Source organism: Cryptomeria japonica, chromosome 4 (genome assembly GCF_030272615.1).
Source record: "Cryptomeria japonica chromosome 4, Sugi_1.0, whole genome shotgun sequence".
NCBI classification, from domain to species: Eukaryota; Viridiplantae; Streptophyta; class Pinopsida; order Cupressales; family Cupressaceae; genus Cryptomeria; species Cryptomeria japonica.
In genome coordinates, this window is record NC_081408.1 from 214,063,877 (window position 1) to 214,208,055 (window position 144,179).

General features: G+C 38.3%; 1 protein-coding gene across 3 annotated transcripts; it reads left to right on the forward strand.

The window, feature by feature from the left end:
- Positions 1-1,474: 1,474 nt before the first annotated feature.
- Positions 1,475-106,047, forward strand: LOC131061164 (uncharacterized). Of its 3 annotated transcripts, XM_059219732.1 has the most exons (10): positions 1,797-1,935; positions 7,965-8,017; positions 8,148-8,368; positions 8,745-8,954; positions 9,094-9,151; positions 9,418-10,172; positions 10,478-10,719; positions 89,395-89,466; positions 89,624-89,842; positions 105,630-106,047. In XM_059219732.1, the coding sequence occupies exons 2-10, from the start codon at positions 7,995-7,997 to the stop codon at positions 105,720-105,722; spliced, it is 1,893 nt and encodes a 630-aa protein (XP_059075715.1). In that variant the 5' UTR covers positions 1,797-1,935; positions 7,965-7,994; the 3' UTR covers positions 105,723-106,047. The 3 variants fall into 3 exon arrangements, with proteins under 3 accessions (XP_057850674.2, XP_057850675.2, XP_059075715.1); XM_057994691.2 differs by having other exon boundaries at positions 1,475-1,935; positions 7,965-8,368; XM_057994692.2 differs by having other exon boundaries at positions 1,475-1,935; positions 7,965-8,368; positions 8,751-8,954.
- Positions 106,048-144,179: the final 38,132 nt, after the last annotated feature.

The window sequence follows — 144,179 nt, forward strand, 5'->3', positions numbered from 1 at the left end:
CTTTGATATGAATAAGCCACATAAAGAACTATTGAGGAAGCAATAAGATATGTGTTGAATAAAGAATTCATCTTCATGTTAAGCTATAGAAATGAAACATACAATAATGAAGAATGACTGAAGGCAACTATCATCAAGGTTGAGTAAATAGATTTCACTATAGAGAGCAATATTTTGCTTAAAAAATCAAACAAATGTACACAATAAGAACGACTCGCCCTAGAATCAATACACCATATTGCAGATCACAATACAATACATGCTTATTTGTGAGCAACAACACATATACATATACATATACATATACATATACATATACATATACATGTACATATACATATACATATGTAAGTTTAAATCTCCTTAAGCATGTCTCATATATCTATGTCATAAATACAAAATTACCTCTTTGAATATTACATGTTTCAATTATATTATTTTTGTTACATCTTTCCCTATACATAAATAGTAGCTGAATAGTTGTTTGCAAATATGCAAATTGTAATAAACATATCTAGATTGTTGAGTTTAAATCTCCAAACGCATGTCTCATATATCTATGTCATAAAATACAAAAATTACCTCTTTGAATATTACATGTTTCAGTTATATTATTTCTGTTACATTTTTCCCTATGTAGAAACGATAACTAAATGATTGTTTACAAATATGTAAAGTGCTAGGTTTACATTTTCATACACATCTCACGTATATTTTTATCATAAAATACAAAATTTGGTTCTTCCAATGTTGCATACATTGCCTATTTTGTTTTTGTATCAACTAGATTTGATCATAATAATTGTATTGGTATGTACACACACACATATGTAGGTAGATTAGTTGGAGAGCCCCTACCATAGAATTTTAGGGGCGGCAACTATATCCTTCAGCATAGAATAGTAGGGGCCCACCCTTACTTAATCAGTAAATTCATTCACGCCTTACTATTCTAAGGATGAACATACTAACCCTTAAAATAACAGGGGGATTAATTGAAAGCAAACAGTAGAGGGCTAGAATAGGTAGATGTTGTTGAGCTCCTACCATTCTATAAGTAGTCTGAAGATGCCATATATATAAATATAAACAAACTCCATCCTTTCCATCAACACAAGCACAATTACAAAAACATTTTACACCACTTGCCAATTTAAATTAAATTCCATTTGTTCATATTCATTTTTCTTCACATTTCAAGATCAATTCACTTATACTAAAAATCTAAATAATTGCTCCTACCAAAAACAATTTTAAATTCTTATTATCTTCTCCCACATCCATATAAAACAACTTTAATTTCTTTCTATTTCTCTACCCTCCAATATATTCCCCAAATAGATCTTGCTATTTGCAGAACCATTACATTTGCACTTCCTTTGAGTGCAAATGCTAGCTAATTAATAGTAAAATTATTTTCATTACATCTAAGTGAAAAATAATTAATAGCATTTTATTTTCATTACAATGTCGGAAGATCTGCACCACCACAAATTCATCTTGCCAAAACCACAACCTCCCCCTACGCCAAATATTCTACGAAAGTATAGAAAATGCCTGCCTCGAAAGATTCTTGTTTCGGTTTTTGGGATTCTTCTCTGGTTTTACTTTTTTAAACCTTCTATGTTTGATAGTAGATTCAGATTTAAACTTGGGTCGAGTCAGTTGGTCGGGGTGGACAAAGCCAATTTTCTTGAAAGTTAGTTACAATGATTCAGATACCCAAATGGGATTGTAATTTTCTCTTAGAAAAATAACTGCGGAGTTATTCCAGAAAATTCAAAGCTGCAAAATGATTGAAGGGGAAGAAATAAGAGAATCTTCAGTTGACGATGGTACGCAAGAGGGAGAGGAGAATGACGGTTCCACAATAGAAGAGAACGATAATGCTAAGTTTGTGTGGGATGCCAGCACTGATCTGTACTTTCATGCCAGGTAGATTTATTCAAAAATTTGTAAATGTGATAAATATCAAAAAGATTGGTAACATTGCGTGATGTAAAAATTTCAGTTATTTGTATAACCTCGAATTTTTTCCTAAAATGTCAAATGACATAAGTTTTAGAGGTAAAACATCCAAGGCTTTAGCATGGAGACCTGTGTTCAAAGACGATGCATGTTTAAATGTGAAATTATTTAATATTAATTTTGGTAAACTCCTACACATCTGTTTGGGGGTGTGATGAATTCCATCAGATGAAGCTAGGTGATGGAAGAAACACCCATGGTGGCATCTAAAGCTGAAGGGCACTTTACAAAGAGGATTTGTTAAAAAAGAAAAGTCAAATTTATCTGTCATCTGGGTTTTAATCATAGAGACCTTTCGGAGGCCTTTAAAGTGAATGTTCTAAATTTATGTAAAAGAATGCCTAGTAAGTTTTAAAAATCTAGAATATTATCTTCCCGACAGCGTCAAGTCTGCTATAAATCTGTCCAAAATCATGCCTACTGAGTTAGCAAGCATTGGATATTTTTTCTTCCAGTTTAAACGGAATCAATAGAGCTTTAAGGTTTTTACAACTTTACTTTAAAGATTGTCCACTAGGTTTCAACATTTAGGTATTCTCATATTCAAGATGTAAACTGAATATTGTACGGCCTTAAACTTGTTATGGTTTTATTCAAAAGAATGGCTGCTGGATTTTAAGCGTTGGGTATCTTCTAAACTGCATGTACACCCAACAACACAATAACACCGAAACTGCTTGAACAACCCTTCAGCAGGGTATAGCATATTATAGAACCACTAAACTACTCATAAACTTTATATGAGTAAACTAGTAACCAACCAATCCAACCATTAAAACATAGTAGCTACAAGATCATATTGCAAGAAAAGCACAACACCAAAAAGCGCTTTAGGGCATCTCTGAAACTGCCAATCATTTTCATCTCTGAAGCAGGTGGAGCTGTCAACCAATGATCATAGGCCCTATTATATACTCTATTGCCTGAATCTGCAACCAGTTCCTCTGATGGAATAATTGAACCTATTATCTTACCCAACCCATTGAATTCTAAGCCTATAACAACTCCACCTTTCTCACAGCCCTAACCAGTTTGTCATTTTCCAACAGAAACATACAGTATCAGCTAGTGGGCTTCATAATCCTTTTATGCGGCGAGACAACCATATGTTTTATGACCATTAAAAGGTCCTACAAATTATCTCTAATGTCTGCATATCCATCATTCATTCTTGAACAGTAGCATCAAGAGCTTTATAAATAACCACAGACCAAACCACAAGTTCCTTTCCCTTAAATCCCGGAGCCAAAGGATTTGCCTAAAAACTAAAAAACCCACATAGTCCTCCTTGTGAACATCCATCTCAGCTGGACAGCACACCAAGAGATCAAGCAAGCTTTCTTGTACATCAACCACTGTCAACTTTAGCTTCCTTGAAAGTCATCCATATGGTGCACCTTGACCAAACTCTTCCATTATTGTCAATCCCGTCTAGGACACTTTATGCACAAATATAATATTTACAATCACCCAAGACCCTCGAAGAATAAAGACCTATGATGCCTTTAAGGAAAAACCCCTTGAGAGGTTTGACCAAAAACATCCCCAAAGATAAAGAGTTAACAAGAATAAGGCAAGAAGCAACCCTTGAAAATTATGTGGCAGAGTTCCAAAGATTAGTCGTCATGGTACCTGGAATGTCCAAGGAAAGGCTTACCTACCTATTTATAGAGGGATTGTTGGATACAACTTGTGGCCTAGCAAGTGCCTTGGATCCTACCACACTCCAAGAAGCAATCCTAAAAGCTACATAGCTTGATAACACCAAAACAATGGAAAAGGGCTACACCAAAAATGAAACACCAAAAGATAAACACTCCTATAGGAAGGATAGACATAAAAGACCATTTCTTTCTAGAGATGCCAGACTAGAACACTAAAGAAAAAACCTTTGCTATGATTGCAAAGAAAGATGGGAGCTCGGACATATATGTAAGAATAAAGAAAACCAAGAGAAAAAGTTGTGTTTCAAGTGCGAAGATCCATGGATGCTTCGACATAAATGTAACTAGAGGGACCTTAAAAGAAGAAACTTGTGTTGCAAGTGCAAAGAGAATTGGGAACCAAGACACATATGTGGAAAAGGAAACCAAATACTTAATATGGAGGCAATGTCCGACGAGGAAGCAAGAGGAAATTTGAACAAGAAAACAAGGTACGATGAAAGAGATCTAATGAACACCCAATCGAAAGAAGGGACAATAAACAAATGGAGCTTTGTGGAGGAAGAAATCAAGCATTCACAACACCCTCACATCCTCAAGATCTAGAAACAAGATCAACCAACCAATCTCCATAGTAAAAATTGTAATATAACTCAAGGAAACCCCTTCTTTAAACATAACATAATACCTTTAATGGACTTATTTAGAAAGAACATTGCATATGAGGTCATAAATGTGTGTTATGCCTCTAATCTTTATCTTAATATATAAGTTTTTAACGATATTGGGCAAACATTAGGACAACCTAAACCATTTACGAATTGATTCAAAACAAGAGTGAGAGAAACTTACAAACCATGACAAATCTATTGTTATGATTTAGCTCAAAATTGCAACTTAAGGTAACATCAAGGTTATAGAAGCTAATTATACCACAAGGAGCACCTGAGGATGACAAATCTCCAAAAGTCAGTTTGGATAAAATTGTCATTGCTTGGGAACAACAATTTTGGGAAGGGCGGACTGTCATGCCCCCACCCTTTGATATCTCCTTAATTCTAAAACACATCAGAAAATTGTCTTATTTATAAGACATCACAATTTTCTGACACCTAGCCAACTCAGAAACAAAATATGCGTCTACGAGAAATGGCCGTCTAGAATTTAAGAAGATTAAATATCAAAATTGAATGGGCTGACTCGAATAACCTAAGCAAAGGGAATAACTAGGTCCGACTCAAATGAAGAACCATAAATTGAGGGATGACCTAATAAAATCACAGGCACGAATTAAATAAATAATTAACTATTTTAAATGAGCCAACTAAGTAAAAGGGTGCATCCCTCCAAACGAACAGGCATATCCCCCAGTCGTGAAAGATAAATAAAGAGGAAGATGGGTTGAGAGGAGGGCAGAAAGAGACTCAGATATATCAGAGGAGAAGGCAATTGAAGAAGATCAGAGTTCTTATAAAGTGAATAGATCAGATTTAAACCTGTACTATTCCATTTTGCTGTGGTATGCAGAAATATATATAATAATAGATACATCAAGCTTTATGCACTAATATAATATTTACATCTATGTATTTAGCAACACGAATATTGAACAATAGTAATAATATGATTTCCAATTTTGCAACAATTAACCATAGTAGGGCGAGGAAGGGAATGCAATGAGGGGGAACTGCTATGGATTCATCACTAGAGACACCACCTCATATGAGATGGCAAAAGGCCACACGAGGCCAAGGGGGATAAGAGATCTGCTCTTGGGTATAGGGTAGAGGGTTACTTAAGGGCACCCTATTGCAGGTCCTCCACAACCCCTATTTTGATTGAGTGGGGATGAACTCAAGGGATCTTCAATCATAATAGTGTAAGGAAGGATTGCATGGTGAGGGGGAACGGTTATGGAGACCCCTCTAGGTACACCACCTCATATGAGATGGCGGAAGGCCACATGAAGCCAAGTGGGATAGGAGATCCGCTCTTGGGCCCAGGGTAGGGGATCAATTTAGGCACCCTATCATGTCACCTTGCCTCATACCATTATGGTTGAACTCCGCATGCTAGACTAGACTTATATATTAATGAATATATGTTCTAACCCTTGCAATGGATTTATGTTATATTGATTATATCTTAAATATTTGTCTAACATGATTATAGGTTTCCGACATGGATTTATCTTATCCTTGGGTGAGAAGTATACCTTGTAATGGTGCAAAAGTGACCCTGCAAAGGGAAGAACTATGTTCCCTTGAGAGTCATTTTCACAACATACATCAGATATCTCCAACTAGTGAAACTAGTGGAGATATCTAATTACAAAAATGGAAAGAGCAAACGATAGAGAGTCTTCGGTCTGAATCTAAGCGTCTCGGTTAAGGACGCCAGCGCGGCGTGCTCTAGTCTCGTATGGACTGCAAACAGAAAAAGACTCAAAAACACAAAAACTTAACTCTATGTTTCAAAGAACCTACAAAACCATGGAGTTAGAAATGTAATAGCAAATATAGAAATAAAAGAATAAAATAAATAACAAGATTTAAGGGATTGAATGAGAGGAACAAGATCAATAAATACAACAAACTTCCATGAGGTTGAATGCCTTCAAGAAACTTACACACATACAGAAGAGGAAAAATGTTTGGGGCTGTTTGGAGACTTGCCTCAGTCAAGTCCCTGTTTTGTTGTTTCCACCTCCACTACAGCTAGATAGATAGATAGATCAAAAGATAAATAGATAGAATGATAAAATGATCAAAATGATAGGGGATGTGATAAATCCCAAGATGCTCAAAGACAAGATAACTAAAAAGATATTACCAGATAGGCTTGAGAAAGCCAAGATAACTAGGAAGATTATTGTGAGATCTTGAGAACATTGTAGCAAATTAGAGATAATGTAGCAAGCAAGAGAGAGCAAGAGAAAGTTGTGAGAGCCCAAAGAATGAGAGATATTTTTTGAAAGAACCAAGAGAGATTGTATGGATTGAAAGGATGGATTTAAAAGAGAGAAGAGGAGGGAAAAATAGGACTACTGAGCCGTTTTGGAAGATTATGAGTTGTTTCCACCAACCAAGATAGGTGACAAGTGTCGAAATGCACAGAACTGAAATTTGAATGCTAAGATGTCGCAAGACAAATGCGTGGCACGTGGACATCTGCGCGGTGCACTAGTGTCCAGACAAATCACGCTAAAAAATGCAAGTGGCAAGAGAAACTCGTGGCTAATATGAAACTAAAGCTGAAAGATAGGTGCTAGAAAAGGTGTCATGAGCATCCCAAGAGGGAAAAGACTGATGCAAGGGCTGAAATTAGCCTACTCAAATGCTAGGGGAATGGACACTAAAGTGGCTACAGAAGTGTAGGTGGAATAGCAAAGGGGTATGCAATTTTTGACACTACATAGCTCTAACTATATTATGCTCCTTGTTTTATTGGATTTGTGAATTTAGGGCAAACTAGAAGGTATCTAGATAAGGGACATTACATTCAAACTCCTCATACTATTATTGCAGTTAAATATTATCTTCAATCTATGGTCTGTCACCTTCCCCCAATGATTAACATAAAACCTACACAGAATCCAAACAAACCTTCTGAAAATGGCAGCAATAAAATAATACACGAACAACAAAAACTGAAGCCAATTTTAATCCCTTCCTGCCCATCATTCTACTTACATGCTCCAAACAAAATGTCTTATTACCAATTTCCCTTAAGAATAAAGATAATAAATATTTGCAGAGGCAAGGCACATGGACTGATGCGAACTTCTTTTTCTGATTAACCACTTCTTCCAGCAATTCTCTAAGTTTCCATTTAGGACAGAATTCCTTGTTTAAAGCATTTATAACCATTTGGAAATCTCTGTTCACCTCTATAGACTTATAACCCTTGACATAAGCCACTTGAAGATTTGATAGAAGAGCTTCCATATTAGCTTCATTGTTTGTTTGTACTCCTAAGAATTTGGAACTCCCTCGCAGAAAAGACCTTGAGAATCCCTGATTACAAAGCTAGCACCAGCTTCTCTTGGATTATCTTTTGAGGCCCCATCAAACTTAATCTCAAGTCCTTTCTTTGGTGCTAACCATTTCTTTTGTGTGACCACTATTATTATTCACTATTCATTATTCACCTTTGAATTGGAAGCTAATTGGAAAATATTAGCCACTAATAGTATATTTTCTTTTGAGCTTGTTTGTTGATTATTCCTTAAGTTTGTATTAACTAATGTGATATGTATCTTGACAATTACAGTAGTGGTTTCTATCACAACTCAAATGCGGGATGGTACTACAGCAGCAGAGAAGGTGTGTATTATAAATTTGAGAATGGAAGATACATGCCATTGGAGATGGCAGAGATCTTTCAAGACTTTGATAGTTTGAATGATACGGGAATTTCAAAAGTAGTGACCGAAGATTATGCAATCAATGACAGTGTCAATACAGAGCCACTCTTTGGAGGTTACAATGAAAATTCAATTGGCGAAGGTGATTCAGAAGCCTTGAATTCCTCTGTCAGTGCAGTGGAGAATACTTATCCACTATGGTACTATGACCATGATTTGTCTGAATATTGGTACTTCGACAAAGAGTCTAAAACTTACTACAAATATGATCCGGTATTGGGTTTTGGCAAGGTTCCTAAAGGGAAACATGGTAAGTTCAATCTTGCTATATCATGTGTTGTAAAGGATAATTGTATGATAACTCATTCTTCTTGATATACATTGTATTTATTCATGCACTACAAGATTAAGTTATAATGAAAAATAGATTTAAGCTTCCTAAGGTGATAAAGAGAAAGAGTCTGAGCTGTTGGACATATTACCTTTGTTGTTATGGCCTATGTTGCATAGGAAATAAATTAACTCCGTTTTGTTTGAAATTATGTATGTCAAGGCATTTCCTTGGCATTGCCCTATTTAGAAAGACTATTTCACAATTGAATTAGAATTCTAGAGGGCATCCTTATACTGAATATATTGGAGGATAGTCCTTAAGCAACTGACATATTCCTTTGCAAACTGATAAGTTGCAGGTGGGGAGGACGGGGAGAACATTTTCATGACACCGAATTCAATTTTTTTGGTTAATTCAGAACCTAAAGACACTGGCATAACAAACTTGCCCTATGATAATGCCAATGAGAAACAGTCATCCATAGAAAGCCAGTCTTATGCAAGTATTTTAAAGGGTGAACCAACAGGCTTGACTGTTGAGAATGCAGCAGAAGGAAGTACAGGTAATTATGTATGCTATTTTCCAATAGAATATTCAGATTTCATGTCTTTATATTTTTGTCCTATTCCATATTCAGTTATTTATGTTCGTCTTAGATCCTCTATGGTTTACAGAAGACAAATGCATTGACTTTGATGCAGAAAATTTGAGAGAAGAGTTGTTGGCTGAAGGAGGTGATCCACAGCATCCTTCCGAGTGGTGGGCTTTGTAGCTTCATAATAGATATTTATAATTTTATAGGCTGCTGCTGGGTTTGCTTGAGTGTTGAAATACTATAGTCAGTAAAAGTTTCACTTGAACATATGAATATGAAAGGTCACTATTCTCACTACATTCATCTGATTTTGTTTATGCTTGACAATGTCAACATACATTGCTTGCAGCTGGCTAGTGCTTGGTGTGCCTGCATAAATATCTCTGTAAAGTTGATGGTCATTTTCTGTATTATTTGTTTTTGTGTACAGGATGGAAGAATTCCTTATTAATCTCTATTTAAGGGGTTATTCCAAATTAGAGAATGATGTACAGGAGCCACCAGGAATAGCTAACAATAATGATGCTAATATTACAAGAACAAATGACAAAAACTCAATGGAGATGCCTAGCGATTTCCCTTGTAACATCTTGCCATTTAGTGAATCAAATATTGAAGCGAGTCTAGACTTTGCATCCAATCTTTCAAATGAACAATTTAGTGTTTCTTTTCAAGAATCCTCCTCTCAACCCAATACTACATGTGGTAGGGAATGGGATAAGGAAATCGAAGAAGGTGAATGGGTTCCAGAGGATGCATTGGATAGACCCCCCTCCAGCAAGAGAAATAAAAACAGAGAAAGTGATTGTCTTTATTCAGTTCAGTCTGAAAGCTGTGGTGCAAGCACAGGCAACTGTGTGAGAGAGACTGACCATTTAAATTCACAATATGAATGTAGCTCTGATGAAGAAGGAAACCTGAGGGATGAAGAGAATTGGCGAGCACAATATGGCCAAGTTGTGAGATCCAGGGAACAGGACAACATTTCACTCTCAGCTCTCGACTTGTGGGAATGGTCACTAATTCTAGAATGCATGAAAGGAAAGAAAGGAGAATCAGCCAGGTTGATTGGAAGGATAGCACCGAGAAACAAAATATTACACCCCTCTATTCAGGGTGGAGGTAGCCTTCTCAAAACTGCTGCTATCTGTGAGGTGCATTTGGACCTTGTCCGAGTTTCATCAGGTGAGATTTGCTTTTTGTCCATATGTTGAATGAAACTGGGCAGGCTTAATGGATGCACATGGTTTTTCAGTTTCTGCTAGATAAAGGTTGATTACTTGATGTTTATAATTGTTTCCTCAAGTACAGGGAAGATTAGACATATACAAGTGAATTTCAAGATTGATTACAATGCTTTTGAATCTTTATTCCGTTTGGTCTTTTTTATAGCATAGATTGCCCAAAAGAGAAACATGGGTAGTTGCATTTGAAATTCTTCATTTTTGTACCTTAGGATTTCCAGTTTTTCATGCAATCTTTTGGTGCAGGACAAATATACAGGCTAAGGTGTCCAAGTGCCAAGTATGTGGCTTCTTTGAGAACATTCAATTCCTCTGATCCCACTCAGGGTTGGGACTTTCCGCAGCTACAGCTCACCGATTCTGCGAAGAGTTCAGAAGACTTAATGGACGATTCTCACTCTGCAAATGCATCCAACTTTTGTGAGGATTTCACATTGTCAAAGCCTTTTGCACCGAACCTTGTTCACAGGGATTGTCCTACAATAAAGGTGGTTTTCTTATTCATATAAGCCAATCTTGTCCCACTTTATGAAATTAAGTTTCTTAGTATATTACTTTTCATTCCATTGATAGTATTGGAGTTTGAACAAGAGTGATAATCTTTCTGTTTCTTTTCTATGATATCTTGACAAAATATGGATGTTTTGTTTCTGTTGCTTTTTTATATGTCAATTGTTTTGAAATCGACATGGTAAAGGAAAATTTATTGACTAACCTAGAGGGATTCACAATTTGTGATTAGTATTGTACAAGGTCTCAAAACGTGAAGCTAGCTCAGGTTTCTGTTGCTTTAATATGACGTCAATATTCATTATGGCAACAAAAGAAAAATGAAAACAAATTATAAGAGAGAAGAACCAAACTATGCTTTTTCATTAACAATAAGACAATACTTACATATGGAACATAAATGAGGATGCACTTGCCTTCCTCTTGCCTTCCTCTATAGTAAAATGTGCATATTTAGTACAAGAAGATGATAAATAGAGCACTTCAGTACCTGATGGTTAGGGTAGAACTCATCACAATTTAATTGATGAGCTGCACAACGAATGCATACCTTTGATGGGTTGCAAAATGGTGCTTGTAGTTTAATTAGTGATTTAGCTGGCCTAAAAGCTGAGACACATAGGAAAACATACTGCTATGGTACAGATGCGGGTAGAAGATACAGAATCGGGTATGCCCTTCCATATCCTGTACCCACACCAGTACCCAAATCCTTGAATCTAGGCACCATATGTATCTTTACCAGAATATGATGCATTTCATTCTTTCCCATATGGCAAAAGTATTATCAAGAATATGATAAATTTTGATAAAGCTTGTTTGTCCTGAACAAACCAAAGGGTATCATATTATCATTATATAGGCCAAGAGCCTTGGCAGTAATTTTAATGAAACTTTCAATTTGCTAGTTGCTTGCTGATTAGAAATAAGCTTTGGGTAGACAACCTTCAAAATCAACTTTATAGTGCTTTGATTGATTAGCTCTATAAAAAATTGGTTCTATAGGGCTTCTTGGCATAGTTTTAAAACTCGTGGACTCGCCACGGACTTGCGAGTCCATTGGCGGGCCGAGTCCATTGGTGGGCTGAGTCTATCCCAAAGACTCGCGAGTTTTTTGAGTGGACTCGCGCGAGTCTTCCACTCGGACTCGCGAGTCTTCCACTTGGACTCGCGAGTCTTTCACTTGGACTCGCGTGATTCAGGGAATACGCCCAGCCATGATTTTAAGTGTTTTTTTTCACTCATTTGGCATTGTTTCTTGGTGAAAACAAGTTTGTAGGGTTTGAAGGAGGAGAGGAAATTTAAAACACCCTCATTCACTTCATCATAATATATACATGAAATATAACATTTAAGTATTATACTTTAAGTTATATTTCATGTATATATTGTTAGGATGTTTGAGAGTGGTTTCAGATCTCTAGGAGTTATAATGCAAATTCTAGGTTTTAGAAGATCTTTTAAATTTTCAGACAGTCAAATTTTAGTAATCAGTAGGCTCCTATTAGCATTCTCTCGCTCTCTCTATCTCACTCACTTTCTTTGCCCCGAATTTGAGACCTATCTATCACTCTTCCTCTATCCCCTCTCACTACCACTTTATCTCACTCTCTCCTCTCTCCCCCAAGATCTAGACCTATCTCTCTACCCCTCTCTCTCTCACCCTCAAACCCCAGCAAATGGTGCTACCCTCAAACCCCAGCAAGTGGTGCTACCCTCAACCTAATTTTGGTGAGCTGGAGAGGCCACATCAGACTCCTAGAACTAGACCCTCTAGTTCTATCTCTCCCTTGGTTTTCACTAGAGCTGGGAAGAGGAAGATGTAGTTTTCTCTTTAGTTTGTTCATTGTTGTTTTTCACATTTGGACATATCATTATATGTAATTTTGTAAACATTTATAAACTTATGCTACTATTATACATTTTAAAGTTTGAAACTATGAGTATGAATGATGAAATTTCAAATATTGATTGTTTGGAGATCATATGACATGTGTAATGTTTCAATTATGGCTCTTATGTTCTCTAGATGCATTAATTTCTTTATGTTTTTTTTGTAAAACTATGGTTTTTTTTTTGCCGAGTCCAATTTTTTGGTTTGCTGAGTCCGTGGCAAGTCCGAGTTTTAAAACTTTGCTTCTTGGTATGCTTTTAGAAGATTAAGGCTCACAAAATCTAACACTTTGTTAATTTTAGGTGATCAGATTGAATAGACAAAATTTACACAATTACACAAGGGTTGCCTTGGAAAAACCTTCCTCTTGAAGGTGAAAAACCGAGCTAGAAAATGTCTTTATTATTTCAATAATATCTAGAGACTTTACAATGATTTTGCTTCACACTAGAAGCTAAATAATCACTGAGAGAGAATTGCGAATCTGGTGAAGAAGGAATCGGACTGTCGAAGATGAACACGAATGCTGAAGGTGAAAAATTGTTTGAACAAAATAATCGGATAATTACATTGATCGATATACACACGTATATATAGAGCCTACAAGATGATGTTCTATAAATAGAACTAGTCATTAAAGTGAAATCAAATAAGCTAAAAAACTTAAAAAGCTAACTAAACAAGCTAAATAAGTTGACAACTAAGATGACCTCTAAGAATAGAAGATGACCATTACAAAAGATATTAATATTATTTTAACACCCTCCCTAATGGTCATTGTACTCAATACCCTACAAAAGACACTGCAGGTGTTATGATCACAAATGCAAAGACCATCTGCTGCTACGGAGACCCTCCCAGGATCCGCAGAATGTAAATGATTGAGAGTACCAAAAGCCATCCAAGGTAATGTAGCTCTCACACGCGAATTAGAGATACACGCGAATTACCGAAGCCTGAAACCATGATTTTGAGGAAAAAAATCAGCAAACCCTTTTGCAGAAGAGTACTGAGCACTGTTTGCTCCAGCAACTCTTAAATAGACTGCAAGATACCACGATTGCAGATTTTCGCCCTGATAGTGCGACCCAAAACTGACTGCAACAAAGCATGATTTTTGAGGAGAAAAATCGATCAAAACTAGAGAACTTCGCAAATCACAAATCCCATGCGAACTTCATGTATTACAGATGATTTTTGAGGAAAAAATTGTAAAAACCAGCAAACTATTTTTGAAAAAAAAATCGTGAAAACCTAGAAATCTGAGGTTACAAAACATCATTTTTGTGGAAAAAATGATAAATCCCAAATGACCAAAATCTTATGCGAACATCGTGGATTACAGATGAGATAATTTTTAAGGGAAAATTATAAACCCTGCGAACAATTTTTGAGGAAAAAATGTGAAAACCTTGGGACCTGTAGAATGAGAGGTTTGGCCTTCTTCCTAAATCAATTTGATCAAGGCAACAAGCGTTGTTTCCAGGTGTTGTTGTAGCGTTTGATTTTTTGTCAAAGTTCCAACATGATGTTGGTCAAAGATGCCATCATGAAAACCAAGGTTGAACGAGGTCAACCTAGTGAAAAGATGAGACAGAAGAATCCGATTAAAAATCAGAATAGAAGCAGCTGCACAAAAATCTGAAATCCTGGAGTGGAATTTGAGGCACAAATCCCAATGCATGAATTTTGAGGTTTAAACCCATAAATTAATTATAACTAGCAAATAATTTTTTATGGATAAAAATTATAAAACCCACATAATTTTTTTGGAGAAAATTATGAAAACCCAAAATAATTTTTTTTTGAAGACAAAATTATAAAAACTCAATGATAATTTTTCTGGAAAAAACAAAACAAAACCAAAGCTCGTGCCTAGCCACAACACATCTGCAGAAATAAAGGGCTGAAAACCCTAGTCACCCAAATCGCAGAAAACTTGTCACAAATTCGGGTTGTAGATCAGGCACAGAGCCTTCAAAAAAAATCTTTAGGCGCTGCTAAAAAAAACAACTTCGAACCTGTAAGATCGAAGCTTCATGCGGACACAGACACAGAGAAGCCGCCAAAAATCCAGACGGAAAAACTAGGTTGCGGAAAATCCAGATTGCAAAAAATCCGCGGATACCAAAAACACAGAAAAATCGTCGTCACCGTCGGGTAAAAACTCGCTGAAATGGCTGTAACCGTGATGCCAAAATTGCCCACAAAATAAAAACGGGACGCGGGAATTAAAAAACCGCACGCTTTGAATGGTTGCTGGTGTGTGTAAGGAGAAACGTAGATTGCAAAAATCACGCCAAACCACAGACCCGCCAAAGGGTAAAAAAAAACGCAGACTAGAAATAAAATCTGCGAACATCAGCGAAATTTCCATCTTGCCAAAAAAAATCTACCGCGAAAACCCCAGCAGACCCATGGGAACCAGAAAAACAGGAAACCCTTAAGAAATTTTTTGCAATTTTTTCAAAAAAAAAATTTAATGAAAAAAACGAAAGTTCACACGCAATGGCGGATTACTGAACCCTCCCAAAATCCTGAACCCTCCTGTGAGGGAGTCAGACCCAGATCGGCTCCCGCTCTGATACCATGAAAAACTTATTGAACAAAATAATCGGATAATTACATTGAACGATATACACACATATACATAGATCCTACAAGACGATGTTCTATAAATAGAACTAGTCGTTAAAGTGAAATCAAATAAGCTAAAAAACTTCAAAAACTAAATATAGCTTAAAAAGCTAAATAATAAAAAGCTAACTAAACAAGCTAAATAAGTCATGACTAAAAGGCTAAATAGCTAAATAAGTCGACAACTAAGATGACCTCTAAGAATAGAAGATGACCATTATAGAAGATATTAATATTATTTCAATAGAAAGATGTAATCTTCGATCTGCTTGTTGTATTGAATGAATGAACACGATCTTCTTGGATGGTTCGAACTGCTGAAAGATGTTTATTTGATTCGATCTGCTGTGATTAGAACACGTATTGCTTATTACTTCATCAATGACAAATGGAGGGGATATAAACTCCTTTTTATATCCTAGATAGTAACCCTTCCTTAAGGGTCGTCTACCTTCATAAGAACACGTCTCAATGAAACGGTTTGGTGGACTTACAATCCTAATACAATATTAATTAATTATTGACAAATCGCATAAGTGATTGTACCGTTTATATTTAATGAATCATTTCACATAATTAATAGATAGATGAGCAAAGACAAATCGGTATAATCAAATTGTCTAAGACCGAAAGGTCAGTTAGACAATTTAATTGTCTATGCCGGTTCACAAGGATTCTGACTGACGCTATCCCATCAACACACTTAATGAAATTTATGTAGAAATCCATTGGAAATCTTGAGATTTTCATCTTTTTGGAAAAGCAATACCTTGTGTAGCATTTGTAGTTTAAGACCTGATTGCATATGATTGCTACATATTCATTTGCTTACAAGTTGCAAGGAATGATCCACGCATTTTGCATTGGAAATCTATGTTCTTTTGTAAGCTCTTGAGCTTGGAAGAACTTGTAATGTTGCCCAAAATTCTTGGAGATTTTTAAGGGGTAAAATGAGCCTCTTCATTTGGCATTTTGATTGCATGACTCAACCATTTACTTGGCTTTTGAGGTCTGATAATTGTCTCCAACCTTAATCTATCAAAATAAGCTACATATTGTCACCCCTTTAGCCTTTTGAACTTTGTACAACTTTATGTGATAACAAAGCTTAGCAGCTGGATTTTGAAGCTCAATGTCATAGGAATGGAGAAGACATCAAACAACTCCACTTTCCTTCGTGGAGGTATCATAACATATTTTGGAGATGTTAGCACTCTGCTTTCAATAAGCCCTCAAGATAAATAGAAGTTCTCATGGACCTCAAGTCATTCCAAACATTGAATCCAAGCAACATTCCTAGTTGGGCATAGAAATAGATTCAAATGTTCCATAAGCAATCAAGGGTATGCAAACATGATGCATCAAATAAAATATTAGTTATGTGATTTCAAGGTTGCTTTTGGGACCAACACACTACAAAGACAATATATTGGTCATCAAAGAGTGGCCTTGAGTAGTTGAATGAGCTTAATACCCTTGCATTTAAATTAAAAAATCCCATGGTCTAAAATCATGGCTCAGTCTAGATGCTTAGAATATTTGAGTGCCTAGGAAAAGTTCAATCAAGTGAATGAGAGGTTAGGATAAAAGTTCTTTTATGGGAGCAGTAGGATTGAAGAAACCTAATTTGACTTCAATCCCAAAGAAAACTTATTGCTCGCACACCAGTGAAAGAAAGTATACCTTCTCAATCGCTTAATAATTCAATTGGTTTAAAATTCCCACAAGCGAGCTAGTGGCCTATAGGAAGTTGATTTGACACTCATATACAAGATAGTTTGTCAATTTTATTGCTAAAAACATAGAAACTTTCAAAGCCAAGTATATTTTATCTCAATTATGCAACGTACTGGCTCTTTGTTTAGAGGGAATTTTGATTATAGTTAATTACATTCAAGCAAAAGAAAGGAAAATTGTAATACCAATAGTTCTGTTGCATAAGAACTAGAAAATTATCTTGGGTACAAATGCAAGATAGCATTTTTTACAAACAAATTCTCATGCCTTGCACTTCTTAAATGCATACAATAACTATTTCATTAATAGAACACAAAAATTTCTTACATTCTAATTTCAACAAGGGTCTATGACCCTCCTACTATTTCAAGACATGACTTTCTTTAGGTAAGGGTAATGGCATTTTTTAAGTTTATTTCCAATCTAGCATATGAGAGCCTCCGTGTGGAAGTCTGTTGATGTGTTTTTCATGCACATGCGAACACAAAATAAAATACCTAAAGGTACCTTATCCTCTCTTGAACAAAGTTTCCCGATTGCTGAAGATCTCGCCGAAGGATCAATCAGAGTAACTCCAAGGTTCTGTTATGTAGGTTCTCTACGTGTGGATAAGCTCTTTGCGGTATGATGTGATTTTGCTGGAATCACAAGGGGACTTACTTTTGACGACCTGAACGTTTGATTTAATGGAACTCAAGTCCTATCTACTGGTTGGAAGATAAAGAAATGGCAAAAGGTACAGAGTTTAGAGAGTCTACTCTAAGACCTAGAATGGAAGAAGATGGATTAACGACTAGGTGGAGTCCTATTGGGCTGGGTCTCACCATCAGGCTTGAACAATCCGACACCAACTCAGTGCGATCTTCTGAGGGATGCTTCAAATATATTCAAATCAGATACCATCAGATACTGATCATCATTCAAATTAATGCATGAACAATAGACGTGTAACGACTTGAGATTAAGCTCATTCTGTGCTAGTTGACCACGCAAGGCACACTTACAGTCAGCAAGAGGCTAGTGGTTTGGACTAGGGGGATCCCATGCGAGTGCATTCAATAACTTCTTTCATTCAATCTAATTATCTAAAATGAAGATTCAACAAGAGACCATGCATATTGCAAAGAAACAACACACTTCACCATAACTTCAATGAAAATGGAGTTTATATACAATCAATGGCAACAATTTTTTGCCTTGTCCTCCTAATCTACTCTAATTGGTATTCTATCAGCTGACTATTCACTATTTCTAACTATTCACCGACTATTATCTATTAACCAACTATTAACCTTTACAAATGAGGAGCCAGGGCTTTATATAGAGAACCCTTTACAAATAGACAGCTCTGATTTATTTAGAATCAATGGCTAGGATTACATGATAGAAACCCTAATTAGGGTTTGTTACAACAAACTTCCTTAGCCAATGAGAAAATTACATTCCAAGAGTGAGGACCAATAGGAAGCAGGCGCAAGTGCCTCGAAGTTTGTGTCGTCCCCGATGAGTCAGGTACATTGAATCTGGACATGCTGAGGTGGACCAATCTGAGCGGAGAAATGATGACTGGGATGCCACCTTGCCTAATGCTTGTGACTTGGTTGATCTCCTTTCTATCTCAATTTGATGAATGATGTACCTCTTTTACTTCCAAGTGCTTGATGAGGCTTTCTTATCGTCAAGTCTTCCTTCTCCGATAGCATACCTTGCCTTGAAGTGCTGGCGAAGCCTTTCTTTGTCATCTTGTGGTAGAGTGAGGTCTTGAGGCTAACTTGAACTCCTTGAACACCCCTAGTCTTCCAACGCATCAAAGCACCTTGAATCCTCCCTTTTTGCATGTGGAACGTCCTTAATGATGATGGACTGGAAGAGGTCATCCTTGCCCTGGCCTGGTCTTCTTCCATCTGCAAAACCAACCAAAAGGTGATCAAGGACACATAATGAATTCATTCTAACATAGCATTTCCTACCTTAAATCATCAACAAGAAGATATTAAATTGAAGTTTGCTCAAGATTCTCCCCAAGGACAGGCCCTATAAGAAGACCCTTTGGAAGGTTCTGGAGCGAGATTTGCATTCCTGGCCTGAATTCTTCTCACTTTGTGACCACGCTTGCTTAGATGCATGCCTAAGGATCCCTATAATCTCAACCAATACCAAGTTTGAGGTAAAATTGGAGCAAAATGGAGTTTTTTAGGATTTCGCTTTGGACCCTTTGGAAGGGTCAAGAGCGAAATTTGCAGTTTAGGACAAATTCCATCATGTCTCTACTCCAAAATGCCTTCCAAGGCAAGCATACGCTATCCTTCTCCTCACCAAAGGCTAGGAATCCACAACTTGACCTTCATCATGAGCAAACTAGGTGAAATTGAGAATTTCGCTTTCGACCCTTTGGAAGGGTTAGGAGCGAAATTCTTGATTTTGACTTGATCCTTCATTTTCTTCATTCTAATTTACTTCAAAAGACAGGAATACCTCACCCCTCCTTCAAGCATGCCATAGGAATCAACGTTTTGGCTTCACACAAGGAGAAAATAGGTGCTTTAAGGAATTTCGCTCTAGACCCATTGGAAGGGTTAGGAGCGAAATTCTTCTTTTAGGTTGATTTCTCTTACTTGGCTCCACTCTTCTCACTTTGTTCTACCTTGACTCTCCATTTGGATCCTTCTCTCATGCTTGCAACACTTTGTTTGACCTCAAAATCTCTTGCTAGGAGAAATTCGCTAAAAAACATGGCCAGGGACAGGTCCTATCTAGGATTTTGCCCTGGACCCTTTGGAAGGGTCAGGAGCGAAATTCTTGATTTAGCCTAAAATCTTCATTTCTGGTGGCTAAAATCCATCCAAGGGCAATCCTAGGGGCACCTCCCAACTTCTCTCACCTTGGTCTAGGCTTGGCTTGGCACAAGTTTTGGAAGACAGAATAGGTTTTAGGATTTTCGCTTTGGACCCTTTGGAAGGGTCAGGAGCGAAATCCTTGTCCTTGGGCTTATTCCTTCATTCCACCACTTCAATTTACCTCAAAGGTCAAAGAAACGCTACTCCATTCCTTCCTAGGCCATAAAAACCAAAAGTTTGACTTGATTTGCAAGAGAAATAGGTGATCTTAGGAATTTCTCTCTGGACCCTTTGGAAGGGTCAGGAGCGAAATCCTAGTTTTTGCTCAATTTCTCCAAATTTGTTGATCACTAGCAACTCAAAGTCATTCCTAAGGACATATCCAATCCTATCTCACCCTGACCCACACTTGACTTGGCACAAAATTGGGAGAAAAGAGTGGTTTTGTGGAATTTCGCTCTGGACCCTTTGGAAGGGTCAGGAGCGAAATCCACACTCTAGGCTTGACTCTTCATCTTTTCAACTCCAATCTTCCTTACAAGGCAAAAATACACCACTCCACTTGGATCCATGCCATAAGAATCAATGTCTTGACCTCATCCAAGATGAAAATAGGAGTTTTCAAAAATTTCACTTTGGACCCTTTAGAAGGGTTAGGAACGAAATTTCTATTTTAGGCTAAAATCTTGACTTCATTTCTCACAATTCCTTCATCCAAACGAGTGTTTTGCCTTCAATAATGCCTCAGAATGAGTTAGTTCTAAGTTTGGGTCAAAGTAGTATGTCTTATGGAGAATTTCGCTCTGGACCCTTTGGAAGGGTCAGGAGCGAAATTGAAATTCGCTTTGGACCCTTTGGAAGGGTCAGGAGCAAAATTGAAATTCGCTTTGGACCCTTTGGAAGGGTCAGGAGCGAAATTTGACATTTTGGTCTCTCCGTCAGGATTCATGTATGGAATATAACATTTAAAATATAAGTAAAGGAAATGTCACTTATACTCTAAGTTATATTCCATATAAACTGTTAGGATGTTTGAGAGTGGTTTCAGACCTCCAAGAGTTATAATGCAAAATCTAGTTTTTGGAGGATTCTTCAATTTTCCAGACTAAGTCAAATTTCAGGATTAGGATGACATTCCAGACTAGCCAAATTTCAGGACATTTGAAGATCAGGTTGACATTCCAGACTTCATCACTCACCAATTTGACCTAACTCAGATCTTCAAAGATGATATTCACTCACCAAGCTTTATTGTCCTCCTAAAACTCAAACAAGACACTAATAGCAACAAGAGCAAGACTAGGCCTAAGGGAGACTTTCAAAGAAACCCTAACCTGCAGCCCATGCTGACTCCCCCTGGCTCAAGCAGAGCCTGCCATCCTAGTGATCCCTCTGGCAACACTTAGCATGCAAAGGCTAACAGACAAAACCCTAAAAACCTAGAAAGCAAACCCTAGAAAGCAAAAAAGTAGGGGTCCCCATTTGCAATGGGGCGATGTGTGAATACGTCACAACAAAGTCCACAAGGGTATTGTTTACCATTTACCTTATATATTGTTCAAAATTTGTTCTTTTTGGTGTTGACCTCATGACTAGGCTCAAAAGTAAATCTAGTTGCCAATCTACGTAGACCTAAAATACATGTTAGGGTTGCATCACCCTTAACCACTAATTGCTTTGGAATTCAAGGATGTTAGGGGTGAAAACCTTGTTCTTTTGAATTGTAGAATTTGTAAGTAGTTTCCCTCTACTTCAATTGCTGCTCCTCTCAATTCATTTGTTTTGGCATCTTGGTGCTTTTGTCTAGGGCCTGATTTTGGCTCACCTGTGGAAAATGATTTAATGTTTTCTGATTAATTACTAGTTCATGAAATTTTTGTGGATTATGAAAGTAAAGATGCTGCATTAAAAGGAGCTTGAGGGAGGGTGATTCTGCTATAATGATTCAACTTTCCTTGATGATGAAGTAGGATTCATAACCTTAATTTAAGCATTTAAAGGGATGGTAGGCATTGGAAGCTACTTGTTGTGATGTTTTCACACATCGCCCCATTGTAAATGGGGATCCCCACTTTTTTTTCGCTTTCTAGGTTAGTTGTCTTAGCTTAGTCATCTGGTGGTGTCTTTAGCTATTAACTTTTTTACTTGAGGAGGTGCAGTGCCTTAGGTTGTCAGGAAGTGATCAAGTCATGTCTCTCCCTAAGTTAGAATTGAGGTTAGTTTAGCTTTCAATGCCTTGGCAATGAACAATTTGTGATGATCATTTCGTTTGATCATCAGCATCATGTGTCTTCAAAATCAGAGATGGAATATTGAGTCTTAAGTACAAAAATGTCAAACAAAGTGAAATGCTTGAGGAGATGGTAGTCAGGGCATAAAATGATGATGAATAAACCTTGTCAATTAAGGAAAAGCCCTTGAGATTAATGAAGTAAGTCAATGAAACAGCAAGATGGAGAAATCAGGTCACTTCCAGTGACCCTTCATATCCCCGACCAACTTGTGTCAGGTGCAAGTGGCACTTGAAATCCATGACTTACTTGATGACACTTCTAGCTGGCTGTGATAAGTCCGATCTGCTACATGCACTGTCAGTAGCACCTCAAAGTCCTACCTCATTGCTATCACTGTCAGTGCCTCTTCTAAACTCCGATCAGCTTATAGTCACTTCCAGTGACAAATTAAAAGTCTGACCTCGTTGCTATCACTTCCAGTGAATGTCCAAATCCCCGACCTGCCTTAGACTGCCCAGCCTAAGGAAACAATAAGGATTATGTTGCTGTGTCAATGCCTGAACAATAAAGATGGGTTGCTTTCATGAAGATAGGTAAGGTGATTTAAATATCTGATCAGACAAAGGAACAAATGAACAAAAGAGGATGAAGGTGAATAAGAAGAGAAGTCCTTGCTGACTTCCAGTTGAAACTCAAATCCACGATCTCCTTGCTGATTGTATGCCTTCAAAAGCCCGACCAAGCATGTGGTACTTCCAGTTGAGGGTGAAAAGCACGACCATGACATGTAATTTCCAATTGGGGCTCAAAAGTACGCCCATTTAAAGTCACTTCCAAGCCACGGTTTAGACAGGTAATGAGTAATAGCAAGTCTCAGATCTGAAATCAATGAAAATCAGACAAGTTTCAGACCTAAAATCAGAAATCAAACAAAGGGAATTCATTTCTAGATTTTAAAAAAAATGGCATTGTTCTCTTCTATATCTTGATCAAGGTGTGTTTGCTTTTCAGAATATGGAAGCAAGGGAGGAGGAACTTCATCACTTGAGGGAGATTAAGACATACAAGAGATCAACTCATGGTATTCAATTTCAAGGAAGTGGATACAAAAAGGACAACAATACTTCAAGGTACTGAAGGACAAGAGAAGGCAAAGAGGTCTTTGCAACGTTAAGAAGATTAAATATCCAAGACAGGCTGCTTCACAACATCAAATCTGCTAGGGTGTGGAGGACTCACACATCAACATCAGCATGCTCAAAGCAAAGACAAGGAACATTGTAACCTTGCGAGAGAGAGGCATCATGACCTCAAGCAAGGCAGGGAAGATCAATCACCAATGAAAAGAGAGGACGAAGTGATATTTAGTCACATGAAGAAGTGAAGGATTGCTCAAGCACATCAAGGCATTTGCTATGACAGGAATGGCGAGGCTAAGGAGAGAGATTCAAGGTATGCATGAACTTAGCAACAAACGATGAGGATCAACTACAAGATGACAACAAGTCTAAAGCAAATTGAAAAGCAAGAATGAAGGAACTCGAAGAGTGCAATGAGGATGAATGAGCATGATGATGTAATCAATTAATTCCTAAATTGGGGAAGGTTGACTTAATCAAGAGATATTGCTCAATCACACCACTTTGTGATGAGTTACAAGGTGTGCAGCTAGCTGAGGTGGCACCTAGTCATCTTCAAGCCAATCACATCGTTCTAATTCAAGGTGTCTAGATTCAATGTACATAACTCATCCAATGAGGTAGATAACTACCACATGTGGGCACAAAGTCCATTGTACCTACCCTCATCATTCATTGGTCAATCATTCAAAGAAGGACGTGTCCCATTTATTGTAATATTATCATTGGTCAAGCATTAAATGCTATGTAATAGGTGTAACTAACCCTAATTAGGGTTTTAATCTTTCTATCTTGGCCATTGATTGTGAATCAATCCGAGCCACTCATTGTAATGAGCTATCTATATAAGGCTCAATTTTCTCATTTGTAAAGGTTAATAGTTCAACAATAGTTTAATAGTTGATAATTAGATAGCAGGTAGAATAGAGTAAGAGAAAAGGGAGATTGTTGTCAAGACTTTGTGTAAGAAACATGTCAATTTCATTGAAGATATGTTGAACTTCATGTGTTGATTCAACATTTTGCATGGTCTTGTTGTGATGTAATCATATATCGCCCCATTGCAAATGGGGAACCCCTTGTTTTTGCTTTTTAGGATAGTGTTTTGGTGTATTAGGGTTTTGTCTCCGGTCTCTATCCTCTGCAATGGAGTCAAGTTTTTTGAAATTTGGAGGAGTCACCAAAATCAATAAGGAGAAGGAATGGTCAAAAGGGCATTTTGATGCTACAAATGTGCTTAGATAGGTCGAAGGAGTAAAATCGCAATTTCTTGGGATCAATTCTGACAACTTCCTACTTTTTTAGGGAATTTTTTTCTTCTGCTTTTTCTAAATTTTGAAAGTTTTGTTTTTGCCATTTTGGGGCCAATCTGAGAACCTACTTTTTCGAGTTGTTTTGTTAATGCTAGAACTAGAAACATAAGACACATAAATCTGAAACAATAAAATTTCACAAGAACAAGATACACAAGTATTTATCCCGGGAAAACCCTCCACCTAAGGGTGAAAAACCCAACCACACCAAAAATCAAACTTTATTGAAGTCACAAACTTGAATACAAAAGCTCTCAAACTGAATAATCTAGACACAATTGTTAACCCTTAACAATCAGAAGATGAAGCCGATAGCATTTGAAATTGAAGGATTCTACAATACGGCCAACACGAAGCTTTCTGAGACATGTAATAATCATCCCTCAATCATACACGAGAAGACATAGAAGATATATACGCTAAAGAAGATACAAAGATGCTATAGAAAATACTGTCAAAAAAACTTCACCCCTGAATGATCACTCATACAAATATGTAATAGTCTCTCTTTAAGGACTTTTCCATGCTCTAAAATACGAACTGCTGACCTCCTTTAAAGAAACGACAAGGCTTGAAAAATCTGAGATGGAGGAAACGAAAAGCCAACATTAGATCACACAATATGCTGGACCACATTTACAATACTTGTCGTTACAAACTCCAACACCGATAAGAGCCATAAGACGTAGACACAAGCGAACCTCTTTCCAGATGGAATACGAAGAGGAAAGAAACCGCTGCCAGCATGCACGAGGCTCCCATGAAGCTGCAAGTCATATATGTAGGTCGGTGACAGTTATCAAGGAAGCCGTTACACATCAGCTTCCCTTAGAAGTGTAGGAAGAAACCATCGGAGGCAAAATGAAATCTCCTACTGCTAAAAACATTAACACTCCCTCTTAGCAAAGGAGATTTTATTTACAGATTTTCAAGTCATGGAGTCTCTCAACATGACAAACACAATGGCTACACCCATATGTGTAAAACGAAAATTTTTATTTTGGATTCTCTCAACGTGATAGCATCATGGATTCACTCAACATGATGTTCACCATGGCTACTCCCATGTGTGAAATAAACACAAGCTCTCATCATAGAGTCACTCAACGTGATGTTGTCATGGAGTCTCTTGACATGACATCTTTTATGACTACTCCCATGAGTGGAAAGAGCAACAAGGGCTTTCATCTCAAATTTCTCTATCACAGAGAAAAATGCATTACAAGGGCTTTCACCTCAGATTTCTCCGTCACAGAGAAAAATGCATTAACCAAATCTTCATGATGATGGGCTCCCTCTGAACCTGATATCAACCTTCTAACCTCTTCATCCAAGGTTGCCTCTAGTGAAATGTCAAGCTCCTTCTGAAGATGGAAAGTCAGGTTCCCTCTGAAGCTGAAATGTCAGGCTCCCTCTCACTGGGAGAGCCCTCTTGTCTCAATTTAATATCTTCAGTGTTGTAGCGGTCAAGAAGTATGTTGGTGCCTACCCCAATTCCAAATCTCCCATCAGTAGAGTGACCAACACTTCCAGCAGTATGGAACATAATGATAGCTCAGACGATGCTCAGATATAGCATTCAGTTTCACAAACACATGCTATGCACCTAGAACATGTGTAGCCTCCACCTCTTTATTGTCAGTTCCCATTGAGTTAGTCCTATAGCTGAATCTTATCTTCTCATAAGGCTCCTCCAACATTGTTCTTTATATCAGGAATCTTTTGGTATGCATTAAGATTTGCTCAAATACACCACATACTGAGTGTTCTCTACTTTGAACAAAACAGAGATTGCAAATTATAGCAATGACAACAATTTGATAAATGATCATAATAAATTCAAGCTGATAGGATGCAAATGAGCAACGACACAGAGAAGCCGTGATCTTGTCTTCCAAAAACAATAAAGTGGACTTCACACAATGTGATATCCTCAGATTAGTTGCATTGCAGAGATCCCATCGTGTTTTGTAGGGCCACTCAAGAAATCCAAACTAGGAAGAAATGAATTCACAACTTAGAGAATGGCATAGTCTTCAGAAAAACATAGTTTGAATAACACCAAACAATAAACAAGCAATCCTCCCAAAATCCTGAGGCCTCCTGTGAGGGAGACGACCTCAGACTTGCTTTGATACCATCTCAATGGTAGAACTAGAAACATAAGACACAGAAATCTGAAACAATAAAATTTCACAAGATCAAGATACACAAGTATTTATCCTGGGAAAACCCTCCACCTAAGGGTGAAAAACCCAGCCACACCAAAAATCAAACTTTATTGAAGTCACAAACTTGAATACAAAAGCTCTCAATTTGAATGATCTAGACACAATTGTTAACCCTTAACAATTAGAAGATGAAGCCAATAACATCTGAAATTGAAGGCTTCTACAATATGGCCAACACGAAGCTTTCTAAGACATATAAAAATCATCCCTCAATCATACACGAGAAGACAGAGAAGATATATATGCTGAAGAAGATACATAGATGCTATAGAAAATACTGTAAAAAAAACTCCACCCCTGAATGATCACTCATACAAATATATAATAGTCTCCCTTTAAGGACTTTTCCATGCTCCGAAATACAAATTGTTGACCTCCTTTAAAGAAATGACAAGGCTTGAAAAATCTGAGATGGAGGAGATGAAAAGCGAACATCTGGATCACGCAATATGCTAGACAGCAGTTACAATACTTGCCATTACAAACTCCGGCACCGACAAGAGCCATAAGATGTAGACACAAGTGAACCTCTTTCCGGATGGAATACGAAGAGGAAAGAAACCGCTGCCAGCATGCACAAGGCTCCCACGAAGCTGTTGTGAGGTAGGAAAATGGAAAAACATCAAAGCAATATGATATTAGGCAACCACAAACCTAAATTGCAATGAAAATAGATCCTATCGCATTCAATGAAAGAATTGAAGATAAGATGTAAGCAAGAAATGCAAACCAAATATAATCTCCTTCAATTGACCTCAATTGTTTTTCTTTCTCCTTCAAATATTTTGTGGATAAGTGAAAGCAAGATTTGCAAGCGAAATTGATAGCATAAGGGTACTCAAAAATGTGGTTGAAAATCAATGATGAGAGAGACCAATTTATAGACAAATTTATGAAAGGATGAAATTAGCATGAAAGAGGATGCGAAAAGCAATTTCATTCAAAATTGGCACAATGATTCAAAAAGTGTAGGGTTATGACACTTTCTATGTCATGACTATGACGAATTTTCCATGCAAGGTGTGAGGACAAGTTGCTATGTTAAGAGCTATGACATGTTGCTATGCCAACACCTACGATGATTGAGAGAACCGTGCTTCCATCTTATGACAAAATGAAGCACAAAAATAGGAGCAACTAGAAGAGGATAATTAGGTGGAAATTAGATTTAGAAAATTAGAAAATTATGAAATGAGGAAATTAGAAGTTAGGAATTAGAAATGAGGAAATTAGGAAATTAGGGGACATTAATTAATAAATTCTCATTTATTAATTAATTCACAAAATTAACCAATTAAATGATTTATTTAATTGTGACAAGAGAGACCTAGGATAAATAAATTGATTTATTTAACCTAGAGGGGAATGCTAATTAGGATTAAATGATTAAATCACAAAACCCTAGGAGATAGATTTGAAATGCAAGAATGTCAATTAGGTCATGACAAGACTAAAGCAATTGATATAGGGTTGATCATGATTAAATGATGAAGATTTGATGATTGATAAAGAGTCGATATTAGATTGACAAAGATCAATGACAAAATTGATCAATAATTGACAAGGGAACCAAATTGATAGAGGACAATTGATAAGGATCAATGACTAATCGATCCAAAATTGGCGAGAAATGATGATTGATTGAGATTGATGACAAATTGATCGAAGATTGATAAGAGGTTGACTTGATGAAGGTCGAATGATAAAATACCAATGACGAATTGGTCGCAAATTGCTAAGTGATTGACAAAATGATGATTGATAAGGGATCCAAAACGATTGATAGTTGATCAAAGTTGATTGATAATGATAAAGATTGAGGACAAAAACCCTAATCCGACATCAATTAGGATTGACGATCTCCAATTGACATGATAAGATTGATCCCGACCAAAGCAAATGATGTTGACAAGACCTAATTGAAAATGCTAGAAATGCAATCAAAAAGGGAAGAAATGCTGAAGAATGACAAGATGTCGACAAATGATAAAGACCAAGTGCACGACATAGAAGAAATGTTAATAAGATGCGAAAACCCTAAAATAAGGTCACACAGACATGTGAAAGTACAACGCCGCAAGCATTAACAATTTTTAGATGTCTACAGCTGCAAGTCATATATGTAGGTCGGCGACAGTTATCAAGGAAGCCGTTACACATCAGCTTCCCTTAGAAGTGTAGGGAGAAACCATCGCAGGCAAAATGAAATCTCCTGCTGCTAAAAACATTAACAGTTTTTTTTCTAAAAATAGAAAGTTGTTTTTTGTAAAAAAAGAAAGCTGCTTTTTTTCTTTTTGAGGTCACAAGTGATCATCGATTCAAGAAAACACCAAGTTAAGAAAGATTATCCAAAATAAAGCAGGTATGGAATCACTTTCGAATCCAAAGGATAATTTCCAAAAGCTAATTGAAGATCACAAGAAATTGACTAAGTTTGGAACTTGGATCGAGAAAATCCCTTATTCAAATCATGAAGACTGCCTATCCATGGAAGATTTTGAAAGATCACAAATGGATCCTTTTGCTGTTGCTGCTGTAAATTCTTAATTAAACATACTATATTTTTGTAATTTTCCGGTGATCTTATAGAATAGACAGAAGTTGCAAAAAGGGATTGTTTCTTTTTGGGTTTTGATGTTATAAGTAAAGTAATTGATAAAAAGCAACAACTGTGAAATAAAACAATAAACAATGTTCATATGTAAGAACACTTAAGCAATCTGAAAATACTACAAATCATACCAGGCAAATAACCTAGTTTTGTATTCAGCAAGAATTCATACATTTATTTGGAGCTGTTCTCAATCTGGATTGATGCCAAATGGAGGAATATTACTGGCAACGAACAAGGAAGACCAAATAAGCTGAATAAAACCCTTCAAGCCAACATACAAACAAGGCATGGTTGCAAAGGAGGCGTGGAAGCTGCTGCAAATCACGTGCCAGCTGAAATAGACTAGCCGTCTTGTTGAAACCTCCAATATGTATGTTGAATCTTCAGGACAAGAAGATGTGTCTTCTACCTCTGACAATCTCTGTGCAATCTTGGATAAATCCACTGTCAACTCCTACTGAGGGCTACGTCCCAGCAAGCTCAGACTTGGGGTTTGCATCCCAGACCAAAATCACTCTTCCAGAGCAATTCCCAAATTCGCAAGTTTCAAAATGATCAAAGATGCTATCAATTAAGTTTTCATCTCCTTATAACTCCTTTCCCTTTGCAAATCGAACCCTAAAGAATAATAAAGCTTGCGCTTTATAATTAAAGTGACACTTTCCCAATTATGGCATCAAACTATAGAAAAATATCACTTTATTGCGAATAAATAGCTTCAAGCATCCAAAAAGAGTCCGAGAGGTGAGAATCATGTAGCAAAGTTCAAGACCTTTCCAACGAGCTATAACACATAGGCATATCAAACCAGATGAAGCCAAAAACCCCTTATTAATCCGTAATGGCTATATACATAGCCTTATTTTAATTTATTTAATCGCTAACTTAGGAAATATTTAAATATATTAAAATATTCCCATAGATCCAATAATAGCCCAAAATAACCAACCAAACATGAATCTGACTTTGTCACCTGTCTGTGACTGATGCCAGACAAGATGGGCCAACTGGCAATCCCATCCCTAAAATCTAGGGATGCTCCTAGAAACTAGGAAACACGCCCAATCTTCTTGAAACTGAAACCATGGTATGGTCCCGTGGAACCTCAAATATGGAAATTGCCACAACCTCCTAAAAAGTAGGGAATCTCCCTAAAATCAAGGAACTACTCCCAACGGCCCACAAACTGCCTGAAACACCAACTCCGGATATGGAATACCTTGTGTGAGTCTCTATCCACCACTGCCAGCCTACGAGATCCAAATAATAGACCATCCCACTACTCTTCTCCTGTCATCTAGAAAGGGGACATTACAGTCCTCCCTTCCCGGAGATTGCTTGTCCACAAGCAATGCCTCCATGTACCACCACCATCCCATACAAGCCGTACATAAAATACTGAATGCTCCTGTTCTAGTCTACATGAATGTTATGCAATAACATGCGGTGATCCATGAGGAACAAAGTACCCAACAAGCCAACATCCGGACCCCATACCAATCTAATAAATGTTGCTTCACCCAACCGCTGCGCTACTCTGATAAAAATGCCCGAATACCACAAACCATGAAGTAACGTATGGGAATCCATGTAAAATAATGTACCAAGCAAATCAATACCTGGATCCCAAATCAAAATATAGAATTTGCTGTAGGAGATGAAGTAGGAGAATGTCAAATGTTCACCTTGAAGTAACCATACAAACATGTAGAATATCAAAACAATGTGAAAATGAACCCCCATATGCCATATAACCAAAACAAGTGGCAGCCAACCCTCGCTGTCATAACTGTGATCAGCAACATAGATGGTATCAAATTTGTCATCAAACCAATGGCAATCAATGAAAATCACCCCACACTCTATCTCTATCCCAAAGGTATACCTCCGAACACTCCTAGACTGCTGGTAAACTATTGTAGACAATGAAATGTTAGGATATGCCACATGATTCCACCTAGGACAGTCACTAGTCCTCAAGGAATTGAAGAAAATGAAGTCACCAACCAACAAAGATATCGCTGCCATATCAAGTGAAATAGGTGACAAACTCAGAAATGAAGTATGCATGCCAACACTACTCCACACAAAGAACTCTCGAGTGGCTGGCCCACTAAAAGAGTCATCAATCAAACCACTATCATCTCTTGGAGAATGATCAAATACCTCAACTGGAAATTCTGAATTAGGCAACTCATGTCTCTCATCATTAGATGAATGGTGAACAACACGAACACGTTGAAGATTGATCTCGGCTTGTTGAGCCAATAGCTTGGTTTGCCTTGCCCTTTCTAGCCAAGCATCATTCATCACTTGGGACTGAGTTATATCAGCTGCTCCAAAGTGTCTAAACCCAATCCTAGCATGAGATATACCATGTGATTTATCGTGATCAAAGCATGCTTCATGTGTACCCACCATAATAGAATTTTCATGACTCATTTCCCAATAATTAGAAGCAGCAACAACATGAAAAGGAGAGAATGACTCACTACTGCTATAAAAATCAGGACTGCTATGGCTTGTTATCCCCTTGCATCCTTGTTTAACACTCATATATTGCGTGTCAACTGTAGGAATCCCTCCTACAACTTCCTCCTCATGTGCCATGATCTGTGAATCATCATTGTGTTCATATGAAGGACTGCTGTTATAAAAATCAGAATGGTTGCCATACCTTTGTGACATGTTTTCAACATTCATAGGTACCACTTCATCCATTGTAGCATGTTCATCAAATTCCTCATAGAGATTTTTACAAACCTCATTTATGGATGAGTCAATCGGTTCTTCTCCTTTTCTTTGCAGCTGATATGAATTTATAGCATCTTCAGCTTCATCTAGAATACCCATAAATTGGGTGAAAGTAAACATTTTCTGTACCTTTTTTGGAAGGGAGCAATACTTATGATAGTTGCTCGTGACTGTATCATTGAATGCTTTAACGGGGGGGCTCCTCCTTGTACTTTTAGATGTAGTTGTACCTCTAGAGTTTCTTGAACTCTTTGAAGGTGTTTGATCAAATTCCCTCCCTGCTTGTTTATTTTTACATAACCCTGTCATGATGATTCTTTTTACTGTCCAACTGAAAACCAAATTCAATCACACCAAGTGAATGCAATTATAACTCACAGGCTGGCAGGATTAGGCTCTGATACCATTGAAAGATCCCAAATGGATCTTTTTGCTGTTGCTGCTGTAAATTCTTAATTAAACATACTATATTTTTGTAATTTTCCGGTGATCTTATAGAATAGACAGAAGTTGTAGAAAGAGATTGTTTCTTTTTGGGTTTTTTTGTTATAAGTAAAGTAATTGATAAATAGCAACAACTGTGAAATAAAACGGTAAACAATGTTCATATGTAAGAACACTTAAGCAATCTGAAAATATTGCAAATCATACTAGGCAAATAACTTAGTTTTGTATTCAGCAAGAATCCATACATTTGTTTGGAGCTGTTCTCAATCTGGATTGATGCCAGATGGAGGAATATTACTGGCAACGAACAAGGAAGACCAAATAAGCTGAATAAAACCCTTCAAGCCAACATACAAACAAGGCGTGGTTGCAAAGGAGGCGTGGAAGCTGCTGCAAATCACGTGCCAGCTGAAATAGACTAGCCGCCTTGTTGAAACCTCCAATATGTATGTTGAATCTTTAGGACAAGAAGATGTGTCTTCTACCTCTGACAATCTCTGTGCAATCTTGGATAAATCCACTATCAACTCCTACTGAGGGCTACGTCCCAGCAAGCTCAGACCTGGGGTTTGCATCCCAGACCAAAATCACTCTTCCAGAGCAATTCCCAAATTCGCAAGTTTCAAAATGATCAAAGATGCTATCAATTAGGTTTTCATCTCCTTATAACTCCTTTCCCTTTGCAAATCGAACCCTAAAGAATAATAAAGCTTGCGCTTTATAATTAAAGTGACACTTTCCCAATTATGGCATCAAACTATAGAAAATTATCACTTTATTGCGAATAAATAGCTTCAAGCATCCAAAAAGACTCCGGGAGGTGAGAATCATGTAGCAAAGTTCAAGACCTTTCCAACGAGCTATAACACATAGGCATATCAAACCAGATGAAGCCAAAAACCCCTTATTACTCCGTAATGGCTATATACATAGCCTTATTTTAATTTATTTAATCGCTAACTTAGGAAGTATTTAAATATATTAAAATATTTCCATAGATCCAATAATAGCCCAAAATAACCAACCAAACATGAATCTGACTTTGTCACCTGTCTGTGACTGATGCCAGACAAGATGGGCCAACTGGCAATCCCATCCCTAAAATCAAGGAACTGCCACAACCTCCTAAAAAGTAGGGAATCTCCCTAAAATCAAGGAACTGCTCCCAACGGCCCACAAACTGCTTGAAACACCAACTCTGGATATTGAATACCCTGTGTGAGTCTCTATCCACCACTGCCAACCTACAAGATCCAAATAATAGACCATCCCACTACTCTTCTCCTGTCATCTAGAAAGGGGACATTACAGATTTTCCTGTCTCATGATGAAGTCTACCCTCCATATGGCGAAATTTCCAAAGCTTCATGAAGTCTGCCCTTGGGAAACATGAAGAATTCTTGTGCACTAACCAAGGCCGCCCTCATGATAGGGATATCAGTCAACATGATCAGAACACCTGAAATTTTCCCCATACTAGATCAGCTGGAAGATGATGGAAATTTCACCCAACCAAGTTATGAAGAAGTAAGAGATTGACCTCTTCCTTCAAAAACTTGATCCGGACCCAAGCTTTCAGATTTGGATACATTGATGAGGCCAGTCATGAAATTCACTAGGTGGTGGGTGGACCAGCAAGTTCACAAACTGAGGGAGAAGAATATCGCCTTCACCTATGATTTGATGGGAAGCTTGAATTCATGTTCTTCCGAAGAGGATGAAATAACTCATGATGCTGAGAAACCAAGAAGTGGAAATTCCAAGAGAAAGAAAGATACAACAAATAGTTCAAGTAGAAAGAAGCAGAAAACAAAAAATGCATCTTCCTCTACCAACACTTCTTTGGATGAAGAAGTTGGCTCATCCACAAATAAGGGCAAAGCTCCAATTGCGGATAATCTACAAGTTGAGATGGGAATTCCTCCTCTAGTTTGTGAAGAATCAAATGAGGAACTAGTTCATCGGCAAATTGTTCCTGATGACCCAAATAATTCAATAACAGCAATGGATGTGGAGTTGGAAAATATTGAAGTCAATATCTTGGAAGAAGATTTTTAGGAAGGAATGATTTCCGCATTCAGTGGAATTGAGGAAAGTGAAGGAAATGAAGAAAATAAGGAAGATGATGGCATTGAACAACCAACAGTACTAGGTTGGTTATTGCAAAGAATGAAAAAGAAAGCTATTGTAGAAGGCAAAGAAATATTCCTTAATCCATAAAGATGGCAGAGGATCTCGTTCAGTGCAGGTGGCCATTTCGAAGTTTGACAAATCCAAAGAAGACATCACTCTTGAAGATTATGAACTAATGACTATGGACTTAGGTCCTACCACAAAGGAATAGGAAGTCTAGGAGTTATATGATTTAGTCAAGGCCATCAAGGAAAGGATAAGAAAAGAGGTAGAAAAGAAAGACAAACTCAAAATAGAGAATGAACAGTTAAATTGTTATATCTAGCATTTGGTAAATCCTATCAAAAGAGAAGAGGCAGCAGTTGCTCCACTTTAGCTCTTCCACAAGCTTCAATTGAAAGTTTTGAAGAAATGAAGATGGCAGTCCAAGAGGCCAAGGAATGGGATATTGAAATTGCAAGTATGGCCATCAATTTCGTGGAAGATTTGGCATAGGTCTATGATCAGGTCTCTTCATTTATATATAGAATCCAGAGCATAGCTGAGTTTTGGGAGGATTTTCAAACTGTTCAAGAAAGGACAATCCCATGTCTAGAGGTGCTAAAAGGAATCCCTAAGCCAAAGTTGGTCAATGGAAATGTGATTGATATTGGGGCATCATATGACTTCAACACATGGTATCACGCCTTGGTAGCTAGAGGAGATGTCTTGGAAAAGATGAAGAATGATGGTGTCGGAATAAAGGAAACAATTAAAGCTATCCAAGACAAGGTCTTCATCATAGTTTCTAATAGAGACTTGGATGTGAAGAACCTAAAGGCCAAAGTTCAGAACAACTTCCTCATTTCCGCAAATTCAATCCAGAAACAACATTTCAGCAAGGCACCCTCATTTCTGTCCATTGAGGATGGTTTTCAAAAACTGGAACTTGACTGGTTGACCACTTTTGCCACATGTCAAGACAAGATGGACCTAATGGAATACAAGATTGACATTCTGCCAAGTGTCCCAATGGAAGAGGTCGACCCCATAGTGACCAGGTTCAATGAATTTGCTGCCAAGGAAAAGGATAAGGAACACCTTCTTCTAGAAGAAAGCTGGATTTATTAGTTGTTTATTGCTCATTGGTCCATTTTGGATAACTATGTTAGCTTGCCCTAATTAGAGTTTGTTGTTTAACCTTGGCCATTGATCTTAAATCAATCTAGGCCATTGCTTTGTAATAAGGGTGCCTATATAAACCCTCCTCATTTCATTTGTAGTTGATATGAGAGATTTCAGAGAAATTGTTGTAGTGATACTTAAGTGCTAAGACATAATTCATTGTTCAATTGTTGGTGAATTTTTGTCTACTTTTTCAAGTTAGCATGGTTTCTTGGCTCTCATTAGAATAGATTTTATTTCCAATTTTTAGATTGAATGAAGGATTTCATAAAGTTGCTTAGTGTAGAATGATGTGTTCATACTTTTTGTAATCGGATGGTTTTCAATTATTTTGCAAAGTTAGCCCGAACCAGTAAATGAAAATTTAACTTCTATTGCTATATTCATTGTTCAAAATGATGGTGAATATGAGTGATATGAAAACCTTTTGAATTCCTTAGAAGATAACACTGTTCTTGTGTAGTTGTTGAATTTGGCAAAGCAAGAATTGGTTTTAATTCCACGTGTGCCATTTTTGTCTCTCGAGTTCATAGGATTAGTTTAGGGTTAGAATTATCTTCCTAAACCCTCATCCTTTTGCCTTTTTTAAAAAGTCTTGGTAGAAGTAGGATTAAATAGAACTTAAAAATCGTTCCAAAAAAAAAAAAGAAAGTCAGGAATCAGTAGAATCTTTAGAATGGTTAACTCCTTGAACAATTATGTAAGTCCTTGCAATTACCAACATATCACAACGAACCAATTGAGACTATCCGCATGAATTTGGGAACCTTGGAGTCATCTTTGTGATCACACAATCCATCTGTTTAGCACATAGAAGGTTTTGATCAAGATAGAATAGGATATCTCTAGGTATTTTATTCCAAGTTGAGCTTGCATAAAAACTACACCAATAGGTCTCTACTTCTCATTTATTTTCATGTTGCTTAGATGGATGGAAGCTATGATGGATGATAATGGTGAAATTCTCATGTTCACACTACTAGTATTTCATTGGTTGTGAAGTATCTTGCATAGTCAATTGAACTCATTTAGCCAAGCTTAACTTCAATTACTACTTCTTCATTGATATGCATTGAATTGATGGTGTCTATGCCGTTGGTAGTAATTTGAACATCATTTTGCTCTCCTTAGAAGATCGCCGTTGGTAGTAATTTAAACTTCCATTTTCCAGTAGCATTCAAACAGTCAAGTTCAACATAAGTCCCCCTTGTGATTCTAGCAATATCACATCAAACATACTAAGTCTATCCAAGAGCACATCAAGACCTGACATTTGGAACCTTGGAGTCATCCCATTTGATCACGCAGTTTAGCACTTGGGAGGATTTTGTTCAAGAGAGGATAGAATACTTAGTATTTTATTTTGTGTTGCATAGTGCATAAAAACACATTAACACTAATTTTGAAGTTTATGATGCCCTTGGAACTTGAACAATGGTTTTACAAGTTGATAGAATGCACAAATTGAGTTATGTGATGATTTTTAGTATTAAACACCCCTAATTTTTTTTCAAATTCTCAATTGAATTGAAGCTACAATGCAATGTCCTTGTCACTTTCTAATCACCTAGTTCTTGAGATGGGCAAGGTGAGAACATACAGTGTATAGTACCACACTCAATGATCTAGAATGCAGCAAAATGAAGTGATCTAATCAGCTAAACACACAAGGTGGCAGAACTAGTTAGGTCTACACTCTTTTAGTGGAGTGTACAAAAACTGCTAATGCAAAATTTGAAAGGAAATACTTCCACACTTATTCAGCAGGTTTGCAGTTACAATAAGCATAGTCACTTCTCGTTTATTCAGTAGAGTGAAATTACAACAGTACAACCACTTCTTGCTTTCTCAGCAGAGTGCAATCACAACTAGCACAACCACTTCTTGCGTATGCAATGGAGTGCAATTACAATAGGCACAACTACTTCCGACATATTCAGTGGGGTGTGCAATTACATTAGAGTGCAAGATGAAGCTATTGTCGATACTATCACCTAGGGTATTACAAGATAATATGAAATGTTTTACAAATCATCATGAGAGAATATAAGCTTGCTAATTTATATTGCTATTAAGTCTTTTCACAAATCTTAACTGTTGCAACATTCAAATTGAAGGCATATAGCATAGGAAAACAAATCTCAACTAGTATTTTCAAGAGGGTTTTCATCCTCAATAAAATCTGAGATGAGCACAAGTTGTCTCAAAGCATAAGCAAATATCATATCATTTCTAACTAGCTCTCAACCTCCTTTTATAAATTCTGGGAGCAATAAAATAATAATTTCTGCACTTATTCATGAAAAAAATAAAATTCTTTTTCTCCCAAAAGCTTTTTTTAAAAAATTAAATAATAATTCATTATGTGCAAAGTTCCCCTTGTGCCTAGGCATTCTTTTTTAATAAATAAATTAAATAATTATACCTTAGTTGCCTTTTTAATTTATCTACTGTAAGACAACTTAAGTTGGAGTTAATTTAATAAATTAATAAACCACCCAAGTTGTGGAAAGCATCAAAATGAGATATATATGAATTTCAGATCATACCATAATGTCTTTGAGGAATTAGGATAAGTGTTACAAGACTTGGACTTAGCAAGCTGATTTCTGACTTGAACTTGGACTTGATGCCCATACTTGACAAATTGAAAACCTAAGAAATTCAGAGATTTTTAAAGTTTTAAAACTTGTTTCATGCACCCTTTAATAAATAAACCTTAAAGAAACAACAATCTTATCAAATAGAAGCTAATTTGATCACACACAAGTATACATCGATCACATGAGTATAAACACAAATTTTAGTTGAAAGAAATAACACATTTAGATATATAAAATATGTAGTGTCAAATCAAAATGTATACAAAGCTCATGGAATATGAAATCCATGGCATCAAATGTTCCAAACAAATATCAAAACAAAAGCTAGAAGTCTATGGCTCAAAGGAGCTTGTATCACTCAGCCTTCTTGCGTGGACATTTATGATAGTTCCTAGATGAAGATGCAGCCATTATATCTGCCTATGTCTCAGACTCAGCGACATCCGCACCAACATCCAAGGGGTCTCCTTGTGCTTTGTCCTCTTCCTCTGCCTTGGCTACTGCCTTGCCTCTCAATCCACCTAGTCAACCCTTGTCAAGTAATCATTTCTGGAGATAGGATCATCAACCGCAGGGATCCAGTTTGACTATGGATCAACCTCGTCTAAAGTGATAAGGGACAAGCCAATGCCCAAAATTTGCATGTGGAGGCGAAGGTTGTAATGAACATACACAAGATCATTCAACCTTTGCACTAACAACCTATTGCGCTTCTTGCTTTGTGTATCAAGAGCATTCTCAAATTTCTCTTAGTTCAGATTTTCTCTTCATTCTGCTATTTTGATCTTCGATCATTTGTCGAGTGGAGTTGCATGTGTTCAGTGATAGCTTAGTGAGAGTATTAGGAGCATTCTCAAATTTCTCTTGCTTTGTCTATTCTCTCTCATTTCAGATTTTCTCTTCATTCAGCTATTTTGATCTTCCATCATTGGTCGAGTGGAGTTGCATGTGATCTACGATTGACATCAATTCCTGGCTCGGTTCTTGCTTCTTGCAGATTCTAACAAAATTATTGTTTCAGTACCAACAATGCCTTAGATTCAACCTCTCTTCCAGCTGCTCCTTCAATCCTTACTAAAAAAAATGTTTTTCCTTAAAACTTTTTTTTTTTTGATCGATAATCGCTTTTGACTGGAGCTTTGAACCAGATTACAGCTGAAGTATTAACACCCCTGTGAGTTTGTCTCTTGTGGTAGTAACACAACTACTCCTTATCACTCCACAAATCTCCTTATCACTCCGCAAATCTCCTTATAACTCCCTACTCCTTACACCTGAAGTATTAACACCCCTGTGGGTTTGTCTCTTGTGATAGTAACACAACTACTCCTTATCACTCCGCAAATCTCCTTATCACTCCGCAAATCTCCTTATAACTCCCTACTCCTTATCACTGCACAAATCTCCTTATAACTCCCTACTCCTTATCACTCCGCAAATCTCGTTATAACAACCGCTCCTTATCACTCCAAATCATTCCATCCTTATGCCTCCCCTCGTCACTCCACGAGCTATTCCTGCTGCACCACCGCTTCTCCTTATCACTCCAAGCAGATTTTTCCTTAAAACTTTTCTGCAATATTTTTGCACAATCATAAAATGAAATTGCATAGAAATAAAGCTGTTTTTCCTTATTTAAGGTGAGTTGGGATGTGGGGGCCCACAAGCAATGAATAAATATCATTTTTTAAAACTTCGAGTGTGTTTTTCTAAATGTGTTGCTTTTAGCCGGGGATAGCTGGTTGTCCCCTTTTATCTTCCACACTCCTTTATTTTGGAAATGTCTCCCCCGGTTTTTGAAAAATTGGGGATGGCCCAATGATGTCCCCTAGCCATCCACTCATCCTTGGAATGTTTTGGAAACAAGGACATGCCAAAAAAGGCCGAGGATGTGTCCTCAAGTTTCCCTACTTTGAAAGGCATCCTTTGGACTTAGTCAACCTTTTGTAAACTCATTAAAGAAAGGTTGATGCGGATTATTCTTATTAGCAATGTGAGTAAGATGGCTTTATTGGATGACATTGCCAAGCATATGTAAAACTTCATCTAAAGGCATATTGTAATGCAATCCATAGTTTTGCTTCCCTTGATTCTGCTTTGGTTTTGTGCATTTGGTGACCTCCAAATAATCTCTAATAGAGATAGCTAACAAAAATTTATCCCCAAAGCTTGATATATAGCTAAAATTTCAGCATCCTTATTGTTCTCCATGAGTTCCTCCTATATAGGCTCATCCACTTTTAGAAAGGTAGGCATGAAAGGTCTAGATTGTGATGAACTGGAACGTTTGGTAGTAGAATGTTCACTGTTTTTGGCAGATTTGCTACTTTTCTCTCTCCACATGCACCAAAGTTCTTCCATTTGTTGTGTTATGAGACATCTAACTCAAATACAGATTGGTGTTTTGTAATTGTTTAGCGTTTCTGCAAACATTGTTTTGCCTCCTCTTTACTGGATGTTGGTGGCTGATTACTACTATCCATTATTCCCATCTGTTTTCCAAGGTTATGACCACCCTTTCTGCACGTACAGCCAACACAAATAGGCTGCCAAGACTTGCAGCTCCGATACCATTGTAATTTTGCCAAACAGGAATAAAAAAAAACATCTCCAAAAATAGGGCACAAAAAAATTTGAAATTTTATTTGCAAATAAGATATCCTTCAACAAATTCAGATTATTGATCTGTTTTTTTGCTAATTTAAATACATTTTGAGTATTTCTGAGTGTAGAAAAGTTATAGAAAAACACTCTCAATTTGCCTAGAAATTTCAGAAATGATTTACTTTGATTTTTTTTTTGAGATGAAGATGATTAACACTATGCAGATTTAGACACATACCTCAAAAATGTCTTCAAACCCTAGCCACCCTTGCCAAAAATCTCAAAAACCAGTGCTAGGTCTGTTCCACTCAAAGAAACTGGACTCGAACTCGACTTGGACTCGGCAAGGCTGACTTGGACTCGGGGCTCGGAGTCAGACTCGGCTTCAGACTCTGCTAGACTCAACAAAGTGAAAAACTCAAGAAATTTAGAGATTTTTAAAGATTTAAAACTTGTTTCATGCACCCTTTATTAAATACACCTTAAAGACACAATAGCATCATCAAACTCGGCTCATTTGATTACATACACAATTATACATCAATCACATAAGCATAAATGCAAATTGTAGTTGAAGGAAATAACAAACACCGATATATAAATATTGTCAAATGTATACAATATTACAAAACTCATGGAATAAAAAATCCATGTCATCATATGATCATCATCAAATGTTCCATACAAATACCAAAGGTAAATACGACTACAAGCCTATGGCTCAGAGGAGTCTGCATTCCACAGCCCCGACCCCCTGTGAAGGCATCTAAGGTAGGTCCTAGATGATTCGACAACCATAGCCTCTCCCCGTGACACCATGCCAACCTTACCAACATCAGGAATATCTGTGTCACTATTTGCCTCTGGCTCTCCTGTCTCTGCTCCTCCTCTGCCATGGCTACAACATCAACCTCTATATCTACTTGGTCGACCCAATCAGTGGACAATAAAGCAAAAAAAAGACAACTTAAAAAACTTTTAAAAATGTATTTTTTGAATGCCTTTTTTCATGCCCAGTGCCGATCGAGTTTGCACGACGGGACTTGCGAGTTTGGGCGATTTTGGGGCAAAATCACCGAGTTGGTGAGTTGGGCAAGTTTGTCCCCTGGACTCGGCTGAGTCCGAGTCCAAGTTTGTTGAACTCATGGGGGGTGACTTGGACTCGAACTCGTCGAGTTTGGGCGATTCTAGGCGATTTTCGTTTCTCTAGTTCCACTTGTCCTTTTTGTTTCTATCTTCAATGGTGCTTAGTAACATGAGTACACCTTAGTATAGTTTATCCAAATTTGAACCCAATGCTTGAATCTCACCTCCAAAAATGGCCTTCAAGCTTGATAAATAATTGTAGCTCTAAAAATGATGTGTTAGGGCATCACAAACCAAATCCGTTCCACTGAAACATACCCTTTTGACTAGGGGGGATCTATATGTGTCTCTAAAACCAGGGATACTGTTGTGACGTTTTCACACATCGCCCCATTGTAAATGGGGACCCCCACTTTTTTCTACTTTTTAGGATAGTGGTAGAGTGTTTTGCTATTAACCTTGTGTTGAAGAAGCCAATGGGTCAAAAGTTAATCAAGTCAAGTTTGTCTCTTTAGGATGAAGTGAAGTCAGTCAGTTATCAAGGCTTTTGGAATGAATGACTCATCTTTAGCTTGCAAGGCTAGGGATGAAATGCTAAATTTGGCTAAGACATGAAAATTTCCTTGATCACCTGGATCAACAATTGAGGCATTGACAACACTTCCTTTCCATCCTATTATACTCATCCACTACACTTCACCTACCTTTACCTACACCAACATTCTCTAACCTCCATCTCACACCCTCTACTTAGCCTAAACCTACCCTTCCATCCTACATTCTAATCTATCCCTACCACTACCTCCCTACCCACCTAACTATTCCCATTTCTCACCTTTATCCCTAATTACCTTTTTCCTAACCTACATCCTATCCTAAACCTCTTTTTTTTTCTTCCCTAAATCCCATCCCATCCTAACCTATCCTTTCACCGCCCACCACCAAACCCTTTTATCTCCCTTACCCCTATCCTATCCTTATTTCCCCATTTCATTACCCACACCTTACACCCCGCTCTAACTTACCATCTCTACCCCTTATACCTCCCACCACAGTCCTTATAACTCCCCACGTCACCTAGCCTACCCCCGTGGCATCACCTCACATTCCCACCCCCTTTCTACCGCCTTCCTCCCCCTTTCAAACTATTTACCTTTTGCTCTCCATCCCTCCTACCACGTAACATGCTTGGGCCCCACTTTAAACTCAAAATGGAGAATTAAATAAGTTTTTTTAAGGACTCTTTTGCTGGGACCCTCTAACTTCTGGCTTGGGAATTTAAAATGTTTTTTTTAAGGCATTGCTATTGCCTTTGACATTGCATGGACCCCACCAAAACTTTGGAATGAAAGAAAAAAGTTTTTTTTAAACGCATTTTAAACAAAAGGGAGAGCATCCACCTGATGATGTGTTTTTCATGCACATGCGAACATAGAATAAAATACCAAGGTATCTTATCCTCTCTTGAACAAAGTTATTTGAATGCTGAAGATTTGCCTATGGATCAATCTAAATAACTCCAAGGTTCTCTACGTGTGGATAAGCTCTGTTGGTGTGATGTAATTTTGTTGGATTCACAAGGGAACTTACGTTTGATTGCCTGCACGCTTTGATATGCTGGAACTTAAGTGTTATCTACTCATCGGGGTAATAAAGAAATAGAAAAAGATGTAGGGTTTAGAGAGTCTAATCTAAGACCTATAATGTAAGAAGGTAGATGAACGATTGGGCGGAGTCCTACTGGGTTGGGTCTCACCATCAAGTTGAACAATCCGACACCAACTCAGTGCAATCTTCTAAGGGATGCTTCGAGTATGTTCAAATCGTTACACCATCTGACACTGATCACCATTCAAGTTAATGCATGAACAATAGACGCATACCAATTCGAGATTAAGCTCATAAATGCCTGTTGACCACACAAGGCACACTTACAATCAGTAAGAGGCTAGTGGTATGGACTAGGCAGATTCCACACGAGTGCATTCAACAATTTTCTCCATTCAATCTAATTATCTACCATCTAATATGAAGATCCAACAAGAAACCATGCATATTGCAAGAAACAACACATTTCACCTTAACTTCAATGAAAAATGAGGTTTATTTACAATTTTGGGCAACAATCTCTTGCCTTCTCTTCCTACTTTACTCTAATTGCTATTGAAGCTTCTATTCTTCTATCCTATTCACAAACTATTCACTATTCCAACCACTATTAACTATTAATTCTTACAAATGAAGAGCCAGAGCTTTATATAGAGAGATCTTTACATTTCAATGGCTCAGATTGATTTACAATTAATGGCTAGGATTACAAGATGAAAACCCTAATTAGGGTTTATTATAACAAACTCCTTTAGCCAATGAGAAAATTGCATTCAATGCGTGAGAACCAATAGGAAACAGGGGTAGGTACATCAGAGTTTGTGTCTCCACGTATAAGCGTGGTTCACTGAATCTGGACATGCTAATGTGGAGACTTCTGATTGGAGGAGTAGTGATTGGGATGCCACCTTGTTTGGTACTTGCTTTGTGATGACCTTGGTCGATCCTTCTTTGTCTTTGATGTACTTGACGAACCTTTCCTTGACTCTCTTGTGATTGATAAAGTCTCTTCACGGTCAAGTCATTCCTTCTTTGGTAGCTCACCTCGCCTTGAAGTGTTTGTAAGATCCTTCTTCTCTGCCATCTTGTGATTTCTCCATGTGATAGAATGAGGTCCTTGAGGATGGTTAGCTCCATTGCTTGCAATTCCTTGAACACTTGAAGTCTTTAACACTTTTAATCTTCTTCTCTGTACTTAAGGTGTTCTTGATGATGATGAGGTTTGAAGAGGTCGTCCTTGCCCTTGCCCGATCTCCTTCCAACTTGGTCTTGTAGATCTGCAAAACAAACAAAAGATGGTGTCAAGCACATATGATATATCCATCCTAACATGGTATTTCTCACTTCAAACCATCAACAAGAAGGCACTAGAGTCAATTTCGCTCTGGACCCTTTAGAAGGTACATGAGCGAATTAGGAGTTGTCTCAAGTTTTTTCACTTTTCAAATGAAAGCACTTTCAAATTCATAGTTCTTAGGATTGTTTGGACACTAGAATCACTTTTAAGAAGAGCTTCAACACAATTTCATTAGCTAAACCCTCTCTCCCAAGGAATTTCGCTCTGGACCCTTTGAGAGGTACATGAGCGAATTAGCTTCTTTACTAGCTAAATTCACTTATTGCCTTTCTTTTCATCATTTTGGCCTTAGATTCCAATTCTTTCATACGAAGATATCATTATTTTGACCCCCAGGAAGACCTAGAAGAGATTTTGCTTGGGTACCTTTGGAAGGTACACGACCTTCTAATGAAATTCGCTCTGGACCCTTTGGAAGGGTCAGGAGCAAATTTGGCATTTTGCTCAATTCTTCCTTCATAGAACTTCATCTCTCACCCTTACCTTATCAAGATCAAATCATTTGCCTTCAAAAATGCTTAAGAATAGGTTTCGCTCAAGGGCTTAGGCAAGGCACAAGACCTCCTAGGAATTTCGCTTTGGTACCTTTGGAAGGTACATGACCTTCTAATTAAATTCACTCCTGTCCCTTTGGAAGGGTCAGGAGTGAATTGGCTTTTCATGCTCAATTCATCCTTCATTTTAATTTTGCTTTAACCTTGGTCCATGCTAGGAAGGCATCCTAAGGGTTTCCTTGCTCAAACTTGGGATCAAGGCACAATCCTTGGCAAATTCGCTTGTGTACCCTTGGAAGGTACATGACCCCTAGTGAAATTCGCTCCTGTCCCTTTGGAAGGGTCAAGAGCGAATTAGCCTCTTGGCTCAATTCATAGACTTATCTTACTTCAATTTGCATTGATCTTCATCTTTCAATCCCTCTCTCCTAAAGATATCATTTATTCGACCTCCAAAAAGGCCTAAAAGAAGGATTTCGCTCTAGACCTTGAGCAAGGTACAAGCCTCAAGAGGAATTCGCTCTGGACCCTTTGAGAGGGTCAGGAGCGAATTTGCTCCTTTAAGCTCAATTCACACTCCATTTCACTTAGCTTCATCTTAGACTTGACTTTTGAATCCTTTTCTCACCATAACCAAGTCAATTTGTCCTCAATTTGGCTAAAAATGAGATCGTTTCAATGTCTTAGGTGAGATAGGAGGTCCGTTTAAGGATTTCACTCTTGTACCCTTGGAAGGGTTAGGAGCAAAATTGGGGCATTAGGCTTGGATGTCACTCAAATACTCATTCTTTCACCTTTATCCACATTGCCGTGGCTTTAGCTCATGCTAGGAAATCACTCTAAGGTATTTTCTTGCTCAAAAGCTAAGGTCAAACATCAAGTTTTACAAATTCGCTTGTGTACCTGTTGACGTGTTTTTTATACACAATCATACACAGAATAAAATACCAATAGGCATCTTATCCTCTCTTGAGAAAATAGTCTCTAACTGCTGAAGATCTGCAAAAAGGATTAGTTAGATGGACTCCAAGGTTCTTTTAGTGGGGTCTCCACGTGTGGACAAGCTTTTTAGTGGTATGATGTGAGTTGCTGTTTCCTCCAAGGGGTCTTACGTATTCAAAGCTCGAAGATTTTACTAAACTAAAAAGAACTTTCAAAAAAAAAGCAAAAGAATAGGGTTTAAGGAAGTCTAATCTAGCCTAACCCTATGAACGACTTAGCATGAATGAGATTTGGCAAGACTCAACCAACTTCAATTTTGCCATAAGATAACAACTCAATTGAAATTAGTGCGATCTTCTAAGGTAATAATAATGTTCAATGCATCAAAGACCAAGGACACTACTACGAAGGTACATATCCTAGATACGACAATGCTTGAAGGTTAAGGACTCAAAATGTTTTCTAGTCGACCACGCAAGGCGTTCCTACAATCAGCAAGAAGCTAGTGGTTTGGATTGCGAATCCTACCAAATATCAAATCTCATACTTAGTCTTTCAAATTAACAAACTACTTTGATTGAGCGTGATTCAAGTACATCCAACAACCATGAAGATAACTTAAGAAATTTGCAACAAAACACCATAACTTCAATATTTTATTGATTTCCAAGTCATCATATACAACAATTTCTTGAATTTCTCTCTTCAAGACTCAATCTTGCTATAAAAATTGCTTCTAACTCTAATCTCTCTTACATCAACTATTGACTATTACTCTATTCTTCTATTATACTATTCACTATTACCAAATGAAATGAAAAATGGGGGTATAAATAGCATCCCCAGTTACAATGAAAGGTCCAGATTGAAAGTAAATCAACGGACAAGATCATGACACCTAAACCCTAATTAGGGTTTGTTACAAATGACCTCCTTTTTACTGAACAATATTAAATACATAGCCAAATATTAAATTTGGCACAAAAATCTAGGAGGTATCAACCAATGAGAAATAAGATGTCATGTCATCTGTAACAACCTTTCATCTAGAATCTTATTCCCTTTCCAATTCTCTTTCTTAGCATATGCAATGAATTTTGTCACGATTCCTTCGATTTCTGTGATTGGAATCTCGGGAAGATTCTTGATACTCTCTTCCAAGTGGATAACCTGATCGAATGCCTCTAGAAGAGCTGCGTCCCAAGTAGGTTCAAGTTCCTTTGTTCTGTCAATCAAGAGCATGGTGGCATACATCTGATCATACTGCTCATCTGTAACATCTGCGTCCTTGTGAAAGATGATCTTGATTCTATCCTCAAATTCTTGTATATCCACATCTGTCTCGACCTCGATCCTTCTGCCAAGAATGGTACGAAGTACCTCAAATACTCTGTCCTGGATCGGATTGATCACCTCCTCAACTTGACCACATCTAACACTGATGTCCTCGAAGAGAACACTCTTTATATGGAGTAAGGTTGACCACTAAAACAAACTGTGAGAATCACCTTCTAAGATCCTCTCCTGCGTTAAAATTCTTCTGGATGTGTGTCTTATTACTTTCAAGACAGGGATGACAACGTCCTTAGTATGGGCAAATGCAGCTACTGTTGCCATCAATCTGTGAATAATTTCAAGAACTTGGATAGCCTGATGAATGATCTTCGACATCCTTGTAACAAACTCTAAGGCCATTGTATGAGATCTATCCATCCAACTACATGTACGCTGGACCAGGTTCCTGAATCTTTCTGCTTCATTGATCAATTGAAGGGGCAATGCCTGCACTGGTGATCTAACTGGATCCTGACGTCCCAAAGGTTCATTGATGTGACTGAAATATGTCCTCCATGCACCGACCTCTCTCTCAAGCTTTCTATTCTTTTCTACTTCTTCTCTAAGCTTGTCCTTCAATGCCTCAAATGTGTCGGTGGCATCATCTAAAGTCTGCTCTGCTGTGGATGGTCCTAACTCAATAGTCTGTATATGATAGTCTTCTGCTAGGATCTCACCCTCATATTTGTCTGCTGCCGGTGTAGCTATCTGCAGTTTTCTAGATCCAGTCTCATCTCGAATCATCTTGGACATCTTTGTAGCCTTCTTCTTCTCTGTTGTCATATGTGAACGTCCAACAAGGCTCTCTAAATCAATTGCACTGTCCTCGTCCTCTATTACGATCACCTTAGTCAATCTTTCCTTCAACCAATCTGGGATATTCGATCTTGTCTCTTGAACTTGAATTTCTTTATGTACTATTTCTTCTTGTCTGGGAGGAGATGTTACTTCATTATCATTATCTAAATCATAGTCTTGGAGAGATCCATCTGACGAAACATGCTGTGCCTGTCCTTCCTCCTGTCTGTCATTCTGTACCATCGACTCCATGGACTCTTCCACTCGAACTGTTCTATCTTCTGGTCTGGAAGAAGTACCTGGTGCTTGATCTTTGTTGGCACCTAACTTTTTCTTGGAAGGCTCTTTCTTTTCTGATCTTTCCTTTCTCTTCGAACCTCTCGAATGGAGATTGCCCTCACTGGCACATCGAAGGTTACCTTCACCTGAATTCCTAGGATTAGGATTGCCTTCACTAACACTGGCTCCACCTTCGGCTGGCTTTTCTTCCAAAGTAAAAGACATGGCTATGCCTTGTTCTCTCAACTTCTGATGCTGAACGTCTACCCATCTGCGAGTACAAGACAAGACTGGTGCCATCAAATCATCTAAATCCACGGCCTCGGGCTCATTCCAATTCAAACTTATTGTTTTGCTTTCTCTATCATATGAAGATTGGATGTGCCTGCCGTTGTCCTGAGCTTGGTCGGCCACTCTGTAAATCTTACATTTCCTGATGAAATCCAAAGGCAATCTAGAATGTATCTTTCGTTTCACTTCGAGATCATCTAGGAGATTCATCATAAAATCTTCAATTTGGTGCTCATGTCTAAATCTTCTACCGACCGTCTCTTCTAAATGTCCACGTGGATCAAAACTATTCCTCCAAGCAAAAGATGAAAAAGGATACAAGGCTAACTCCTTCTCTGCGTCATCCATGGCTAAGACATTAGGACATACCTCAACTGAATTACCCAAAATAATAGGTACCTGAACTCCATTTTGATGTCTGTGTCTGAATGCCTTCACATATGCTGCCAACTGCCTTGTTACTTCAAGTAACACAATTCTGTCTGTCGGGTACCTCGGCAACATGTATGGAGGTAAAGGACATCCATGCACTCTAATGTAAGTGAACTTGGGAAACTGAATGAACCAAGCACCGTACCTCTTGATGAACTCCTGGGCATCCTGAGATAATCTGTTGTGAATCCCTCCTTGCAACGTCCTTGTGATGTTCATCGTGAAAGTATCATTGACTAACTTGTAGTTCTTCCCTGGCGGATGATGCAAGTAGGTATAGGATTCACAAGCTCTGACCTCGCCGGGTCCTCTTCCAATCACTCCTCTGTGGGGTAGTCCTGCATACTCAACGCTCCTGATTAAGGCATAGATGACGTATGAACTCATGTGGAAGGACTTAGTAACCCTGAGTCTTCTCAACTGTACGTCCAAGCAATGGCTAATTATCCTAGCCCAATGTATTGTACCCTTTCCTTGAACAATCACCTGGATGAAGTAAAACATCCATTTCTCAAAATAGAAGGCATGTGGTGCTCCTGTAACTCTGTTAAGCATGGTAATCAAATCTCTGTACTCCTCCTGGAAATCAATCCTGTGTGGTGTGTTCGGTACTTTGCTCAGACGGGGACGACTCTTGAGTAGCCAGTTCTTGTTGATTATGCTTAGGCAAGCATCTGGATCATCATCGTACACTGATCTGGCTCCTTCAATGCTCTTATATATCATGTCCCTGTGCTCTGGAAGATGGAAGGCCTCACTTATGGCTTCCTCTGAAAGGTACGCCAAAGTGTTTCCCTCATTGGACACAATTGTCCTGGACTGTGGATTGTAGTGACGGGCACACTCGATCATCAACTCGTGGCACTGAATGGCTGGAGGAAAACCGGCCGCCTTGATGATGCCACTCTCTATTATTCTCCGGGCGACAGGTGATGGCTTGCCGATGTAAGGGACCTCCCGGAACTTCTTCGTGCTAAAGTTCCCCAAGTTTGTATCTCCAATGTTGCTCCATTTAGACACGATCTTGGTCTCTACTTCTTCGGTCTTCTGATCTTCTTTCATGAGAGTCGAGCGACTGGTGGATGCTCCCGCCTTTGGGGTCGCCATACCTACACAACATTTCATTATAAGAAATAGATTTTGCAATAAATAACGTAAATAAGAGAGATAAATTTTAGGAAACCTCATGATAAGTCTCTAGAGTTATCATTTCCTAAAATACAACAATTAAGCCAAGAGATTCAAAATTCAAAATTGCAAAATTTGGAATATGACGATGAATGAATAAAGCAATAACAATTAAATCGCCATACCTCAATAGAGAGCTAACTCTAGAATGCAAAAACAAAATTCGCCTAGGCAAAATTTGAGGTATAAGATAATCTTCAATATGATTTCCTCAAAATCGACTTCGCCACCTCTGGAGAGAACGTGATCTTCAAGTATTGCCTTAGACGTGGTCTTAAATGATCTTCAAATTCGCCTTTGGCGTGGTCTTAGATGGATCTCCAAGTTCGCCCTTGGTGTGGTCTTCAAATTCGCACCACCTTTTGATAACTAAGCGCCACCCTTGGATGAATGAAATTCGCACCACCTTTGGTCTTCAACGCAATTCGCACTCCACACAAGATGATACTAGCGCCACCTTTGGTTTGAAATCGCACCACCTTTGAACACACTTCGCACTATATTCGCCTCTTCTTGATTTGCATGAAGAAAGGTAAAAATGATTATGTGAAAATGAACATTTCACTCCCCTTATAAATAGCGCTCATATCCTTTCACCCCTTAGGCCGACTTGACAAATAAAACCATTTTTTAAATGATTTGCAATAAAATAACAAGGCCGACTTGCCTAATTGGGCGCTTCAAATCAATTTTATATTAACTAAATAATTAATTATTAATGCCTTGCGTTTTTTTAAATGAGAATTTCGATTTTTAATAAAGGCAAAAAATAATTAATAAAAGATAACGCCATATTAAATGCTAAATAAAAATGGATTTTCAATTTTTTAAATCGATTTAGCATCTAAGGAAAATTTGAATTGCTTAATTTGGCGCCAAAACTGAAAAAAAAGGAAGGGACGTACCTCATCACTCTGGTCCCTTGGAGAGGGACAGGAGCGATTCACCATTTTTGTCTTGACTTTTGCATTTCTTACGTCCAACTCCTTCATCTCCACGTTGAAAATCAATCATCTTGATGGTCCTTCGAATTTGATCGCCTTGTGTGCGCATATGGGTGTCCTTTAAGTGCATATCGCCCTGGTCCTTGTCCAAAGGACAGGAGCGATCTTCTAATTTCCACGTTCAATATGCATCCTCTATCTTCGATCTTCATTGTAGGGCGAACAACACCTATGCTTGTTCCTTTTGCGTTTGTTTCATTTGTTTGCACGAAGTGTTTGGACGCATTAAAGGGACCATCGCCCTTGTCCCTTGGAGAGGGACAGGAGCGATCCACGTTTTCTCCTTAACCTTGACAATTTTAAACTTCAATCTTCTTTGCAATGTCTTCCAAACGATGTCCCTTGCCTCGCTTATCCTCGCCTAACTTTGATCGTGAAGGAATATGCGTGCTTTTGATGATATCGCCCTGGTCCTTATCCAAAGGACAGGAGCGATGTGAGGCTTTTACATTATTTGGCGATGTTTGGACGTTCAAAACCCTTGCGAATTATCTTCAAACGATGCCTTGGACCATATGCTATCTTAGGACGTCTTGACTTAGCTTGATCTTGAAGCAAAACAAGGAATCCAAAGCAAATCGCCCTGGTCCCTTGGAGAGGGACAGGAGCGATCCTTCCCTTGTGGCCCCTATCTCACTTTGCCAGGTTCCAAGTTTATATTCAACGGATTCGTCCCTCTTCACTCCATTCGTCCATGCCTTGACATCATCTGTAACCTTGCAAGAAAAGCAATTATATCAAAAATCGCTCTGGTCCCTTCCTGAGGGACAGGAGCGAACTAGGCATTTAACACTGTTATGGACGTCCCAAAAATCTTCAATTTATATTCAATGCGTTCATCTCATGTTTTCCCTTGTTTTTGAACGTAAACTTGCCTTGACCCTTGTCTGGATTTTGCATAATGAAGGAAATCGCTCTGGTCCCTGGGAGAGGGACGAGAGCTACAAGGTACCTCGCCCTGGTCCCTTGGAGAGGGACAGGAGCGATTTGGTCAATATAGGTCATTCTCCTTCGTTTTTGCATCTCAAATTATATTCATTTGGCAAAGTATCTTCCTTCGGACCCTTTCAAATTGTTAAGTTTTCAAAATCTTGCAAGGACAAGGCGAAATTTGAATTGTAGCTCCGGTCCTTCACTGAGGGACAGGAGCGATTTTCCTCCTGGAGGCATTTCTGTGCTCATGAAAATCTTCAATTTATATTCAATGGAAAAATCTCGCCGTTCTCCATCACTTCCAACTTGAAATCTGTCTGGACTCTGCAGGGACGATGAGATATTTGAAAATGAGCTCCCGTCCTTCACTGAGGGACAGGAGCGATTTTGCTCCTACAGGCCAAAATAACAAGATTTTTCACATTTTAACACTTCACGAGGCGAAAACAAATCAATTCCAATGCCCAGGATCAAAATTCAAAAAAGTCAAAATTTGGTCAAAATATTCAATCGGACAAAAATTCACATTGACGGTCAACACTTAGACAAATTCAAGCTCTGCATTAACATTCCAATTGAAAATTAGACCATTTTGGCGAATTCATTGCATTCAAAATTTGCATCCTAGAAAAGGAAGCTCAAAAGCTCTCAAAAACGACTGGATTTTGGCCTGAAAAGACAAAATTTAAAACCCTAAGGTTTGACCCTAAATCCAGACGACCAACTAACCAACAAAACCCTAAAAACGAAAGCGAAAACGAGCGAAAAACAAGGAAAAAGAGGGGGTCCCCATTTGCAATGGGGCGATGTGTGAAATGGTCACAACAGTACCTTAGAGAGAATTTGGAGGATTAGTCTTAGATATCATTCAAACATTCATTCTTCACCCTTATTCACGTTGTCCTCACCTTAGATCAAATTAAGAAGTCACTTTTAGGGGTTCCCTTGCTCAAAATGCTTGATCAAAAACAAGTCTTGATAATTTCGCTCATGTACCTTTGAGAGGTACAAGGTCCTTTAGAAGTTCGCTCCTGTACCTTAGAGAGGTACAAGGTCCTTTAGAAGTTCGCTCCTGTACCTTAGAGAGGTACAAGGTCCTTTAGAAGTTCGTTCCTGTCCCTTTGTAAGGGTCAGGAGCAAATTTTGCTTCTTGAGCTCAAATTCTTCATGTTTTAATATTCAAACTTGTTTCAAGTCATTCACAAGGCCTTAGCATTCTCACTCAAACCATGGGAAGAAGGTTCATGATCCAAACTGGGGGGCAAGAGAGAGTCTAAGGAAATTCGCTCCTGTCCCTTTGGAAGGGTCAGGAGTGAATTTTGCAATAATGCTCAAATTCTTGACTCTCTCAAAATTACCAAGTCTAAGTTTGTCCAAAGGCATGCCCAAGGGTGAATTATTGCTAATCTCTCTCAATTAATCATTCTAGAGTGGGATTTCATTCAAATTAGGAGGACAAAGGGAGTTTAGAAGGAATTCGCTCCTGTCCCTTTGGAAGGGTCAGGAGCAAATTTGGCCTTCTAGCTCAAATTTCTTTTCATCTTGTCAAACTTTCAAGTCTAGACTTGATCATTAGGCATTTTCTAAGGGCAAATAGGTCAGTTCCATGCCAATCAAAGCCTAGAATTAAAAGGACTTCATCAAACTAAGTGAAGAAATCTTTAACTCCCTCCATTCTCTCCTTCATGATTGCACTTGATCTTTACTTCATCATCCCTAATCAAGACTTACCCCCAAAACTAGACCAAGGCCAGACCTAAAGAAGGTTTTCAAAGAGACCCTAACCTGGGCCACCCATTGGTTCATCTCAACTTATTGAGAGCATCCTATTCAAATAAGCTCTCTGGCAACTTTAATGCAAAGATCAATAGCACAAACCCAGACAAGCAAGGCAAGAAAACCAACCTAGAAAACAAAAAGCAGGGGTCCCCATTTGCAATGGGGCGATGTGTGAATACGTCACAACACCACCTTAGTCTACCCCCACATCCCTTCCACCTTATCCCCTCTGTGGCGTCTCCTTACCATATTCCTCCATCTCCTTTGCCACAATATCCTCTTTGCTATTACACCTTTCCCCTCCCTTTTACAACCGTGGCATATATGGGCTCTTCTAAAACTTTGGGAAGTGGAAGAGCACATATAAGGAATAGCACCATTATAATCATTTCAACATTTAAATTCATTGAGTGCAACCAAAATTCAGGAGTAGACCAGCAGCAGTTAGGAACAAATTTCATCAGCCAAGCAAAGAGAACATCAGGAGAAGCAGTCATTAAGGCGAATTTTGATTGAGTTTCCCAGTAAATTCTATCAGCACATTGTGTAAAGGTGAATTCCATGATGGTTGCAGCTATTTTGATCAGCAACAGAGGCAATTTGCAGATTGATTCTCAAGCAGTTTCCAGCATAGCCAGGGTAACATCAGAGGTTATTCAAGCAAATTTAAGGTAGAGTTGAGACGAATTGTAGTAGGAGTAAGGTGATTTTCCATCAGAAATTAGACTTTTCAAAGCAATCCAAGTGAGTACCGATAGAGGAAGGCTAAAATCAGATGCAAGACAAGAAATGAATGAAGGAGGACAGTGTTAATGTTAAAAGATTGGAAGGAGATAACCTTTTGAAGGAGAAACAAGCTAATTACATACAAATCTGAGTGGTTTTCCTCATCAACATCGGCAGTTCCAGATTTTGAAACATCATGAGAAGGGCAATACATGAAGAATGATCGTTGGATGAATTTGAATGATGAGGAAAGGAACAACAACAATCTGAAAGAGTCAAGTTTCAAGCCATACAAGGAAGCAAATCAAAGATAGAGGCTTGATCAGGACAATACAAATGAAAGCAAAATTTGAATGGAAGAAGTACTTTGAGGATTCCTAGTGGTTGGAAGGCTGGGAGCAAGCTGGAGATAGCAATTTAAGATGACTTCCATTGCCTCCTCAAAATCCTGATGGCACTTACTTTGCCATTCAAAAGGTGTAAGGAGCCCGTTTTAAGGGCATAAACTAGTAAAGAGATCGAATTAATGGATAAGTTGGTGATAACAAGCTGGAGATGCCAGGTTTAATACACTTCCATTGCTCCATCTTAGGAGCGAACTGCATTTCCTTAGCTCCCTCTTAGGAGCGAACTGCACTTCCTTTGCTCCCTCTTTGGAATGAAGTGCACTTTCATTGCTCCCTGGGAGGAGCGAACTTCCTGGTTTGCTCATCAATAGTCCGAATTTCCACTAATCACGCCAAGCAAAGCAATGAGAGTGAACATTTTGGCGCCAAAGATTCAAATTTAAAATGAAAATGTTTAAAAATCACTAAGTCGGCCCTATAAACAATAATGTTTTTTGCAATACCTTATGAAGTCGGCTTTGGTAGTTAACAAACACACCTTTCCTCTTGAAGGCCTATGAGGGGCAATTCAAACCTGTCATTTGATCATCACAGCAAAGCGAATTCTTCCTAAAAAGAGCAGGGCTATGATCTCAACCTTACTGAGCAGAAAATTTGATTAACAGCAAAGCGAATTTATTCATACACCTCAGCATATAATGAAATACACCCAGTCCAGAGATTTGACAATCATTTTGATCATTACATTTGATCAAAATGCACTTGAAGAAGATGATTTTGGATTTTAGGATCAAATTGAGGGCATTCACCTTGGAGGACTTCAAAATCAAATATGGGAATCAGAGATAGAATCACCATTTCATCATCATTTTGAGGATATACCAAATTAGAGGATTGTGAAATCTATCCATATCATGCATGTTTCATACCATTTTTGTTTACTTTGCAGGTATGACTAACGAAAAAGATGAAGATGCAGACTGCAAACAACATCAAGAACACTTAAAAATCATGGAAGAAGACTCAAAACTTTGCCAAGACGAAGGACTTCAAGCATCTCAATAGCCGCAGCATGAAGCAAGCATGACAACAAGTAGAGCAGGATACATTCAAAGTTTTCATTGCAGCACGGTAAAATGAGGAAGTGTTGTTGATAAGGAATGTTGAAGGAATGCTTTACAATCTTGAATTCTCTTCAGGAATTCAAGAATCAAAGTCAATTCATTGAGGAGTTCACTCAAACCAAGTGTATCATTCATCAAGTAAGTCATGAATAAGGAAAGATCATTCATCATCATCACTGCTGAAGCTTGAGATGTTGAGTATCAAGAGATATTACCCAAGACATCAATATTCATTCATGATGACGTATCACGTACAAGTATAAATTGAGGTGTCATCCCAGTAACTACTCACCCAATCAGATCAGAAGGTTCCATATCGGCATGTCTAGATGCAATGCACCTGACTCATCCATGGAGGCACAAACTCCAACGTACCTACCCCCACTTGCTATTGGTCAAATATTCAAGAGAAGACGTGTCCAAGTATTGTAATTATTTCATTGGCTAAGAAGAGTTTGTTGTAACAAACCCTAATTAGGGTTTTCATCTTGTAATCTCAGCCATTGATCTCAAATTGATCCGAGCCTTTGAATTGTAATGAGCTCTCTATATAAGGCTCAAACTTCTCATTTGTAAAGGTTAATAGCAGAAAAATAGTTAATAGCAAATAGCAAGTTAATAGTTAATGGTTAATAGAAAATAGGAGGTTAATAATAGTTAGAAGTTAGATTAGAATAGGAGGAATTGTTGCTAAGGCTTGTAAACGGTGAAATGTGTTATTTTAACAAGTCACATGGTTTCTACTTTTTATTTGCTTTCATGTTGATTAGATTGAATGGAGGAATTTGTTGAATGTATTTGTGTGGAATCCATTTAGTCCATACCACTAGCCTCTTGCTGATTGTAAGTATGCCTTGCGTAGTCAACTGAAATTATATGAGCTTAACTTCAATTGTTATACGTGTTGTGATGTTTTCACACATCGCCCCATTTCAAAATGGGGACCCCCTAGTTTTAGGCCTTCTTTGTCTTTTGGTTTGGGTTTTCGGGTCTCTTTCGTGGTAGTCTCTGCAGTCTCTCTATTTTGCAAGTGAGTGGGTCTAATTTGGTCAAGTCTACTTTTCATTTGGGCAGTTTTGGCTAAGTCTACGACTTGTTCTGTTAGTTTTAGGATTTTGCCCTTCAATCCTAGATTTTAGGGTTTTCGAAAATTTGAATGTTGCATTGGAATCAGGATCCTCTAAGAATTTTTGGAGAAGGTGAAAATTTGGCGTGTTGGAAATTCCTTCCTTCAAGACAAAATTCTAGGAAAGGTGAAAATTTGGCTAAGTGATGGAAATTCCTTCCTTCAGGACAAAATTTTAAGAAAGGTGAAAAATTGACCAAGTGTTTGAAATTCCTTCCTTGTAAGATGGAATTCCAAGCAAGGAAGAAATCACACCCAAGGATGAATTGAAGATAAAATTTGTAAGGCAAGGAAGGAATCAAGGATGAATTGAACAAAAAAATTTCCCCATAAGAATTTTTTTGAAAAATCCATTTTTGGGCATCAAAAATCATCCGAATTTCAAAATGATGATAGATTTGGATTCGTGAGAGAATTTTCTCTCTTGGACCCTGGAACCTGTTTAATTTTCTTACAATACTAGGAACACAAAAAGATGACCATGCACAGTAACCATAGGGTGTGCTTGATTAACCACGGGCAATGATTCACATTATTGTTGCCCTCCCAACCATGGACGAGATACTGTTATCATGTCCCCTGTGCACGCAAATTATATCTCCAATATATATATATATATATATCCAATATGAACAGTGCATACAACACGATAGTGCTGTAGATAATATCAGGTCTTTACAAATCCGCAGTGCAAAGGCCGACACCACAGTAGCTTCCTTGTCCGCAACATGCATCCGCCGTATTCACAAATCCGTATGCTGCAGTATCACTGAACAAGCCCATGTTCATTGAGCAGTTGTCGGAGAAGGTGAAAACCTAAGCAGAAGATAATATCCAATATGTTGAAGATAATATTGATATGCTTATGTGTCTTGTTGTAGTGAAGACCCGATCTGCATGTATGTCTTCTGATTTGTGTATATAACGCTCTGCCCTTCTTATTCGATAATCTTTTCACATCAATCGATTGTGTATCAAATGCAAGAGGAAAGGATCCTCCTTATACTCGGCATGAAGACTTTTCATGAAGAGTCGGCTTCTTCCAAGATCATCGTGTTTCCTCCATAGCATCATGGCCCTTCATCAAGGGTGACAGACGGGTTAAGCAAGAGGCACGACTGATCCAAAGGTGGCGGGGAAGAAAACTAACCATATTTTGTTAACCGCTTAACAAATATTAATGTATAAGACGCCACATCAAAATGTCTATGGCCGACAAGCCAAATAGACATTTAGATTGCACAGGTCGATGTGAAGGAGTTCGACCACAACTACAACATTAACAGAACCCTAATTTGAAAATTTTCCTAAAAAATAGGAAATGTGCAAAACTGATGAAAAATCTTCTCTAAGGCAAGGAAAATTCAAAATCTCAGGAAAATTCTTCCTAGATAAAGTTCTCTCCAAGGGTTTCTCGCCAAGTGGCAGCAGAGTCAACGCATGAAGAATTAATACAACATCTTTCGCATGCAGTCGTCACATTTAAGGCATTATGGCAGATTCCTTTTGCATGTAGCCATCACATGTGGAGATGATGCATTTATGGCATGATGGGGTGATTTGTGCATGGAGGAATATTCAGTGCATGTTGAGCGAATTTAGTAAATAATGGTGCATTTAATGTATTTTCGATACCAATTGTAATGGGTTGGAATTAATTGTATATGGGCATAATGGGCATTTGTTGCTTTCCCACCTTGTTGCATCATGTGTAGGGAATTTTTTAGGGGTAAACCCTAATTAGGGTTTTGCATGTAGCCAAGGCTTGAAGCCTATATAAAGGGGTGACCCCCTCATTTGTAAAGTAGGTGAGATTTGTATGAAATTGTTGCGATAAGTTTTGAGATAATAATAGTGATGCATTGTTCTCTGATGGTGTTCACTTAAGTTATATTTCATAACTTGCATGGTTTCACCTTCCTCACTTAGAGTAGAAGTAGCACAGTGCTTTGATTTCAATGGAGAATGTAATGGTGTTTGATGAATTTCCATGGTTCATACTTTTTGCATCTTGTTGATTATGAGTTGTTATGTAAAGTCAGCCCGAACCACCAAATTTGTGCTAAGTTCGATTGTGAATAGTCGTTTGGATTGTGTCGTGCTGGGTATTCAAATGCACTTTCTCAATGTGAAAATCCTTCAACATCATCAAAAGATTGCATCGGTTCTTGCGGAGTTGTAGTTAAACTTGGCGAAGCGGGGCTTGATTTATTTGGAATTTGTTCACTAAAGCATTATCTATTGATATCACCGCCCTTAGGAGTAGATTTAGATCCTTCTAACCCTTTCCCCTTTATTTTCAATTCATTTCAGTTTAAGCAGAAGCATCACTTATGTTGGGAGGTTGAAAAGTATTTTATGCTTTTCAAAATAGATGCAGAGAGGCAAAGTTATGGGATTGGAAGACCACCCAAACTCTCTTTGGGCTTTTAGTGCTTCAGGTTGTTCTTTATGGTTGTGAAGTGTGGGCCAGCAACACTTCTGATTCACAATGGAAACAAATTGATCAAATTATAAAATGCTTGATTACAAACAAGTTCAAACTCAAAAATTTTGTACCTTATGATATCATGCTGAGTGAAGTAGGGGCTGCACCTATAGAAGCAATTGCTTTGGTGAGACTCATAAGCTATTTGAAAAGAGTTGAACAAATGGAAGAGGGTTGATGGCCTAAGATTGTCTTCAATGACACATTATGCAAAAGAAAGAATACTTGGATGCGACAAAACAGCAAATGGTTTAGAAAATGGGATATATACTTGAACACGTGCCCTTCAAACAATAAGGGGATAAAGGCTTATATTATAGATAAGTTCTACAAGCGTGCTTGGAATAAAGAGTAAGGGAGAAAGAAAAATATTACATTGAAGAGTTTAATCCCTCTCGTAACCTTTGTCAAAAAGCATACATAGTGGCCCACATATCATGGAAAGCCAAAATCCTCATTGCTCAATTAAGAACTAATTCTTGTCAACTTCATTGCGAAATTGGGCGTTGGAAAAGACCTAAAGAAGTTTGGGAGGAAAGAGTGCATTTTCTGCACTTCAGGTAAAGTTGAAACAGAGAAACACTTCATTCTTGAGTGATGCTTTCAAGGCCAATAGACATAGTTTTGAAAGCACCTTGGCAGCCAGTTCTTGGGGCAATCTATTCAGTGAAGGGTGTGTGGAGAAGTTAGGCGCTCTCATCATCATTCTGAACAAGAAAAGGGTTTAAATGCAGAAGTTGGTTTGTGAAGGGATCTGTCCCATAGGCTATATTTAGCCTCGTGGACATTAAAATAATTTCTTCTTCTTCTTCACAATTTTGCTATATCTAATGATGGAGTTCCAGCCACAACAAGGAAGTAAAAGAACAATCCAAATATAAGTCCCCTTGGATTACCAGCATATCAATTCAAGCCAACCGAGTCACACCCGTTGCATAAAGAAGCCTTGGAGTCTATTGTTTGAACTCACTGCAATCTTAGCAAATAATTGTACTTTGATCAAGAGAGAGTGAAGTGACCCTGAGGCAACTTTATTCTATGTTAGTCATTGTCTTAAAAAAAAATCAACAATACGTCCATTGTTTATGCATTAACTTGAATGGTAATCAATGTTTGATGGTAATGATATGAACATCTTTGAATTATACCTTAGATGATTGCACTACGCCTATGTCAGATTGTTCAATTAGATGGTGAGACCTTGCCCAGTAGGATTCCATCGAATCATTCACCCCTTTCTTGCATTCTAGGCCTTAGAATAGAATTCCTAAACCTTTTCCCTTTCGTCCTTTTTTCCCGATTCAAGTTAGTTTAGGAAAGAAAGCATCACAAGATTGCAATATCAGATGACCAAGTTCCAGTATTATTAAAGCATTCTTGTACAACGTAACTCCCCTTGTGATTACCAACAATCACATTGACCAACAAAGCTTATCCACACGTCGAGACCCGACATTAAGAACCTTGGAGTCTTCTAATTGATCACAGTTTAGCATTTGGGGAGATTTTGTGCGAGAGGATAAGATACTTTTGGGTATTTTATTCTATGTTTGATTGTGCCTAAAAAGCACATCAACGATTACATAAGGGTTTCAAACCTCAAGCCAAAGATTGTAGCAGTAATAGAGAAAAGACTAACCGCATCATGCGCTCCAAAAGAACCCTAAAATGTTATATAATGACTCCCAAAAGGATTATTTAACCTCAGCCATTGATCCATTTCCAATTCAATTCAATGCTTCAAATAAAATCCCTAAAAATGAGCCAATAGGCTCCTTGAAATCCCACGCCTCGTTGACCTTTTTGGCACATGCTTAACAAAATCACTTAAAGTACAAGTCTAATAAGTCTTTAAAATTAAAAGGCAGGAAAGCTTAAGTCTTTAGGCTAAAAGTCACCTAAGTTGGATAAACAGATGTGCTCACAATTTAAAATCACTTAAGTTGCATAAAAAGACGTTCCCACAACTTAAGAATAGAATAGAGTACAAGCCAAAGACTCCAACACTTAACCAATAATGCTCCATGTCCTTTTCCTCCTAGTGTTGTGACGTATTCACACATCGCCCCATTGCAAATGGGGACCCCTACTTTTTGCTTTCTAGGGTTGGTTTTCTTGGCTTAGTCTTTTAGGTTCTTGGCTATTAATCTTTGCATTAGGGAGTTGCCGAAGGGATCATTAGGATAGCAGGGTCTACTTGAATTGAAGTGGGTCAGTAGGTGGTCCAGGTCAGGGTCTCTGTTGAAAGCTTCCTCTTGGTTAGGTCTGGGGACTTGTTTCTGGGGTTAAGTCTTGATTGATAGTAAAGGAATCTTTGTACCTTGCCATGAGTCTAAGTGAAAATCCAAGGGTGGCCTTACCTTTAAGACCCATGCCATTTAGTCAAGGGAGTGAATGAAGATATGTGAGTAAGTGTTGCCAAGGATTTCCCCTTTGAAGGTTTGAGTTGGTCAAGTCAATAGATGATGGAGTTCTTGTACTCTAGGGCATTGACTGGAGAAGGACTAACTTGAACTCGCCTTAAGGGATGAATTTGAGCAAATCTAGACTTAAAATTTGAGGGAGAAATTGAGAATTTGGGTGAATAAACCAAATTCGCTCCTGACCCTTCCAAAGGGACAAGAGCGAATTCTTCTAAGATAGATACCTTGCTCCTAAATTGAAACAAATTCTTACTCCAAAGTTTTGATGGAGGAGAAATTAACTTATCCATGCCTTTGAAGAAGCACAAGCATCATGTTTGAGCTAGCAAATGGGAGAAGTGATGAAGAATTTGACCAAGATTGCCAAATTCGCTCTTGACCCTTCAAAAGGGACAGGAGCGAATTTCCTTAAATCTCCCTTCTTGTTCCTAATTTGCATCATAAAACTTGTTCCCATGGTGTGATCGAGGGAAGGTTGATTTATCCACGCCTTCAAAGTGAATTGAGTGATAAAAAGGCAAAGAATTTATGCAAACTTGAGAATTTCGCTCTTGAGCCTTCCAAAGGGCCCAGAGTAAATTCTCCTAAGAACCTCTCTTGGTCCTAACTTGGACTAGAACCCTTGCTTCCAGGCCTCTATTAAAGGAAGAATGATCTAACAAATGAATTGAAGCAAAGCTTGAAGACCAAAGTGAAAGAAATTTGGGCTAAGAAGCAAATTTCGCTCTTGACCCTTCCAAAGGGTCCAAAGCGAATTTTTCCTAGGGGTCATGTACCTTCCAAGGGTACACAAGCGAATTTGCCAAGGATTGTGCTTTGATCCCAAATTTGAGCAAAGAAAACCCTTAGGATGCCTTCCTAGCATGGACCAAGGTCAAAACAAAAGTAAAATGAAGGATAAATTGAGTGAAAATATGAATTTTGCTCCTGACCCTCTCAAAGGGTCCAGAGTGAATTTCATCTATAAGCTCCTGACCCTTCCAAAGGGTCCAAAGAGAAATCCTTAGAAAGGCCTAATTTCTCACCAAAAGCGTTGAGTGGACATCGTTTTGAGGACAAATGGACGTGATTGAGATGGATGAAGGACCCAAAAGCTAAGTCTAAGAGCAAAGTTGAAGGAAATGATGAAAATTTGAGTGCAAATAGCTATTTCGCTCTTGACCCTTCCAAAGGGTCCAGAGCGAATTCTCTTGAAACCTCCTTTTGCTCCCAATTTACATCAAGCCTATCATTGATTGAGGTTTATTGAACTTAGAGGCATCCTTAGACATGCATTTGAGTGAGTTGTGGTCAAAGTGTGAAGAATTTGTGCAAAAATGCAAAATTTGCTCCTGACCCTTCCAAAGGGTCCAGAGTGAATTTTCTTGTAGGGTCCTGACCCTTCCAAAGGGTCTAAAGCGAAATTCCTAGGAGGTCTTGTACCTTGCCTAAGCCCTTGAGTGAAACCTATTCCTAAGCATTTTTTAAGGCAAATGACTTGTTTTTGATGAGAGAAGGGATGAGAAATGAATTTCTATGAAGGAAAATTGGATAAAATGCCAATTTCGCTCCTGACCCTTCCAAAGGGTCCAAAGTGAATTTTCCTATATACCTATTTGCTCCTTGTTTAGGGTCAAAATCTTTGTTCCTATGGCATGGTTGAGAGAAGATTGATGTATACATGCCTTGAGAAGTGAATTGAAGCAAAGGAAATGATGAATTTGAGACTAAATGACAAATTTCGCTCCTGACCCTCTCGAGGGTACTAGAGCGAATTTTCCTAAGACCCTCCCTTTTGCTTCAAATATGGACTAATTTCATGCCTTGGAACCTCAACTAGGACGTTATCATACATTGGAAACAATTGAAGTAAAGAAAATGATGAGAAAGTACAGGATTTGAGCTTAGATGAGCAAATTCGCTCCTGACCCTTCTAAAGGGTCCAGAGTGAATTTCACCTAAGCTCCTAACCCTTCCGAAGGGTCCATAGTGAATTCTCTTGGAGGGTCTTGACCCTTCTGAAGGGTCCAAAGCGAAATTCCTAGGAGGTCTTGTACCTTGCCTAAGCCCTTGAGCGAAACCTATTCCTAAGCATTTTTGAAGGCAAATGACTTGTTTTTTATGAGAGAAGGGATGAGAAATGTGAGGTAAATTGAGCCAAAATGTCAAATTCGCTCTTGACCCTTCAAAACGTTCCAGAGCGAAATTCCTTGGGAGAGAGGGTTTAACTAATGAATTTGTATTGAAGGTCTTCTTGAAGGTGATTCTAGTGTTTGAACAATCCCAAGAACTATGAATTTGAGAGTGCTTTCATTTGAAAAGTGAGAAAACTTGAAACAACTCCTAATTCGCTCTTGTACCTTCCAAAGGGTCCAGAGCAAAATTGATCCTAGTGCCTTATTGTTGATGGTTTGAAGTGAGAAATACTATGTTAGAATGAATATATCATGTGTACTTAACACCATTTTTGTTTGTTTTGCAGATCAACAAAATCAAGTTGGAGGAAGATCAGGCAAGGACAAGGACAACCTCTTCAAACCTCATCATCATCAAGGACACCTTAAGTGCAGAGAAGAAGACTAAAAGTGTTCAAGGAATTGCAAGCAATGGAGCTAACCATCCTCAAGGACCTATTCTATCACATGGAGAAATCACAAGATGGCAGAGAAGAAGGATCCTACGAACACTTTAAAGAGAGAAATGCCACCAGAGAAGGAGTGACTTGACTATGACCTCCTACCATCACTATGCAAAATCAAGAAGAAGTCTCATCAAACACGGGAGAGTCAAGGAGAAGGTACATCATTCATCAAGTACATCAAGGACGAAGGAGGATCTACCAAGGTCATCACAGAGCAAGTACTAGACAAGGTGGCATCCCAGTCACTATTCCTCCAATCAGAAGACTCCACATCAGAGTGTCCAGATTCAGTGAATCACACTTATGCACGAAGACACAAACTCCGATGTACCTACCCCTGTTTCCTATTGGTTCTTAAGCATTGAATGCAATTTTCTCATTGGCTAAGGAAAGTTTGTTGTAACAAACCCTAATTAGGGTTTTCATCTTGAAATCCTAGCCATTGATTGTAAACCAATCCGAGCCATTGAAATGTAAAGAGCTCTCTATATAAAGCTTTGTCTCTTCATTTGTAAGGGTTAATAGTTAGTGAATAATAGTGGGTTAATAGTCAGTAGAATAGTCAGTAGCAGAAGAATAGTGAATAAAGTAGCAATTAGAGTAGAGTAGGAAGAGAAGGCAAGAAATTGTTGCCTTAATTGTAAAAGATTCGATTTTCATTGAAGATATGGTGAAATATGTTGTTTCTTTGCAATGTGCATGGTTTCTTGTTGAATCTTCATATTAGATGGTAAATGATTAGATTGAATGGAGAAAATGGTTGAATACACTCGTGTGGAGTCCGCCTAGTCCATACCACTAGCCTCTTACTGATTGTAAGTGCACCCTGCGTGGTCAACTAGCATTGAATGAGCTTAATCTTGAATTGTTATGCGTCTATTGTTCATGCATTAACTTGAATGGTGGTCAGTGTCTGATGGTGTAACGATTTGAACATATTTGAAGCATCCCTTAGAAGATTGCACTGAGTTGGTGTCAGATTGTTCAACCTGATGGTGAGACCCAACCCAGTAGGACTCCACCTAGTTGCTCATCTATCTTCTTACATTCCAGGTCTTAGAATAGACTTTCTGAGCCCTTCACCTTTTGCTATTTCTTTATTCTCCCGGTGAGTAGATAGGACTTGAGTTCCAACAAATCAAGCTTTCAGGCATACAAATGTAAGTCCCCTTGTGATTCCAGCATAATCACATCAAACCACAAGAGCTTATCCACACGTAGAGACCCTACATATAAGAACCTTGGAGTTATTTCGACTGATCCTTAGGCAAATCTTCAGCATTTGAATAACTTTGTTCAAGAGAGGATAAGATACCTTGGTATTTTATTTTGTGTTCGCATGTGCATAAAAAACACATCAACACCTAGGGAATAGCATATGATTACTAGTAACAATTTGGCTGTCCACCTTTCCTAATATCTGAAAAATCCTGCTGCTCTACTTTGGCTACAAGTGGAATACCAAACTGCCACAATACTGCCTCCCTATCCTATATCCCAATATAAAGACCATCTTGGGGAAACAAACTGGAAGGCCTGTAGGATTTAGCTCCTTCTTCCATAGAAGGAAGCACCTCATACCAACCATCCATCCCACTCTTGTGTGTCATTCGAAACATGGTGGAGTCATCTGCAAATGGGCTGAAATAAAAACAATATGCATACCTCACAATGTAATCACAGTGGAATGCATTAACAAGATCCAATGGAAGTCTTGAACCAACACTAGGATTCCATACCTCACGATTCATACCGCATAAATCAAGAGTCTCGCAATGTAGATCATGGAAAGTTAAGTTTGCATCACCATGCAAAATCTTCTTATCAAGCCCAACTAAGTTGCACTCATCATGCTCTACCAAAGCGTTATATTCATGTTCAATCTTTGTGATAGTAGAGCTGCTGTTGTCATTGGGTAATTCTTCGACATTCCTAGTCTCATTGATTCCCTCAATGATTTGTTTAATCTTTATGGTCCTTGTAGCAGCTCCTTGTTCCTCTTTCTCTACCAATGCTCTATAAAACTTCCTTGCAAATGTGTGATGGCATGGTCCCTATCTGAAAGCAAATGCAAGTAATCTGATTTAATTTTTTCAAGTGCATGTTTGATTGCTTGCAAACTTGATGCTGAGACTCCAAACCTATGACTCTTTTGTCCCTCTTCAAAGCGAACTATCCAAATGAGGTATTCAATGGATGTATCTGTGCTATCAAAATGAGCTAAGGTTTGTACAACCTTTTCACTTGGTGAATAGTCATCCTTATGTGGTGATCCAAGAGGTGTAACATGCTGAAATTTATATGCATTACCTGTCAAAACCTCAACCTCTTGGCTGCAATCAGCACTTTCCTGGGAAATTTTCTCCTCCAATTTCAAGAGTTCATACTCTTGAAGGACCTCCCCATTAGTATCATCATGTTGAATCATCTGAGTATGGGGACTGCTAGAATCTTCATGCAATATCTCACCCTCATAGAGTTCACTAAATTCTTCACTCGTTTGTTTAATCTCTATAATTTGTGAGTGAGGTTGTTGTTGTTCTTCAGGTGGGACTGCCAAGAAGGCTAATTTTCTGATTGGGCTGATGTAGAATGTGCCAAACTCAGTTCTAAACAAAGCTTCTCAATCTGATTTTCTGCTTCTTGAAGGGCTACTTGAGCAGCTTCTAAGGAATCTGTAGTCTTCATGAGCTTGGAGGTAAGATTGTCAACTTCCTCTTCCTTCCCGATGCATCTGAATAAATTACAACAAGATCAAGGAGATGATATCATTCTGAAAGTAGATTTAAATAATCCGATTTCATTGTTTCCATAGCTATTTTGATTGCCTGTAAAGCAGCATGAGGAGATTCCTCTTCACAACCCTTTTGCCCTCCCTCAAGTTGAACCTTCCAAAGGTGATTTTCAATCAACTTGTGGGAGCTATTGAAATGTGATAATGCTGCAACAAATTTGTCTTCACTAACCTTCAATTGGTTCTCCCAATTAGGCGTATGAATAACATTGGATTCAATTGACGCAATAGCTAATTGACCTTGAAAAACTTGGTTCTCCCAAAAGTCTTCTTTTGAGATATCCTCTTTGCATACTTGCTGATTTCAAACTAAGGCAGTGTTAGTTTCAAACACAAAATTATCATCCTCATCCCTCTTAACTGTCTCACTAGATGATGTGATGCTTTCTTCGTGTAGAAGAAATGGGACAATGTTAGAATCACACATGTAACCTTCAAAGAAGTTCTCTTCACATGTTTTTCCAGCCATGATCTTCAAATTACCCACAAGAAGACTCATGCAACCTTTATCTGTAACAACAAGTGATTCTTTCTCCCTAGATTCCATGGTGTCATTTTGGTAGAGCCTAACTGTGTTAGACCAGTCTTCTTCATTACTGGTCCATACTTCCTTTGCTGACTTATCTTCAAATTCTGCAAACTTATGGACAACAATGTTCTAATCATTGTTGGTAGAAGTACACTGGGATTACTTCAACCCCACAATTGGCTTCTTTAATCAAATTATCAGTTTGAAGCAAACTTTTATTGAATTCCTCACATATAGAAGTAGGTGTTTGGCTGGTAGAGCAAGGCAGCTCCTCCTCCAACAGTTTTTTTTCAGAAAAATCATAACCATCAAAAACAAATTCTTTTACTTGTGTTTCTTTGTGGACGTCCTAAAATGATGGCAAGAAAGTGGTGGAAGCAAACAGATAGTCTTCATGCCTCCCCTCATTTAACTTTATAAGTGCACAAATGATTAGGTTCCTAGGGCCCCTTGCAAGAAAAATAGAGTTTTTGTCTCCTTAACTCATTCTTGCTGCCTTTCTGATTTTTTTTTGGGAAGTCCCTTTTTCATTTGTCTTTGGTTCTAACATTTTACCTTCAGTCTCTCTCTCATGTTTGAATTTTATCACTATTTTACAGTACCCCTCGACGTTTGGGTCCTTCATAAGTTTGGAGAGTCCTATCAGCTTAGAAATTGCCTTACCAAAAGCATAGTTGAAAAACTCGGACTCGGCAATGACTCGGCAAGCCCAATTTAAAAAAAAAAATTGGGGAAAAACTCGGCAATAACTCGGCAACTTTATTGAACATTTGAAAACATATAGAATCATAAATATATATATTATAATTAAATATATTGATTTTGGCCACTCATGTTGTGTAGATAATGAATGCAGCCTGGACTGCATTCCAATATGGTATGGAATGGAATGGACCGGTATATTAAAAATTTAATATATATGTTATAAATTAATTAAAAATAAGTATATTTACATTTTGAAATGTTATAATATATAAATATACAACTTTTTAATTTGTAATTTTTAAATTTTATATTATTTTTAATTTGTAATAATATTATATAATTGTTAATATATAGTTTAATAAATCATAATCGTGAAACAAATTCCACATAGTTGTAATCGAAATATATTGCAAACATATTTTATAAATTTGTCCTACCAATCGTTTAAACAAATTTATCCTAATTATAAAAATTAAAATACATTGTGAGTCTACCTTTGATCTCTTTTCTAATATGCGATTCAAATTCATCATTTTATTCATGAAACAATATTTTGCGAATACAAATATACTATATAGACTTGGCCTTCCGTCGAGCCATTTTCCACCTGGTATCTTTGCATTAAAAAAAATGTCTCCCGGCGCAGCGTAAATCGCTAAATAGGGCATATAAATTTTAGGGTTTAGAAATGCAATTGTAAAATCACCTCCGTTGCGATTGGGAAAGGGTCCAAAATGAGTAATGCAATTTAGGTTTTGCAAGTTAACGTTTTTGTTTTGTTTTTACTGCTGATTTTTCGCCCAAAACCCTATGATTTTTAGTGACTTTTTGCTGTTATACTCATTGCGAGTTAGGGCAAAAGTCGTCTGCGAGTGACTCACAGCCGAATATAGCTCGCGAGTACTCGCGAGTTTGCTAAAAAATCGTAGAGTTTTTCAACCATGACCAAAAGTATTTCATTTTCCATTGTCTGGTATGCAACTCACTAAACTCCACAGGATGGCAGTTTCTTAAGCTTTAATACTATTGACGTGTGTTTTTGACAGCGTCGAACACAAAATAAAGTTACCAACTGTCACCTTACCCTCTCTTGATCAAAATTAGTCCGTATACTAAGATTGCACAAAAGTTCAAATGGCTAATTCCAAGGTTCCTCCAGTGCATGTAGGTGACTCAGTTGGCTGATGTGATTGCTGGTAATCCAAGGGGCCTTACGTTTGCATCATTCTTTCACTTCTTTGACGTGGTGTGGAACTTCATCATCAGATATAGCAATTTGGTGATGCTTCTGCGTTGAACGAACTGAAAAGAAAGGGGGAAAGGGTTAGAAGGATCTAAATCTACTCCTATGGGCAGTCATATCTACAGTTAATGCTTCGGTGGACAAATTCCAAATAAACCAACCTCTGCTTTGCCAAGTTCAACTACAACTCTGCAAGAACCGGTGCAATCTTCTGAGGATGTTGAAGGATTTTCAAATCGAGAAAGTGCATTTGAATACCCAAAACAATGCAATCCAAACGATTGTCCACAACCGAATTTAGCTCAAGTTTAGTGGCTTAAGCTAACTTTACACTGCAACTTACAATCAGCAAGATGCAAAAAGCATGAACCATGGAAATTCATCAAACACCATTACATTCTCCATTGAAATCAAAGCACTTTACTTCTTCTAATCTAAGTGAGGAAGGTGAAACCATGCAAGTCTTGAAAAAATAACTTAAGTGGACACCATTGGAGAACAATGTTTCACTGTTATTATCTCAAAACTTATCACAACAATTTCATACAATTCTCCCTCACAAATGAGGGGGGTCACCCCTTTATATAGGCCTCAGGCCATGATTACATGCAAACCCTAATTAGGGTTTTCCCTGAAAGATTCTCCACTCAAGATGCAACAAGGTGGGAATCTCCAATTAATAACCCATCATGCCCATATACAATTAATTCAAAAGTGTTAGAGTAAAGTATTTAATTAACTTTGCTCTCCTCTTAAGATTTCTCTTTATGCATACATTAGTCATTTAATAATTAATATTTAATTATTAAATGCTCACACCTTAGAGTTAGGTTTTCCTTTTGGTGTTGATCTCCTTTATAAGGATTGATCTCTTGTATTATTCATATTCTTGATTCATTTTTTCTCTGATAATAAATCTTTTCTCTTTGTCAGAGCCAAAACCCTTGTATTCGTTCTCTCTCTTTCTCTGTGACAGGTTTCTTGCATGCAGGTTTCTTTGGGTTCTGTGGATTTGTATTTCTCAAATCCTACATGGTATCAGAGCTGGATCTGCTGCAGCTTGTTCAGATTTTTGAAAGATTTTGAGATCCAGGTTTTGGTTGCATCAGATCTGTGTTTGTCTTCTGTTTTTTATTTTGGAATAGGGGGGTATTTTTTTTCGGTGCACTTTGAGCCCAAACGGACCTCACCGTTGAGCTCGTAGCACCCAAAAACCCCTATTTTCATATAAAATTCGTCCGATTTGGACACAATTGCTCCAGAAGGCAAATTTTTTTTATGCCCCAGGGGCCGTACAACCCCCAGGGCACGTTTTTCGAGGTTGAAAACGCAAATTTTTTTTTAAAAAATTTAAAAAATGCCAAGTTTTTTATTTTTGTGAGCGCCGCCCACATAGAGGAGGGCCGCGCCACCTTTGCTCAGCCGCGCGGCCACCCGCCGCTCGCCTCCACCGGCGGCTCTGCCTTCAGCACCGCCGACCGGTGTTTAGCCCCTGAGGGCTCTTCTTCGGCCGCTAGGGTTCTATTGCAAACCAGGAGCCCGTGTCCTAGCCCCCGCCGGTTCGGCCAACCCCTGCAGCGGTCCTATTGACGACCAGGGGCTCCGCCACAGTCGCCAGCCCCCTGGTCGGTCATGTGACCAGGGAAGGTCTTAGCCCCTGAAGGCTGTGAATAGGCATTGGAAAGCTGACTCCGAGCCCGTTCTGATGGTGCAGGAATTTTTTCAAATTTCTCCAGTTTGATTGCATTTTTTCGCAGTCAAAGTCCGAAGAGCCTTTTTGCATTCCGAGGGGCATAACTTGCTCGTTTTTGCTCCGTTTTTCGAAAGCGAATAGGCATCGGAAAGGTGGTTCTGTACTCTTTCCAGATCTACAGTCTATTTCATCAGAAAATTCTTCAGGTGCTCCACATTTTGTCTCAACCTGTTACTGCTTTTTATCATTTTCTGGCTTTGAGTTTGTACTAGGGATTAGTTTTTTGCATTGTGGGGGGGTGTTTTTCTCTTGCTTTCTATTATTTACATCAGAAAACCAGAATATACAAACACCAATACAAAACAATCAAACCCCTTCTGCATCTTCTATCTAGTTCTGAAAGACCACTTAATAATAATTAAAACATTCAGAGCAGTTGAGGCACGGTTCACAGGATGGCCGACAGATCTATTGAATCTCTCACCCCGCATAATTACCACACTTGGAAGGGTCGCATGATGACTCTTCTCCAGTCTAAAGGGTTATGGTCCTGTTTGGATGAGATTCAACCTTAGTTGACACGTTTTTTTGAGATTATGCAGCACCGGAACAATATGGATCAGGCTATGGGATTGATGGCTTTACACATTTCCGAAAGTCTCCAGTTTCATCTTGAGGGTTGTCTCACACCTCGAGCCGTTTGGACCAAGTTTGAGGGACTTTTTGGTACTGTCAACGAGTTCAGAGCTTTGCAGCTTGAGGCAGAGTTAACTTCCTTGGTACCTGATTCGTTTCCTTCTATTGAGGACTTTCTGATGAAGTTCAAACAGCAAAGATCTATCTTGCAGGGTTGTGGTAAGACTAAGACTGATACAGAGTGCATTTTCCTGATTCTCTCCAAGCTTCGGGATCCATTTCAGATCTTCTCTTCGACTTTCTATTCCACCATGGATGCCTTGGGTGCTCGATATGTCATGCCTTCTTTTGAGGTCTTTTGTGATCGTCTGACTCGTGAGCAAGCTAAGCTTAAGCAGTTGGATTCACTTCCAGGTTCACAGAACCAAGCATTGGTAGCCCAGTCCTCTAAAGGAAAACAGAAGCAGAAACCGAAGCCTAAGAAAGATTCAGAGGCTAGTGAGAATCCCTCCAAGCCACCACCTAAGTCTGATTCAAAACCACAGTTCAATTCTAAAAAGGGCAAATCTTCAAAGTCTGGTGAGTCTTCCTCCAAGACTAAGAAGAACTTTGGTGATCCTTGCAGTTTTTGTGGCAAGGAAGGACATCCCGTTTCCAGGTGTTGGAAACGTTTAGAGGCTTTGGAGGAAGCCATGCAGCAGCATAATATCAGTGCACCTAAGCCTCCTTCACAACCCACAGGGAAAGGTCATGCTCTTTGTGCACGAGCATTGTCCTCAACATCCACTTGGATTCTAGATTCTGGTGTCTCTCACCATATGACACACACAGAGGATTTGGTCACCGCTATTGCCCCTACCGGCACTAGACATATTGCAGTTGGTGACTCAGCACAACTTTCCGTTCAGGGTTCAGGTACTGTTTCATTGGATGGTGGTTGTCTACGGGATGTACTTTTGGTTCCTGACATTTCGTCAAACCTTCTATCCGTTTATCAGATTTGCCACTCTGGCTCTGGTAAGACAGTTGAGTTCTCACCTCATGATGTGGTTATTCGAGATCTTCATGATCCTGACCTGGTTGTGGCTACTGGGAGTGTGGATTCTGTATCTCACTTATATAGTTTTGATGGCTTTGAGAGTTGAGACACTGTTGGTTCCTCTCTTATAGCACATGCAGATTCAGTGAGCAGGCTTTGGCATGAGCGTTTTGGCCATGTCAATTACAGATATCTATAGCAGATGAGTACACAGGCACTTGTGATTGGGCTTCCACAGATTTCTTGTACTGATGGTGTATGTCGTGGTTGTGTCCTTGGCAAACATCATCGAGATCCTTTTCTTTAAGGGTCGAGCCTCTTATGCTAGGGCAGCCCTAGAGTTGGTACACAGTGATCTTATGTCCTTTCCGACTCCTTTTTCAGGGGCCCGATATGTACTCACTTTTATTGATGACTTCTCCAGACGTACATGGGTGTACTTTCTTAAGTACAAGTCTGATGTCTGACTCTTTCAGGAAGTTTAAGACATTTGTGGAGAAGCAATCTGGACTTTCTATCAGGAGGATACACACAGATAATGGGGGGGGGTATGTAAATCAGGCTTTCAGAGATTTTTGCACTGAGCATGGTTTACAGCATCAGTTTACAGTTCCTTATACCCCTCAACAGAATGGTGTTGCTAAAAGAAAGAACAGAACTTTACGGGAGATGGCAAATTGTATGATACAGTCTCGAGCTATGAGTTCTTCATTTTGGGCTGAGGCAGTCAATAGTGCCAATTATATTTAGAATCGGATGCCCCATAAGGCATTGCGACATATGACTCCTGAGGAGGCTTGGACCCATGTCAAGCCTGATGTTTCTACATTCCGAGTTTTTGGTAGTGAGGCTTGGGCATTTATTCCGGATGCTCAGCGGAAAGCCATGGAGAGGAAGAACCGACCACTCATATTTGTTGGCTACTGTGAGGATGTTAAGGCATACAGGTTGTTTGATCCTGAATCCAGAGAGGTCCTGTTTCGGCGGGATGTCCAGTTTGATGAGTGCTATCCTCAGATGGATTCTCCATCCCAGCTTCTCCCTCATTGCCTACTCCTTCCTCTTCATCTCTTGAGGATTACTTATCTCTTGAGGATGATGTAGATCATGATCCACCATCTCCACCACCACCAGTTGCTCCGTCTTTGCCGAAGTGGGCCCGTGATACTGTTGATGTAGCTGGTTCTTTGGTAGGTGATCCTTCCGATTTTCGTCGCACTCGTGCTCAGACATCTGGTTCTAGTCTTTTGAGTCATGCCCTTTCAGATGATCCTCAAAAGTTTTCAGAGGCGACAGGACACCTTGAGTGGGATAGGGCCATGGATGAGGAGTATTCTTCTTTGATGAAGAATCATACTTGGGATCTTTGTCCTCTTCCTAAGGGAAGAAAGTTGGTTCGGTGCAAGTGGGTGTATCGTACCAAGTATGCTGCAGATGGTTCTATTGATAAGTATAAGGCCCGTCTTGTTGCGAAGGGGTTTTCTCAGGTAGAGGGCATTGACTACTCTGAGACCTTTGCTCCTGTCGCCAAGATGAATTCTATACGCCTGGTACTTTCACTTGCAGCTTCACAGGGATGGACAGTGTTTCAGATGGATGTGAAGAGTGCCTTCTTGCATGGAGACCTACATGAGGAGATCTATATGGAGCAGCCTCAGGGTTTTGTGCAGGACACTTCTTTGGTTTGCAGACTTCGACGTTCATTGTATGGTCTCAAACAAGCCCCCAGGGCTTGGTATGAGAAGATGGACTCCTTCTTGCTTTCCTCTCACTTCACACGCTGTCATTCCGATCACACAGTCTATATACAGCGTCAGGAGGGTGATCTTTTGATTCTAGTGCTATATGTAGATGATCTCATCATTACAGGTAGCTCATCCTCCATGATTCAGAGTGTTCAGCGAGCTTTGATGGAGTAGTTTGAGATGACAGATCTTGGTCTCTTGCACTTCTTTCTGGGTCTACAGGTTATTCAGTCTTCGGATGGGATTTCCATTTTTCAGGAGAAGTATGCTCTTGATATGCTTCAGCGATTTGGCATGCTTGATTGCAAGTCTGCCCCCACTCCATTTCAGTCAGGTGTTATTTTGTCTTCCACTTGCTCTACTCCTTCAGTAGACCCCACTTTATACAGGCAGTTGGTTGGCAGTCTGTTGTACCTGACCCATTCTCGTCCTGATCTTTCCTTTGCGGTTGGCCTTGTCTCTCGGTTCTCCCATGATCCTCATGAGAGCCATTGGCAAGCAGCCAAACGTATTTTGAGATACATTCGGGGCACCACACATTATGGCATTCACTACTCTTCAGGATCCCCTCACATCATTGGCTTCACTGACTCCGATTGGGCTGGTGATGTCAATGATCGGAAGTCTACTTCTGGCTTCGTTTTTTGCCTTGGTTCTGGTCCTATCACATGGTCTTGCAAGAAGCAATCTGCTATTGCATTATCATCTACAGAGGCTGAGTATCGTGCAACAGTGTTAGCCAGTCAGGAGGTTTTATGGCTTCGGCAATCGATGACAGAGTTTGGGTTTCCTCCAGATTGTCCCACTCTTCTTTGGTGTGACAATCAGAGTGCCATTCACATTTCTCGCAACCCAGTGGAGCATCAGTGGACAAAGCACATTGAAATCCACATGCACTTCATCAGGCAGTTGATTCAGGATGGTTCTCTCATCTTGGAGTACATCCCTACAGAGGAGCAGGTTGCTGACATCTTCACTAAACCTTTGGCATCTCCGCGCTATCTTCAGTTGCGCTCAATGCTTGGGGTGAAGGAAGTTGTCCTTGGGGGGTCTCAGTGAGGCCTTCCTTCCTTCATGTTTTCTTTTCAGCATGTTTCTGTATCTCTTTTTGGAGAGGAGTTTTTTCCCACTGGGTTTTCTCCTTTACTCCGCTTTATAGAGATTTTCTTGTATTCGGGTACCTGATCAGGCCTTGTTGCCGGGACCCTCTTTTGCATTGTAGTTCCTTTGCTTTCTTCTGCATTGTTTGTAGCTGCATTGTAGCTCATCTTAAGGGGGGGTGTTAGAGTAAAGTATTTAATTAACTTTGCTCTCCTCTTAAGATTTCTCTTTCTGCATACATTAGTCATTTAATAATTAATATTTAATTATTAAATGCTCACACCTTATGGTTAGGTTTTCCTTTTGGTGTTGATCTCCTTTATAAGGATTGATCTCTTGTATTATTCATATTCTTGATTCATTTTTTCTCTGATAATAAATCTTTTCTCTTTGTCAGAGCCAAAACCCTTGTATTCGTTCTCTCTCTTTCTCTGTGACAGGTTTCTTGCATGCAGGTTTCTTTGGGTTATGTGGATTTGTATTTCTCAAATCCTACAAAAAGTACCCAAAATAGCATCCATTGCGCATTAAATGCACCACCTTTTTCAAATTTGCCCAACATGCGTTGAATATTCATCCATGCAAAAATCACCCCATTATGTCATAAATGCTCCATTTCCACATGCGACGACTACATGCAAAAAGAATCTACCATAAATTCAACATGCATTGACCGGGTTGCCATTTGGTCAAATATTCTGACAATGAATGCGCCACCATACTGGCATGGGTTCAATAGATCATCGCCATGCAAGTGGACCCTATCGTCGTATATCCGCTTCTGCACATCTCGAATTGTTGGAGAGAGAAAATTTGATTCGAGAAGAATTTTCTTGAAGTCTCTTCAACTTTCCTTTTGCTTGAAGAAGGTTTTTCATCAATTCTGCACATTTCCTATTTTTTAGGAGAATTTCCAAATTAGGGTTCCACGGTCCAGGAGAGAGAAAATTCTCCTACGAATCCAAATCTGTAAATTTTTTAAAATTTGGATGTGATTTGATGCTCGAGAAAGGATTTTTAAAAACTTTTCTTGGGGGAAATTTCTTCTTCAGTTCATCCCTGATTCCTTCCTTGCCAAGAAATTGTTTTTCCACCTTCAATTCATCTCGGTGTGGAATTCATGTTGTGAAGGAATTCTCCTTTGAAAAGAAATTTGTTCCTTACCCCTGAGGAAGGAAATTCTTCATGCCTCAGCCAATCTTCATGATTTCCAAGAACTATGTCGTGTAGGAAGGAATCTCCATCACTTAGTCAATTTTTTTTTCAGAATTTCTTCTTCTAGAGCGCATTTCTTTCTCAAGGAAGGAATTTTTTTTTGTGCTCTTTGAATTCATCACATTCGTAGGGACTTTTTTGACCAATTTGCCACATTTCGTATTTTTTAGGAATTTTCCTAAAATTTAGGACCCAGGTCCAGGAGATAGAGAATTATCTCACGAGTCCAAATCTGCAAAACTTTTCAGATTCTGATAAGACTTGGTGTCTAAAAATAAAATTTCTCGAGGGGATTTTTTGCTTTTGATTTTCATGCCTTACACAAATTTTCAATTTTCAAGCTTAAGCATGGAATTCACCATGTCTTGGAATTTGATCATTTTCCATGCCTCCAAGCACCCCTCAATTTGGCGCTTTCCATTAGTCTAGGGCGCTATTTCCATGTGCAGAGGAATTCACACTTTGTTTGGAATCTTCCATCACTTCCTTGTTTTGGTGCCTTCACCATGCCTTGGGCAGAATTTCACTGTGGAGGAGGAATTTCATCAAATACTGAATCCTCCATGACCCCTCCATTTTGGTGCCCTGCTGAGTGTTTGAGTGGAATTTCACTATGGAGGAGGAATTTCATCAAATTTTGAATCCTCCATGACCCCTCCATTTTGGCGCCCTACTGAGTGTCTGGTTAGAATTTCATTGTGGAGGAGGAATTTCATCAAATGCTGAATCCTCCATGACCCCTCCATTTTGGCGCCTTGCTGAGTGTCTGGGCAAAATTTCACTGTGGAGGGAGGAATTTCATCAAATGCTGAATCCTCCATGACCCCTCCATTTTGGCACCCTGCTGAGTGTTTGGGCGGAATTTCACTATAGAGGAGGAATTTCATCAAATGTTGAATCCTCCATGACCCCTCCATTTTGGCGCCCTACTGAGTGCTTGGGCGGATTTTGGCTATGAAGGAGGAATTTGATGTTTTCTACCAATTCAGGACATGTATATATATGAAATATAACATTTTAGTATAAGTGGCATCTTCAATATGTCTTTTTCCTTTCTTATATTTTAAGTTATATTTCATATATATTGTCAGGATGTTTGAGAGTGGTTTTAGGTCCCTAGGAATCATAACGCAAATTTTGGATTTTGGAAGATCTTTCAAATTTTCAGACTTAGTCAAATTTCAAGCCATTTTTGGATCAGGATGACATTGGTGGATTGATGTGAATTTCCAGACTTGGATGATTTTGCATGCTTTCCTCTTCTAGAATAGGAGTTCTAAACTTAACCATTTTTTTGATCCAACTTGTCTGCCTTCTGACTCTTTTGGATTTAGAAATGATCTTCAGGAGCGTTTAGTCTTTAGAGTCTTCAGGGATATTCAGTTTTCAGTGTTTTCCTGTGAAGAACCTGCCAAAATAGGTTTTCCCAGATAGTAAGTGTTTCAAAATGTCAAGGTCTGGGCAAAATAGGTCAGGAAAGCACTTGCTAAAAATAGAAACTTACTATAAATAGTAAGCTTGATTTTTGACAAAATTAGACCAATCCGGGAGGCAGTGAAACTTACTAAAAATAGTAAGTGCTCAGAATTCGCTCAAATTTTACTGGGAGGTTCCTTGAAGGGTCCCGATTCAAGTTCTAAGTTCAGTTTATCCAAAACCCTAAAAGAACCCCCTAAAATCTAGGACGGAAGGCAGAAACCCTAAAATTGATGAAACAGGCCCTAGACTTCATCAAATTCGCTCAAACAAAAAGCAGATTTAGTCAATGTGACCCCCAAACACTTGCAAAGCAGAGAGATTGTCAAGACTGCTGTGAAAAGACCCAAAAAACAAAGCCAAAAGACCGGAAGGCCTAAAAAGAAGGGGGTCTCCATTTGCAATGGGGGGATGTGTGAAAACATCACAACAGATACCGCTGAAGTATCCCACCCCAAATTGCAACCAATTCCTTTACTTTGTCAAACACTTTACAACTCTAATATCCCCAATAGGATACTATCTAAAGTTCTCATTCTTAAACTTCTGATTCCTGCCCTAATTTCTGATTTTTTTTTGTTTTTTTTCAGACTGATTAGACACTTATTATACCAAATAGTTTGCCCAATATCAATGATGAAATACAACATGAGATACGCAATATATGAACAATAAATGCACACCTCCAAGTCTGAACTTCTGATAACTCTGCTGTCATAAGTCAGAATATAGAAGTCTGAAAGTGCATCCAAACATGGGCGAAAACATGACAATCATATGCCTGCAGTCCCAAATTAGATTAATACCCTAGGATTTATGCATACCAAATCATGGAAAAATGAACAATAAATGTTGAAATCGTCCTCCTAGGAGTGGCACCAAGTTTAGGGCATAAAACCCTAATGTAAAGTGAACACAAACCACCAAGAATGCTGCTCCAAATGTGGCACTCAGATCTGCTCCAAGGGCTTCTTTGAATTAGGATTAAGAAAACCATAGACAATGAAAAAATCACCTTCTAAATGCCAAATTTCTCCTCTCAAGTGGGCCCTCCATTTAGGGCAATGCCTAATGCAAGATAAACATCAAAATGCCTCCAATAGAATTAAATATAGACTTTTCACAAAAACCCAACAAGTCATAAAATTGATCAGCCACCTTAATCTTTCTTTTCCTTCACAAAATGATGCCAAAATGATGGTGAACAAAACCCTAGTCGACCTGCAATGATGTATTCTCAAATGTTTGCAAATAAAATGAAATTTGGACATAAATCTCCTTCATTTAATGTTCATACCCTAGCCATCCAAGGTATTATGAAAATATGGCAATTAAATCTCCAAATTTGAAGCAATATGTCTTCCCCTTGCAAATAAACTTCAAACCCTGGCTGATATGATTTTCCTTTGTTCAAACCCTAGCTGGTTGAAGCTCCAAAATGATGTAAAACCTACAAATATGCTCAATGATGAACCCTTGGTGGATTCACCTCTCAATGTGGAGTTGGGTTTCATCCAATCCACTAATTACCAAGGGTTTCCATTCTTAGATTTCCTACAAATGAAAGCCAAAGCTCTGAAGCTTCTCAAAGAGAAAATAAATAAGCCAAGTTGTTGACGTGTATTTTATACACAATCATACACAGAATAAAATACCAATAGGTATCTTATCCTCTCTTGAGAAAATAGTCTCTAACTGCTGAAGATTCGCGTAAAGGATCAGTTAGGTAGACTCCAAGGTTCTTTGATGTAGGGTCTCTACGTGTGGACAAGCTCCAGTGGTATGATGTGATTTGCTGGAATCACAAGGGGACTTACATTGAACTTCCGATCTGCTTTGCTGGACACAGGCTCTTACTAACTTAGATAAAAAAAATGGAAAAAGGATAAGGGCGAAGAGAGGATCTAATCCTAATACTAAGAATGTAGGAGCAATGATTGATTTTTGATGAAACTCTAACTAGGTCTTGTTTTGACATCAATGGAACATCTACACAAGACTAGTGCGATCTTCTAAGGGGAGCTTTATGATGTTCAAATTATCACCGCAGGCATAGATACCATCCAAGTTGATGCATATCAATGAAGAGGCAACAAATTGAAATTGAGCTTAGGCTGAATGATTCCAGTTGACTACGCAAAGCAAGTTTGCAATCAACAAACTGCTAGTAGTATGGATGTACGAATTCCATCATCAATTAATCACATTTCCTCCATTCATCTAATCATCTACCATCTAAGATTGAAGACTTAACAAGAAACCATGCAAATTGCAAGAAAACGACATATTTCACCATTACTTCAATGAAAATGGAGTTTGTTTACAATCAATGGCAACAATTTCTTGCCTTGTCCTCCTATTCTACTCTCTATCTACTAACTACTTTCAACTATTTCTATACTATCTCTCTCTAATTCTCTCCAATTATTAGCCTTTACAAATGAAATGCCTGGGCTTATATAGTGCCCACAATACAATTTGATGGCTTAGATCAATTCAAGATCAATGGCCAAGATTTTACAATGAAAACCCTAATTAGGGTTTGTTACAACCATTACATAACATTTAATGCTTGACCAATGATAAAATTGTATTGCTTGGACACATGTCCCTTCTAGAAAAATCGACCAATGGATAGCCGGGGTAGGTACATCGGAGTTTGTGCCACCTTCCATGAGTTAAGTACATTGAATCTGGACATGCTGAGATGGACCTCACTGATTGGAGACGTGATGACTAGGATGCCACCTCATCTGACACTTGTAACTTTGGTAAATATTCAACTTGATGTTGTTGAGAAGCTTGCTTTAATTAATTCATCTGGAATTATTTGCTTCTTCAACGAGCCCTTGTTCTAACTCCTTGCGTCATTGATGTGCAGGAAGATGATGTACCTCGCCTTGGAACGCTGGATTGAAAGAGGTCGCCCATGTCTTGGCTTGATCGTCCTGGCGAAGACCGTCCTTGATCCGGCTTGATTTTTCTTGATGAGATCTCCATTTGATGCCTACACAACATTTCAAAATTAGTAACATGATTTTGCAATACATAACATAAATTAGAGAGCAAATTTTAGGAAACTTAATGATAAGTCCTTTATTAATCATTTCCTAAAAAAGACTGAGCTAAGGCAAAACAAAATTCCAAAATTCAAAATTAAGGAAATGACGATGAACAATTCAAAATCAAGACAATAAAACCAATATCGCCATACCTCAGGAGAGAGCTAACTCTAGAATGCAAAATGAGGAATTTGCCTAGGCAAAAATCAAAATTTAAAGCCTTTGACTTGATCTTGAAGGATAATGAACGTCCTCTTTATTAATTCGCCACCCTTGGAATCTTTGATGTGTTCTTCAATGTCCTTGGCAAGTTCGCCTAACTTGAAACTTCAAGTTCGCCTCTCCTTTGGATAGTAGTTTCGCACCACCTTTGATTGAATTCGCTCCTCTTCTTGAATGATAATTTCGCCCTTCCTTTGTATGAAATTCGCTCCTCTTTTGCCTTCTCCAAGTTGCATATGAGAGATGATAAATGATGATGTGAAAATGAAATAAACACCTTCCTTTATAGGCGCTCACCTTCATATTGACCTTAGGCAGACTTTTTGCAAAATATAGCAATTAAAACGATTTTTAAATAAATAATAAAGGCCGACCTCTAAAATACCAAGCGCTCCCTTTTGATTTTTATTAAATTAATAATTAATTATTAAATGCCTTTATTTTTAATTAATAAATTTCGATTTTTTACAAAGGCAAAAATAATTAATAAATACATACCATGCGCTATTTAAATGCTTTTAATTAAATATCGATTTTTTCTAGCATTTAAATAAATTCAAAAAATGTGTTTGAGCGCCAAATTTTGAAGATGAAGGATACGTACCTCATCGCCCTGGTCCCTGACTGAGGGACAGGAGCGATCCATTACCTTGGTCATGATCCTTGCATATTTTACGTCCAAGGTGTTCATTTCTACATTGAATTTGCCATTTTCCTTGGGATCTTCGAACTTGATTGACTTATCCTTGCGATTGAATGTCCTTTTGATTCCCTTGGACACTTGGAACGTGATCAATTTTCAAGATTTAGAGCCTTTATGCAAATTTCGCTCTGGTCCCTTCCTGAGGGACAGGAGCGAACTGGGAGTCTTAGTGCAAATCTTTCAATGTGACGACCTTTGTAACTTGTTGCTTGATGGAAATGCCTTGAGACGTCCTTGCCACCTTGTTCTTCGCCTTGGAGTGGTTTTGAACTTGAAGAAAAGGCAACATACTTATTGTATCGCCCTGGTCCCTTGGAGAGGGACAGGAGCGATTTTGCTCTTGTGGGCCTCATTTCACTTCATCACCTTCAAAAATTATATTCAACGGATTCGCAATGCCTCCTTTCATTCAATCATGCCTTGAGATCGGTTGAAATTCGGTGAGAAAATCATCTACAACAAAAATCGCTCTGGTCCCTTCCTGAGGGACAGGAGCGAACTTAAGCATTTTGGTCCTTTGTTGACGTTTGATAATCTTCAATTTGTCTTCAACGGGTTCGATTGACCTCCTTTCTTGCCTTCGAACATAAAATTTGCTTGGTCTTTGTTCAGGACGTACCTTATGAAGATTTTCGCTCTGGTCCTTCAGTGAGGGACAGGAGCGAAATTGACCCTCTAGGCAAAACTTCATCATTTCCTTGTTTTTGATCAAGTTTGGATGTTCTATCATGCTCATTTCGTCCTTCACCATGCCTTTGATGTCTCGATTCGTCCAAACAAGGTCAGGAATGGCTCAACTAAGCATTTTCGCTCTGGACCCTTGGTAAGGGACACGAGCGATTCGCCTTGGTCCCTTGGAGAGGGACAAGAGCGCTTTTCGCTCTGGACCCTTGGAGAGGGACACGAGCGAAATTTGACTTTTCGCACTCTCGATCAGGACAATTTTAATGGAATATAACATTTAAGTATAAGTTTAAGTTATATTCCATATATACTTTCAGGATGTTTGAGAGTGGTTTCAGACCTCCAGGAGTTATATTGCAAAATCTGGTTTTTGGAGGTTTTTTCAGTTTCCAGACTTAGTCAAATTTCAGGGTCAGGACATTCCAGACTTAGCCAAATTTCAGGATCAGGACCTTACTCAAGCCGGACTTGTTATCCTGTTGATCTCCCCGACAGTGCTTCAAGTTATATTCATTTGATAAAATGTACCTCTTTGGACCTTTTCACATCGTCAAGACGTTAAAATCCTGCAAGGACAAAGCAATATTGGATTTGTAGCTCCGGTTCTTCACTGAGGGACAGGAGCGATTTTTCCCCTGGAGGCATTTCTGTGCTCATGAAAATCTTCAATTTATATTCAATGGAAAGATCTCGCCTTTCTCCATCACTTCCAATTCGTAATTCATCTTGACCCTGCAGGAATAGTAAAATATTTGAAAACGAGCTCCCGTCCTTCACTGAGGGACAGGAGCGATTTTGCTCCTACAGGCCAAAATAACATGATTTTACACATTTTATCACTTCACAAGGCAAAAACAAATCATTTGAAATGCCTAGGATCAAAATTCAAAAAAGTCAAAATTTGGTCAAAAATATTCAATTGGACAAAAATTCACATTTCATCTTCAACACTTAGACAAATTTAAGCTCTGCATCAACATTCCAATTGAAAATTAGACCATTCTGGCGAATTCATTTCATTCAAAATTTGCATTCTAGAAAAGGAAAATCAAAAAGCTCCCAAAAACGACTGGATTTTGGTCCGAAAAGACGGTAATTAGAACCCTAAGGCTTGACCCTAAATCCAGACAACTAACAAACTAACAAAACCCTAAAAAAGCAAAGCGAAAACGAGCAAAACGAGCAAAAAAAACATGGGTCCCCATTTGCAATGGGGCGATGTGTGAAGCTCCAAAATGATGTAAAACCTACAAATATGCTCAATGATGAACCCTTGGTGGATTCACCTCTCAATGTGGAGTTGGGTTTCATCCAATCCACTAATTACCAAGGGTTTCCATTCTTAGATTTCCTACAAATGAAAGCCAAAGCTCTGAAGCTTCTCAAAGAGAAAATAAATAAGCCAAGTAAATGTCAAATGAGCTTCCAAGTGCCTTTTTATAATGCTTTTCATCCCAATGCCCTAATTAGGATTTGCACAATCTAAATTAATAATAAATTCTTTTGACTCCCTTGGTGCTCAAAAGATAATCACTTCATTAATATTATAAATCAATACCTTATAACTTCCACGACGCCAATATTAAAACTTTATGTTTTTAAATAACATTAGTTAAATATTAAATTTAACTTTAGCCATTAACATAATTTAAAATAATAACTCTAAACATCGTTAGTTGCCTATATATCTTCAATTTAAACTATCACCGGCTATGCAAATCCCAAGACTAAATTATGACTAGTTGTCGGAAATAGTGATTGCTATAAATAGTAACTACTAATATCAGTAAGTCAACGCAGACTACCAACTGACCAAACATTGTCGAAACTGACACTTACAAAAAATAGTAAGTCTCGGGCGAGTTGTTCATAATTGCTCTAGAAAGTGTCATTCAACTCCAATACATCCTCTGAGCTCATTGGCAACATCAAAAACCCCCTTTGAACCGGCTGACACAAACCTTGAAGGACAGTACCAACCACTCTACAAGAGGACCTAAAAGTGAGAACTTTACAGTTGGGGACATTATAGTCCTCCCCATCCAAAGAATGCTTGTCCTCAAGCACTTGTAGACTAGGATACTTAATAATCTTCTCTCTTTCCCATGTTTGTATCCTCCAAAGGCAAGTTTTTCCATTTGACGAGATATTCAAAAATTACTTTATTCCTCAAATTTTTCTCTTACTTGCAAAATTTTATCTGGAATGAGTATCAACTTATCTTCTTCATCCATAGGGGGCAATTCTATAGAAGGAATCACTTGCTGTCCAAAAGCCTTTTTGAGGCATGACACATGGAACACATTGTGGATTTTACTTGTAAATGGCAGTTCCAATTCATGTGCCACTTCACCAATTCTTTTAATATCCTTGAAAGGACCATAAAAATTTGGTTTAAGCTTTTTTGCTCCACTTAGTTTCAATGGGGATTATCTACAAGGTTGAAGACAAAAGAATACCATGTCTCGAACCTTAAAAGACATTAGAATCCTCTAATTTGATATATCCTCAAAATGATGATGAGCTGGTGATTCTATCTCTGATTCCCATATTTGATTTTGAAGTACTCCAAGGTGAATGCCCTTAGGACCCTCTAAGGACCCTCTAATGTTGGCACCATGTTCTTTGATTCTAGTGCCAAAGGAATGTCCCATTTCACCTATATAAGGTGAACCAAATGAACAGGTCACTTTGTAGACTCTAGGGACATTCTCTTGGAGTCGGGAGTCTACAAAGTGACGTGTTCATATGGTGCACCTTATATAGGTGAAACGGGACGTTCCTTTGTCACTAGAATCAAAGAACATGGTGCCGACATTAAGCATGAACATGTCCTTAAATCAGTTCTTGTTGAACACTCTAGATCCACCAAGCACCATATTTGTCTTGAAAGCACAGAAATCTTGTTCAAAGAAGATAATTTATTTAAGAGGAAACTTAAGGAGGCCATAGAAATCAATTACCACCCCTCTAACCTAAATCGTGATGAAGGGTGGAGTTTAAGCATGTCTTGGCAACTGTTGCTTTCTAGCATCAGAAACCTTCATCATCCCCATCCTTGACCTTCTCCCTGGTTCGCTTCCCTCTATCCCTTTCCTCCCCTACCCCTCTCTCTCCTTCGTGTTTCCTTGTCTCTTGTTTCCTTACCCCTTAGGCTCCTAGGTTCCCCTCTCCCCTTGGTTGTCCAACCCTCTAGGCATTCTGGTTTTAATTACACTTTGGTTTGGTTGGCTCATTTTTGCCTCTCCTTGGATTCTTTTTGGTGTTACCTTTTTTGTTTATTTTTGGTTTCCTTCTTTTTTGAGTTTCCCTTGTTTTATTATTTATTGTATACATACACACACACAAACACAAATATATATATATATATATAACCCTTCTTTAGTTATTCCTTTCTTTTGTTTTATTTTCAAATTTATTTAATTTTTTTGCTAGTATTTGTCTTTGAATTATTTATTATATTTATATTTAGTCTTTAGTTTCCTATTTTATTTTTTTGTTTTAGATTAGCTTTCGAATTATTTATTGTTTTTGCATTTTTTTCCTCTTTTGTTACCTTGTTTATTTAGTTTTATTTTGTTTCTTCATATTTATTTCTTTTTGTTCCTTGTTTATTTTTGCATTCATTTCTTATTATTTGTTTCATTTTCGCTTGTCTTCTCTAGTGTTCCTTGGTTATTTTCTTTTCTTCTATTATTTTTTGGCTTCTTGTCTTTTCTCTTTCTATTTTATTCATCTCCTCCTTTAAGTTGGCCTATTTATTTTGGTCTTGGTTTTGGTTTGTTGTTTTCACCTTTGACACGTGTTGACTCTTATTAATTTTTGTTTACTTTCTATTTGCTATTGATGTGTTATTTGTTCCTTTTTTAACTGTTTGTTTTCTTTTTTGGTTTTTAGAATTTGTTTACTCATTTATTAATGTATTTTTATTCCCCTATCTTGAACTGCCACTTGTCCTTACCTGGTACCCTCTACCTCTCTCTTTCCTCCTCTCTCACTCTTTTTATTGTGTCTAGGCCTGCAACATTATCTATTTTTCTCCTTGTGCTCTCTACTATCATCTTGATGATGGATCACAGAGTGTGATTTGAAACGTTGATGCAAAAAAACTCACACAATCAAATCCAGAAGAATACATAGATTTACAATGATGCAATTACAAGTTTTGAAAAGAGAAACCCATGCATTTGCCTTGTTTATCTTTCAAGATGTCATTTTGATAATCCCAAATCCCCATTGGGAGCACCATTAGATTTCTACTTTACTAGGTTTTACCTGGGTAGCTAGGAGCATATTGTTGAGTTTTTCATTGGTCATTACCCCTCTATCACATAGACAGTCTTAAAAGCCGATTTGATGAAACATTATTATTTCTTGGATGTATCTTAGAATCACTTTCTTGTATAGATGGCTCTCTTTCTTATGGGCTTCAAGATTTTTCTATTTTGCATGCACAATAAATTCTCATCCTTGTATTAAAGTATGAAATTTTGAAAATCGTGCACTTGACTCATTATCCTGTTTTGGATGGTTTGCATTATCTGTCAAATTGGATTATTGAGTTCTGTGCATCAAACAGGCCAGCGGAATGTTCGGTTGTTGTTTCATTCAGGAATCACAATCAAGTTTGCAATTGCATTCATACATCTTGGCAACAATAGGGCAATGTTTGTTTCATCACTTATCCAATCTTTTGTGACAAATTGTTTGAGGGAAGTTTCTTTTTGATGCTTATGTATTTTGTGACCTAAGGTTTTTTTAAACCGTTAAAGATATCACATCAGGCATTCTTGCATGTCTGTGCAAAGAATTGACTTGGAGATTGCTTTATCTTGAATTATGCTCAGAGGAAGTGGTCTAGAAATCTTCTTACCTCAAAATCTTTTACTAAACATGATGTTTATTTTGGTGTGGATTTTCTAATATCCTGTTGCATCTCTTGCGTTGACTACTTCAAGAGGACATTTCTTTGATCACATGGTTGCTTAGTTTTGACATTAAATGTTTTCTGTGTTACCATCTTGAAAGATTTACTAGATTGCAGAATTCTAAGAAAATTGTGCTGTTTGGCTCTTCACAATGTAGAGACAAAAAGATTCTCGGACATGCATGAGGATAAAGGCTTATACAAACAAAGAGCTAACAGATGTTGAGCTGGTATGTCATCAATATGTTCATAACGATGTCAAGGCAAGGGTTGAGAAAGATTTGACTTTTTAAAGCTAGTCTTCACCATATATTACTATATTCATGAATATAACTGGTTGTTTAAAATGTGTAATAAAGTATTAATATGGCTTTACAATGTACACAGAGAAAGCAGAGATACAAAGATCGAGCTGCTGAGCGAAGAATTCTTCATGGAGGTATTGGAATTGGTCCTGGTCAGAAGAATACCTTAAAAAATGATTTGGACCTAGAACAATGTCCAACAACAGAGATAATTGAGTCAGCTGGAGAAGAAATGCCACATCATGCTTTTGGAGAAGCCAGCCTTGCAAGACGGATGTTAGAGGGCATGGGCTGGAAAGAGGTATTGTAGAACTTTGTGAATTGCATATTAAGGATAGTTTTTCCCACATTTCCATGGCAAAGCAAAAATATTTTTAGGTACTAAGAATTTGGCACTTGTAGTTCTCTTCAGATCATAAGCAGTGTATTGACTTTGTTTGATTGGTTAATATATAACATCCATTGTGGAGGTAATTGTGTTCCTTGTACACATAATTAGGTATGGTTTGGGTTGTAAGTTTTTAAGTGAATTAACCCCTCTAGATGCTTATTTAGTGTTAAGCTGTTTTATAAAGCTCAAGGTTCTTTTTGCCCAATTGATTTATATTGCAACTAAATGTACTTTCGTTTCAATTCTCATTGACAGACTTTGGTCATTTGTGGACATCAATATGACTATTTCCTTTCATTCCTCTTTTCTATATGATACAGGTTTTTAAGTAGAATTTTGACTAAGAAAAATTGCATTTCCTTCCCTTAAATTTTACTGGCAGATCCTAGTACTCAGAGAATTAAGATTTCCACAAAAAAAATTGTTTGAAAAATATATCTGAATACAACTGTGATATAGTTTTTCTTTTCAATGTCTTGAGATTCTTTTGAGACCTTTTTTCAGGAAAATAATGGGTCAAAGTTCCTAGGAGGACCTTAGTTACCACATTCAAAATCCTTTTTGTGATTGTATTACCTTAATTCATCACTTTATCCCACTGATTCTTTAGCATTGTCCTATGAATATGGCTTTGCTGAGAAATGAACCCTTTGCAGAGGGAACTCAATTCCGATCTTGATTATATTCCTTTTTAGGCAATGATATGGATGGTCAGTGCCATCATTTCCTGAGACCAGAAAACATTAGTTGGCTCTTCATGAGATTTGATGTCAGGTTCCTCAAACGAGAATTTTAGATCATCTTGACACAAGTTAATAGCACATAGATACATGCCAGTTTTAGTAATCTTTAGATTTCATCCTTGTATTTTGTAACAGTTTTAGAGTTTATGCCATCTCATCTTAGGTACTTCATTTTTTTCTTGCTAAAGCCGGGGATGGTATTTCTAAACTTGCAAACAGAGAAAGTTGGGGACAACGCAACAATCATGGCTCCTCAAGTTTAATATGCCTTCATATTGCCCATATGGAAGCATATAAGGTGTATTGTTTAGCATCTTGAGTATTGACTTCCCATATGGAGCTAGGGATTTTGTGGCATACAATTAACAGGAAAAATCTGAGGGAAAACATTTGATACAATGGGATTATTAACTGCATAAGAGTTTTTTTAGAGTATCAATTCTTCTCTTCATATTATCTCTTATCCTCATAAGTTCCATCCTATCTAGTTCTGCTTTAAGGTCATTCACCTCTTTCAACAATTCTTCCTCTGTTTGAACTTGCTTTCCTAATGATGTAGATGCTTTTGGGGTGGTTAAGCAAATATTTGCATGTGTATTGTGTAAAACCCAAGGTAGAAAGATCTAGGTATGAAAATGGAACTCTCTCTTGATTTATGGGCACACTAACAGGATTGATTTAAAGGATTGATTTATGGGCCATAGAGGGCTTTTATCAATCTACAAACTTGACGTTCCTTACCAGGAACCTTGAAGCCAGGAGGTTGAGTCATATAAACTTCTTCCTGCAACTCACCGTTGAGGAATGCACTCTTAACATCCATTTGGTGAAGTTTCCATCCAAACTGAGATGCAATGGCAAGAAGAAGACGAATTGTACTCATCTTGGCAGTAGGAGGAAAAGTCTCCTCGTAGCCAATGCCCTCCCACTGTGTAAAACCCCGAGCAACCAATCTGGCCTTATACTTATCCAAAGTACCATCTGCATGATACTTGACTTTGTAAACCCATTTACAGCTGATAGGTTTCTTCCCACAAGGCAAAACAGAAAGAACCCAAGTGTTATTCTTCAAAAGACTATGGTATTCTATCTCCATAGCCTTTTCCCACTCAGGAATGCCTTTGGGGCTCATGGATGTTGTGGATGTTGGCCATAAGTGCAAGGTTGATTGTAATTTGCTGCTTTCTCTTGCGGCGAATTGATCTATCCTCAAAAAGTTCATCACAAAGATCTCCTATAGTCTTGGCCCACCATTTAGGCCTGAGGCTAGAAGTACCAACATCTGGCATTGGAGGAACAACATCCCCTAGAGTTGCTGGAACAAAGTCATTTGGATGCGAATCCTGTGCAAAATCAAGTGGTGCTGGATCAATAGATTCCTAATCTTCAGAGTCAGAATGCTCTGAAGCCCTCCCATCATGGGAACCAAGAGGAAGACGAACACCAACATTAGGAGTCTGCATAGATGAAGTCGCAGGACTAGGAGTAGTAGAAGGCATAAATGGACCAGTAGTCTCATCAACCACAACATCACGACTGAAAATGAGACGATCTGTCTCTACATCAATCAACCTGTAGGCCTTGTGGTTGTCGCTGTAACCAGTAAACATAAGCATTTGGCTCTTTGAATCCGGCATAGCACGCTTAGCATCTGGAATCCATACATGAGCCGTAGAACCGGAGACTTTCAAATGGCCCACTTTAGGCTTGCGTCCTGACCAAGCTTCTTCAGGATTCATCTTCTTAACGACATTTGTAGGTGACCGATTTAGCAGATAGACTGCAATGTAAACTGCTTCAGCCCAGTATTTCTTAGGAACATTGCAATGCTCTATCATAGAATGAGCCATTTCAGTAATGGTGTGATTCCTACGTTCAACGATACCATTCTGCTAAGGGGTGTATGGTGTGGTGAGTTGGCGTTTATTGCGACGTGTAGCACAAAATGTAGAGAAGTCATTGGAACAAAACTCCCCCACCATTATCTGACCTTAGAGTGACAATTTGAGAACCGGATTCTTTCTCAACTAAGGCCTTAAATTGTTGAAATGTATTAAACACATCTGATTTATTTTTCAGAAAATCCACCCACATTTTATGACTGAAATCGTCAACAAATAACAAGAAGTACCTGCAACCAGAACATAAGGTGTATTCATTGGCCCACATACATCAGCATGAACCACTTGAAGTACCTTGGAGGCTGGCCATGAGTCGCCATCCTTGAATGGTGTCCTGTGCTGCTTCCCAGCCTGACAGGCTCCACAAACTCAATGATTTTGGGGTTGGATCTCAGGTAGACCAGCAACCAAACCCTCTCGATATAACTGAGAGAGATAGTGCACGTTTAAGTGCCCATAACACTGATGCCAAAGTGTTCTGATGGATGTACTCCGAGCAACCAGAGCGTGCTCCTGAGAATCACCAGAATCAACAAGTCTATACAAACCATGATCCTCGAGTCCCATAGCGATTGTAGTACGAGTCTCCTTATCAACAATGCTGCAAATGGACAAACTAAAGACAACATATAATTGAGGAGAATGCCTCATGATCTGACTAGCGGAGAGGAGATTATGTTCCATGCCTGGAACATAGTAGACATCAAGAAAGATTAAATTTCTACCTCCTGAGTGAATCTAGACAGTGCCCTTACCAACAACTGTGTACTTTTCTCCTCCTCCGAAGATGACTGAATCTGAGAATGGTTCAAATTTCGTGAACCAATCCGGACGATGAGTAAAATGCTGCAACGTTTCTGAATCAATATACCAGGCATAAGAGTGTACTGGATCTGTTGTTCTCTTGGTCATAAAAGCATAGAAAGCTCAAAGTGTTCGGTGACATTTGCTTTTTGTTGAGACCCTCCCTGCTTCTTTTGTTCAGAAGCCAATCGAATTCGACACTCGGCCTTCATGTGACCAAACTTATGACAATAATTACATTGAGCATTCTTCTTCTTCTTGCTGTCTTGAGAGGAACCAGAGCCTTTTGGCTGAGAAGATTGAGCCTTCCCTTTGTTCTTCGCAGAAGATTTGGCAGAGAACGTTTGTTCGGTCGAGGTGGAACTGGTATTGCTTCCAAACTGTTGGTGCCACTAATCTTGTTGTAAAAGCTTGTTAGAAAGATCGGAAAACTTCAAATCGACGTCAGTGGAAGTGATATTCAGCATTTCAATGAAATGCTCATAAGAGCGTGGGATATCATTTGAAGAGTCGCCAACAACCAAACCCTGTAGAAATATCTCAGGTAGAGCATTTAGTAATTTGAAGAGATGATATGAAGAGAAGGAGTGATGCTCTAAAAAATTCTTATACAGTTAGTAATTTTACCAATGAATCTGATTTTCACATGGTATCAGAGCATAGGTAAAGAAATATCTCAGGTATACCAGTTAGTAATTTGAAGAGATGATATGAAAAGAAGAATTGATGCTCTAAACAAATCTTATATAGTTAGTAATCTTCTTGTATCAAACGTTTTTCCTCAGAGTTTTCCTTTTGGTTGGAGGTGTTCCCTTTTGTGGTCTCCTTGCTGATTACAGATGACTCGGCCCAGCCACCCCATTATGAGTGGATGATGGCTATCTGCTCCTTTGCTGCTTTTCGCTCCTGCTCCTTGTTGTTGGTGTAGGTGGCTGGCCTCTCTCTATGTTATGATGTACATTTTGGATTTCGCTTGTTGTTTTCTTCTGTTAGAATAATAATTTCTTATATTGTTAATGGTCAACTTAGGTTGTTAGATTTCATTAATGTATCTACAGTATTAGGTGGATAGAGGTAGGTAATATCATTAATTTCTACAGTGTTTTGTATTTCTATAAATTATAATCTTTACCAGTTAATATGAACTAAGATATTTTACTAGTGAATTTGATTTTCACATGGTATTAGAGCATAGGTAAAGAAATTTTTCGAAAATCCTGTCCAGTATAATATTTTCGAAATTTTTCAAAAACCTGTCTAGGGTATTTTTGTGCTTGGCTCCTGTGTCTGTTTTTTGTGGGTCTACCTTGTGAGTATTTTCTCCTACCCACGTTCGTTTTCTGTCTCAAAAATTGCGTTTTTCGGCTAGGGCAGGACGATGTTTTTTTTCTACACGTTTTTTAGCAACCTAGGGTTTCTGCAACTTCTCCTAGGGTTTTGACCCTTTGTTTCAATGTGAATTTTGTTTTATCGTAGATTCCTGGTGGGTTTTTCGAAACCTCAACTAGGTCACCATTGGATTTTTCTAGGTTTGCAGATTTTTTTCACCTAGGGTTTCCGCAACTTTGCCTAGGCTTTTGACCTTCTATTTCAAGGTGAAATTTTTTTCCCATTGCAAAATCATTATGGATTTTTGGAGAGCTCAACTAGGTTGTCGTCGGATTTTTCTGGGTGCATCGTTTTTCGTACCTCATTTTTTGAACCTGCAGATTTGACCCTTTAGTCAAAAAATTATTCTGATTACAAATTCCTTGTGGGTTTTTCAAGAGCTTTTTCGGGTCTGTCATATTTTTTTGGGTCTTCTGAAATTTTTTTGCCTTGAAAATCGTGCTAGGGTTTTAGTTTCTGCCCTCAAATCTAACTTGTAGAATTTTTAAAAACCCTTTGTTTTCATCTGCTGGTTTGCGTGCCTTCACCAGTTCGACCTCGGGATGCGTGATGGCATCTCTGACGAATATAATGCTCGAAAGCAGCCAAAAATTCAACGGCCGCAACTACAACACCTAGAAGCAGTGTATGTTGATGATTTTTGAGTGCCGATGTCTTGATGCAGTTGTTCTAGGCACGTCTCAATGTCCAAACATTGCCGGAAAAGATCAGGACAAATGGGATGAGCGCAACCGGGAAGAGGCCAAGGATAGAAGAAGCATAGTCCCTTGTTAGCTCTTCCAACATGCATGAAGTTGAGATGTTCACAGAGGAAGTTACAAGAAACCAACCGTAGGAGGATGATCCTGACATTGCGCAAGTGCAGTATATCCTCAATGTTAGTGCCTCCTAGATACCTATTCAACAAAGGAGCCAAAAACAGGAACTTCCTTCTAATCCAAAACAGCGGGATCAAGATTGTTTCATGGAAACAAACCTTGGAGACTTAGGAACTTTTGAGGAGGTTTCACAGGAACAGGTACAACTTGAAGTGTAGGTTCAGCAAGCAGCTATTCCAGATTGGCTGAAGGAAAGAATGAGAAAAGAGTCGGAGGAAGAGATGGATCTTGTGCTAGAACTTGAAGAACTTCTAAATAGGATAGACAGGCTAGTAGAGAAAAAGGCGGCAAAGAAATTTTCTAAAGTTAAAAGGAATGAATCAAGATCTAGGACATTAGACCTAGTTGTACCCAAAGTTGACAAAGATAGGAATGAGATTACAACAGTCGACTTAGGGTGTGCCTCCAAGGCACAAGTGATAGAAGATTTTGATGAGTCTTTCTTAGCACTGAAGGAGCAGATGAAAATGATAGAAGAGAAAAAAAGGAAGTTGAAGAGCGAGAACAAATCCTTGTGTGAATATGTGTGGCACTTGTGGCGTCCATTCAGAGAGGAAGATCAGTCCTTTGTTCCCCCCTCTTCTCTTTTGAAGGAATCCATTGATGGGATTGAAGAAATGAGGAAAAGGGCTCAATGCTCTAAGGAATGGGTGGAGGACATCTTCACTTCAGCTTGTAAATTTATTGAAGACTTAGCTCATTTCTATTGGAGATCCTAACTATCTTGAGCAAGTTGAAGGGCGTGGATAATTCATGGGAAGACGTGCATATTTATCAAGACTTAACAGTTCCACGCCTTTAAGCACTAATGAGGACTTCTAGGCAAACATTGGTTGATGGGAAGGTCATCAAGGAAAACAAAGTATATGATTTCCCTCGATGGTTTTATGCAATCAGCACTGGGAAGGAATTCGTTGAGAGGTTCAGTAAGGAATCAATATTGTTGAGGGGATCAGTTAACAAGGTTCAGGAAGAAATCCTCTATGCAGCTGAGGCATTGTTTGCAAGAAGGTTGACTAATGAGGAGCTAATAGTGGACCACCTGAAGGACAAGCTGCATGAATTCTTCTTCGTGGAATCCTCCTCGAAGGAACATTTGGAAAATGTTTCTTTATCTTTTAGCACAATACGTAAGAGTCAAGAAGTTGTGCCAAATTGGGAGGAATTTTTCTCCAAGTGTGAAAAAGACACTTCTATGCTAGAATTCAAATTGGAGACTGTGCCATGTGTTAGTTTTAGTGATCAGATTTAGGTAAACTCAGAAATTAACTTAAATGTAAAAACACAAGAGACACAAAACACAATATACCCTGGGAAAACCTCCCTCTTGGAAGAAAAACCCAGCATCAAAGATCCAGATCAGAACCTTTTATTATGAACAGATTACAATTAAGAATAGATCAGATTACTTATCTGATTTAGTTCCTAAGCTAGGGCAGAACTTTACCCAATCAAACCTCTGATGTGCAGGCCCTAATTCGCCTAATCATGTGCAGAACTTCGGCATCATAAAGGAAGATAATTACTGCTCAATCTCACCCAGCAAAGCTCTCAACTAGTTCGCACAGGTCTGCCCTCAATAATGTCCAGGTTCGGATTTGAATGAAGACAGTTTACAGTGCGGATAGCATGAAAGTTCGCACAGCCTCCATAATCAGATTTGCACTATTTAGGAAGACAAATGTTTGCACATGTTGCACAGCAATAGAATCAGATTCGGATCTGATGGAGTGACCAGAAAGTGCAAGATGAGTTTGCTGTTCAGATTGAACACAATTTCGCTCAGCCATGAAATGCAGATTTACTTCAATCAGACTGATTAATTCGCTAGGTATAATGCAGATCATCATATTCACTTGACCATGCTTGATCATATATGCTTGATGTATATACAAGACTCAATCACCTTTTTCCTTAAGTCGGCTGGGTCTAAGTAGGCCGACTTGATTTATATTTCCCTTCTTACATATCGGTGCCCATCTTGGGATAATAAATTAATTACAAATTACATAAGAATGGGGCCACACTTTACATTGCATTTGACTTTGGACCTATATAACATTACAAGACATGTTCGCTCAATATCAATTAAATTTTAATTGCCAAGGGCAACATTTAATTATATTAGAATCCAAAACTAGCTAGATAATTTCAACACCATGTGTCTCTGTAGGAGAGCTGGAAGATGTCATGACCAAATTCGTCGCATTCCCCATCAGTGAAAGAGATAATGGTCGTCCTATTTTGGACGAGAATCTATTGAATGCATGACGGCTTGGTGGGTCATTAATTTCTGGTGGACATTTTGACCAAATGGTGGCTCATTCATTGTGACGGCTGCCATGTTTAAGGAGTTAATGGATCATTAATGCATAGTGGGCAATTTGAAAATGTAATGGATATTTAATGCATCATGGACGCTCTTTTTGGGATCAAAGGGCAATTAATATGTAGTGGGCACGATTCTTCATTAATGGTTATCCCCACTACTTGGCGTCATATTTTGGGAATCTTTGGTCAAACCCTAATTAGGGTTTTACATGGTGAATATTAGCCATTGATTTGAATGTAATCTAGGCTGTCCGTTTCCTCTTGGGGGCCTATAAAAGGGGTTCACCCCTTCATTTGTAAAAGGGAGGGAGAATTGTATGAGATTGTTGCTATAAGTTTTTGAGACAATAAGAGTGATACATTGGCTTTTGGTGTTCACTTGTGTTATTTTAATACTTGCATGGTTTCATCTTCCTCACTTAGATTAGATTTGCTTCACGTACTTTATGGTGAGATCATTCATTCATACCTTTTGCAAGTAGATGATTTCTATCCACAGTGTAAGGTTGGATCGAGCTGTTATATGTGTGTTCTTAATTTGGATTGTTGAATGAGTATTGTTCTTTGATGGTGTTCATAGATGATTTAAAATATTACAAGCACAACCTTTGAAGATTGCACCCTCTTTATGTAGTTGTCTAAAAGTGGTGAAGTAAAGTGTGGTCGATCTCGCATAAGTCTTTGTTGTCTATTGAATTCCTAAGATTAGATTAGAAACTTTCTAAACCCTTCCCTATTTATTTTCCGCATTTTCATTGAGAAAAGTTCCCAATAAAAGAGCTATCTATTGCCAAATCATTCACCAAATCTCCTTGAAGCTTCAAATTTGTTTAAGTCTTCTTCACTATACGTCAGTCCCCTTGGATTACCAGCAACATCAAACCAAACGAGCCTATATCCATCATAAAGTTGCAAGTACGCAGTTGGAACCTTAGAATCATTGTATGATCTTCCTGCAATCTTAGCATACATGAGAATTTGATTAAGAGAGGATAGAGTGACCATTGGAAACTTTATTCTATGTTGGTGTGGTCATAAAACACTCGTCAACACTACCAATTGAATTTTTTATCTATCAAGTCTTCCATCAGCTTTGTATTTGACTCTATAGACCCATTTGCAGCCAATGGGTTTTTTCCCTAGTGGAAGATCTGACAAAACCCAAGTGTTATTCTTTAGAAAACTATGATGTTCAACTTCTATAGCCTTTTCCCATTTAGGTATTCCCTTTGCCTTTGAATAAGTTTGGGGTTCATAAACAGTCTAAATGCTAGCCATAAGAGCAAATTGATTGTGTTCTTCTTGCGCTTGCCTCTAGAAAATCTACCCTCAACAAGCTCATCATCTTGAACATCACCATCTTTTCTGACCACTTAGGATGGAGAGAAAAAACATCTACTTCCAAATCAGGTGTATCAACATGACATGGGCTGCCTGGAATAAAATCATCTGGATATTGATCCAGTTTTCTTGAGGGAACTCTGGTAGAATAATGTCATGCCTAGGAGATTTCACAACTTCAGGCTCAGAATCATCAGAATCCCTCCCTTTAGGTGGAGCTAATGAAAACCTAACACCTAGATATTTTGTTTGGAAAGGCTGATCTTCAGAACATTGGATGGGAGAAGTGAGCTAAAAGGGCCCACCTTCATCAAAAACCACATCTCTACTGCATGTGAGACAATCAATGTCCACATCAACCAGTCAATAGGCCTTATGATTGTCATTGTAGCCTGTAAGGATCAACTTCTAACTTTTGGAATCCAGTTTTGCTCTCTTCGCATCTAGAATCCAAATATATGTTGCTGAACCAAAAACCATGAGGTGGCTGATTTTTGGTTTCCTCCCAGGCCAAGCTTCCTCGGGAGTCATCTTCTTAACAGCCTGTGTTGGAGACCGATTTAGAAGGTATACTGCAGTATACACTGCCTCAACTTAATACTTCTTAGGCACACCGTTGTTTTCTAGCATACACCGAGCCATCTTTGTTATGGTTCAGTTCCTCTGCTCAACAACACCATTCTGCTAAGGGGTGTAGGGTGTGGTAAGTTGATGTTTGATGTCGTGTTTAGCACAAAAGTTCATGAATTCAATGGAACAGAATATACCCCCATTATTCGACCTAAGAGTTATGATTTGATGATTAGACTCTTTTTCAACTAATGCTTTAAACTTATGAAATTCATTAAACTCATCTAGTTTTGCTTTGAGAAAAAACACCCACATTTTTCTAATAAAATCATTGACAAACATAAGAGAGTACCTGGCACCAGTGACTGATGTCGTATTCATTGGTCCACAAACATCTGCATGAACCAGCTGCAAGACTTTGGATACTCCTCAAGCTTGTCCATTAGAGAATGGAGTTCGATATTACTTCCTTGCTTAGCAAGCTCCGCATACACAATGTGTCTACTACTAAATCTCAGGTAAGCCTTCTACCAGATTCTCCCGAGCTAATTGAGATATGATAGGTTGAGATGCCCATACTGCTAAGACTCTCCAGTATCAACCAGCTTGTATAATCCATGATCTTCGAGGCCAACTACAATTTGTCTTCTTCGACTCCTTATCAACAATGTGGCACTTGTGTGCACTAAAGATGACATCCAACTTTGGATAGTGGCGCATCATCTAACTAACAGAAAGCAAATTGGGCTCCACACCCAAAACATAGTATGCGTTGAGAAATATGAGATTTCTCCCAGCAGATGTAATCTGAACGTTGCCATTGCTGACAACCGTATACTCTTCACCTCCTCCCAAGATCACTGAATCAGAGCAAGTCGTGTACTCTGTGAACCAATCCCTTGTGTGCATGAAATGTTGAGAAGCTCTAGAATCGATGTACTTGGTAGATGATTTAACTTGGTCTGTTGGTATTTTGGCCATAAATGCATAAAAAGCAAACTTCTACTCAGTGTGCTCTGCAACATGGGCCTTCTGCTAAGACCCTCCATGGTTGGATAGCTCATCAGCCAACCATTTTCAGCACTGCTTCATCATGTGGCCAAGCTTATCACAATAGTGACATGTGATAACCTTCTTGGAGCTGCCTGTAGGTTTGCTTTGTCCTTTTGGCTGAAAGGACTTGCCTTTGCCTTCGCCTTTATCCTTGGCTTTGGTAGTAAACGGTTGTTCTACAGTTGGTGAGAAGTTGTTGCTCTCAAATTGCTATTTCCATCTATCCTATTGTAGGAGCTTGTTGCACAAGTCAGGAAACTTGAGGTCAACATTCGTGGATGTAATGTTGAGCATTTCAATGAAGTGTTCGTATGATCATGGTAAACTTTGAGTGTGATTACCACTATGTCTTCTTCCTCCATCTTGTGACCAATAGCCTCTAGTTGATTGCAAATATTCTTGATCTTCAAAAGATGTTTCTTATCGTCCATCATGATTGAAAACAACATATTCTTTAGAAAGAATGCTCGGCTCTTGTCTAACGTTTCATGGAGATCCTTTAGATGCATCCAAATCTCTGTAGTGATCTTGCTAGACAACACTTGTGGAAGCATGTCGTCAATGATTGACAACTTGATGAGCATCACTACTTCTCTATTGTGCTCATTGAATTTGTCCTGGTCTTTTTCCACCACCATGGGACGTGTAGTTGTACTCAAAACAACTTGGTCTAGACACTGGTATTCAAATATTGTGAGCATTCGTTGTTTCCGCATGTTGTATTTTTTGTTGTTGAAGCATTGATTATGTTCCAACATAATGTTGGTCAACGATGCCTTTTCGATGCACAAAATCCAAGGCAAAACAAACTGCAGCAACGTACATGTGAAAATAAAGCTGATTTTTTAATTAAAAAATAGTAAAAAAATTGGCTCAAATCTTGACGCGATCAAAAAACAAACCCTGATTTTATTAAAAAAATCAAGAAAAAAAAATTGAAACCCTTGCATATTTTTTTGTGGAAAAAAGTTAAAACCCTTATACAAAGTCTAATGGAAACCTACCAGAATCACAAAGCTGGAAACCCTAGCACGGAGAAGTCATCCCGAAAAAAAGTTGCCTAAAAGATCATGATTTTAAGAAATCTATGATTCTCAAAACAAACTGGTGTGTTTTCATTTTAGCAGAAGAAAACCCTTCTATCACACAAGAAGAGAACAGGCCACGCGATTTGTGGAGTCGTTGGCAAAGTTTGTAGAGAGCCGACGCGGTTTTTAAAACCTGTCGCAAAAGAAAATAGGGAGTCATTGCAGGAAAAAGAAGGGTTGACGCAGACAAAATTAAAAGAAATCTTTGTGTGCGGCTTGTAGACCCAACATGCTGGAAGAAAAACTACTGCAACACACATGTCCAGAAAAACGTGAACAGATCCCACGAAATCACGCAAAAAGAAACGCGTCCTAAAAATGCAGAGCTGAACCAATCACTTAAAAATCCGTCTCGCAACCAACAGAAACCTTCACGTGGCCAGAAAACACTGAAAAAATCCACATGAAGATCCTTTGATTTTTCACAAAAATCCCTTCGAAAAATCACCCACAAACTTGCAGAGAGAGACCCGCGATTCTAAATTAAAAAATTCTGCAAAGCAAAAATCTCGCGTTTCACACTGAAACCCTTGTCCACAGTTCCTCAAAAAAGCTTCAATTTTTATTAAAACTCAAAAAAACTTTTATAACTTTCAGAAAATTATTTACGATCAAACCATGAATTTCGTTCAAAAAAACGTGCCAAAAAAACTAACTAGCTCTAATACCATGAAATGGTAATTGCATATTTAAATTACTGAATTTAGAAGAATACATATTGGCAATTACAGGATGATGTTTCTGAAAGAAACAATCGTGAACAAATGACAAAAATAGAAACAAACTAAAACTAACTAAACATTACCTGATGACCATTAATAGTACAATAATTACTTTAATAGCATCTAAAGATTACGGTGACTTAAACTGAAGAATCATTTCACTCCCAAGCTTCGGTATTAAAATCAGTCTTCATCTGCATTTCTAGGATAGCAGAATGTAGAACCCTAGAGTATATTGGAGGCATGCTGATTTGCTATTAAAGAGTGTTTTTTATCCAACTCCACTTTTCTCTTATGAGCTACACAATAACCACAACGTGACTTTCCATAAGAGAAACAAATTTGCAGATTCTCTAGGAGCCCTAGTTTGAGGATTTAATCCTTCTGTATTCCCTATTATGAGATTCACCAGTGCATTTTTGTCCTTATTCAAATACTCACAAGGATAATGAATTTGGTTTGTTGGGTCCAAACCTTAATACACACATATTACTTCACTGTTCTCTTGTCATGATTTCTGTCATGATTTTCCACTTGTCTTCATCAGCATTATCCTCCTTAAGTAGTCTTACCCTCATAGGTCTACTTGTGCCTAGTTCTTATGATTTGGGTTTTAGCCTTTATTTTCAATGAAGGTTAAGATTGTAATCATAAAAGGGACGACCCCACAACGCAGTGGTTAGCTGTGAGCCTCCTACATGGGAGGTCTAGGGTTCAAGTCTACTCGACTGGTTCTTAGCTCCAAGGAAAAGCTAAAAAAATACCACTTCAGCTGTGACTCAGAGAAAAAAAAAGATTGTATTCATAAAAATGAGGATTAGAACTAGAAATTCTTGATCTAAAGAGCTGAACACTATGCTGCAAACTCTTACCAACTTACAGATTTACTCTCTTCATATTGCATACAAACGCCCTTCATTATAATAAATGCCATAAAGAGCATATACAATACCAACATTGTACTTAAAATGCAGGAAATTAAAGGAAACACCAAAAACAGAAAATTTCAACTATGAAAGAAAGACATGCACAAAAATGGATACAACTGTTGAAACTTTCAAAGGGAAGAAAACTCTATTAAGAGTCCAATTTCTTGCCTCATGCCACTATACCAGAGGCATTACAAGCCACATCAACCCAACAGGTTCATTGGAACATGCAACCATTACCATGCTATTTCTTCATGCCTGCTCTGCCTCCATACTGGGAAAATGCAATCCAATCCCCGTGCAATCTCCTTCAACAAGTATTTTAGAATGCTTTTGTCAAGAGACAACCTCTCAGCAGTCACCGAAAGGCAAAAACACTCATATAGACATCCCTCGTTTCCTATCACTAGTAGAAACCCAAAGACACCCATGTAAAACACTTCTTAATAAAACAGTATTTTTTTCACTTTAATACAACTATTACAATTTAGATGCTCGTATGATGTTTGGATTGAAATATAATTAGTCAATCTTAAAATGCTGCTAAAATAACCGAGTCATTTTTATGGGTTAAAAGACATTCTGTGAACTTAAAGCAAGAACTTTCTGTAACAAACCATGTGCTTCTACTGCACGACAGCAATATCAGCAGTCGATCTTCCCAGAGCCATAACTTTCTCATACAAACTTGAAACATGATGCTCTTTGTTTTGAAATTGTATGGAATTTTGAGAGGAATCCACACGTAAAAATATTTAATCTTTAACCATATTAGACTGCGATTTTCTGCCCTAGAATGGTACTGTACACTTAAGGCCAACAGTGACTCTCCATGATGGCCCCAATGGTTCAGTGTGTCTGATCCAATTACAAATCACTTCTTTATGGCAACAAAACTGCCAGCTTTCGAAATATGCTATAGACTCAGTTTTCTAAATATTCCCTATAATGACCATTTTTAGGTTTACTCTATTGTCTTCCGTTCCTTTAATGCTTAGCACTAAAGTTATGCTATTGAAATCTAGGGTCTCTTTACCTTAATACTTCTGTATTCAATTTAATGTAATCTTTTGAGTCTTATTGGTCTATGTTTGGTCATTTTTGGACAGCAATATAAATTCTTTCTTTTCTTCTTTCTTATTTATTTCAGGGATGTTTGTGTTTTTAAAGAAATCCCTCATGCAAGAACTTTCCAAATTGAGAAAGCCAGGTTGATTAGAATCACCTCTAGCATGTATAAATAGACAGTGTTATTCATCATCTGTTATTCACAAATGCATGATACAACCAGCCATTAGTTGTGTACTGTGGATAGTAGAAGGTAAATGTGAGAACATTAAACAACACCTTTCAGATTGCAAAGATGAGACTGATCAGACAATGTAAGCATGAGAGATTTCAGCTATATAGTAATGCAGGCATCATTATCAACTTTTTATCTGGTCTTAAGTGCTGGGTGAGTGAACAGCTAGTACATGCTTGCCTGTCTTCATCATTGTTACACTCCCCAAGTATTCTCGTAACGCCTCTTCTGACATGTTAACATATCTTAACCTTTACCTTTTTTTCATTTTGGTTTCTTCTTGATACTGGTTGTTTCAGCTGGTCCTTTTGGGGATGTGACTTTCAAGTATTGTACTTTTTTTCGAATTTGTTATAGAGCTTTTTAGTGAAGCAGTATTTTTAAGTCGCTTTTTATTCTGTTTCATTTTCAATAAATTCATCAACAATGGGCTAATCAATTAACAATATTGAACATGCATGAAAATGTTTCAGCTCTTTGCTTAGAGATCACCCATGTACCACTTATTTCTCTTACCATTTATATATGCTTTTATCTCTTGTTCTATTGTCTTCTTTCCATCGGCATCTATTATGAGTTGGATCAAATATATTATATTTCTAGTACTGTCAATGGATCACTAAAATATGATGTTGCATCCTGCAGGGAGAGAGCCTTGGAAATAGAAAAGATGGTTTGATTTCCCCATTGAAAGCAGTGGGTAATAAAGGGCTCTTTGGTTTGGGATGGACTTCATAATTCTTTATGAACTAAATATGTCATATCTTAAGGGCATTCCAGTTTGTGATTCCTGGTTTTTTGCAATTTCTTTTTTATTGTCTTTCATTTTGGAATCACAAAGCTCTTCCATGTAGGAGGCCTGACGAGACTACATGGGCCTCAATTGTTTTCAAAATATGTAAATATTTCTATTTATTTTGTACTTATAGTAGGTTTACCAAGAATATACCGGCCTGTTGTAATGCATGCTATTTCTCATCTAGTTTAGTTTTTACGAAGCTCTTTCATATGGTAAATAAGAGTTTGACTTATTTTATCTTATAAAATTAAAATTACAAGACAACATGCATAGCTTTATACTCTGCATTTAAACATAATTGCTTGTATTTTGCATCTTGTCAAAATTTCTATTAAATACAATAACAACCTAATTCTATATATTTGTGTATTACAAAGTTAAGCAGTAGGCTACTTATGTTTGAGAATGATTCACAGCAAGTCATATCAGGCCACACCAATTCACACAATGTCAACCTTTGCACTTTCGTGTCGTTTTTAATGATGGTTAACGGAAGAACCCTCTTCTTCGCATATTGATGCTATGTAGTACATAAGGTTTCATTTTGTGCTTAGTTGGCAGAGAACTCCAATGACCTTCATATGACTCGCATGCCTTATTAGAACTTTTTGCCACATTCCATCACATTAGAATGTTATTTCAAGACTCATGCCATATCAAATTGTGCTTCAAAGGCTTACATAAGGTGAAATAATGCCTTTGAGGCACACCATGTCAACATACCTATATGCACACTTTCTACTTGGGAGACAAATAGTAACACCCGTGAGGAGACGAACTATCAGTGGTTATTTAAGCTCAACCATTGAAAAACCTTTCTCAATGTGGACATGATTGTTAATGTACATTGTGCACTTATAACATCATCATTTTTTATGAACACAAAGTCCTGTAGATTTTATTGTGATAGCATGGGTGGAGCTAGTCAAAGATGGTCATACCTCTTCGAAGAGATCATGCCATGTAAAGAATGCATAGACTAATCCCTTTTTTGTTTGAGTTCTATCATTTGTCCTACAAGTCCTAAAACCATTAACATCATTCACATGTAAAACATCTAGATTCACATAGTATGGAGTGTTGTGATTAAGAGATTCCTTGGGATTATAATCATTGTTATTAGAGTAAGTTTTATTATACCCATTTGTGAATTGGACTTGATATTTGTGCACAACAATAAAGAGAACACAATTGGTTTCTATAGTGGGACACTTAGACAAATTAATAAGATGGCTGATTCCCAAAAGAAAGTTGTGATGCCTACCTAGACATCTAACAACTAATGGATTTTTGAAGGAGTAACCCATTGCACTCCACCAAGTTTTGTGAACACGTGATGTGGTTGGGTCCTCTTGATCTTGATACAATCTCACGTTTCACATGTAAACATGACTTTACATAGCAATTCATGTTTCAAGGTCCAAATCAATTTATATTTTCACATGCTTCAAAATAAGATCAATGTTGTTGCATTCAATAAATATATTTAGTCACTAGAATCTTACCTCTTTGTTTGTTGACATTGAAGATAATCTTAATTGCATCACATATGCCCACATTAGTCTACATTAGTTGGAAGTCTATGCTAGTTGTTGAAACCATCAAATTAAACTTGTGAAATAAATGGGAAAATTTTGTTGATGTTGTACATGGAGTATTCTCATCTTAAGCATCGGGGACTTTGTCACAAATTTCCAATCATTACTCCATGTAATGATCAATTAGAGTGGGATTGCACCAAATCTTGTAACCATCTTGAAGTCTTCATATTATTGAGGTGAAGCATAACAAGGCATCAAAATACATGATTATACTTCATCCTTGTACTTTACCCAAGGTGGAATTGGTCACTAGTGATTAATTATAGAAGTGTATCAATGTGGCTTAAAAATCCAAAAGCCAAGATTATGTAGAAGTTCACATCTTCATTTGATGCTATGTGTGAGGATCAACATACACCTATGAAATAAAACTCTTACATGGATAAGTGACATGGTGTGCCAAGAAGTAAAACAATAATTGATAAAAGGCTTTAGCACCTATAACATATAAGCCAAGAGGATGGAAAGGTAACAAGTGGTGTAATTTTCATCAAATAAGCACCCACAATGATTCTAAATGTTGCATGCAACAATCCTTATTGTGTAGTCTATGCTAGGGCATGCACAAGTAGAATAAGCTAACCTATACAGTATTTGTTGGAGCACTAACACGATTGCCACTAAACATCTCCAAGGAGTGAAAGTGCCTTTTCCATAATAAGTGTTGTGTCAAAGGACAACACCTTCATGTCATAATCAATACTTGGAGCAAAAAAAACAACAAATATCATGCAGTCAAGTACCTAAGCCTTGTAACGAATGCATACCTTAACCATACTCTTGGTTATATAAGGGTAAGGAATTCAATTCAAGAGTTAATGTATCTTTAGATGTGGAGTTAAGCTCATGTACAATACAACCACTTGTAATAGGGTGCCCACTTAAGACATGTGCCTTTCTTCTTGACAAGGTATGCATTTGCCACTATGATGGTCTTTGTAGAACTAAGTTGTAGCTATGAACCATAAAGGTGAAATATCTCTTTAATATTTTGGATTTTTTTTTCAAAAATTGAAGTCAAACTAGCATCATCCAAGTAATAGTTAGGCTTGTGTCAATGTGAGACTTTGTGTTACTCATGGTTTGCCTAAACACACCTAAGATCTAGAGTATGTATGCATTGATAGAATGACAAAAGTTATGTGCCATGCCACAAGAAATAACATTGTGTCATAAATTGTCATATCAACTAGTTTCAAGATTTTCTCTTCTAAATAGTCTACACTATCACATGTTTGGGAAGACAGTGTGATCTATTGGTAGGTAAAATAACTCATCAATCAAAAAAAGATTAGGTCAAGCTTGTTTCTATGTGGCGATTTGATAGTTCCTATGTTGAAGAAAGATGGCTCATGGCTCTTGTGAATAGACTATGAAACACACAACAAAATAATAGTGAAACGTTAAGACTCGCCATGTATTGATGACTTTTTACATAAGCTCCAAGGTGCATAATACTTCACCAAAATTGATCATATATCTAGTATCACCATATTCCTATCAGTCTTGAAGATGTTTGGAAGATAACTCCAAAGATAAAAGATGGTTATAGGATTATGTATTTATGTTGGACTAAGGTGATGACTACATGTGTGCACTTAATTAAAGATGTTCTCAAACTTTTCATAAACTCTTTATCATCGCCTACTTAGATGACATTCTTTTTTCAATAAGATTTGGGAGGAGCATATTCAATATGTTAAGAGCATTCTTGACTCATTGCATCAATGCAAGTCACACATTGAAATCAAACAACTTTAGTACTTGGGCTACCTCATTGATCAAGTTACATGCATACAAATAGACCTCGACTATCCATCTTTGACCAACCTTGTCAAGCTTAAGTTTCCCCTTGGGTTCAAATTTCTACAACAAACTTCTTCTTGGATTTTCACACATATCCTTGTTGAATCATATCATGCCAAGGTTGTCTTATAGTGGATAACTACCCATCAATGTGCCTTTGAGGAGTTGAAGCAACAAATTTGTATCATATTAGAAATTGTGTTATCCTTTCAGATTTAGATTGATGAATCAAATTATGCACTTAGTGTAGTACTTAGCATGGGCATCTACTTGCAAATCAATCAAATATATTTAGTGATACATTTTGGTACTATTTCACATGTGAAAAATAATTGTATTAGACCGTGCAAGATGCAAAAAATAATGAACTTGTGTTCTAGGGATGTAGAGCATTTACTCAAATCATAAGTTTCCCCTTGGGTTCAAATTTCTACAACAAACTTCTACTTGGATTTTCACACATATCCTTGTTGAATCGTATCATGCCAAGGTTGCCTTATTGTGGACAACTATCCATCAATGCACCTTTGAGGAGTTGAAGAAACAAATTTGTATCATATTAGAAATTGTGCTACCCTTTGAGATTTAGATTGATGAATCAAATTATGCACTTAGTGTAGTACTTAACATGGGCATCTACTTGCAAATCAATCAAAGATATTTAGTGACACATTTTGGTACTATTTCACCTATGAAAAATAATTGTATTAGACTGTGCAAGGTGCAAAAAATAATGAACTTGTGTTCTCAGGATGTAGAGCATTTACTCAAATCATAAGTTTCCCCTCGGGTTCAAATTTATACAACAAACTTCTACTTGGATTTTCACACATATCCTTGTTGAATCGTATCATGCCAAGGTTGTCTTATAGTGGACAACTACCCATCAATGCGCCTTTGAGGAGTTGAAGCAACAAACTTGTATCATATTAGAAATTGTGTTACCCTTTGAGATTTAGATTGATGAATCAAATTATGCACTTAGTGTAGTACTTAAGATGGGCATCTACTTGCAAATCAATCAAAGATATTTAGTGACACATTTTGGTACTATTTCACCTGTGAAAAATAATTGTATTAGATTGTGCAAGGTGCAAAAAATAATGAACTTGTGTTCTAGGGCGTAAAGCATTTACTCAAATCATAAGTTTCCCCTTGGGTACTTCAAGTTTCTACAACAAACTTCTACTTGGATTTTCACACATATCCTTGTCGAATCGTATCATGCCAAGGTTGTCTATAGTGGAGAACTACCCATCAATTTGCCTTTGAGGAGTTGAAGCAACAAATTTGTATCATACCAACAATTGCACCTTGGTGTGCAATGGATACATCGAAGAGGTGTGGAAGGTTAATTAGGAAAATTGTTGGTTTATTGGTTGCAAACATGTTTGTAGTACATGAGGTCAAGTGTTAGTCTATTTAGAAAATGATGCTATTTGTGAAACAAAGTTCTCAATGGAGAAGTGCGAGGTTCAAATCAATTATGCATCCTTCCAAAAATGATAAAAAACCTTTGAATCATGAAGATAAATACATGTACTACATTATGTAGGAGTTTCCATGAGGCGTGCAATCACATTTAGAGTCTACCATCTTCAAAGTCTTCTTAATGATCAATGACACTATCACTTAATGTATAAAAAAATTTCTACTAGTCTTCATTGATAGTTTTCTACCTAAATATTTTCCTATCTAGACTGAGAAAAGAGTCTATATCTACCCTAAAACTCCTTTGTGTCAAAATATTAAGAATTTTAAGGACAAATCACAATAAATTTACTCTCTTGATAAGTTGCTAATATTGTAATTCTTGATTTTGTTAAAATATTTAATACTTTTTTTCTCTCCATCACAACAAGTATCATAGTAAGTGACGAGATTTTCATAATCCATACTATAGATAAATCTCTTATCACTGATTGAAGCTCTTCATGTGAGGGAACTTTGGTTTCTCTCATTATCTTGATGATGGATCATGGAGTGTGATCCGAAATGTTGATGCAAAAAATTACACACAATTTAATCAAAAATAGCTTTATCTAGACAAAAATGTGCCAATATGGTATTGCATCATTATTGACAGTTTGGTTAGGTTGTACAAAAAAATACTATCCCAATCAAAATTTATACATTAAACCTTGTTTGTGTATTTGTGAATTGATCAAACACTTCTAAGAAAATTTATGAGTTTAAATAATTAATTAAAATATTTATATATTTTCCTTATTGTGCCTTTAAAAGCAAAAAAAATTAAATTAAATTAAAATTAAATATTGACACTATTTTAAATTATAATAAAACAAAAACTTCAAAATTCATTTTTCCCATTCTCATTCCTACTATTCTTAAAACCTCATATAGTCCTGAAATCACCTAAAGGCTAGATAGTTCCTAATTGTTCATTTGTCCCCGACAATTTGTGTCTAATCCCCAATGGTTCCTAAAGTCCCAAGACAAATTTATGCACTCGCAGTTTAGTTAGATAATCGTTACTTTTAGGAATATTTGGAACTCGCCTGAAATCATTGAAGTCGTTAGTAGGCACGTCTCCAAAATATGGAGGGCATAGCTATTTTAAGAAGAGTTTCCAATCGTTGATCTGAAGAAAGATGTCGTCCATTCCAAATAAGGATGCCTTCGGCGAATTAGAAATTGTGCTACCCTTTGAGATTTAGAATGATGAATCAAATTATGCACTCAGTGTAGTACTTAACAGGGGCATCTACTTGCAAATCAATCAAAGATATTTAGTGACACATTCTGGTACTATTTCGCCTATAAAAAATAATTGTATTAGACTATGCAAGGTGAAAAAAAACAATGAACTTTTGTTTAGGGATGTAGAATTTACTTAAATCATAAGCCACTTCAATGTTTGTGTACAAAGTTGAATAAAATGTACCACATGAAATGGAAGGCATGGGCGCAATAGTTCCATTTGGTCGTGAGGCACAACAGAAAAGACAAGGTTGTAGATTTTCTTAGCGATTATCTATCTAATACTCTTCACAATGCTAGACATAAGAGGTCACAACCTCTTACGCTACAATTTTCTCTAGTTGGTTTATCAAGATTTCATGTAAGTTTATATTTCTCTTAGATAGGTTGATTACTACTTGTTTGAACAACTTTTGTACAAGCTCAAACATTTGTGTGAACCTAGAGGGAAACCTCACCATTTGGGGTCAAACTATTTCTAAATAGTAGGTACCTTAAAGCAAGTGAGGCCTTGTATGCACTCCAACATCATCTGTTTGACTTTATAAGTGCAAGGAAATTGAGCACCATATAAACTCATGTTTTTTATGTTGCAACGCCATGCTAACTAATGAGAAGCTTGGTCTGTATACAACACAACTAGTTCCATCTAGAGGATGGGAGTTTATCAACATGGATTTCTATTCCAACCAAACATTAGAATACCACTATGTTAGCATGGATAGAATTTTGAAATTTCATCATTATTGCATGCAAGAAAAACATCAATGCACTAGACTCAAGATGTTTCTTCAATCACGTGTTGATACATTTTAGATTTTTTGTAGCCATCATGTTTGACTACAAACCATGGTTAGCTATTTTTGGAAAGCCTTGTGGATTATTTTAGATACACAATTGAATTAGCTTACAATAATCATTGTTCATACATATGAGTTGAAGAGGTGGTCAAGCATTCCCTTATTTGTTGTGCAAACACAACAATGCATACCTCCACATTTGGGATGACAAATTTTATTCATGAAATATGCCTATAATAGATATTTGTATAGTTCCACTTTTAGACATGTTTTGGATTTTATGTAGCCACACTTCTTCACATTTCCAACTTGGATAGGGAAGTGATCAAGGAAAATGATTTTTTGCAACACATTCAACATGCTCACTAGTAATTTTGAAATGGGCTCTCCCACTCCTAAACTTGCTCATCTATCATTTTTCATAGGGATCCATGTTTACTCTATGTATGTTGTTGGTGCACCATTTAGCTTTGTTTCCATTGCTACTTTTGCTTTGTCCGTTGTGGGTGTGCATCTTATCATTGTGTTTGTGTGTACATTGTTTGGATTTTTTCATTTGTTATTGTCATTTCATTTGTTGTGGGTGTACTCCCTATTTCTAGAGCACCATCCATCTCAAGTTTATCTATTATTGTTATTTCTTCTATTGTTGGTGCACGATTTGTGGTGATTATGATGTCTCCTATCAAGATTTTATCTTTTCTTGTCATTGATGTGCCTTTTTCTCCTCCTATAACTAGTGGTGTTAGAGAATCTACTATCAGTGCCTCTCTATTGACTTATGTTATCGGTGGATGTAGCTTTATGCTACTATTGTTGGTTCTCAAAGCTTTAATCATGCAACTACTTCTACTACTATTAATCCTTCCACAGTGAAATCCCATCCTATTCTTTGTGCAAAATTCTCCCTAGTGGTGGTTTGTGGCCAAGATGTGGTGGACAATGAGGACTTCTACCAATGTAGGGGTCTAGTGTGCATATTCTTCTTGGTATGTTTGTCATTGCGCCAAAATCTTGAGCTATTAACGCCTTCTACAAATGCCAGACTTACCCAGATCCACGGGAAGCGGTTAAGCCATGTCGCGAACCCCAAAGGAGGTGCTAACCACCAAGTCAACAATCTCCCCCTTAGCACTGATTAAGGGTTCGACACCGACAAAATGAAGGAGACCTCCCGAGATTCGAACTTGTGACCCAAGGCTCTAATACCAATTGTTGGTATGTCTATCATTGCACCAAAATCTTGAGCTATCAACACTCACTACAAACGCTAGACATACCCAGATCCACGGGAGGCAGTTAAGCCATGTCGTGAACCCGAAGGAGGTGCTAGCTACCAAGTCAATAATTCTTCAATCTTTAGCCTCCATTTCCAAGCCTTCATAAATGGGTGTTGGATTCTTGGAGGCCTCTTATGGTGGGTAAGATTAATCTTTTTCCTTGTGCTCAAGGTTTTTATGGTTGCCTTCGTTACCTCTTTTGAGGAAAGAGATTTTGTGTTGGGTTTGTCATGGGCTTGGGGAGAACACTCTCTTCTTATCAACCCTTGTTCAACCTCCTTTGACCTTCTAACTAAGCAAATAAATGTGTGTTAGGTGTGAGTGAGACTTTCAAATCTTCCTATACAACTTTGGGTGGTTTCATGTTATGAGGTCATTGGTAATTCTATTGGTCACTTCTTGAAAGTTGATGATTCTATTTCATACATGGGGCACTCCACATTTTTATGCATTCTAGTGGGTATTGACATCTCCAATCCTCTTCATGTGGATGTGGTTTTGATGGTTGGGGATAGGCATTGGGATCAAGCTCTTGATTACGAGGGCCTCCTCGTCAGATGTCAAATGACACTAATGAATACCACTTAACTATCCATGCTCTCAATTCTTCATCAGATGACTCCTTGGATGATGGTGTGTCTCTTCCTTTTGGTGCAGCTCTAACGCCCTCAAACCTTGTTGTGTAACCTCTTAAAATTTCCTTGCAGTCTAAGTCACCCTTAGCTTCAGACCAACCCTAGTCTCATAATGTAGATGACCACCTTTCTCCTTGTCTTATTTGTTTTAATGAGCTCCCCATAGGGGAATCCCCCCCCCAAATTCACATGGTCATGCACATGTAGATGCTCTCTCTTCATCTGTTGATAGGCCCTCCATGGGGATTCTCCCCATGCTTCACCTTGTAATAAGAATTTAGATTATACTATTGTATGGATTGTTGTTAGTAGGAGGAAAGGTCTTTCTTCTTCCTTTTTCCAAACTCATACTCAAGTTGTGGGTGAAAGGTTAGCTCACTCCTAACTTAGGTTTGTCTAGCTAGGACTTTGGTGGTCCTTGCTCTCTCTTTCATCTATAGTCTTGTTTGGCAGCTTGGTTGCAATCATTCATCTTTCTCTTTCTTGTGTTTCTTATGGCATGTTTGGGTCTTTTTCTTCTAGCCTTTTGGTAGCATTTGTATAGGGTGGGTTTCTTTTTTCCCACATCTTCTATATTTCTTGCTTTTGTACAAGGTTCTAGGCCCTTTCAATTTTTCCCTATTTCTTGCTTTTGTACAAGGTTTTAAGCCCTTTCAAAATCCTTTCTTACCTTATCAAAAACATGCTCGCTAATAGGTACAAGGGATGCTCTATGCACCCAAAAAATACAAATAGATCAATAAAATATTGCACTCCTTATGGGTTCAATGTTGGTTGTTAAGTTTGATTACATATTTAGAAGGTGCACTTTAAGGGTTGACGATAATAAATCAAGCCTCTATGTTGTGGTCACTGCACCATTCTACAAATAAGTAGAAATAATGCCTTAGTTCTCAAAATTCTCTACCATAATTGGCTCTCCATGTACTATTCAACATGGAAACTCCTAAAACAATATTTTCCACTATTGTTTGAGGTAATAATTGTTCAATATCGTTTAGATTTGAAACATAATCATCTTCATTCAAACCAAAGGATCGTATCATAGAGACCATCATGGTGCATACTTCTCATGGCACATATGAATTTTTTTTGAGTGGTTAAGAACAATATTTTGATTGAGATAAAAGGTACAATTTTCAATAGCTCATAAGTTAATTTTCATAACTTGTAGAAGACATTATACATGATGTGCCAAATCATGGCATATCACAACCTCGCCTTACTAATGCTAGCTATATCATCCAAATTCACATTACGTTGTACTATGTCAATGCTTATGATGGTCATGTAGCACAATTTTGGGGATGTTGAAGCTCAACTCCATCTTTTGAATAGTTTAGTTCCATACAACACAACATTGGGTTTGGATGCCTTCAAAATTATATTTTCTTTAGTCTACTCATGTGGAGGCCATTTGACACTTGGCTACTTTGCTTCAACACTCCATTGTTCCTATTAGGCACATTAATGAGACCTCTATGGGGGAGTACATATGCTTGTCCTTGTTCGAAGGACATAAATGATATTTTTTATTGGACTGGTGTACAAAAGACAAATAAAGGTCTTCCCAGTTTTGTCTGCCAATATCATACTAGAGTGTAGGATGTGATGATGAATAGAGATAAGTCTAGAACTGACTAGGCTAGCTTTTGAGGAACCCTATTGGTTCTTGATTTTTTATAGTTGTGTTTGGTAGCTTCGCTACAACATTTTCTCTCTCTATATTTGTATCCGATTGTTTGGTTTATCCCATATCTCTTGGTACTTTTCCATTTGATTTTTCATTGGTTCATATTAATTGTCTTGCATCAATATTAAACTATTAGATATAGAGAAAACTATTTACAATTGTAGACACCTAAAATTTTCATGTCTAATAAGATATTTATTTAATTATTTTAGCCTAATTCTTCTATTAATTAAATAAATCCTTATTTATTTAATTAATTCATTTATCCTCTTCTAGCCTTATTTCTCATTTAAATAAATACTTTTATTTATTTAAATTATCCTTTTCCTAAATTAATATCTTATTTATTTAATTGATCCCACTTCCTCCATTGATTAAATAAATCTCTATTTATTTAATTAATTCATTAACTTTTTCTACCTATGACACATGTCATTCATCTCTTAATTCCTACACTACCTACCCTCTCATTATTTTCTTATTTTCTCTACCTACCCTCTAATCATAGCTGACCATTTATTTTTTACACCTCTCAATCTTACCCCTCCATTTCTTATAGTGTCTTCTATATAAGGAGATGCTTTCTTCATTATCAATGCTAACTAACGGATTGATCAATTGACTACACTACGCTTTTGAACTTTCATATGCGATCCTACTTGCAACCACATTTTCGTTATTTGTTGAGCTCTTGTGCACATATAAAATCAGAGATCAAATATATCAAGCAAGATCAATGGAGATAGGAAGAATGGAGATTCAAATCCTATTGGACATGTGATGGTATAATCTTTGTGATTTCATTTGATTTGCATTGTCTTAGGTAATCTTCATATGTTATGGTGGATCTTTGTTGTTGTTAGGCTAGGGTTTTGTGGTTGAATTCATTTAGTCTTTCAATATTGTTGTTATCCATTTTCACCGTAAACATTATGGCACATCCGATGGGAATCTTGTCCCTTTTTGCATTTAACATCTTTTGTTGCAGATTTTGTGTTTTTGAAGTTGCAGATCTGACATTTTCGACAATATTTTGATATTTTCGTGTCTGCGTACTTTCGAATCACGTTTTTTTTATTTTCTACCGTGTCTGTGACATCTGGAATCGTGTCTGCACCTTCGACAGTATTTTTTCTTTTTTTTGCAGATTCCAGGAAATGCGTCTGTGTTCCCTAGTCGCGTCTGTGAAGCCTTCAGGCGCGTCTATGTTTCGGAACTGCATCTGTGTTCAAGAACTGCGTCTGTGTCAGCTCTAATCGTGTCTGTGTTCAGGAACCACGTCTATGTCAGATCTAATCGCGTTTGTGTTTACGGTAACCGCGTTTGTGTGCAGTTGTTGCATTTTGATTTCTTTGATCTGGTTTTTTCATCATTCGGATTTCAGATCTGGTTTATTTTGAACTAACATCTTCAAATCTAGCTAACGAAATTGGTGCAGCTTGTTTTGAAAGCAAAAATCATTTTGTTGAAGGCCTCTATTTCACAAAGTCTTTTGGATCTAAAAATTTACCTAACTTGTGTGCTTGCAGGAAGGGGTGATCATTTGAAACAATCCAAATTACTAACAAATCTTTGTTGTAGGACCTTGGCAAGGTTTTTTGATCGTTATTGTGTGCCTTATTTTCATAGACTAGCAAACACTTCAATTGGTGCATTAAAATTGAACCATTGTCTTTTGTGTCTTGAGAAATAGGCTCTTTCTGTTTCATCTTTAGAGAACCTGTCTCCCCGGGTGGTCATTAGGACTACTAGTGAGGAGAGACCAACCCAAGTGGTAGAGAGGAAAACCCACCTCTTCCAAACCACTATAAACAACTGTGTCCATGGTGAAAACTATGGATAAAGTGTGCTGATTAGTTCATACTGACACTATGTCTCCCCATAAACCTGTTTGATAAAATTTATTTGATCATTTGTAGGGCATAACCCCTACTGGATGGGAGCCTTTTGTATTTATAGAGATAAAAGTGCCACATGTATGGCCACATGAGCAGATGCCCTTACTAGAACCTTTTTGTTTTAGAAGCCAAAATCCTTCTAGTTGTTGGGGCAGGAGGTCGGATCTCTGGAGCGGCCCACACACATACGGTTCTTAGTAGAGATACAAAGTTCGCCACGAGGAGTTTTTGTGGGGGCTGATGCTTGGCTGCCTCGAGAAGTGAGTGTCGAGGGTGGAGCCAGTGGGGTCAAGCATCTAAGTATCCGCTCTGAATAGTGTAGCCTCATGTGGGAATCAACAACTATTGTTCTGGCCAGCCATAAGAATTGTGCTTGATTATTTTAAACAATCAAACATTCAAGATCAAACATCAAAACATTGTGTCTTTTGTGTCTTCAAGTGTATGCAAAACATTTTTACATCAAGCAACACACTTTTCTTTGAGTCATTTTTGAGTTTAAACAGTTGCAAACATTGAGTCCTCATCAACATTTTGTCCTCTTGTCACAGAAAACAGTCAAACAATCAGATTTGGTCACAACAAGTCACTTCACAGATTAGAAAAATTGCACAAAGTTTTCAGAAACGTGTCTGTGTCTAACAGAACTGCATCTATGTCATATAACCGCATCTGTGAAGGGCAGAAACACATTTGTGTTCTCTTGAGCAACATTGCACTTACAACATCTCAGAAACACATCTGTGTCTGATAGAACTGGTACGTTTGTGTCATTTAAGCATGTATGTGTCTGACATAATAGCATCTATGTCATTTGAGCGCGTCTGTGAAGTATACAAGCATGTCTGTGTTCAGAATTGAAAACTTTCATAATCCAGCCAACAAGGAACAGTCAATTTCAGACTTATTGAGCTTCCTAGGTATCTCTTTGGGTTTTCATCTAGCATTCAACCTGTCTTTTGGGTCTCACAAAGTCCATCATTTCTTTACACCTTACATTACATTCACATTTGTCTAAACTTGAGTCAAAAGGTCACTTGCTTGTCCTTGTCATACTTTCTCAACACACTACATACAACAACATTTTGCTAAGTGGTCCCTCATCAAGGTCTATCACCTTTGGGTCTCATTTGGTCTTACTTAGAGTCAAGGTCAACTTACCTCATCAAGGGAAACTATCATCTCTTTGGAAGCCACACCTACTCTACTACATACATACTTGGTCTTACACTTTGGATATTGCAAGTACACCTCAGATTCATTTACATTCCATCCAACTCTTGGTCTTCCATACTCTTTCCATTTTCATCTAGTCTCTCACATCTTGGTCAATACCTAGTTCATGGTTGAAACCCGTTCCCAAAAATCTAGGAGAGAAACTAAAGAGGCTCAAGAGTCCGCAAACATGAGTTCCTATGAGTATGAAAATGATATCTTTTTCAATTCTGATCATACTACATTACCTGACATGGATGCTTATAGAAACATTCCAAATGTTGAGCACATGGACACTACAAACAACAATGATACACACAATGACAATATGGACAACTTTTCAGTACATTCAGCAGAAGTGGAAGACACCACTATGGATCCCCGTTTCAATCGATTGGTTGAGGAAATAATGAGGAGAGATAGACAATATTTCTTACAAGTGATGGCACAAAGTGGAGCTAAGATCCCTCATGATTTTGACATGTCTCAAATAATGGAACGTTGACCTTTGCAACAACCTCACCTCAACATGGATCAAAGGAGGCCTAATAGTGGAGGCAATAGAGGACCACATCTTGTGCCTGAATCACCATCATCTTTGTTTCAAAAGCCTGAGGTCCCACATACACATGGTCAAGCATATGATACTCACCTTCGCAGACCATTATGGAAGTCTTCTGCAGAAAAATATGCTCAATCACATACCAATGCTAAGGAACAACCACCAAGGCAATTGGATATTCAAAGGCATGCTCAAAATTTGGACATAAGGAAACCCCACGTCAAATTTTGGGGCAACACACTAGAACAAACTCATGACATTCCTGTAGAGTATGGTATACATGGACAAAACAGATATTCTATTCCTCACCATGACTCCATACTAAGTGGTTCATATACGCAACATCGTTATAGACCTCCTCTATATGAACATGTCTATGATCAATATCATCCATATATGCAACATGCTCCTCCTCCACTCGGTGGTTCAGGCATGGGGTATGGTCCAAGAAGTCGGTCTCCACCTAAGAATAATTTGGAATAGCAAATCAAGGACTTACAAAATAAAATGGAGGATATAAATGCACCAAAGCCAACTTACACAATGAGGGACATATGTCCCTATCCATTTGACAAAAGCATTCCAATGCCTCCATTTCCTACACATTTCGTGACACCTAAGTTCGATAAGTATAGAGAAAAAAGGGATCCTAAGGCACATATGAGACAATTTTTCACAGCTTGCATTGAGGTAGCAGTGGAAGAGACATATTTGATGAGATTATTCCCACAAAGCTTAGGTGATCAAGCTATGGAATGGTTCTCCCAACTGCCACCTGGAATTAAGTCATGGGGTGATTTAGCAGAGGCATTTATCCAACATTTCTCATACAACATAGAGACAAACATATCAGTCACTACCTTGTGCAACACCAAACAAAAGGATGGAGAATCTTTTTCATCATTTTTACAAAGATGGAGAAATCTAGCCAACAGATGCTCTTGTGAAATTCCACAAAAACAAATGGTAGAGATGTTCACCCAAAATGTTAATAAAGACATTGGTTATGACCTAAGAAAAGCTTGTTTGTCCACCTTCAAAGACGTCATTGAAAAAGGCTTAGCAACAGAGAAAGTCCTAATTGAACAAGGAGTCATTAAGATATTCAAGGAAAACCAAGATGACTTTAAAGGAAAAGATAAGCCAAGATTTTGGAATAAAAACAAGAACATAGTCAATGATGGTGTTGTGGATGCCAATACAGTACGACCCAAAATCGTTTTTTCCGGATCAAGCTCTACAAACAATCAGGTGAATACTCAAACAACTTCAAAGTCCCGAAGGAAGTACACTCCATTGGGAGAACCACTTGAGTCCGTTTTCAAAAAGCTAGTGGCAAACAAGATAATCACTGTAGTCACACAAATCTGTCCATTTTAATTAAATGAATATTTTGTATTTATTTGATTAAAAATCCACTAGCCATCAGTTAATTAAATTAATATTTTATTAATTCATCTCCAAACATTCTTCTATTAATTAAATAAATTATTCAATTTATTTTAATTAATTCATTTAATCAAATCCACAATCAATTAAATAAATAAAAATCTATTTATTTAATTAAATCCCCCTTTTTCCTCTTTTAAATAAATTAAATAAAACATTTATTTAAATCATTATCCCCCCCCACTTGCATTTTCCTACAAATGCAACTAGCACACATTTATTGAAATAAATGAATTTTTATTTTAATAAAATCCTATTTTCCCTCACCCACCAAATCCACTTGCAAAATTTAATCCCCTTCTAAATTCTTCTAACCCCTTCCTAATCAACCTAAAACCATCTTCTAAACTTTGTCACATCCCTAAGCAAATGAGAGGTCACTTCTCAAACCTCAAAGTCTTTGATAACCATTAAAGGCTTTCAACCTTCAACCACTTAATCCCCCAAAGTCTTCCAAGACCACTAATGGCTCTTACATGACCATTTATGGCCCTTACATAACCATTTATGGTTATTTCAAACTTGTCCCCCCAAACATTTATTGTTTTGACCATATTCATCCATTTCACATTTGCACAAGAGTTTATCCATTTAATAAAATCTTTATTCTTTGAATAAAGAGTTTATTCATTCAACCAACCTTGACTTTAACTCCCAAGGTCATTTCAAGCATTTAATGCTTATTCCCTCTCCTCTCAACCTATCTCACATTGACACTTGTCATCCTAGGATTGGGTTGAAAGCCCTCACATGGATTTGAAATCATTCAATCCTGACCCTTGTTGAGATTGCTCAATCTCAACCATCCATTGCTCCATTTTTCCTATAAATAGAGCCCATTTCTTCATAATCCAGATCCTGAAAACTTGTATGCATTTAAGCTATAGGCATTTTAAGAGAGCATTTAGCATAGCATAACTAAAATCTTGTCATTTGGGTTAAAATCAATCATTTTAGCATCAATAACATAGTATTAGCTTCTTTATTTACATTTAGAGCTATACTACAAATCTCAATCCTCCATAAGCATCCATAGTGCAAAAAGCTGCTGAGAGCTACACTATTTTGGAACTTGGAGAGGAGAGGAACAAGGGAGAAGGAGCTAAGGCCATGCTAAGAGATAGTTGGAGATGTCTCATAATCTTTGCTTCTTTAGTTAGATATATTAGCATGTTTTTAGTGTCTCTCTTGGTATGCCTTTGTAGATTAGTTTTTGATTGACTAACACTAATGGTTTTGTGTCTTTTGTGTTATTTTATCATTGACTAACCTTGTGCCATTTTGCAGGGCATCATTTGGTGAACCCGACGTGAATCCAAGCACCAAAAACATATCATTTTTTTTAACTAACATGTCTGATTGTTGAAATTGTCACACAGGTCGCGCTTCAGCGCTATTGAACCTGTTTTAGCGCTACCGACATTTTTTTTTTAGCGCTATTGTTCTTACAATAGCGCTATTGTAAAAGTTTCAACGCTTTTGACCCTATTTTAGCGCTTTGGTTCTTATTCTGGCACTATTGCAGATCTTTTAGCGCTTTTGACGCTCTGGTTTTACCCTTCTTTTAGTGCTTCTATGTAAACTGGCGCTTTTGTTTAAACGCAAACTAGCGCTATTGCAACAGAATGTTGTAAAAATCGTTTTGTAACCACAAAAATAGAAATTCTTAGGCTTGTGGAAGCCCCCCCTTGAACATCGATTTTACTAACATGTTTTTGTTTGTGCAGGTTAACAACTCACCATAAAAATCACAAACTTGTCTTTTGGTGCTTAAAAACTTGACAACCACAAAATTATATTGCTTTCTAGTTAGGGTCATTTGTTCTTTTGGTGCTTAAAATCAACAAACAAAGTTTCTTTCCTTGCATCAAACTTAAAAATCACAAGCCACACTTCAATGTTGGGCAAGTAAAAAGAACAATTCACTTGTTTTTGATTTTTGCAAACAAATTTTACTTCAAGCAAAATGTGTTTTTCATTAAGTTGACCAGGATTTCCAAATTCTAGATTACAAAACACATTGCCTTTGAAGTTAAAAAGAACACCATGGCTGTTGGAGCAACATCTCCAAATAGCTAGACCACATTTTGAAATGATGGATTAAAAAGAACAAGTGTCTTTCATGCTTGGCACACTTGTGCAAAAGGTCAGTCGAGTGGTCCTACTTCTAACACACATTATCCTCTCCCTTGGCTTTCGTGGTCCTAGGTGCAAGAGAAAAGTGTTAGTAACACTCAAAATTTTATCTTTTTAAGAGAGCCCTGCCAAGGGATCTATACTCTTGGGAACGACCTCGAGCGGTAAATCCTTCGAGCCGCTATAGAAATCAGGTGAGAGCGAAAGCTGTAGCCTTGGGTATAGCTGTTCCTACAGTGTAACTGGCCGAAAGGACAAATGGGCCCCACCACCAGTTACAAGGCTCTTAAGTGAGTCACTGCAGAATGAACTTATGTCCAAAAACATCGAACATAACTAAACACCTTTAAGTAGTAGCCCACCCGTTCTATTGATTGAGGATATTTGAGATATAATTTAGTGCAAGAGCATAGATGGTTTTGCTCCCAAGATACTCACCATACATATTTCCTTGAGTAGAAACATAGCTTTTTGAAAAGTCACTTGTGGCTTGATAAAAGTGGTGACTCACCCATCATAGGGATCATCTCTTTGTTATGCTCGTGCAAGATTTAGTATATCACATCCTTACCTGCCACGACGGGATTCCTAAGGTATGTAGTACCAAAGTCGAAGAAATATCAAGATGTGGGCTAAATTTATCACAACTGGCCATTTGACCTTAGGGATAAAAAGTGTTTGAAGTGTGTTCGTTTTAAAGACCAAGTGCAAATTGAGCCGACTTCGGGCTTTGGAAATACACCTTAAAACACATCTAAAGGAAGGGTCATATACAAGTCCAAGGATTGGGTTGATCTAGACCCATACTCATTTGTGCCTTTGGGGGCAACATTCTTGTGTTTGTGTGCTTGCTTTGTTTTCTTGTCAAAGAAAAATCAGAAAATCAATCCCAAAAACAAAGTATTCATCCAACATTTCTCAAAAACAACCAAAAATACCAAAAACAAAGTGCAAACAACCAAAAGTCAAATTTTATGACCATTCTTCACATCTTGCAAAAGAAGAAGCGTCATCAGAATATCAACTTGAAAAGAAGACCATTAAGTTCAAAGGCTTTGATCAAAAAGAGGAAATTCTTCTATATCAATAGACAAATCTTTGTCTCACATAGAGTCTTTCTGCATCGCATGCGTCTTTACCTTCAAGGCAAAACAAACGAGTTTGATTCAGAATCATTGAATCACAGAGCTTTTATGCAATATAGAGCTCTGAGTTATCACAAAAATCAAGGAGGAAAGATTAATCCCAACTTCTTCCCAAACGTCTGTATCACCTACAACACAGCTCGAGAAATACCTCCAACACCTGAAAGAGAAGAGGTAGAGTTTGTCCCATTTGTAACACAAAGTTTTTATTGAAAGTTGAAAACATTTTCATCCATCATCTTACTCATACATCATCACTTCATCATCAATCCGTTCCAACTCTCAAAACATTAAGAGGTTCTTGTCCCAAGATTCCTTTTTAGATATTGCTTGAATCGAACGCATCACATCACTTTTTAGATTGTTTCTACATCTAGGATAAACTCATCCTAAGAGACACATCTATGCAGGTTAAAACTTGTTCATGAGTGAATCCTCTCATTGCTAGGTAGTCAAAATCTGTAACACATCTCAGATTTCTCTACACCTTATCACATCCAAACTTATCAAACAAGCAAGCAATTCAAAGAAGGAATTTCGGTTACATCTACCTTAAAAGTGCTAGAGATCTACATAACACACAATCCACTAATCATCAATCTTTCATCAAACAACTCATCATCATCTTCAATCAACTTCAACACAAAATGTACAAACAAAATGGCTCAAACTCGATCCCAATCAAGGCAACGTGAAATAGAAAGAGAAGCAGAAGAAGAGGACAATCTCAATGAATTTCAAGAAGCACTTGGAGGAAATGCAGATGACGAAAACACAAGTACTCCCACTCCTGCAACAATTGAAAGGGCTCAGCATAACCCTCTCTTTAACAGATTGTTTGATGAAATACTCAGGAGCAATGCGGATGCTCACTTCTTAAGACTCACTCAAGAAGGAGAAAAACTCCCCTCTGACTTTGATCTTGCCCAATTAAGACAAGCATCAGAAAGACAAAGTCGCCATGAAGAGGAAAGAGGTAGAGATCCCATCAGATATAACATTCCTTTAGGTAACCCACCACCTCCTCCTCCAAATGAAATGGAGATGTTGCAGCAACAAGTCAAGAATCTCGCCCAACAACTTCATAGTGGTGTTAAGACCAATCAATTCTCACTTAACAACATCTGTCCCTATCCTTTTGATAGGAATCTTTATATGCCACCCTTTCCACGTGGGTTCAAAACACCAAAATTCGAAAAATATAGAGGAAAGGGAGACCCTCGTGATCATGTCCGAGAATGTTCTTATGCGCCTTTTTCCCCAAATCTTGGGAGGAGCAACCACATCATGGTTTTCTTGACTATCAGGTGGCATAAGAACATTTGAGGAACTCATCTAGAAGTTCCTATCTCATTACTCTCATAACATTGAACGCGACATCACCATGGCTGATCTGTGTAACACCAAACAAAAACCAGGTGAACTATTCTCAGTATTCCTACAATGATGGTGCCAAATGTCTAGCAGACGTTCTCTTCAGTTACCTGAACGAGAACTAGTGGAAATATTCATTTCCAACTTAAACGAAGAAATGGAATTTCACCTGGATGTCAAAGACACAGACTCTTTTAATGATATGATCACCAAAGGTTTGAAGTGTGAACGAGCACTCATCAAGAAAGGACTCATCAAAATATTTAATGAACCAAAAGATGGTCCTTGCCCGCGCTTCAATAGTGATAAACCAAACTTCTGGAACAAAAACAAGAATATTGTCAACGATGGGGTTGTGGATGCCAGGACTATACAAAATGCACAACCTGTGGTTCGGTTTGCAGGACAAAATCCTCCACCCCAGAACAACATAAATGTCCCTTCGAATCAAGGTCGCATCACGTCTAATAATGAACCAAGACCTCGTCAGCAAAAACAAAAATGAACATACACTCCCTCAGGGGAACCCATTGAAACAGTATTGCGACAACTCATTTCTCAAAATTTGGTTACTCTACCTAAGCTATCAAACTATGAACCTCAGGTCAAACCAGCATGGTGGAGAGATACTGAACACTATGAATTCCATCAGGGAAGAGGGCACAAGACAAGTAATTGTCACCGATTGAAAGATCTCATCCAGGATCTTATTGACCGAGGAGAAATTGAAATTGAAGGACATGACCCAAAAACAACCAATAATGATCATCAGATGTTCAAGAATCCACTTCCATCACAAGTTCAAAGGGGTCCTTCCACTTCCCAGTGAGGCACTGATACCACTGATTATACGCAGGCTGCGTATAACTACACTGTAAATCACCTGTATGATGCCAGTGAACAAATTGCAACTATAACCTTCAAAAATCCCAACTCAAATTGCAATGTTGTTACACGTCACGGTAAAGTTACCATAAAGGCAGCTCCACAAGGCACCACCTCCATCCCAAAACAGTATAATCTTGTGGAACAATTAGACAAAACGTTTGCGCTTATATCCATTCTAGAGCTATTGCGTTTATCACCATCTCATAAAACTATCTTGGATCAATCACTCCAAGAGGCGTCAGTCCCTGCAAATCTGAATATAGACCAGTTTCAAGCCATGGTTGGAAGTCTAAAGTCATCACCTTGTCTCACTTTTTCCGAAAGTGACAACTCTTCCTTCCAACAATCTCATAACGCTTCGCTACACATTGAAGGCTTTATCAACCAACACAGGATCAAGCGAGTCTTGATCGATAATGGAGCAGGCCTGAACATTTGTACACTACAGTTGGTCACAGCATTGGGATATGCAATAGAATCAGTGGATCCTCGCAAAAAGATCACCATCAAGGCCTATGATGATGCAAAGCGTTCATCCAAAGGAGCTGTGGTACTACCAATCCGAGTAGGCCCCGTGGTAAAGCACATTATCTGTCCAGTTCTGGACCTTCCTCTGCCATACAATCTATTATTAAGATGACCTTGGATACATGCCATGCAAGTCGTTCCATCTACCTACCATCAATGTATCAAGTTCCCACATAATGGTACAGAGATCACAATCCTGGGCAATGCAAATCCCTTTGCATACTGCCATAATATTAACCATCAACCAGAGATTACTGTCTCTAACAATAGAGAAGCCATTTCCTCCACATCATATATAAGTCCTGCTTCTCTTGCCAGTTCGAATACCACTATACCAAAGCAAGAAAAGCTTAAAATGAAGATGGCAGAGGAAGGTCCTGGAGAATACAACTTAAGTCAACTCTTTTGTGTGGGACAAATGCCCCTTTCTCCTAGAACGCATGGTAAACCACAGCAGTTACTCCAACAACCACTGATCATGCCAGCATGTGCTTTGACGCCTTTCATCCTTGGAAAGAGTCAAGAGGAAGAGACACAAGATGAGGACCTAGCGAAATGGATCTATAAAGATCCCATCACTACTGATATACCGCAAGTTACACTTCCTATGGATCAGTATGGTAAAGGCCTCCTCATTATGCAAAGAATGGGGTATGATGGTCAGAGTGCTTTGGGATATTGCAAACAAGGACGACATGAACCTCTGCTGCTAGAATTAAAGCCCAAAGGCAATACAGGCCTAGGCTTTGAAAAAAAGATCTTTCCTAAACTCAAATTCAAAGGAAAACCCAGCAAACCATTGTGTCAGCCTACTGCAAAAAGGACACCTTTCATCATTAAAGCAGCATCAAGCACCATCCCAACTGCCCCATCGAGGCTCACAACCCCAACGCAACCATCTACAATACCAAACATCCCACCAATCGAACCAGTAAAACCATCCACAGCAGCCATCACATCAAAAAAACCATTTGCAGTAACAATTGTATCAGAACCCGCAACAGCATCTATGGCACCAGTAGTTCCAATAGAAGCCACTGAGTCAATCTTACCGATACTTCCCATATCAAATTCCTTGATCCCCATCAAACTTCCTACAACACCAATCACTACAAAGGTACATAAACCAATCACACCTGCAGTGTTTAACTCAAAAGATATCCCAGTACGGTATAGTAATCGGATGCTGGAAAGTGACTCAGAGACCGACTCACATGAGTGGGAATTTGATTCAGTACAACTTAATACTTCAGATGAGGAAGACACATCACCACCTCCGCCACGCAAAGACATCCCTATTTACAGAGAAGCACAGATAAAGACCACTTGGGTTCCTAAACTGGAAACATCTTCCACAGACCCTACATCTCATCCTACGCCTGATTCTGATAGGGAGAGTACCATCAACAACCTTCACCACACTGTCTTAACCCTCACTGATACCTCTAACAAACTTAACCTGATCGATGAAGTAATGCCCATTATCCACCCTGAACTCATCAAATGGAACCAACCAAATCCTCCATGTCTTGACCTCTTCCAAAACGATGAGGCTATCATTGACTTTTTGGAATTAAGGGATAACCTACCAAGCGGGGATCACAAAGCTGGATTTGCCATTGAACTTAATAGCGCAGCATATTTCGGGGCGGATGCCAAACCTTTCAGCTACAAAAATATAACAATAAAACATGGATCTTCTAGTGAAAACCACACTGTGGCGCTATTTGATCTGACAAAAGTAAAAAGAAAGAGCGTATCCAATGGTGAAAACCTCTTTGAGGCGCCTGAGGATGAAGGGTTTGACATTCTCCCTGCTAGTACACAACAAGAACAATCAACGATTCTCATCGAGGAAACCAAAGAATACAATGTGGGGACTCCTGAAAATCCTCATCTCATACATCTGGCATCTCTTCTCACTCCAGAGGAACAACCTAAATTTATAGAGTTCTTCCAAAAGCGTCAGATCAACTTTGCATGGTCATATGCAGACATGCCTGGGCTTGATCCTGATTTAGTCATGCATCACCGTAGCAGAAGGAGCCAAACCTGTCAAGCAGAAACTTCATAAGATGCATCCTCAAATTGCAGTACTAGTCAAAACCGAACTCAAGAAACTCCTAGATGTTGGTTTCATTAGGCCAATTGATTATGCAGAATGGATCTCCAATATTGTGCCTGTCGGCAAACCAAAAGGGGGCATCCGCATTTGTACTGACTTCAGAGATTTGAATAAGGCATGTCCTAAGGATGACTTCCCCCTACCAAATATCGACATCATAGTGGATTTGACAACAGGACATGCCATGCTTTCACTTATAGATGGTTTTTCAGGATACAATTAGATAAAGATCGCACCAGAAGATCAACATAAGACAACCTTCACATGTCCATGGGGCACATATTGCTGGAATGTAATGCCCTTCGCTCTAAAGAATGCAGGAGCAACCTATCAAAGAGCAATGACCACCATCTTCCATGACATGATGCATACTATAATGGAAGATTATGTAGATGACTTACTAGCAAAATCACTTACTAGAGAAGGACATCTCCACATCTTAGATAAAATCTTTGATAGACTGGAACAATACCATGTTCGACTCAACCCAAAGAAATGTGTCTTTGGAGTGACCTCCGAGAAGCTTCTAGGATACATTGTCTCAAGCAAAGGCATTGAGGTTGACCCAGCAAAGGTAAAGGCAATCATGGACATGCCACCACCAAAGAATATCAGTCAGCTAAGGACATTACAAGGGCGGCTTCAATCCATCCAAAGATTCATTGCACAATTGGCTGATAAATGTCACCCATTCACACACCTGCTACACAAGAACATCCTCTTTCAATGGGATGCCAAATGCCAACAAGCATTTCAAGCGCTTAAAGACTATCTCATGAAACCACCATTGTTGATCCCACCAGATCCAAGAAGACCATTGTTACTATATATCTCTGCAACAAGTACAGCATTGGGTGTACTACTGGCACAACATAATGTAGAAGGAAAAGAGTGTGCTATTTACTACATCTCTCGCACACTGGTGGGCTATGAACTCAATTACACACCTATTGAGCGAGCTTGCTTAGCAGTAATCCTGGCAGCTACTAAACTGCGGCACTATCTGTTAACACATAAAGTACAACTCATTGCAAAGATCGATCCACTCAAGTATTTACTTAGCAAAGCAACACTGACAGGTCGCTTGGCCAAATGGGTGATGATTCTAAGTGAATTTGACATTGAGTACATGGACCGTAAAGCTATCAAAGGTCAAGTTATTGCAGATCAGTTGGCCGATGCACCCCTCATAAGCAATCATCCTCTCATTTCCAATTTTCTAGATGAAGAGATATTCATGATCACAACAACACAACCATGGAAATTATATTTTGATGGTTCATACACTAGGCACGGCTCGGGGGCAGGCATTCTGTTTATCACACCTCAAGGTGACAGCATCCCGAAGTCTTACAGGCTCACATTTCCATGTACAAACAACATCGCAGAGTATGAGGCCTTGATCACGGGACTCAGATTAGCCATATAATGGAAATTACAAGAACTACAAGTATATGGCGATTCCCAACTGGTCATTCGACAAGCAACAGATGAATATCAAACCAAGGATGATAAACTCATGCCATACAAGCAAATGGTGGACAATCTAAAGACATCATTTACTACTATCACTTTTGAGCAGATACCAAGAGATCAGAATCGAGCTGCTAACGTTATGGCTACCATCGCATCTCTCCTAGATCTTCCATAGAATTCAACACGCTACGAGTTCTTGGTAGAACAGCTTTGGATCCCTGCTTATGATATCCCTGAATCCGAAATGATATGTCGCCTTGTCGGTTCTGAATCCCCATGGTATGGTGAGTTCTACACCTATCTCCGCGATCACACCCCTCCTCCCAAGCAATCAAATAACCAACGTAAAACCTTCATTCGCCAAACTGCTCGATATACCATTATTGTTGAAACCCTATACCGACGCGGTCTTGATGGTACTCTCCTTCGATGTCTGGAACAAGGCGAGATAACAAAGGTTTTGGGAGAGGTACATGAAAGAATTTGCGGGACTCACTCAAGTGGTCCATCACTAGCCAAGAAGATCATGCAAGTTGGATACTATTGGCCATCTATGGAAAAGGATTCCTACTACTTTGTCAGAAAATGCAAGAAATGTCAAGTTCATGGCGACCTGATACATGCACCAGCACAGGAACTGCAACCAATCACAACACCATGGCCTTTTTGTCAATGGGGCCTTGACCTTGTGGGCAAGATTCATCCATCTTCATCCAACGGCCATAAATTCATTATTACCACCACCGAATATTTCACAAAGTGGATCAAAGCTATTCCACTTACCCAAGTCACCGGTAAGCAAATTGCCTCATTTATCCTCAACTACATCATCTGCCGGTATGGTGTGCCCATGTCCATCATCACAGATAACGGTCTTCCTTTTAAAAATCAGGATGTCCGTGAACTTTGTGAGAAATTTCATATCCAACATCGCTTTTCCACCCCCTATTACCCACAAGGCAATGGTCAGGCCAAAGCATCCAATAAAAACATATTAAGAATCCTCAAGAAGACAGTCAATGATGCCGGCCATGATTGGCATGTTCAATTGAATCCAGCGCTATGGGCATATTGAACTAGCATTCGAACCCCTACAGGTGCAACTCCTTATTCATTGGTCTATGGTGCTGAAGCTATCTTACCTATTGAGGTCAAGATACCATCCTTATGGGTTTCCTTGCACAATCTCATCGATGATGAAGCATACAGAGTCTCACGCCTTCAGGACTTGGAGCTACTTGATGAAAAGCGATAAGCTGCATACAACCATCTCAAAGCCTATCAGCAGCACATGAGTAGAAGCTACAATCACTGAGTTAGATCTCGTACATTTGAAGTAGGTGATCTTGTTCTTCGAGAGAATCCTCGCAACCAACCAAACAGAGAACATCAGGGCAAGTTTGAATCAAACTGGCTGGGCCCATATGTTGTTACTGCTGTATTTAGGTCTGGGGCATATCAGTTGGCTACTTCAGAAGGAGAACCATTCGCAGATCCGATCAATAGCATGCACCTCAAACGCTTTTATACCTAAGGTATACAGAGCATCAGGCTCCCCTGCATATCAGAAAATACCAAAAACATTCAGAAAAATGTCCTGAAGAAAATACAAAAACATTCAAAAAAAGTAAAGAACAATCATGCATCCAAACAGTGAACAACCACTCCAGTGGCACCTTGGGTAAGTGCGATGGTGAAAACCTAGCAAACAGGCGCCACTCGTAAAGACTATGGCTCTAGTATCTTTCAGGCTCGTTGCGATCACATTGATACATACACACATCCATCCATCCAAACCATGGCTTGCTATTTGATCTACAACAAAGAGAAAGTACTTCATGCATCTTGCATCCCACCCTATCATAGTCATGTCTACACTTGGGGGCAATACCCTTAAAAATTCTAGAAGATGGAAGTGGATTCTACATTACTGGTGATTCATTGGCAAAAACATTCGAAAATGTCTCACAAAAATCCAAAAACATTCAAAAATATCTCACAAAATCCAAACAAACATTCAAAAATGTCTCACAAAATCCAAAAACATTCAAAACTGTTCCACGAAAGTCCAAAAACATCGAAAAACCATCAAAAATCACACAAAAACATGGCAACACCTTGTACATACTCATCCACGCAGATACAAAACAAACATTGACATAATACTCACACGATGACCATTTACCAATCGACCACACAATCAACATCAACAATCAAACTGTCTTTAAACAAGGATGCATCCTTCCTTACCAAAACAAAGACAAAAGTGACATTTTTCTTTGACAAGAAAATTATGTTAAGCTATCAAATACTTGGTTGATTTATGAGTACAATCATTCGTTTATCTGTATCGGAATCTTTCAGCATTATTTTGTATCATTTGCACATTACTTCCGATGAAGTTTTGGGGCATGTACTAATGGTGTCTACGTGGGAAGTTCACCAAGCTACATGATCTTATGCAACATGCAGTCACAGATCATTACAGCTTGTTGACTACAGCGTATACCTCGACCATATGAGCATGAACCATTACCAAGGATCCCTATTCTTTATTCTTTATGTATATATTGTTTGTTTGCAGGTACAATGCTCATTCTTTGGTTCCTCTTCCTCCAAATTGGATGAAGGTTTTTTATTTCTTAGTACGGTATGCACTTGTCTCAAGATCTGATTAGCTTAAGATCAAGGAGGACGATCCAAGTCATGCATGAAAGGAGATAACCCTTGTATGTTCCGCAAGCAATACTCTGGTCGACTTGACCCTTATATCAAGTTGTTTGTATAAACTTGCTATATAAAATCCATGTAAGGAATACTCAGGTCATCTTGAATCATTGTGTCAAGATGCTTGTATTCTCTTCAAACATTTTAAAGCTCAATGATGAAAATAGAGCACTATGGATAGTCATTCCATCTCATCTATTTATATCTTGCATTCCGTTGCATATCACCCATCCATTCATTCATTCATATGTAGGATTTACATGCAAAAGTGACCAATAAAGCTGGTCTTGGATACAATCATGACCGAGTACTCTGATACATCATTAATGCATCATGCAAAGTCTCAACAACCTTGCATTCCTCATGGTCATATCATCATTGCATTCAGGTGCATCTTGCATTAAGTCCATTCATGTCATTTCCAACTTAATATTGCATATAATTCATGTGTGATATTAGTTTTCATTTAAATCATTTGCATCATTGCATCCATCATAAATAATTAGATTCATTCGTGGGATCGAATTGTCTTTGATTACATTTAATCATTTATTAGGCATTCATTTAGGGTCAATTATCCATCATCATTTCATTATCCTTTATCATTTATCATTGCATACATTCATTTATAAATTAAAACATTGCACTCATTCATCTAGTTATTACAGTATTTTATTATGCTCATTTTAGGATTCATTTCACATCGCATTCATTATCCTCTTTTTTGCATTAAGGTACAGTTATTAAACAAACCATAAGGTATAGTATCATCACATTATCATTCTTACTTAAAACATATTTAAGCATTTAGAATCATCAAATCCATTTGTTTCAAAACATTGGTTCATCCCATTTTATATATATATCCATTTTACATACACATTCATTTAGGCATTACCATATAAAGCATTTGTACTTTACATTTTGTTTATCCATATTACATTCATCTACACACATCTAGATGCATACTTATACATAAAATCAATCATTCAACCATTGCATCATCGCATTAATCATCTCATCATTATATCATTGCAAAAGGAAACACCACAATCTTGTTCATAAATCATAAACATATATCATCATCATGGCATTACATACATAAAGCATTACACAAAAAATCAAATACATCATACACATATAAACTTGCATTCATATGTCAGTATCCCACATCATAAATCATCATAAAAACATGCATAAAAGAAACATCTCATCAAATGCATACATATACACACATCCATCTAAGCAATCACTCATCATCCTACATAAACATCCATAAACATCAAATGCATATCACCACAATATGGGATCTCCTCATATATCTCATCTCATATATCAGAGTACAATGAAGTCTACAAAATCGGCTACCAAGAGCCATCCAAGATACAGTCCAAAAAATAAACAATGATACAAATACATGTATGTATGAATGCTCTCTCAAATGCCGCTCTGGCCCGATGCTGTCCCAACACCTCTACCTGCTCCACCACTGGTGCCTGCACCACCTGATCCATCTCTCCGTGGAGGCCTCATGGAACCCCCACTCCCCCCTGCATCTCCTGATCTCTCCTGCCTCAAAGGACCCATCACACCCCCACTGCTTTGCGCCCTCTGCGATCGCTCTGATCTAGCCTGCCGCATCTGCGAATAGCTAAGAGCTCGCTGGCTAACTGGCACAACCTGCTCATATAAACCCTGCCAGTAGTCTATCTCTGCCTATGCTCGTCGCATCTCCCTCATAAACTCCCCTGTAGGACCCTGTGCCCCTACTCCAACCCGCACTCTCTCCTGCAGCTCAGCCAATCTTTCCACCGCAGTATCCCTCTCCCGCAGCACCACCGTCAGCTCTGACTCTCGTGCAAATAGCTGCACATCCCTAGCTGCCACCTCTGCCTCCAAATCCTCTATCCGCGTCTGCAAGCGTACTATGATGTGATCCCGCAGATCTCCAGTGGCTCCCTCCCCAGTGTCCATCGCTGCCTCCCCTGCACCACCCTCTCCAGTAGTCCCCTCTCCTCTATCCATCGGGATCTCTCTCTCCATCCCTCTCCCACTCAGCTGAGCTCCCCTCTGTACCAATGGTCCCTGTGATATCTGTACAGGTAGTCCACCTCTCCCTCTCCGCTGCCTCTGCAACCCCAACCCACCTCCTCCTCCACCTCCTCCATCTCCTCCTCTGCCACCTCCATCTCCTCCTCCTCCTCCTCCTCCTCCTCCTCCTCCTCCATCACGTCGACCTCCTGCCCTCCTCCGTCCCCATCCTCGTCCCCTCTCATCCTCAAACGCTGGGATCGGCTCTGCTGGATCCGATATCCGTGCGATCGGGTGTGCTACCCGGTACTGCGTATACTCATCTGTCACACCTGCATCAACGACCCTCGGTCGTAGGTCCCATGGCCTCGCCTGCAGTGTCTGAAACTCTGTCAGTGCCTGATCATAAGGTAGCACTGGACCCTATGCATACCTCTCTCGAATCACCCGCGCATACTCTCCAGATCCACTGGGCAGTCCCTGCTGCCGTCTGAACTGCCTCATCACTCATCTAGGCACATGTCTGTCCACATGATATGCAGTCCTCCCAATGAAAAATTGAGTCATAAACACATACGGTAGTGCCTCTGCATCATCATCCCATGGCTCACACTCCAAGTATGGCCGCCATATCACTACATCTAAATCATACAATGCTCGCTGCCACCACTCTAACTTCCCCAAGTGGGGCTGACTCATCATACCATTGTACATAAACATGTACGGCTGGTCCACCGCACAGAATCTAAGACTCACTGGTCGAGTCACTGGTAGGTGCTCCCACGCCCAAATATGTAGCAGTGTCATGCCCACTGCTAAGGAACCCCTCTCCCGGTAAACTACCTCATGAAGCTCCTGATACATGTGCGCTAGCACGCACGGCCCCCATGCAAATCGGGTCCCCTCGGTCATCATCATCTCAATAACCTGTCCCCACCACCAAACCATGTGACCGCCTATCTGGACACAAAAGACCTCCCACAATCCCTGACAAAACTGCTGGAAGAGGCTCATATAGTGCCGCTATATCCTCCCATGCGATCGAGCCATCGTCAATATACACGTCATCATCAAAAATCCTCTGACATGAAAGAGTCCCCCAAGATCTATCATATGTGACTACCTCCCCTCGAATCAAAATTTGAAGGATGCGCCACACGTCCTCCAAGGTCATGGTCATCTCCCCCTGTGCCAAATGAAAGGTGCACGTCTCACTGTGCCACTGCTCTACCAATGTTGTGATCAATCCGTGATTCATATGAATCATGGGCATGTGCATCACCTCGTACAAACCAGTCACGGTAATACAGTCTATCTCCGCCTGCGTCAATCGATCTCACAACCCCTATGTCGCAGGATGGCGCTCACGTAATTGCAACACGCGTAGATCCTCCTGCACATAGACATTCATCAATCACCATCAGTTGTTTTGTTTTCAAACTTTCTTAAGTTTAAACCTAGACTATCATCAGATACTTTGATCAAGTATCTTCGGGTCTCAACAGGTAAGCAATCATGGCCACCTAGACTTCAACGGGCATTTATCCTAACAAATGACCTAAGTCTCAACAGGCTGCTATGGTTCAAAACAACTCCCACTTCACCCCACCCTCCATCAATCATAGGCATCGGGAGATTTTCTTCATCCCAACTGGGGCATCTTTTTATCTTAAAGACAAAAGCGCTATTTAACCAACAAAAGCGCTAGTTTCAAAACAATAGTGCTACAATCCTAACAAAAGCGCTCAATCAGCTATACAAAAGCGCTACAACTACAAACGCGCTAAAACAGCTATCCAATAGCGCTACTTGAAATCAATAGTGCTCAATTAAGCCCTCCATAGCGCTAGAAGTGCAAAAGCGCTAAAACTTGCATACATTAGCGCTAATTAAGAACAACAGCGCTCAAACAAGGGGACAATAGCGCTATTGAGGCACAATAGCTCTAGTTTATGGAGCAAAAGTGCCAAAACCAGAGTTCCAGCACTCTTGCTCCGACTTGACTTGGACTCAGCTAAAAACCTAGCAAAAATGCCTAAAAATTCAGTTTTCGAATTTGCGTACTGCTGGTCCGTAGTCATCTGGGCACTGGAACCGACGGCCTCGCTGGAATCTATGCTCGGCTATCGGTATCGGCATCCTGGCAGCTACTTCCTCCTTCAAATGTCCTTATTAGAGCTCTAGTTTTCAAATGGTCGCGGTCACAAATGATCTTGTTTTCACCCCTTTCATCCCATTTATACCCTTCGCCGTCATCGTAACTTCCCCCCGCTCACCGCCGTGGTCCCCGTGAACTTCCCGAGCCCCCCATTTCTCCATTTTATCCTCGATTTCTTCTATTTTTCACCAATCTAACTAACTTCTTCTCTTCTACCACCCTGCCAATTTTCATTCTTTTTCGAGAGATCGCCCGATTTTTCAAAATTTTGCAGCCCATCTCTCGAGGGGGCATGCCACCCATTAAAATTACATTTTATGGGGCATTTCTTCACACCTTTTTCTTTTTTTGAAACGACGCAATAAACCGCACCATCTCAAAGAGGGGCAAATGTAGTCACACAAATCTGTCCATTTTAATTAAATGAATATTTTGTATTTATTTGATTAAAAATCCACTAGCCATCAGTTAATTAAATTAATATTTAATTAATTCATCTCCAAACATTCTTCTATTAATTAAATAAATTATTCAATTTATTTTAATTAATTCATTTAATCAAATCCACAATCAATTAAATAAATAAAAATCTATTTATTTAATTAAATCCCCCTTTTTCCTCTTTTAAATAAATTAAATAAAACATTTATTTAAATCATTATCCCCCCCCACTTGCATTTTCCTACAAATACAACTTGCACACATTTATTGAAATAAATGAATGTTTATTTTAATAAAATCCTATTTTCCCTCACCCACCAAATCCACTTGCAAAATCTAATCCCCTTCTAGATTCTTCTAACCCCTTCCTAATTAACCTAAAACCATCTTCTAAACTTTGTCACATCCCTAAGCAAATGAGAGGTCACTTCTCAAACCTCAAAGTCTTTGATAACCATTAAAGGCTTTCAACCTTCAACCACTTAATCCCCCAAAGTCTTCCAAGACCACTAATGGCTCTTACATGACCATTTATGGCTCTTACATAACCATTTATGGTTATTTCAAACTTGTCCCCCAAAACATTTATTGTTTTGACCATATTCATCCATTTCACATTTGCATAAGAGTTTATCCATTTAATAAAATCTTTATTCTTTGAATAAAGAGTTTATTCATTCAACCAACCTTGACTTTAACTCCCAAGGTCATTTCAAGCATTTAATGCTTATTCCCTCTCCTCTCAACCTATCTCACATTGACACTTGTCATCCTAGGATTGGGTTGAAAGCCCTCACATGGATTTGAAATCATTCAATCATGACCCTTGTTGAGATTGCTCAATCTCAACCATCCATTGCTCCATTTTTCTTATAAATAGAGCTCATTTCTTCATAATCCAGATCCTGAAAACTTGTATGCATTTAAGCTATAGGCATTTTAAGAGAGCATTTAGCATAGCATAACTAAAATCTTGTCATTTGGGTAAAATCAATCATTTTAGCATCAATAGCATAGTATTAGCTTATTTATTTACATTTAGAGCTATACTACAAATCTCAATCCTCCATAAGCATCCATAGTGCAAAAAGCTGCTGAGAGCTACACTATTTTGGAACTTGGAGAGGAGAAGAACAAGGGAGAAGGAGCTAAGGCCATGCTAAGAGATAGTTGGAGATGTCTCATAATCTTTGCTTCTTTAGTTAGATATATTAGCATGTTTTTAGTGTCTCTCTTGGTATGCCTTTGTAGATTAGTTTTTGATTGACTAACACTAATGGTTTTGTGTCTTTTGTGTTATTTTATCATTGACTAACCTTGTGCCATTTTGCAAGGCATGAATCACAATTCCAGATTTTCTTCCATATGAGCCAAAGGTCAAACCAAATTGGTGGAATAATGATGAATATTGTGAATTTCATAAGAGCAAAGGTCATAAGATAGGAAATTGCCATCGATTGAAGAACATCATACAAGATCTTATTGATAGAGGTGACATTCAGATTGAAGGACACTCATCCAATCAAGAACATGAGATATTTAAGGAACCATTCCCAAAGCATGACAAGGGAAAAGCTACAGCCACAGATGACCAAACCAACTATACCAGAGCATCCTATAACTATGATTCAACTATCAATCACATTTCAATGGATAATTATGTCTCTACCATTATCATCAAGGACAAAACGCCTAAGAATTCCACCCAAAGACCCAAGATTGTCCTAAAAGGCATTGGATCTTCTTCCGAACCTACCTCTGAATGTAATGTCACAACCCATCGAGGTAAATTCAGTTTGCAAGGTGCTCCAGCTAAAAATACTACTTCTTCATCGACCAAACCTGAGTATGACCTTGTAGAATAGTTAGGGAAGACACCCGCGCTTATCTCAATCCTTGAGCTCTTACACATATCCCCCACACATAAAGCTATTCTTGACAATATCTTGAGAGACACTGTTGTCCCTACTGATCTGAACATGGACTGGTTTCAAGCCATGGTGGGATACCTTTCTGTTCCACACTCCCTTACATTCACAGAAGCCGATGACACCTCCGTAAGTCAACCACATAATGCACCCTTACACATTGAAGCCTTCATACACAAACATTGAATAAAACGAGTCCTGATAGATGGAGGAGAAGGTCTAAACATTTGTACATTGAGCACTATTAAACAATTGGGATATTCAGATAAAGCTGTGAATTCTACAAACAAAATTACCATCAAGGCATATGATGATGAAGAGCACTCATCCAAGGGAACAGTCACCTTGCCTCTCAAAGTTGGGCCAGTTACAAAGGATGTGGTTTGTCAAGTCCTAGACTTGGATCTCACATACAATATATTACTAGGATTTCCTTGGATTCATGAAATGAGGGCAGTCCCATCTACATATCACCAATGCATTAAGTTTCCTCACAACGGAGTTGAAATAACAGTTAATGGTGATCCTAATCCATTCATATACTGCAATAGCTTGAGACCGAAAACTGAGATGATCATTCCAAGTAATAAGGAAGTTGTCCCTTCTTCTGCATACATTGATCCTAAATCATTAAAACCTTCGACATCAAAACAAGGTGAACTTAAAGGGAAATTTCAGGATAGGGGCATTGGTGAATACACTTTGAATCAAACCATGTGCTTACAACAAGTTATGAGTTCACCAAAAGAATATGGAAGACCACATCCTAATAAATAGGTATCTATCATTATACTCAAATGGGACCCTACTATCTTTCAAAGATGGGGTGAACTGGAAGAAGAAGACTTATACAAAATGCTTTACAAAGACCCTGGAAATGATACACAAGATCACATCAGCCTACCATGTGAAAAGTATGGCAAAGGAAAAGTATGGCATCATTGAACCTTTACAACCAGAATTAGCATTCAAAAAGGAACGCTCTAAAGGACTTGGTTTCATGACTTCCAAGGTAGATACTCAAATGATAGGAGAAGCATTACAAATCAAATCTGCCAAAATTCAACAAGAGAATCGCTATTCCACATACTCCAATGAATGGGAATGGGATTCAGACAAATCCTCCAGTGACTATGAACTCACCGAGACATTCAGAGAACCAGGTGAACCCACAGAAGAAGAGGAATTTTATAGAAAATTCAAGGTTGGTCAAGAAGCAACCCCTGAGGACCCCATACAGTCCTTGCCTCTAGGTTCTAGGTCGAAATCACATAGAATAAGAACACATGTCCTAGAATGCGCTACTAGTGATGATAATTTGGATTTGTTCACGATCCAGACAGATGAGGAGAGTGCCAACGATGACCTCGATGATTACATCGACATACCTGAATATAACTGCATTTTCACTCTTAGCCCCACTAACTTTGAAGACATCAAAGGCCTTCCCCTTGTTCACCACCAACTTATCGATTGGGACCATGAAGGACTTGCACAGTTTGACACATTCCAAAATTATGAAGCCTTTATTGATTATCTAGGCATACGAGATGATCTTCCCCCTAGGGACCATAAAGCAGGATACACTATAGAACTCAACAGCGTGGCATATTTTGGTGAGGGTGTCGGACCTTCCAGTCACAAAAAACATAAAAATAAAAACAAATCAAGGGTCTCATGGCGAAAACCACATTGTGGCGTTGTCTGACCCCAAAAAAGTAAAAAGAAAGGACGTATATGAGGGCGAAAACCTCTCTAAGGTACCCGAGGATGGAAGGCTCGACATTCTCCCAGCATCCTATGAGAAAAAATCATCTATGTTGCTAGAGGAAACCATCAAAACAAACATTGGTACAGAAGAAAGTCCACATAACATATTCCTAGCTCAATCTTTGACAGAGACAGAAAGATCAAAGTTCGTAAGTTTCTTCACAAAGCAACAAATAAATTTTGAATGGTCATACGCTGATATGCCTGGATTGGATCCAGATTTGGTAATGCATCATTTGACAATTAAACCGGGGGAAAAACCAGTGAAACGAAAATTAAGAAAGATGCATCCACAAGTGGCATTATTAGTCAAGGCAGAGCTTGAAAAATTATTGGATGTTGGATTCATATGCCCAATTGATTATCCTGAATGGATCTCCAACTTAGTGCCTGTCAGTAAACCAGATCATACCATCAGAATATGTACAGACTTCAGAGACAACAACAAATATTTTCCTAAGGATGACTTCACATTACCAAACATAGATTTGATCGTCGATCTCACATCAGGTCATGCAATGTTATCTTTGATGGATGGATTCTTTGGTTATAATCAAATAAAAATCACATCCAAGGATCAACACAAAACAACATTCACTTGTCCTTGGGGAATTTTCTGTTGGAATGTCATGCCCTTTGGGCTAAAAAATGCAGGCGCTACATATCAAAGAGCCATGACTACTATCTTTCATGATCTCATGCACATTACTGTGGAAGATTATGTTGACGACCTCTTGAGAAAATCAATAGATAGAGATACACATTTGGACATACTTTCAGTCCTCTTTGATCAGTTGGAAAAATATAAAGTAAGATTAAACCCCAAGAAATGTGTCTTTGGAGTAACCTCCGGGAAGCTCCTGGGATTCATTGTATCAAAAAGAGGAATCAAAGTCGATCCAACAAAAGTCAAGGCCATCTTAGAGATGCAACCACCACGAAACATCAGTCAACTTTGATCTTTGCAAGGGAGACTCCAGTCCATACGAAGATTCATAGCACAACTTGCGGATAAATGTAATCCTTTTCAGCACTTGCTACATAAAAACATCAAATTCAAATGAGATGATAACTGTCAATAGGCTTTTCAAATACTCAAAGATTATCTTCTGAATCTGCCAATTTTGATGCCACTAGTTCCAGATCAACCTCTATTACTATACATATCAGCTACTTCAACAGCACTGGGGGCACTCTTAGCACAACAGGTTGCTGAGGGCAAAGAAAAGGCAGTCTACTACATCAGTCGCACATTGGTGGGATATGAGCTAAACTACACACCAATCAAGTGTGTGTGTCTCGTTGTGGTCTTTGCTTCATAGAAATTATGACATTACATGTTAACTCATAAAACTAAGTTGGTCGCAAGGATCGATCCATTGAAATACCTTCTCAATAAAGCAACGCTTACTAGGCGACTAGCCAAATGGGTGATGCTCCCGAGTGAATTCGACATTGAGTATGTGGACAGAAAAACAATAAAAGGACAAGCCATCGCAGATCAATTAACAGATGCTCCCATGATAGATGATGTTCCTCTAACTTCAGAATTCCCAAATGAATCCATCTTGACAGTGTCACACGCAAAGCCTTGGCAGCTATACTTTGACGGCTCATACACACAGCATGGGGCAGGAGCTGGTATCCTCTTCATAACTCTTCAAGGGGATTCCATACCAAAATCATATCGATTATCATTTCCCTGCACTAATAACATAGCAGAATATGAAGCATTAACAACTGGATTACGGATTGCAGTTTAGTGGAAGATCCAGGACTTTCATGTTTTGGGGGACTCTCAACTTGTAATTCGTCAAGTGACTGATGCCTACCAAACAAAGGATGAGAAATTAATGCCTTACAAAAGAATGGTGGATGACCTGAAACAACATTTCATGAAGTTAGACTTTGAGCAGATACCAAGAGAGCAGAATCGAGTCGCGAATGCCATGGCTACAATTGCTTCACTAATCGATCTACCACAGAATGAGACCCGCTATGAGTTATTG

Coding starts and splice junctions, on each gene's coding strand:
- LOC131061164 (XM_057994691.2), top strand. CDS start 1,793: ATGATTGAAGGGGAAGAAATAAGAGAATCTTCAGTTGACGATGGTACG. Junction 8,369..8,744: donor GGTTCCTAAAGGGAAACATG/GTAAGTTCAATC, acceptor CAAACTGATAAG/TTGCAGGTGGGGAGGACGGG. Junction 10,173..10,477: donor CCTTGTCCGAGTTTCATCAG/GTGAGATTTGCT, acceptor CTTTTGGTGCAG/GACAAATATACAGGCTAAGG.